Source organism: Furipterus horrens, unplaced genomic scaffold (genome assembly GCF_987537825.1).
Source record: "Furipterus horrens unplaced genomic scaffold, mFurHor1.1.pri manual_scaffold_17, whole genome shotgun sequence".
NCBI lineage: Eukaryota > Metazoa > Chordata > Mammalia > Chiroptera > Furipteridae > Furipterus > Furipterus horrens.
The window spans coordinates 42,130,829-42,275,007 of NW_028327187.1; the positions used below are offsets into that span (position 1 = coordinate 42,130,829).

General features: G+C 38.9%; 3 pseudogenes; 2 read left to right on the forward strand and 1 right to left on the reverse strand.

Annotated features, from left to right (window-relative positions):
* Positions 1 to 43,667: 43,667 nt before the first annotated feature.
* Positions 43,668 to 102,492, forward strand: LOC149990900 (E3 ubiquitin-protein ligase RNF168 pseudogene; annotated as a pseudogene).
* An 18-nt stretch (positions 102,493 to 102,510) lies between these two features.
* LOC149990901 (ubiquitin carboxyl-terminal hydrolase 10-like) lies at positions 102,511 to 114,515 on the reverse strand (annotated as a pseudogene).
* Positions 114,516 to 122,689: 8,174 nt separating this feature from the next.
* On the forward strand, positions 122,690 to 123,424 carry LOC149990902 (small ribosomal subunit protein eS8 pseudogene; annotated as a pseudogene).
* Positions 123,425 to 144,179: the final 20,755 nt, after the last annotated feature.

Sequence of the window (144,179 nt, forward strand, 5' to 3'; positions counted from 1 at the left end):
CTATTTCTTTAAATGTAAATGCACATACATGTACTCATCACATAGTAGGCACAGTTAACAGTAGTTGGCCAATTCTTTCTCATCTCTACCCTCAAAATTTGGGAGAGATGGTTGGATTATGTTAAAGCCAATCCCTGATATCATGTCATTTTATGCATCTCTAACTTAAGTCATTTTAAAAACGTAGCACCAATGCCATTGTACATAGATGAACAATGGCATTGTTGCTCTGTTGACAAAGTCTATAACATCACTCAGTATTGAATCCATATTCAGTCCTCCTTATTGAATCCTTTGTATTAAAATGTCCATACTGTCTCAAATTTTTTTCTTACTTTGAATTGATTCAGACTAGAATTCAAATAATGTCAAGGTCTACTTATGAATTTGCCTTTTATTTGTCAGTTACTCGTTTCCACTTTATTTTTATGTCATGGACCTGTTGGAAAATCCGGGTAGTTTACCTATGACATAACTTACATTTAGCATTTAACTGACTCCTTTCTAGTCTTAGTGTTTAACTTCATCCTTCTGTTTCCCATGAAGTGCTAGTTAGATCTAAAAGGTAGAGTAGATTCAATGTAAATTTCTTTTGGCACAACACTTTGAAGGTCTTGTGTACTTCTCATTATATTAAATTGAGAGCTACATAATGCCTGTATGTCTCACTTCTATTTCTGTTTTCCATAATGCTGAATTTATTCAATTTAAATGCCTATTCCTTATTCTGAGATTATGTTCTTCCTACATTTTGTATGCTAAAATATCTTTTATATAATTATAGTAATTTGGTTTTTCTCTTTTTGTTTTATGCCTTTGGCTGACAAAATTAAAAGCTAGAAACACTTAAACACCCCAGTTAAAAAAGAAATTTATTTATTTTTTTGCTAATTTTCTAGTGCTTAAAACTCAGAACCTAGGAGCCACAGCCAAGGTGACTACCTGCCTGCTAGGTTGCGTATTTCATAAATTGAATTTGTGCTTGGCAATTTCTCCAAACAAGTTATGTAGCAGGATAAAAATACATTATATTAAGCCAGTGTAAAAGTGGCCTTAATTTCAAGTACCAAAGAAATATATTTCCAGTCAACATCATGTTTATATCATTATTCATTAAAACTAGTTATACTGATATCTATAGGGTACCAATTTAAAAGTGTAATGGCACTCCTCTGATGTCATTCCTGTTCTAGGAACAGGATATGTCTTCACATATCTAAGCAGCATTAGTGCAGTGCAGAATCTGAGGCAGGTGGGGACCAAGCAGGTCACTTTCCTGGGTCAGAGTTTTAGTGGCACTATGGGTGGCTGCCGATCTCCATGTACATTTACCTTCATAAATCATAGCATATAGCACTAAGTATTTACATGAATTCAAACTGAGAGGAATTATGTATTAGCGGAAAGCATATTTTCATGGGCTTCATGTGTCAGGAAAACTCCATATTTCATGAGTTATTTTTATGTCATCAGCCACCTTTGAGAAAGAACGGTTCCATATAAATGTACAAACTGGGACATGCCTTTAGAAAAGCTTACAGGGAGCTATGCAAATTGCAGCATGTCCTCCCATAAATGAATCCACCAATTTCCACTCTCTCTAAGAATTAAACACAAGGAAGAGTAGGTAGCCATGACCTTTTGAAGTATGTTTCAGAGAAAATACAAGAATCATCATCGTTGGCATTTGGGGCCAGATGAAATTGTTGAGCATTATGTCTGACTCCATCATTTTGTGGTTGGCTATCATTGTGCTCCTTCCTATTAAGCTGTTCACGCTAATAACAGTTCTATATCCCAACGATATGAGCAGTTATATTAAACCACAAAATACCTGCTGGTAGCATCCAGAATATATGTCAGGAACTCCTGAGAAAATCTGCTTTCTTCCTGAGTGTGACCGCATTTAGCTGTATCAGTAGGTTTTGACCTGGGCAGGTGATTTGCAGTGCGAGTGCACAGGCTGGAGCATCTGGCCAAGTTCCTCAACGCACTAATCGATGCTCACTGCTTCTCGGCTTTCTTCAGACGGCGAGCCTGCATGGACTTGTCAGAAGTTGTGATCATTTTAAAATAAAGCCGGTTAGGCAGGACTGAAACGATTGAGCCCTTAAGAGAATGACCGCGTATCTGTTGGCTCGGGATGCCAAGCCGCTGTTGTCATCGTGGACTTCACAAGGAAAAGGGGTGTGCAAAGCTGCCTTCCCAATTCTAGCCTTTCACTGACTGGCTTATTTCACTTAGCATAATACTCTCCAGTTCCATCCATGCTGTCACAAATGGTAGGAATTGCTATATAAGAAAGAATGTCCTGTCTTAGACTATTTGATTACTCTAAAATACAGCTTATACAGACTTTTCTTACCATTTAGGAGATAGATTGTAAAGATTTTATCAGTGTCCACATGCTGTAGCAACATCCAATGCTGTTCATCAATATTCAGTAGCAATATCCAATGACTTGCTTTTGAAATGTCAATATAAGCATACCTTTAAACATTTGATGTTTTAATTAATTTGAAACACTTTGTTTAAAGTTTATTTATTTTTAACTTTTAATTATAGTTTATGTTCCACAACATTTTGCATTGGTTGCAGGTGTACAGCCCGGCAATCAAACACCATAGCAAGTGTTCCCCCAGTACTACCAGGACACACCCGGCACCACACATAGTCATCGGAACATTGTTGGTCCCATTCCCAATACTGGTCTTTATATCCCCGAGCTCGTCTTGAAACTACCAGTTTGTACTTTTTAATCCCTGCACCTCGTTCACCCAGGCACCCAAAAACCCTCCCCTCTGGCAACCAGCAGTCTCTTGACCGTATCTAGGACCATAGATACTTTTTAAAATTTCATTTTGTATTAGTTAATAATATTATACTAACTATGTATGGAGCCGGTGGGTAGTAGATTCATCAGGGTGATGACGTTGTCAGGTATATAAATATCTAATGACCGGGCCGCACTCCTGAAACAAAGCAATAGTATATGTCAACCATAATTTAAAAGTAAAAAGTTATTTTAAGAAGAATAAAAAACTATAGTAATTGGGTCGCTGTAGTTTGGGGTGTATGTGTCACTGATCTTTGTATCTTCTTACCGCGTAACGCAATGCCTGTCTCCAGAAAGAAGGTTGATAAAAGCTATTTCTACGATTACATATTGCAAGGTTCATATTTTCTTCTCCATGAATGAAATTTCAATTGGTAAAATAGGAATCTGTACAGTGTGAGCAAGTGTCTGTCTGTATTCAACAGCAGCTCAGCTCGAGCAGTCTGAGACGGACAGACCGCGCTTTCGTTTCGTTTTGTAGTCTTTGTGTTCATCTCCTTCCTTATGGTTACATCTAGGGACTTCCTCGGGCTTTCCCATTGCATCTTCAGGATCGCCCCCTGGCTGTGCGCGAACAGGGCTCTGGCGTGGCGGACTCCATTGACTGTAGCTAACCGCACCACAAGGGGGCGGTTAACTTTCCAGGAGGAGCAGGTGACATTTGAATTGGAGGGAGAGGTCCCCGGTGAAAGTTCACATCCTGTTGCTGCGTGCAGTCGCAGGAAAGCCGAGTTGGAGGCTGCTGTGCTCTAAAATGGCTGTCAGTTTTAATGACCCAGCCTGTGGCTTCCGTTACAGGGAGGTTGTAGACTTTATCAACACTAGGATACGTGAAAATGGAGGCAGTCCCAACTTCTACAAGAGGCACATGCGCGACTCCTGGTGTGAGACAGAAAAGAACTTGCGGGATATCCTGACGGACTCAGCAGTACCAGGAGCCAGGAAGAACGCTTATGCCTGGAGCTCCTTAGCCCTGGCCATGCGCTCCGCGAAGCGGGAGAAACGGGAAAACCAAGCAAAGGTAAAAATGCTCCAGGAGCAGCTCGAAGAGCAGAAGCTGCTCAGTGATGCCTTGGTAGGAATGGTGAATAGGCTCAGGGTTAGCCAAGAAAGTGATAGAGAGAAAGCCCAGTTCCAACTTCAACAAACTCTCACAGTCTTACGTGGGGTAGAGGCAGAACGAGATATAATGAGGGATGTGCTTTCGAAGGTGGTAAGCAGTCAGTCTCAGAAGCAGGAAGGAACTAAGGAAGAAGACCAGAAAAATAAGGCACAGACAGATAGGGTTGCTTTCGGTCAGGCTGCAACAAGTTCCGGGGGGGCAGTAAGGGAACTAGGCCAGGCGACCGCTGCTATTCCCACGACTACTGGGACTCCTATGGCAGCTTTTGCCCCAGGGACTGCTGCTTCTGGGAGAGAGGCAAAGGAAGGGAAAGTCGTTTCTGCATGTGAGAACAACAAGCATGCAGCTAATTTCCCTCCGTCTGGGCCCGTGGGGGCCTGGTCCGGGGCTAGTCGGTGGCTACCCCTGAGCCTCTCTGAATCTTCTCACTCTTGCCCACCTACTGTGTCTCTCCCAGGAGCAGCACCACAAGCTCTGAAAAATTTCGGAACTAGCTGGACAGGTAGGCATTATGATCACAGTAAGTTCTTGCCAGAAAGATTTGAGGGACAGCCTGGCCTCTATCACCCTGCAAGCCACCACGTTAGGCTCAGGGTCGGACACTGGGCCTGCTACCGGTGCCATTCAATGAATCACTCATGCCGGAAGAAGTGTTTTCAGTGTAACAAATTCCGGCTCACAAGGAACTTGAAGAATCTGTTCCCAATGCGGGACCTCGCCGGATGTTAACAAATTCATTTCCTGGCACCCTTTTGTAATTTAGAAAGAGAAAAAGAGCATGTCCTTCATTAGACGTACTGTAAACAGCCAAGCAAAAAAGAATAAGTTACAAAAGTCGTCTTAGACCTTGCCACTCAGAAACAGTTAACATTTTACCTACTTGTTTTCAGGTTTCAGTGTAACTGCATAGGTGAGTTATAATAAATAATGATATTAAATAATTTTCTCATGAAAATTGAATCATTTTGAAAATTATGACTTTACAATGTTCTCTTATTGACTTGATAAATTTTGGAAAACAGAGACAGAAAGTACAAATAAGAATAAAATCACACAAAAGGCCATCACCTAGAAACAATCTTTAGAGCTCAGTTTTCCAGCCTCACTATTGTTTGCAGACAGATCCATACACATACAGTCACATATGTATATGCGTGCAAAAACATGCTAATTTTATTTCTAAAATGAGATCAAACTGAACATATATTTTGTGAATCTACATTAAAAAATTACATTCATTTAAATTTGGAAAATTCAGGGACACGCATGTATAACCATAAAATACTACTTCAACCATCTGGAATCAGTTCCTCCAATATTAAGTTCCATATATTTTTAAAATTAACTTTTTCTCATTTCTATAAAGTGAGAAGCAAAAGATGGAAATACATTTTATGTAAATATCATTTTCAGAAAACCCTTATTTTTCTTTCTGTATACCAATTATTTTTTTAAGTTTATACATTTAATGACAATAATTTAAGCTAAGTATATATGCATACTATTTTTAAACTCTATATATTTAGCTTAACATTATTCCCCATCTTTTGTTGAGAGGTACTGTTTGTGTTAGACATGACTATAAATTCTTTAAGTGGATCTGCTGGAGATTAGTTTTGTTGTTTAATTTTTTTCTTTCTTTGGGCCATTCAAAGACCCAGCTCTTAATTTTCTGTATCAGTTCTATTACCTATCTACTGTCAAATTCATTCATTCTTCTCTCACCCCTTCTACTTTTTTGAGGATTTGTTGTTGCTATTTTTATTTGCAATCTAAAGTCTTGATTTTTATGTTCAGTTGATTTTTTACGGGTTTTTGTGTGTGTGTGTGTGTGTGTGTGGTGATGATTAAAGATGAGAAATTTCTACAAAATGCAACCTGGTTTTTAGGCCATACAGTGTATGTATGTATACATGTGTATGTATATATATGTGTTTGTAAACATATGTCTGTATATAATTTTATAGTGTGTGTGTATGTATGTATGTGTGTGTGAGATATAGTTTTTATAGTCTGTGTGTGTGTATGACATATCACACACACAGACGCTTTTTCTCCCCCTGCTCTGGGATTCTAATTCAATACACCTAATTAAAATGGTAAAAATTGGAGAGGGAGAATTTACTTGGTAAATGTTTTTACCATGTTTTCTGACTACATTTCTTCTCTGTGGTGGGTGTGCAATCACCACAGACTGCAAAATTGGGAGAACAAGCATGGTGTATTTTCATCCATGCAAAGATTGGGACTTTTGCACTGTTCTTGCAATAACTTTCTGATTCTTCAGTGTTTATTTTAATACAGAACAACACCTTTTGAAACACATAAAAATGTCTGCAACTGTTGTGCGGTTTTTAGGGAGTACTCAATGTAAGGTGAATGTCATAATAATCAGAATCATACTGTAATCCAGTTTGTGCATTTTAAGACATCAATGTTGTGAAAACTTATAAGAAACTATAGAAATTAATCCACAGAAACTCACTGCTGGGGAGTTTAAAAGTTGTGATAGTAAAAATATTTTTCCTATTGATTCTTGTTATGAATGTCTTTGGGTTTTCTGATGTTATTGGTTGCTTTGTGGGATTTTAAGATGATGAAACACTCTGGTAATGGATCAAATTTGTATATAGCTAAGAACCACTGAAACATTCATGTTCACTACTCAAAATTATCCGTGGGGGCAGCAATTCGAATAGCGTTAATAAAGTAGTTGTGATGGGAAAAAAAACCTGTGTTCAGAATTAAGGGCTTAAAGAAACACAGATCTGCATTCAGGCTGATAAAAATAAAAATTAGGAAGTTTTCTTTTTTCTTTAATCCGGAAAAGTCTTTAAATTTTATTTTCAAATTACAGTTTACATTCAGTATTATTTTGTATTAGTTTCAGGTATACAGCACACCGGTTAGACAATCATATACTTTAGAAAGTGTTCCCGCCCCGCTCCCCCGCCCCCCACACCCCGCAATATTTCCAGTACCCGCCTGACACCATGCAATGTTATTACACTATTACCGACACTATTCCCTAGGCTGTACTTTACATCCTGTGACTATTCTGTAATGACCAGTTTGTACTTCTCAATCCCTACTTTTTTTTTAACCCAGCCCCCCACCTTGCCTCCACTCTTGCAACCATCATCTATTCTCTGTAAAAATTAGTAAGATTTTTTAAACTGCCTTGAAAGCCAGGAGTTTCATGTATTCCTTTCAATTCATGTATACCACAGGGTGTTAATGGATTTTATCGGTGATACTAGATGGCCTGTGCTTTTAGATTTCTTACTCTTGCCTTGGAGATAAGACTTACAGGTAAATTCAGGATGTCCACTTAAATCTGATGTTCAGGAAAAATGACAGATTTTGTTTTAAAATAAGTATGTATGTACCAACCATTACATGTGTTTTTTATTTGCTAACCCTGACAACGCTACCTGGAGGGAGACTGGCACTTATTTTCCATTTCAAATGAAAATGGTACAGACGATTCTGGAAGACTGGAGAAGCATTTGGACCCGTAAAGTTTGGAGGGAACCCCAGGATCCACGGTTGAAGAGCCAAGAAGAAGAAAAAGAAAATGGAGGCTTCCGGACATTCATCAGCAGTCAAATCTAAATGCATGAGTTGGGTATGACAATACATAGCATGATATGGCAGTCATGATTGGTGAAGAGAGATTTGGAAGAGCTAGAGATAGATTGGAAGTAGGTGCTCTTGCCCTGGAAGTCTACTGCTCTGTCACTGCAGTCGCCTAACTAGTCTCTGAAGTCGCCTTACCCATTATCAGTAGCATTGCAGAAATCTGTGCTGCGCCCTGGCGCCCAGATTTTGGCTCCTCAAACTGTTCTCCTTTAGAAGGAACCAGGGCTCCTTAGAGGACAGCTGGCACCAAATCTTGGGGCAGGAGAAAGCAAGATGAGCCTGGAGCATCTTGCCATTTACAGAAAGTGAGAATGCTGACTGGGGTACAAAGGGCAAAGAGACGCGAAGAAGGCTGTCATCAAACCACGTGACATATTGAGCATTAAGAAAGATGCCTGCTTGAAGAAGTCTCTCCCTGGGCAAAGAGTGAAAACTGAACATCAAAAGAAATAAAAATTGGCCACAATTGCAATCAATTGAAACAGTTGAGTCTGTTAAAAAATAAATCCGTGAAGATACTAAAGGTGTGCAGGTAGTGTAAAGCATGCTAAAAGATGCATGGAATGCCCACAAGGGTTTCCAGTTTTGTCTATAAAAATGCTATGTACTGATCTACCCACTTTATGCAACCCTGCACTCAATGTTTTCGTCAATGAAGAAGTTCACACCAGTGGTGGAGACATATTGACTATGATTACTTAACATAAAAAGATAGTAGTTTTAACATGAACAGGGAAAGCATGTGGGGGAATGCAAGGATGAGCTTCTTTTTGTAAAGGGATCATACAGAGAGACATACAACAAGTGGGAGTAATACTCTTCAGGATAAAAATCTAATATGTAGGAATTTGAGAATCTGTTAGGTAAGAGAGTTTGTAAAGGCTTTAAAATATTTTGTGTGTTCTATTACTAGAAACAAAATATTATATAAATTTGTGGATTTAACAGGATGTCCTGGTCAGTGAAATACATGAAGACACATCAGAAGTAAGGTACTACATTGTTTTCATTTTTGTGACCACATATTGAGCTTGCATGCTCAAGAGTGCCTTTGGGTATGGTACTTGTCTGATATTCATCAAGATGGTGTTATCACAGCTAGCATAAATAAACCAGTTATTGTGAATACACATTGCCTCATGTGTTCTGTGTCGCTAATGCCACATGGAAAGAAATCTTAGAGGGAGAAGGGGTAGAGTCAACATATTTGCCTTACATCGGTTCTCTTAAAGGCTGACCAGTACCATCCCCCACCAGAAAACAGGTGGTCACCCATGAAGTAATTTTCTCTGCTCCCTTCCCCCAAATATCATTAATTTATGATTTGGTTTGTGTCTTAACAGCAGGAAAAAGGTGCAGACTGTAATAGGCCTTGGGTTCTGAGGTAACAAATAAGTCATGGGAAGTTATGGGACTTGGTTTTTAGATTGTAAATTTATTGAAAGCACTTTTATTCTGTGAAATCACCTGATTTGCCTATAATTTTGCAAGTATGGTGCCAGTGTTGGGATATTATTGTGTCCTAGTAATTAAAGCATTTAGGCAAACTAAATGCCTTAAAACTAGATGATTCACTTGGGGTCAGATCATTCAGTGTCTAGATGTGCTACAAACAAGGAGGAGGTGTGTAGATCTGAGCTCCTGTAGATACTAGAGTGTCCTGCTAGTACTCCTCCCTGCCATTGTACTCCCTCTTTTTAGTTCAGTGAGCTATATAGCCAGGATAATAAACAGTATATGTTTTCCCATCTGTATTTCACGTCTTGATGGAAAATCAGTTGCAAGTCTGCTTCTCCGCAGCACTCCCAAATTCCCTCAAACCGATTTACACAATTAAATCACGCTAAATCAAGGTGCATAACAAATAGGGCTGCAATCTTATTTGAGACTGGAAATTCTCTTCCAAACTCATTCAGGTTGCCAGCCGAATTTAGTTTCTTGCAGTTGTACATGGGCTGCATGGGCATGGGATACATGTATGGACAACTGTTCATAGCTGCTGCCTAATTCTGAATCACTATATTAACCTTATTTTTAATATTGTTAGTTTCACAATATCTTGCATTGAAAACGTGTTCATTGGTTATCTTTGTCATTATCTTATTAAAGCAGAAGTTCAAGAAAAGGATTCCTAAATACCGCAAAATCAGTTTTCATTTCTTCGTGTTCCCTTTTTCTGGAGCGCATGAACAACAGAATAGAGCTCACTCTGGCCACGGCCCTCAGGAGCACGCGCAAGGCACTGGCTGCAGTGGTGGGTGGTGTGGGTTTAACACTTGGGGCACTGGGTGTGCTCCCAGGAGCCAGGCAGTTGAATTCTGGGGTAAGGATTTCCCAGTGGCTTGTGGGCAGGCTTCCTGCTGTAGCCCCAAGTGCAGTCAGCAGGGTTCACATCCCTTTAATAGCCACTGATAATATCTGCCTCTTTCCTGATCTCCTCCTTCGCTCCCGGTCTTGAAGGTACTGCTTCAGTACTCTGGGTGCTGCTGGAGAGAAATGGGTTTCTCCAGCAGCGTCCTGGCCAGGGTCCAAACTCATCATTTTTTTTCTACAGCAAAATGCTGGAATCTCTCCTTGGGAAGACTGAACTTCTACAGAGTCTCTCTCATGTGTGCTTATCTGCCCAAATGAGTACTCTCCAGGTTTTTTCCTATGGCCGCTGAGAGGTTTGGGCCCCTTGACCAATTCCTGCTGGTTCTGCAGCCCATACTGGAGTCTGTTTGCCTATTACCTGATACACAGATGGATGGGACTCCTCCCTGGTCCCTTGACATATGCTGCTGGCCCCCACAGCTCCCACAGAGACAATTTGTTCATGGAAGGATGCCAAATTTTAGTTGTTAAAAGGGAGGGGAGGGGAGGTGTGGTGGAGAAGGGACATCTCACGTAGTCACGATGCTGATTCCACTCTTATATCACAATTTACTGAAGCATCTCCTGGTAATGGGAGTTGAAAGGTTTGGCTACAAGAAGCAATGGGCTAATACGAATTCTTTTACAGGTATTCCTATGCCCTACTGCTCCTATTTCTTCATGACAGAACTGCAGAATTGGAAAAGCAATGTGTGCTTGTCATTTCTTAAAAATAAGAAAGCCCTAGAATTTACATTGTTATCATCAGGGCCTCTTTCATGAAGAGCCTTTTCTCTGCATTGTGTCCATCCACCAGCTTTTTTACTTATTTGTGTGGCTGTTTTGCCAGTTTGATGAGTATAAATATTCCTTTTTTCCCAGAGTAATGTACACTTAATAGAATACTTTGAGAAGTTAAGTATCATTTTATAATTTTGCTTGCTCATTTAAATTTGGTCTCCAATGGAATGTGTGTTTTTATCCTTAGCACATTTTATAGTGAATTCTTTGCCTTTTCACTTTTCAATTTACAGCAGCTCTTTCTGTATTATAGGCGTGAATGTTCTGTCTCAATTTCTGTTAAAAAATACTTTTCCTCAGGTTCTGTTTGTCTTTTAAGCTGATTTACGTTATATTTTATCAGAAAAAAATCTTTACTATTTGCACACCAATAATGACTACCCCTCGTTTTAAATATTTTAATTTTATTATTAGTGTAAGAAGCTATTCTCTACCTGCAAATTTCCCCTCTCTTTTTATAGATCTATGATACAACTGGAGTTGATTTTTGATTATGGTACGACATTGGGATCTAATACTGTTTTCTATCAAGTGGACAACTAATGATGCCGGGATCTATAATTACATATTTCCTTCTCCTGACTTTAAATAAGTTTTTCTTCCTTTTTTTTCTTTTTTTTTTAAAGATGTTATTGTTGATTTTTTTTTGTTTGTTTATTTTGATTTGTTTTTAGGGAGAGGGTAGGGGAAGGAGAAAGGGTGGGAGAGAAACATCAGTGTGTGAGACATACGTTAATAAGTTGCCTCTCATCCACCCCCAACCTCAGACCTGGCCCTTAACCCAGACATGTGCCCTGACAGGGAACCGAAATGACAACCTTTCAGTTTGCAGGATGACACCCAACTCACTGTGCTATACCAGTCAGGACTAAATTTGCTTTTCTTCATTACTAAATAATTATACATATTTGCTGGACACTCTGCTGCATTCAACTCCTCTACATCTTTTTTAATTTGATTTTTTAAAAATTGAACTCTTATTTTATATAATGTCAAACCTTTAGAAAGTTGACAAGAATTGTATAATTCACTCCCATATACTGTTCACGCATATTCACAGATTATTCCTTGTTGAGTTTTGATAGACTCGTTATCATATTGCTTCATGACATTTCCATTTTACTTATAGTTTTGTTTTTAATAAAGAATGCCTGCTAATTATTAACAAATGACTTTGCTGCATTAATCACTTTTCTTTACTTTGTTGATAAATTTTGCTAAGGTTGGCTACATTTGCCATCCAGAACAAATTCTACTGGTTGTGATACAGTTTTTGATGCATTAAGAGCACTGATTACTAACATTTTGTTTATAATTTTTGCATCTGTTTTAAAAACTTTAATATTTATGCATTTTTTTTAGACTGTCTTTATGAAGTGCTGGCGTTAGGGCTGTATTGGCTGCATAAAATAAATTTGGAAGCTTACCATTACATTCTATACCATATCATTATAATTTTTCCTTTAAGTTATGTTCTGTTGAATTGGTGAAACAGAAATATGATTCAAAGAGCAAAATCATACAAAAAGGCAAGATTAAAAAGTCTTACTTTCAGCCTCTTCCTATGTACCCTTTCCCCACTACACCTTGCAGCCCCTACAGATGCACAAATTTCAGTTCTCTGAATCCATTCAATGATTCTTTATGCAAGTACACTAAAATGCAAATATATATATATATATACATATATATATATATATTTCATTAATAAGGTTTTCTTCAGAACCCAGTATGTACCAGGCACGGTGCTATGGGCAGGATTTCCTCAACATCCTTGAATTACATTGTAAACAAGGTACTTTACATGGAGGTGTGGGTCAAAAAAGTGTATTAGACATCAGCATGTGACATCATTCAGACATAAGCATTGTTAGTGACTACCATTTCGTGACAACTCCCTGCTGCACTATATCATTTCCTCTTGACAACAACTATGCGAAAAAAGAGCAACTGTTGCTTTAGATTGCAAATAAACAAAAAAACAAACAAACAAAAAAACCTAAAAAACAAACAAACAAACAAAAAACAAAAGGGCACTGAGTGGCTAAATAATTTAGGTAAGGTCCCGGAGGAAGCTTTCCCACTGGGCTGTCATTCATTTCCGTGAATCTCTTTTCCGAAAAATAGTGGAGAAGGACTGCATTCTAGATATTGAGTTGTCCTATCCAACTTGAAGAATGTCCCTGAAAATACTCAGATGTTTAAGATCACCGCTTTAAAAATGATAATGCCACAACTTGGCACTAGGCTTTTCTGAATTTTTTTTGAAACAAGGCGTGAAACAAACAAACAAAAAAAAATGTAATTAACTTGAGAAGGGAAGGACCCTTGGAATACATGCTTCCCCCAATGAATGAATGATCTAGGAACCCATGTGTATCAGTGTGCCAGCTGGCGTCATTGTGAGAGGCTGCGTTCGGCCTCAGTGAAATATTTTAAATTAATATATTTTTATAACAATAAAAAATTACAACTCTCCCCTCTCAGACTTAAGACACTTTATGAACTTATAAAGGACAAAGGGTGAAGGTCTCTTGCTCCTCTAGCTGATTCAAGCAGGACATGGTCATCGTCTTACCTACCCTTGGGTCCAGAAATATATAATAAGAGTGGGGGTGTCGCGGGGAGGGTAGCCTTCCCACATGGGGAAGGGTCTTGCAGACTCTAGGTCAGTGGGCTCTCCCCGGACAACGGCGTGCTTTGTTTAACAGGCTGGCATCCTTGTTATCTTCTGGGGACAACAGATTTGGCAGCAGGGTTAAAAGGCATCATTCAATGCATAACCAGTAGATGACAAAAGGCAGGGAGTAATTTTTCAATGTTCCACGTTAGGGAAAAAGAAAGGCTTCTTTTGAGGAGGATGTGCAAGGCTTGTCACACATGTCCAAAACACTTTTGCCCACTATACTTATTTTGGGCCAAGGGGAATATTTCAGGTTTCCCTTCTCTCATACCTCTGGGCCATTTCTTTCTTTCTTCTTCTTCTTCTTTTTTTAAAATCTTTTATTTTTTGGTTTTTCAATTACAGTTGTCCCAATTTCCCCCCATTGCTCCCCCCTACCCAGCCCATCCCCTCTCCCACAATCATATCCCTCCGCGTTGTCCATGTCCATGAGTCATTTATACACGTTCCTTGACATTTCTGTCCAAGCCATGAGAATAGAAAATAGAAACCAGTTTTAAATTGAAGCCCACAGACCACCTTACGCTGGACCAACTCAGCCACTTTGGCAGCTGACTATCACGTACTGTGCCATAACATTATAATTTTTCATTTAAATTATGTTCTGTTGAATTGGTGATGCAGGAATATGATTCAAAGAGCAAAATCATAGGAAAAGGCAAAATTAAGAAGTCTCACGTTCAGCCTCTTCCTATCTACCCTTTCCCCACTTCACATTGCAGCCCCTACAGATACACTTATTTCAGTTCTCTGAATCCATTCGATGATTCTTTATTCAATTACACTCAAATACAAATATGTATTTTTATTTCCACTATTTCTTACAGAAGTTATAACACCTGTATATTCTAAACTGTATTTTGACGGTTTTTGTCATGTCATAAGTAATGGGGATCATTTAGTCTCAGTACAAAGACATTTTCTTCACTCTTTAACCTGCACAATATTCTTTCTTGTGACTCTACCACACTTACTGATGAACATAATTGTTTCCATTCCCTTCTTTGTACAGATAACGTGTTCAGATAGAGCATTATACACAGAGCATTTGTTATCTGTGCAGGCATATCCTCAGGGTACATTCCCTGAAATGGGACTCCTGGATCAGTAGGCAAGACATTTCTGATTTTGGTAGCCATCCCTAAATTTGCCCCTATAGGTACTGAACCCTTTTTGCATTCCCCCAAACAATGCATTCTGAGAGTGGCTGTTTCCTCACAGCTGGGAGGTGCTGAAGGAGCTCCACCAGTTTGTAGGACAGGTACTGTAGGTTGCTGCGTCGCAGCTGTTGCAGCGGTTGCTAAAGAGATAAATGAAACAGGTTTAGCCAGGCATTCCTCCTCCTGGGCCTGAGTAGAATAAGAAAATAAAAAATAAGATGAGGGAGATGCTTTGTACACTCCTCTCACACACTGTGGGAGCAAGGGAGTAGAGATGTGCTTAGTGAGAAGTTTAATTTGTCTCTTGAATGAAAAGTTTGTAAATAATTTAGACTCAATAGTGGTCAGTTTCATGGAGAGATGAACAGTGTTGGACGTTTTCTGTTATTTGCATGTGTCTGCTTTTCTCCGATAAAGATTTCATAAGTTTCTTTGGTAAGCCTTGTTAGATAATTGAGCATAGGTGAAGGTGGGCAAAAGACAAGGTTACTTCTCGGCCTAACTAGTATTAAGACTGTACATCCGGCTGATGTTCCCATTTTGGTGTGGGTATGTCCTTAGTGAATGTACTGTGGTAGGATTCCAGGGTGTGGGGCCTGACTCAACATCTATTTCATTAAAAGGTGTGACCAAGAGGGGTTACTCCTCTTTCTCCTCGGGGACTCCCTCCACCTGGCTGTGGATTTCTTTCTCCTTCCAGGTCCTCCTGAACTCGGCCAGCTCAGTTTCTGTCTTTCCCTCTGATTACTCTTCCGCTGATCCTGCTTGAAGAATGCTCCTCTGTTAGGGTTTTTCAGCCTTCTTCCCTTTCAGTCTGTTCTTCCTCTGGGAATGGTTGTATCGCCCATCTCCAGACCTGTATTTTGATCTAGATGTACCACAGCCTGTCGCAAAACTGAGTTCATTAACCCTTTCAACTTGCCTTTAAAATTGTTTCCTTGATTACCTTTGAAATCTGGGACTCCCTTTTGATTAATTTCTCTCTCAGACCCCCATATCCAGTCAGTTACAAAGTCCTGATAATGACTGTCCCGTGGCTCACTTTCTCCATCCTCACTGCCCCAGCCAGGTGTGCTCAAATAAAGAGCTGCTTGAGCAGTCCGTGCTTCTAGTCTCTGCTACCCACCCAATGCCAGGGCCCTCCCTCATAAGGTATACTCTGCACTTTGCAGCCAAAATAATCATTCTAAAACAGATGTGATCATGCCCACCTTCTGAGAAAAAGCCTTTATGATGCTTTATTGTTCTCAGGACAATGTCCAAGGCCATTAGTTGGTCATCGAGAGCCTTCATATTTGGTCTCAGTGTACTTTTTTGACTCTATTTCCTGTTGTTGGTGCTCGTTAGAACGGAAGTGTCATAAAACTAACAAAAAGTTTGTCTGTCTTGTTCATTTATACCTATGGAGCCTAGAAGAGAGCCTAGCACCTATAGGCACCCAGTAAATATTCAAAGAATGAAAGCTCTACTTTTACCAGACAGATGCTTAGATAGCATATACTTTGACATCACCGGCCCAAGGCTCCCAGAGACACACCTCTGCCTGCTAGCCTAGTGTTAGGCTCAGTCTCTGAAAGAGCCTCTGGGTGTACAAGAGTTGCTGGAGGTAGGTTCTCAGTGAGATACCAGGTAGTGGTGTATGGTGTCACCAGATTGATACACGTTCCAAGTCAACGTCAGTGCTGAGTCTGCAGCCGCTCAGCAAGAGTCCTCGGGTACAGCAAGGGTAGCTGCCACCCTCTGGGTGCCTGCTGAGCTCTGTAGTGGGTCGGGGTCTCAGGATTTCCTCACGGTGTGGCCAGAGAATACATCAGTGCCAAACAGACCAAGATTTGGCTTTGTGGAAGGGGGCTCTGCACAGGATCAGTGGAGCTGGTTGGGCATGTGAGGAAAAATGGCTTTTACCCAAGTGCCACACAACTCAGTGTTACCCAGAGTCAGCCGGGACACCTGGAAAGTCTTCTGCAGGGCAGGACCAGGGGGGCCAGTCTGCTGAAAATATGGCAGGTCCGGGGCCATGGGAGTCCCCCTTGGGAGGGTGCAGCTAGTGGCTCTCTGTGGCTCTTCCGTGGGAGGCAGAGTGCCCCTGCGGTGGCTCCTGAGGCGCCTCTCCTGTAGGGCTCAGGGCCTCTGCTTGCAGGGAGGGGAACGTGCCACTGCAATGGCCCTGGAAAGGCGGGGTGGGGGTTCGCCAGTGATATAATCTGCAGGGCTGCAGCTTTGGCCCTTAGGAGGGCGGGGTCCCTAAGGGAGGCACACTATAACCCACCTTGAGTCGGCTCTGGCCCTGGAGGTGGGGGCCAGGGGGTGGGGCAGCTTCCATTGCTCTAGTGAGTAGGACGCTGCTCTGGCCCACGGCGTAGGGCACGGGGGCGGGGTTTGTGAGGCCCGCGCCATTTCTCTATTCGGAGGACCAGATAGTCGGTCCCGGATGGGGGGCGCTGTTCTAGCTTGTAGGACAGCTCTTCTGGCCCGCAGGGGGCGGGACCCCGTGAGGAGTCACTGCTCTAACACAGCACGAGGTAGTTTTGGCCCTGGAGGTGGTGGTTGGGGGATGGGGCAGGGTGCCACTTCTCTAGTGCATGGGACGGTGCTCTGTCCCGCAGGGTGGGGGCAGGGTGTGAGCGAGGTGCCATTACTTTATTGCCAGGACTGGTTATTCGGGGCCTGATAGGGGATGCTGTTCTAGCTTGTAAGACAGCTGCTCTGGCCCGCAGGGGGCGGGATGCGCTGCTTTACTGTGCAGGTCATGGGCTCTGGCACCCAGGGGCAGAGGAGGGCGCAGGCAAGGGCAGCTAGCCACTGCTCTAGTGCTGTGTCCTATGTGGAAGAGGGAGAGGGGCACCGATGCTGTTCGTAAACTTTTATTACAAAGTCAAGTTCTTAAACTTTGTAATCGGTTCCACGACACTGTAGGGCTGAGATTTCTGTTTCCTTGCTAGCATTCACGTGGGGCCCCCAGTTAGAACCCACGGACCTCTCCCGTCTTTGTACATATGTCCCTGTTTCTGAGAACCAGCAATGTGGCATCAGATCCTTCTCATGCTGCCATCTCCCTGACTCTTGTTCTCTCATTACATCCCTGTAGCCTCAGCAGGGATAGGGCCTGAGCGTTTAAGGACTTATGCAACTAGATTGGAGCCACCCAGATAACCCAGGATAAACTGCACTTTGAGGCCCATATGTGAATTTCATCTGCAAAGTCCCTTTTGCCATGTAACCGATCTCAGGAATTAGGACGTGAGCATCTTTGACAAGCCATCATTCTGCCCATCGCACAATAAGAGCTGAGAGGTGATTCTGAGGGAAAGGAGAAAGAGTTGGAATCGTGGATACCTAACTTACTAGTGTTTGCAGTAGATAAGGTTCAGAATTAGCTTTATAAAACAGGACATGGAGCGTGGTGGCATCGTTCCAGGAGTGTAGGTGGGTCTACATGCATAACATCATGTTTCGGGGTCGCTAAGGTGTTCAGACAGTTTTGTTTGAGGTTACAGCTGGTGGCAATGTCCTGCTGGCTATAATAAGGTGGTTTTGTTCTTGTATCCTGTGATGTTGATTGCTTTACATTGAATGCTGGACTTTCTGTAGTGTTAGTCTAAGTGTCAAAGCTACATGTGGCCAAGAAGTAGAGGAGGTGATTTTGGGGGGACTGACTGAAAATTAGATGAACAGTTTTCTGTGTGCAATACCTGGCCTTCAGTCTTGTAGCCTCAAAAATCAGGTACTCCTTTGTCTTGTGGTCTGACTTCATTCTTTTTGGCGTGGTGCTCTGATTGCCTCCCACGGTTTTCTTTTAGCTCTATAACTTAAGTAACATCTAATCACATTATTGACGTGTTAAGAGAAATAATTTGCACGGACTGCCTGTGTTGCTGGAACTGGGATCCAAGCCTGTGAGGAGATATATGGTGCCTGAGCTCAGGAACAAGGAAATGCTGAACGAGTAAGTTCCCAAATGTTCCAGCGGTTTCTGCAAGAGTTCCTGACCTTCACTAAGTGAGCAACTTTCTTTTTGTCTTTTCGCCAGCTGAATTTAGCCTCTGATAATGGTCTGACTTCTCTGTGTTAGCACAGGTTGTATTTCTCAACACAGTCTTCAGAAGGATGGTAGCCTTTGTCCCTGAGCATCAAATTTCAAAGCTCTGCTGGCCCAGTACTGATTCCCTTGGTTCAGAAGGGTATATCTTCGCCCCAAGGAAGCTGAATTGAATGGCATCGGCCCTGCCTAGGGGAGCAGAAAGCCCCTAGAGCGAGTACTGATGCTCATCTTTTCTCACTTTCCCCTACGTCCCAATGCCTTAGGATCTGCTTTCTCCAGTATTTCCTGTTTCATGTAGTGACATCAACATTCATAGAGGTTTTCCTTTCCCCTCCATTTACCTCACTCCCCGTAATCAGTCATCGAGTCCACCTGATTTTACCTTCCAAATATATGGTAACTACTATGTGAGGTGATGGATATGTTGATTAGTTTGATTGTGGTGCTTATTTCACAATGTATATTTATATCAAAAGGTCAACTTGTACATCTTAAATACATACCATTTTTACTTGTCAATTATACCTCAGGAGAGCTTGAGAAATATAAAATAAATAAGTAAATAAATAATGCTTCTTACCATTTCATTCTCTTGCTTGAACTCATACAGTGACACTCCTTCACCTCCAGGGAGGGTAACATTCAAAATTTCTCAGCATAAGTTACAGTGTCATTTATGTCTGACTGCCTCGGCAGCACACGTAACAGCACAATTATATAGAACTGTTCGTAGGTCTCTGCATTCCTCATACAGTTATTGGCCTCAAGCCATTTTGTGGTCTCTGTCTGTGGTATCTTTACCATTTCAACTGAACAACTGTGGATAGTATTTTCAGTCTGAGTGAAGGTACTACCAAGAAGCTTTCCAACTAGCTCTCCCAGCTAAACTTAGTATTCATTTCCCTCTTCTGAATTACTATAGTTTCTAGTGCTTACCTTTATTCTAGCAGTGAGTGTGTTATAGAGTATGTGTTTCCATGACTGTTTTATCCTGGAAAAAAGAATAAATACCCTCTTCATCTCTACCTCTTCAATGCATAAAAGACTCTCTGGCACATGAACAACTTGAACAAAATATTTGACAAATGAATCAGTAATGTAATGTGTGTGCATGTCCTGGAACTTCATTCAAACTGAAGCTTGAGTGCGTGATAAAGGGTAGCTGTTGAAATAGGGAAAGCAGGAACACCCAGGGCCTAGATGAGAACGATGAGTGGTGCAACCAGACTTACCTAATCCGTTACCTTATTGTGCTGCTGTGGTTACAGAGCTGTAACAATTTCAGGCAGATTCGGGCCCATACTGGCTCATTCGGGTGCCTCAAAGGATGCCCTGGCAGCGCATTGCTCCTTTTATTTGAATATACTTCACATTGGCTCAAGTGACTTCACCTAAGGAGCCCTGCAGTGTGGCACAATGTCAGGCCAGGAGTCTGCCTCCGTCGGGGCTGGGTCCTGCTGAGCACTAATCAAAGGTGATCCCAATTGATGACGGTGACTCTTGACATCAGGAACGCAGTGTAACACTGAGTACCTGAACTATTGAATACCTGTCCTGATATGATACCTCAGTCAGTTGGGCTGCAGCTGGCTATTCAAGTATGTCTTCTGATAATCTCACTTGCCTTGACAGGAGGCCTTCTATCCTGGGCATAAAAATAGTAATGCTTGAAAGGCTGACACCTAATAAGCAATATACTAGCAGGCCAAGGAAACCTGCCTTGGAATTCAACGATGCTTAGTGTGAATAAAATAAATCCATATCTCTTAATAGGATTCAATGTCAATTCATTAATGTTGTACAACAGAAGAAGTACGGAGATTGTTTCAGGTCCATTTCAAGGGCTGATGCAGCACAACAGAAAGTTACGGTTCTACTCAAGGAAAGCTTCTGAGTGATGAACCCGTATTCCGCCCTTGTGGTTACACGACTGCGTCAAACGCATTGGAAAATGGTAGCTGCATATTTCCCTCAACACCCAGGCCACCCGCTTCTCAGACATGGGCAGCTACTCAGGCTGTATCTCTGTCTGGTTTTGTTCCCCAGCGGGCAAGTGTTTATCTCTTTTCGCTTTTGGTTCGAAAGGTAAGCCATCACCCTACAGTGGTAAACACAGTGCTCTTCACTGTCCGTACGCCTCAAATACTGACTCAAATAGCTAAATATATAGTGGAGGAATGATGAATATTTATGCAAGTCCTGGGCTATTTTACTGAGCTCATATATCTCTTTTCTGATTATTAAAAGCAAGATAATCATGGAAATGCCAGTGCTTGAAGCTGCAAGCAAGTGCTTAACTATCTCAATAGGCACTTTAGATGTTAAGAGAGCAATTGTTAGAGACTCCTTTTAAACACAGACAAGGCCACATAGTTATACTTTTCAAATGTCTTTTGTTATCAAATTCATTGATGTGATTTGTCCAATTCATGGTTAAAGAACTAGAATTCAGAAACAAAATGAAACTAAATCTAAAGATGTACATTGGCTAATTGTGCCAGTAGTTGGCTCTTCATATGTAACATACGAAAATAGCTGATTACATTTTCCCATTCTGCCTCTTGAGAGAATTTTAAGAAGACAACACTGAAACTTATGAATGCTTTAACTGTAAAGCTACAAAAAGGGGCTTTTAGGTCTACTTTTATGCAGATGTGGATATTTATTTTCCCTCAATATCCTGGGGGAAAAATATCACCTTAGTGAAAAACGGTGGTGGACCTGAAATAGAGCCAACTGATTCTTGTCCCTGACTTGTTCTTCTCCCACCTCTGAGAAAGTAGGAAATGTCAGTATACTCTGTGACCTTCTTTCATTAACCTTTCAAATAGATGTTTGTTGACATGAGTGACTTTATGAATGAATCTAATATATGCTATGTGAAGTTTATTCTTTCCAGGATAACCTATGGTTCCCTCAGTAGTCCTGCCGTTGAGCTTAACCAAGCAGAAGCTGCAGCTGCAATGGATGCGAGCAAGGGGATTCTTGCATTGGGCACAGATTGAGCTGGTGCCTCCTTAGGGCTCTTCCACCTCTGCTTATCTGTGATGTTATCTACATCCAAGGCACTGTTCTTGGAGCTATTGCTAAGCCATCTTAGTCAAAATTATGATAGCAAAGAGCCATTGAAATGATGTGTAAAATTTTAAAATTGTCCTCACAAATAATTCCAGAAAAACAAGCTTGAAAAAGTAACATGGTGCCACTTTTGACCAGCGAACTGGCTGACAGTTAACAATAAAATGATAGTGATCCATATTGGCAAGGGTGTTGGGTACTCTCATAAACTCCTGTGGATAAGAATTTGACCCAGATTTTCAGAAGGCTCTTCCCCTGGCTTCCTGTTTCTTATGCTTCATGTCTCAGCCTAGAAGGCAATTCATCAGACTTTCCTTGTCCATGTGCGTAGAGTCTCCACTTCCCACTCCATGCCATCCCTGCCAATTCTTCCTTTCATAGTATGTATTGTAATTTATAACATAATTTTTTGTGTGTTTTTAAAGATGTTTCAGGACTCTACAGATAAAAAGAACCAGTGGGAGCCTGTGTGTGTGTATCTCCCTTGTGTGCACACATACACACATATATACATATTTAGAGAAATTTATTTAAGGAATTGGCTCATGTGTGTGTGGGAGGTTGGCAAGTCTGAAATTTTTAAGGCAAGCCGGCAGGCTGGAAACTAGGCAGGAGTTGATGTTGTAGTCCTGAGATAGAGTTTCTTCTTCTGTGGGAACCTCATTTTTGCCCCTAAGACCTTTACCTGAATATATGGGCCTCTCTCAAGTTGTCAAGGCTTATTTACTTTATTTAAAGTCAACTGGTTATAGATGTTAACCAAATCTACAAACTACTTTCAAAGCAACACCTGGACAATTGTTTGATTAAATAACTTACTATGATATAGCCTATCCAACTTGACATGAAGTTAACCATCACAACAGGTTTGTTGATTTTCCCACTAGATATAAAAAGTTCCATAAAAGGACAGAGGCTTTGGCTTTCTTGGTATACCTCTAGCACTATACCAGTAACACAGTATGTGTCTGGTAACTAGTTTCTAGTTATTTGTTGAATGAACAAATGAATGCATGGTATCTGATGACCACTAAAGCTCTCACAAACTATGGTTTGATAGCAAAATGGTACTTTATTCAAAATGATTTTATTTATTTATTTATAGGAATGGGGGAGAGGTGGGGATAGACATGGGCAGAAACATTGACGTCGGAGAAAAACTTTGATTGCTTCTCATATGTATCCCGAACAGGGACAGAACCTGCAGCCCAACCTTGTGCCCTGATCAGTAATCAAACTAGGAACTGTTTGCTTTGAGGAATGACTCCCAATCAACTGAGCCACCAGTCAGGGTGGTACATTTTTCATCATAACCATTTTCAGTACCTGGTCAGTTGGATAGAACCATGAAGAAGTACTACAGTGTTTGGTGGGTTTTCTCTAAATTATTATTAAAATTAACACACAAGCAACAAACTTATAAATGAACAGTCAAATCGTAAAATACAAAAACATTCAGAATGGATGCTCATTTTACTTTTCTTCTTATATGTTTATTACTTTTTTAAGTTATATTTTATTGATTATGTTATTACAGTTGTCTTGATTTTTCCCCCTTTGCCCCCCTATACCCAGCACCCCCAGTCCCTCAGGCAATCCTCACACCATTGTTCATGTCCATGGGTCATGCATATAAGTTCTTTGGCTTCTCCATTTCCTATACTGTACTTTACATCCCCATAGCTAGTCTGTAACTACATATTTGTAATTCTTAAAACCTTTACCTCTTCACCCATTCCTCCACAGCCCTCTCCCATCTGGCAACCATCAAATTGTTCTCCGTGTACATATTTCTGTCTCTGTTCTTATTTGCTTTGTTTGTTATTCGGTCAGTTTTTGATAGATAAGTATTTTTACCATTTTATTTTTCATAGTTTTGATTTTTTTCTTAAGTAAGTGCCTTTTATATTTCACATAAAAATGGTTTGCTGATGATGAACTCCTTTAGTTTTTTGTCTGAGAAGCTCTATCTGCCCTTCAGTTCTAAATGATCCCTTTGCTGGGCAGAACAATCTTGGCTGTCAGTCCCTGCTTTTCATGACTTTGAATATTTCTTGCCACTCCCTTCTAGCCTGAAAAGTTTCTTTTGAGAAATCAGCTGACAGTCTTGTGGGAACTCTCCTGTAGGTACGTAACTAACTTCTTCTCTCTTGCTGCCTTTAAGACTCTCTCTTTATCTTTAATCTTTGGCATTTTAATTATGATGTGTCTTGGAGTGGGCCTCTTTGCATCCATCTTGTTTGGGACTCTCTGTGCTTCCTGGTCTTGCATGCCTATTTTCTTCATCAAATTAAGGAAGGTTTCTTTCATTATTTTTTTCAAATAGATTTCCAATTTCTTGGTCTTTCTCTTCCTTTTGGCACCCCTATGATGTGAATGTTTGACCTCTTGAAGTTGTATCAGAAGCTCCTTACACTATCCTCATTTTTTTTTGATGCCTTTTTCTTCTTATTCTGATTGTTCTTTTTTTTTTTTTTCTTCCTTACGTTCCAAATCATTGATTTGATTATCAGCTTCATCCACTCCACTGTTGATTCCCTGTAAATTCTTATTTATTTCAATTAGTGTATCCTTCATTTATGACCGGATCACTTTTTATGCTGCTGAGGTCCTTGAGCATCCTTACAACCAGTGCTTTGAACTCTGCATCTGACAGATTGCTTATGTCCATTTGTTTAGTTCTTTTTCTAGAGTTTTGATCTGTTCTTTCATTTGAGCCATGTTTCTTTGTCTCCTTGGTTTGGCAGCCTCCCTGTGTTTGTATGCATTATGTAGAGCTGCTATGACTCTGTGTCTTGGTAGTGTGGTCTAATGGAGTAGGTGTCCTGCAGGGCCCAGTGGCACAGCCTCCCCTATCACGCAATCTGGGTACTTCAGGTGTGCCCTTCGAGTGGGCTGAGTATATCATCCTCTTGTGATTGAGCCTTGATTGCTGTTGGCAGATTAGTGGGAGGGACTACTCAGGCTACTCATCTGCAAGGACTGGCTATGACCACTGCCCATCAACCTCTGCCTTCTATGGACAATTCAGCTCTGTGTGGGCAGGGGTGGTTTGTTTCTCTCCACTGGGTCCACAGGCTCTGGGGTTTCCCAGGTGGTAAAAATCATAGTCAGCCCCTACCTGTTTTTTGCCTGGGTTCACCCTGCCTGAGCTATAAAGCAATCTGAGATTGCTGCTACTTGTGCTGGGCTTGGAGATTCCCAGGTGAAGCCAAGCTGTGAATCTTGTTTGGTTGCTGCTAAGTGGCTTGGGCCACTTAGCAAGACGTATGGGGTTGGGGGGCTCACTTAGACTGGCTGTTGCTTGTTTGATAGGATTTAAGAAGTTGTGAAGTATGAGTCAAGACCAGCCATTCATACGGAAAAGTAGCTTGGGTGGGCCCATAGCTGTATAGGAAGGAGTATCTGGGGATCTCCTGGGTGGGGCAAACAGTGTTAGCCAGTTTTATGGAGTCTCACATATGGCACCAGCCTGCCAGTTCTGTGGCTCTGTTATGGGAGTATTCAGAAAAAGGACAGTGGCCTCTCCCTCCCTTTCTGTCTGTTCTCCAGCTCTTGCCTTGATACCAGACACTTCAGTTCCTCCTTGTATGCCCCTGGTGCCTTTCAGGCTGCTACCCAGGTGGTGCTGGAGCTCAGAGGCAGTGAGTCTAATTAAATCTGTGTGCGGGTTCTTTAAGAGGAATTGCTTGGGGCTCCAACAGTTTCTTCCACCCACTCAATCACTGCTGGTTTTTGCAGCCAGAAGTTGTGGGGACTTATCATCCTGGCATTGGAACCCTGGGCTTGGAGGCTTGGTGGCTTGGTGTGGGGCTGGAACTACTTGCCCCTGAGATATCCCTCCTGAGTTTTTATCCATCACATGTGGGTGAGGGACCAGCCTGTTCCATGTCTCTGCCTTTCCTACCAGTCTCGAATGATGTGGTTTCTTTAATTACGTACTTGTCAGATTTTCATTCAACTCAATTTGTGATGGTCCTGAGTGATGGTTGTAATTTTGATGTGGTTGTATAAGAAGGCGAGCCATGTTAACCTATGGTGCCATCTTCACAAGATGTATTTTAAAGCTGTAGTAATTGAAACATTGATGGATTGGCATACAAATAGACAAATGTTAAAAGAACAAACTAGTGCCTGATACATGTTCATGCATATAAGAAATCTTGGAGTGCCCTGGCTGTCGTGGCTCAGTGGATTGAGCACCAGCCTGTGAACCAAAAGGTGGCTGGTTTGATTCGAAGTCAAGATGCATGCCTGGGTTGTGGGCCAGGTCCCCGGTTGGGGGCCCACGAACAGCAACCACACATTGATGTTTCTCACCATCTCCTTCTCCATCCCTTCCCCTCTCTCTAAAAATAAGCAAATAAAATATTTTAACAAAACATTTAAGAAAACTTGGTACAAAATCAGTTGCAAGTCCACCTCCCTCTACCCGAAAAAAATTCCCTCAAACTCATTTGCACCATTTTAAATAATAGCCTTGCTGGGTAAAGTAGTCTTGCTTTTCTTTTTTTTTTCTTCTTTTTTTTTGTCTGGGCTAGTCTTGCTTTACGTTGAATATTTAGTCTTCTTCTTTATATCCTTAGTAATGGGATTTCTGTTCAACTAGATTTCAGGTGATTCTGAATGATGGTGGTTCCATAGTTTAGTTGTAATTTTGATGCAGTTGTTGAGTTTCCAAGTACTGCATTTACCTATGCTGCTGTCTTGACCTGAACTCTCTCTATATGGTTACTATGGCTTTTATAGAAAATATTTCCTATAAGAAACTTTGGAAGTCTCACAGTTAGGTGCTTTTAAAAATCTCTTTTTTAGCCCTGGTTGGTGTTGCTTGTTTGGTTGGAGCTTTGTCCTGTAGACCAAAAGGTTGCTGGTTATATTCCTGATAAAGGCCCAGTCAGGGTGCACATGAGAAGTCAGCTGATTGATGTTTCTGTCTCACATCAATGTCCCCCTCCCTTTCTCTGTCTCTAAAAATCACTGTTTTATTAGGTTTGAAGGCCTGTAATTTTAAATGAATGGTTTTAAAATAGAGATATTTGAGTGGTTTGACATAATAATGAAAAGCTAATGCATTTATCTCACATCTAAACTTGAAAAACCAGTACATTTTAAAAGGAAAATATAATTTTGGAAAACCTCTCATTTTTTTGTCCACATTGTAACTACCATTTATTAGTAGGTTAAAGTTTGATACAATGGTTAAGAAGCACATTTCTACCAAAATACTTGAGGCTGAAGAAATAGAGAAAGAATTAACTGGATAAATGAATTTATGGGACTAAATAAAACCATAAGTTCTTTTTCTCCCAGCTCTGTTGAGATAAAATTGTCATATAATATTCTGTAAGTTTAGGGTATAAAATGTGATGATTTGACATGCATATATGTGGCATAATAATTACCAAAATGTTAGTTAACACATCCATCACCACACATAGTTACTTGTGTGTGTGTGTGGTGAGAAGTTTTAAAATTTTTTCTCTTAGCAAATTTCAACTATAGAATACAGTTTGTTCACTAATTCATCTTACAACTGAAAGTTTGTACCCCTTGACCAAAATTTCCCACTTTCCCCTATTCTTAAGCTCCTAGCAACCACCATTCTACCCTATTTCTATGAATTTGGTTTTTTAGATTCCATATATAAGTGAGACCATTGCTGAATAATAGTCCACTGTACATGTGTGTATACTGTAGGTTAGTTATAATTTTTACTTCAGTTTAGTTGTAATATATATCTATATAATTATAATTATATATCTATATAATTACATATATTTACATCTTTTTATCCATACATCCATTGATAGACAGTTTGTTTCTATACTTGTCTATTGTGAGTAATACTGCAATGAACATGGGAGTACAGATATCTCTTAGAGATTCTGATTTCATTTCCTTTGGGTGTATAGTCAGAAGGTGGAATTGCTGGATCATATGGTTGTTCTATTTTTTTTTGAGGAACCTCCATACTGTTTACCATAATTGTTGAAACAATTTAAATTCCCACCAACAGTATACAAGGGTCCCCTTTTCTCCACATTCTGATTAGCACTTGTTATCCCTTTCTTGTTGATTACAGGTGTGAGGTGATATCTTATTTAGGTTTTAATTTCCATTTTCCTGATGATTAATGATGTTGAACACTTTTCATGTACCTGTTGTACATTTGTTTATCTTATTTAGAAACATAACTATTTGGATCCTTTGTTCATTTTTAAATTAAATTATTTATTTTTGGCTATTGAGTTGTGTGAGTTTCTTATATACAGTTTTATACTAACCCCTTATCAGATAGTGTTTTGTAAATATTTTGTCCAATTCTATAGGTTGCTTTTTCATTTTGTTTATCATTTCTTTTGCTATGCAGAGGATTTTAGTTTATATTGTCCCATTTGTTTATTTTTTATTTTGTTCTTTGTGTTTTTGATGTCATATCCAAAAAAGTCATTGGCAAGACTAATGGCAAAGATATTTCTCCCTAGAAGTTTTCTGAATTCAGTTTTTACATTTATGTCTTTAATTCATTTTGAGTTAATTTTTGTGAGTGATATAAAATTGAGAATCAGTTACATTCTTTTGCATGGGAATACCTAGTTTTCCAAACACTATTTATTGAATAGACTGTCTTTTTCCCATTGTGTATTTTTGGCTCTCGTCAAATATTGGTTGACTATCCAATCCATGGACTTATTTCTGGCCTTTCAATTCTGTTTCATTTTTCTGTATCTATTTTTATGCCAGTGCCATACTTTTTTGATTATTATAGCTTTGTAATATATTCTGAGAGCAGAAAGTGTGATATCTGCAGTGTTTTTCTTCTTTCTCAACATTGCTTGGTTACAGTGAAGAGAGGAACATGAATGAGAGTTTTTTCCCCAACTTGCTAACTATCCTCATCTCAGTCGATTTTACTTTCTTTTTTACTTGAATGTAAGTTCCCTAATAGAACTCACATATTGGTGCATTCAGTCAGGAGGTGGGACTATACCTTGTCCCTGCAAAATGTGCTATCTCATATCCAGGGGATTTCACAGACTCTTCCCCTTCACATTACTTATACATATGCTTTCTGAGATTGGCAACTACTATAGCAGTTCATTGTCAGACAAGCAGCTAAAGGATAGAAGCTAAAAGGATACTGAGAAGTGGCTTGGTCAGCCTTTGTTTTACTTACCAATTGAGGCAGTGGAACTAATTAATCTCAAGGAAAAACAAAACTTATGTTTAACTCTCCAGCCTGTGTCTATCATGATCGTAGTAGGAGAGGATCATTACAATGTCAAGGGGCTCTTTACTCTCCCCAACCCACCTGTGCATCTGAAGGAAACTTTAAGGAGAAATGAGGTACTCTGAAAACATGGGTACAAGGTTCATTACTACCTGGAAAATCACTTCTATTGTAATGTTAATAGAAAAGTTGTCAAACAATTTTTGAGTAAATTATTTTCTTTCATGAATGCATCAAGTCAGCAATGTAGTTTGATTTCCTGCAAGCAATGGATAGAAGTAAAGTGAAGTAAGTTCAGACAGACATGGCACACATGAGAATGGCAAAAAAAAAGGAACAACAGCAAAAACCAAAAACTACATAAAAATAATAATACCAATTGTTGGTAAGGATGCAGAACAACAAGGACAGTACAAAGAATGAACCTTAGTACATGTAAAATTAAAAATCCTGTTAGGGATGTAAACAAGATGACGGAGGAGTAAGTGGAAGCTACACTAACCTTCTCCCAGAACTAGTCTGGATTTACAACTTAATTTTGAAGAAATCATCTGGAATAACCAACCGAACACTAGCTGGAGAGAAGTCTTATAACCACGGAGAGACAGAAAAGGCCACTACATCACAACGTGACTGGAAGGGAGTGCAGAGACGCAGAAGGGCTGGTTGGGCTCCCATGGGTGGCAGCTGAAGGGACTGAGAAAAAGCTCAGCAGCCGGCGATTCCCCCTGAGAAGGGCAGGGTCTAAACCCCCAGCTGAGCTTCCCAGCCTACAGCAAGAGTGGAAAGTAAAGTAGTATCCAGCTTTGAAAAGTGAAAAGCCACAGGGTTTCTTGCTAGCCAGAGAGAAAGAGTGGGAGGAACAGAGCTCTTAAGTGGATCACATACGAAAATATTTTGGCCCCCACTTACCCTGGGCTCGAACGGAGGGAAGGCATAGAGGACTAGAGACGCTTTGGGGGAGTTTGGTGTGGTGGCTTTGAGGGGAGTACTGGGGAGGCAGCCGACCGGGTCCCAGTGCTGACTCATCCCCAGTGCTGCAGAAAGACCACCCACCCCACCTCCAAGTGGCGTGAGCCTGAGGGGAAGCAAAAGCCTTGCTTACAGGAATTAAGTTGTCACACCCACAGTCCTTAAACCTGACGGCTAATCACAGATTGAATAGATTAACAACTAGAGAAGTCAACAAAGGCAGCAGATCCCTGGAAGTCTCCAACAGGCTGCCTAGGCCCAGACTGGTACAGTATCTGATGCCACCAGGGGCAGATCCAGGAAGTGCAGATCATTCTAAGAAGCACCAACAAACAACAGGAGTCACAAAAATGGGGAGATGGGGAAACAGCCCCCATTGAAAAGAAAGGTAGAATCCCCAGAAAGAGTGCTAAATGAAATAGAGGGGAGCAAACTATCAGATATGGAATTCAAAACATGGATTATGGAGAAGCTCAGTGAGCTCAGCAGAAACTACAAAGAAGTCCAGGGAAACTACAAGGAACTCCAGAAAAACTACAAGGAGCTCACAGAGAATTACACCAGCTTGAGAAAGGACATGGAAGCTATCAATAAGAGCCAGGAGGAAATGAAGAATACGATCTCTGAATTGAAGAACACAGTAGAAGGAATTAAAAACAGGCTAGAGGAAGCAGAAGATCGGATCAGCGAGCTGGAAGACAATGTAGACAAAAGCTCCCAGACAGTGCAACAAAATGAAAAAAGACTGAACAAGACTGAAGAGGCTCTAAGACAGCTGCAGGACAACATGAAACGTAATAATATCCGTATCATAGGAATTCCAGAAGGAGAAGAAGAGCAAGAGATAGAAAACCTCTTTGAAAAACTAATGACAGAAAACTTCCCTTACATGAGGAAAGAAAGTGTCAAGCAAGTCCAGGAAGCACAGAGGGTCCCAATGAAGATGAACCCCAACAGGCCCATTTCAAGACACATCATAATTAAAATGACAACATTCAAAGACCAAGAGAGAATCCAAAAGCAGCAAAAGAGAAACAACTAATTACATACAAGGGAGCTCCAAGAAGGCTATCATCAGATTTCTCAGCAGAAACACTACAAGCCAGAAGGGAATGGCAAAAAATATTCCAAGGAATGAAAAACAAAGGCCTACAACCGAGAATACTCTACCCAGCAAGGCTCTCATTCAAAATGGAAGGTAAAATAAGGAGTTTCCAAGACAAGAGAAGGCTAAAAGAATACATCTCCACCAAACCAGCATTGCAAGAGATACTAAAGGGTCTGCTTTAAGAAGATGAAGAAACAGAGAGAGACAGAGGAGAACACGAGTACGAAGGGGGAAAATGACAACGAATAAGTACTGAAAGAAAGAAGGAACTTCTACCATTTGCAACAACATTGACGGAACTAGAGAGAATTATGCTTAGCGAAATAAGCCAGGCAACGAAAGAAAAATACCTTATGCTATCACCTATTACAGGAAACTAATGAACAACACAAACAAATGAGCAAAATTGAACCAGAGGTATGTAAACAAGGAATAAACTAACAGTAACAAAGGGGGAGATGGGAGGGAGAGAAGGGGTAAGAAGGAGAAGGTTCTAGTCAAAGAACATGTATAAATGACCCACAGACATGGACAACTGAGTGGGGACTGAATGTGGGAGAAGGGGGGGCAGGGTGCAGGGAAGCAAGAGGGGGAAAAAAGTGGGACAACTGTAATGGAAAAACAAACACAAAAAAATTTTTAGTGGGGGAAAAATGAAAATATAAAGAATGGAAATGCAAGTTCAGTGAATATTAGAAGGACAAGGCTTTTCCTTCACACTGTATATTTTTCTCCCTATCTGATCTCTTGCCAATCCCTTCTTGCCTGCAAAGTTTCTTTTGAGAAATCAGCTGACAGTGTTATAGGCACCCCTTTGTAGGTAACTCTCTGCTTTTCTCTTGCTGCTTTTAAGATTCTCTCTTTATCTTGAACCTTTGGCATTTTAATTATGATGTGTCTTGGTGTGGTTCTCCTTGGATCTAGCTTGTCTGGGACTCTCTATGCTTCCTGGACTTGTATGTCTATTTCCTTCACCAACTTTGGGGAGTTTTCCTTCATTATTTTCTCACATAAGTTTTCAATTTCTTGCTCTTCCTCTTCTCCTTCTGGAACCCATATGGTTTGGATGTTGGCATGTTTACAGTTGTCCTAGAGGTTCCTAAGCCTCTCCTCATTTTTTTCAATTCTTATTTCCTCATTCTGTAGTGGGTGACTGTTGTTTTCCTCCTATGATCCAAATCATTGATTTGAACCCCAGTTTCCTTCCCCTCACCATTGGTTTTGTGTGGATTTTCCTTTGTTTTATTTAGTATAGCCTTCACTTCTTCCTTTATGTGTTTGCCATACTTAAGCATATCTGTCAAGCCTCTGAGCATCTTTATCACCAGTGTTTTGAACTCTGTGTATGTTAGGTTGGCTATCTCCTCGTTTGTTAGGTTGGCTATCTCCTTGTCGCTTAGTTCTCCCACTGGAATCTTGATCTGTTCCCCCTTTTGGGCCATACTTCTCTGACTTCTTATCTTGACAGGCTCTTGTGTTTGTTTGCCTCTGTGTGTAAGGTAGAGCTGTCGCACCTATTACGTTTAAGGAACGGAGCCTTAGGTTTCTCGTCGGTAGCGGGAGACCTGTTTTACCGCGTTGTGGCGCTGTATGGGGGGGGGAGGGGTCTGAAAGGGAACAATGTCGCTTGCTCAACACTTGCCCATTTTCCAGGCACTTCTCCCACTTTGTATGGTCCTGGCACCTCTCTAGTTGTTGCCCTGGCTGTCGTTCCCAGAGTGGGTGGGTCTCCTGACATTCTAGGGCTGTGGGGGCCCTTTAAACAAGCTGACTCTGCTGAGAGACTGGCTTTTTCTTCATCTACCCCAACCCCCACTGGTTTGCACAGTCAGCAGCAATGAGGCTTTATTTCCCCTGGCATTGGGACTGTGAGCTGCGTGGTCTGGTGAAGAGCTGGGAGTGCTCCCCAGGTGTCCTTCCTCCTGACTTTTAAAAATCTGTGACCGCGGTTTCTGGCAGCCTGCCACTGCTGTCGCTGCCACCACCACACCACACCCTCACCCCAGCTCCGCCCTTCCTACCTGTCTGGATGAGTATTTCTTCTTTATATCGTTGTTTGCTGGACTTCCATGCAGCTCAATTTTCTGGAACTTTGGGTTGTCTCTAGTTTTGAGGTAGTTTTATTCCTTCTTAGTTGTGGAGGGAGACGCAGCATATCTGTCTAAGCCTCCACCTTGGCTGGAAGTCCATGTAGTACCTCTTTAATTGTTACTTTCTATATATGATCCCTTTATGTGAGTATACCACAATTTATTTATTCATTCTTCTGTTCATGTGTTAGTTTTTGTTTTTCTTGTACTACTTTTCACTTTTGTAAGCAACATTGTGATGAAGATACCACGGCACTTCCAGGTGCATGCTTTAATGGCATATGCAGAAGTGAAATGGGATTGTCACAAGATTGCAGAGTGTGAACAAAGTTGTCACATTGTTCTCAAACCTGACTGTATTAATGTACATTTTCTCCAGAAGTGTATAAACATTCTTATTTCCCTCTTCTCATCAACACTTCCTTTCTTCAGAGTATAGATTATGAGCAAGGGAAGGACAGTGGTCTGTGAAGAGGCTACAGAATAGGCAGTGGCTAGATCACAAAGTGACTTACAGAACAGACTAGAGAAGCTGGGTCCTATCCTGGGAATGTCATGATCAATTTTCCCTTAGAAAAAACACAGGAGGCAGTATGGAGGATGGATTGGATTGAGAAAGCAGGCTACAGGGAGGGCCTTTGGACAAGGTAGAAACTGAGTGTTACCTATGTTTCACTCACTTCATTGCATCTTTTTGTTTTGTTTTTCAATGAAAAGAATAAATTGTCATTCCCAAATTAATTGATTTTCTTTCAGTGGCACTTCAAGGTTATGAAACTCTAGCCTAAAGGAAAAGAGAACGAGTTTTTCATCCATTGTCTTATAAAGGAGTTTATACTGTGCAGAAGAGACATACAGCCTCTGTCAATTGCACAAAGCAATAAACACACCTTTATTGCTAATTGCCATTTTCTTTTTGTGCTACTTTTTGCCAAATGGCAGGAAAGTTGAAGCACAGATGCTCATTAACGTCCTTCTTGATTTACTGATAATTCAGCACTGACAGTTTAATAAGTTTAGTACTCAACCCAAAATTATTTGTCACCACATTTTTAGGGAAGTATCTTTTCTCAACTCTTGAACTAAACAATTTTTCCAGTTTTGTAATAATTGCACCAAAAATATTAGTGTTCTGAATTTATATTGGATATTTTTAACAAAGAATTCAAAATCTATCTCTCTCATTCTTCAATTTACCTTCACAATAAACTCTGTGAACAAGAATAAGGTTTTACTCATAAACACAGACAATGGTTGGTGGTCACCAGAGGGAAGGAAGAGGGAGGATACTAAAGGGTAAAGAGAACCAAATATATGGTGACTGAAGATGATTTGAGTTTGGGTGGTGGACACACAATGCAATATACAAATCATGTATCATAGAAATGTACACTTGAAACTTATATGACCCTACTAACCAATATCACTCCAATAATTTAATAAAAATAAAAAAGAGGTTTTATAAACCTCACTTCCTATAGGGAGTAACTTGCAGATATTCCCAAATGCTGTTTAAACTTACTCAACCTGTCTATAGATTAATATAGAGATTTTTTTAAAAAAATGATTTCTTTGTCTTAGAGACAAGAGACTTTGTTTTTCACAGGTTATTGAGATATAACTGATACATAATGTATTAGTTTGGGGTGTACAACATAATGATGTAATATATGTATATATTGCAAATTGATTAGGACAAGTTAATAACCATCCCCTCACATAGTTACAATTGTCTTTTCTTATGGTAAGAACTTTAAAGATTTATTCTCTTGGCACCTTTCAAATATACAATACCATATTGTTAGCTATAGTCACCAGGCTGTACATTATACCCTAGAACGTATTTATCTTATAACTGGAAGTTTGTACCTTTTGACCACCTTCCCCCACTTCCTGCACCCTCTACTCACCAACTCTGGCAACCACTGATCTGTAAGAGATATTTTGAAAATGAGTCTTTAATCTATTCATGGCTACTTGAGTTGAGAAACATTGAATGTGATATAATAAACTCTTTTTGAACCCATCTTAAATGGCTACTCTGTTGTGAGATTTCAAATTTATTCATATGGGAATAAGAATCTCAGAGTAGGCCTCAGCAGATGTTCATGAGATAATTAGAAAGTCCCCAGCCAAAAACATCACTCCCTTTATTTTGCACTGTTTTGTTATTTCATTCTTTATGTTGGAGATAAGAGATATTTCATATTGGCCAGTTTGTAAATCCACTGAAATTGAATAACCCCATATTTTAAAATGTTTATCATTATTTTTGTTTTGTCCACTAACTCCTTCTCTCACACATATTCATTTAACACATGACCATAGAATCATTGGGCAGATTTCTCTGGTGTAAAATGTACCAAGACATATACAGTGGTTGGTTAATAGTTGCTAACACTTCCTAGTTGATGTTTTCATCTAAGATATTTCTAAAAAATACTAAATATAAGTCCCAAATGATACATGCATGTGTACATATCAGGATAGGATGGTGGTGTTGGACATAATCATTTTACAGATTATATTCCACAACTAAAGTCTTTAATTGAGGCTTTGATTTGGGATTTTCCTTTTAACAAAGTTACTAGTGAATGCTAAGATACTTTTACCATTTTATTTGTATAAAACTGTCATGGAATGGCAAAGGAGAAAGATGTACCCTGTTTCTGAGCTTCCTCAAACACACACACACACACACACACACACACACACACGCTCAAATTATATGCAAATGTTCATAGAAGTTTTACTGGTAATATCCCCAAACTGAAAACATGCAAAATTCCCTATAATGGGTGAATAGTTACACAAATTGTTACTTTCATACCTGAAATTCTACTCAGTGATAAAAAGGAACAAGCTATTTATAACAGATAATAACCTGGGTGAATCTCAAATACATTATGCTGATTGTAAAAGAGGTAATCTCAAATATCCTATCCTTTATTATTTTCTTTATATAAGATTCTTGAAATAACAAAATTATAGAGAGGGAGAACAGAGTAGTTGCTAGGTTTCACTATAGCAGTGGGTGGGGTGGAGAGGTATGTGAAACTGTAAAGGCATAACACAAGGGATCTTTGTGGTGATGGGGTAGTTCATTCTATGTCATGATTCCCATGGTAATTACATGTGATAAAATTACATTGTACCAATGTCACTTCTGGTTTTGATATTATAGTATGATTACCTAAGATGTAATTATTGTGGAATGGGATGAAGTGCACCTGGGACCTCTATTATCTTTGCAACTTCCCATTAATATATAATTATTTCAAAATAAAAAGTTAAGAAAACACAAAATTTTAAAGATAAATGAATTTAAAAAAATATAGAACAGTTTTTCTAAAGCATTATGTTCAGTTAAACTTTCGTTTTAATGAGATACACCGAGTATTTAAATGCCATAATAATTTCAAGTGGAAAAATCTTATGGGCCAAAAATTATTGTCATGACTTAATCAACTTAATTTGCTTAAAAAATATATATTTTTTACTATGGTTCAGCAGTATGAGTATCCTCTGACTTTTTTCCACTTAATTTACATAAAACCTGGTCTCCTTACTCTAATTTGAGATTGTGTAGAGCATGGATATTGATCAAGAGCTCATCCAAACTGACAAAGGATCCTATATACAGTGGAATGGAAGGAATTGGATCATAAATTTATACTGAGTGGACAATGTGATGTCACCAGGTGGCAGTAGAGTATTATGACCACCCATCTAAGAGCTGTATACTAGACCTGCAATAGTCGCTAAAAAAAACGACTACATCTCTATGGGTATCCCCCATGTTTTCTAATATTACTGTAATATATATTTAAATCTCATAAGAATATATATGCAAATTTGAGCAGAGAATAACAAAGCCATGTTAAGATATATAGGCTTGGGGGTTAGCTTGGCTCACTCATGACTTACCACATGGTAACCTTAGAGGGTGCCCAGTTCATGCCTCAGAAGAACTCCTGCATCAACAAAATTACAGATTGTTACATGCAATTGATATCTGAGTCTTCTGTGGATACTTAAAACTTTGAATTTTAAATCATCAAACACTAAGGATTTACTAAGTTTAGGGGGAGGTATTTGATCAAGAGATTAGCTTTTCTCATTTCAAGTATAAAAAACAGAATTCTGTATTAACTAGCTAAACTAACTATTTTAATCAGTAAAGTGTATGTGTTTTAGAGAAACTACTTGAAGAAAAATCAATACTCATGTACAATTAATTGCATAACTACCTCAGTAAATGCAGTTATTAAAATGCTTACAGAATCATAAATTGCATTAATAATGATATCCACGAACCAATGAAGCCTATGGGTCAGATATGTTTGAATATTTTAAAAGACTAACAGAAATTCATAAAGTAGGGTTCAAAGAATTGAGTCTTTTTGTTCTGATTATAAGTAAAGAGCATTAGCTGGTGTGGCTCAGTGGATTGAGTGCCGGCCTATGAGCCAAAAGGCCGCTGGTTCGATTCCCAGTCAGTGTGTGTGAGAGGCAACCAATAGATGTTTCTCACATGTATGTTTCTCTCCTTCTCTTCCCCTCTCTCTAAAAATAAATAAATAAATAAAATGTAGCCATTTCTTTTAAAAATGCTTTTTTAAAAAGTACAGAAATAGAATTAGCGGACTTGAACTCTCCGGAAAGCATTTACTTAGTGTTTTTCAATAAGTTTGGAAGATATGGAAGAAGTTACAAAGGCAGATTTCAGTTCAGCCTAAGAGAAAACCTTGGAATAAATGAACCCTTGGTCTGCCCTAGGAAGTAGTGAAGTCCTTCCTTTTATGGGAGGTTTCAAGTAGATTCAAACCCAAGTTTTCTATCAGTGATACTGTAATATTCAAATATTCAAGTTTTTATTTTATCTTTTTATGATCTCCTCTACCTTATTTATACTTCATAATAACAATAGCTAACTTTTTTTTTGAGCTTGTATTATCCATAAGTGCTTTTCTTGTCTTCATTTACCAGATATTTACTGAACAACCACAACATGCCAGGGATAATTTTAGATACTGGGAGATACAGAAATGAAAAGAAAAAATAAAGGTTATCTCATGCAACTTACATCCTACTGGGGGAAGAGAGATGATAAATAATGTAGCAAGTGGTTATAAGTGCTAGGAGGGAAAGTGAAGTAAATCAAGGGATATAGAACGGTGGGGAGGGATGGTATTTTCGATTGAGAGGGTAAGGAAGGTCTCTCTGATTAGGTGACAGTTGAGCACAGGCTACAATAAAATGAGAAAGAGAGCCATGTGGATTTTGGGAGTAGACATGTGTTAAATAGGGGAAATAAAGGATGCAAAGGCACTGAGGCTGGAGCTTATTTGGCCTGTTCAGGACACAGAAAGGTGGCTTTGATTCCTGCCCAATCTGCTTCCTCATCTTGCACACTCTCTCCCATTCTTGAAATATTTCAACCATGCTTGCTTTTGTTCAGTGAGCTAGCAAATCCTCTCTCTGGGTTTTTTCATGTCTGTGTTCTTTGTCCCAATGTCATTTCTCTCCTTTTTTGTCCAGCTATCATCACCTGCCACCTACTCATCCTTTAGGTTATGGCTTTTAACCATGGTTTCCTCTGGGAGTTTGCACTTCAATCTCCAGGACTGTGTTAGATGTATGTCCTCTTAGACTCTATAGTAAGAGAGGCCATATATCTTAACATCTAAACAAGAACACTTTTCAAGATACAAAAAGGTAGATATCAGTAGTGTAGTTGGGCCAACAGATGTAAATCCTACTTGTAACTGTATTTTCCCTATTGTCACTTTTCACACAGTATTTTGATTTTGTCCCCTACTAGTAGGGGGCTCCATAAGGGCAAGAATCTTGTATATTTTGCTCATTTTTTTATCCTGTAGAGCCTTCTAAGTGTCCAGTAAAATGTGGCTGCTCAGTGAACTAAAAAGTTCAGTAAAAACTGAATAAGTGAATGGATATAGTGGGATCCCCCAGAAAAGACTTGGTTCTGGGAACAAATGTTTTCTCTACTCCAAAAGAAGTCTTCATATGTGTAACATATATTTTCTGTTTTTCTTTGGCTACATACTGGCAAAGTGCAGGAGGGTATATGGTGAAGATTATGATGTTAAGCTGGAAGAACTTAAAAAGAGAGAAAAATGGCTTGAGACATTTTTTTCTCTTTGCAAATTTAGACTAACAACCAATGCTACATACTTGCAGCCTCAGCCTGAGAAAACTTTCTTGGAAAAGAAAGACACCATCAAAAAGTATCAAAGTTACTTTCCCTTAAAGGAGCAATTTCACATCTGATGCTAGAATTTACAACCTATGATTTTGAGTCATTCCTTGAAATAATATGTGAACTTGGCCATAATTAATTTGATATCATTTTCTCAAATATGTCTGACATTTTAAGAGGCTTTACTATAATATTTGAGTTCTCTTCATTTCTCTTGGAGTCTTTATATGCTTCCTCTCCATGTATCAGATGTCTCCAAACCACTTTACTCAGATTGTTCTCCCCTCTACTTCAGTTCAGTTGGATATTTTCCACCATCTGGTTTCAAGTTGCTAAATGGGAATCTGGAGGCTAATATTTCCACATTCTACTAAGGAATGGTAATTATAAAATATGTTGTTTTTATTACCCTGCGGTGAATGAAGGAAACCATAGGCAAACAGCACTACATTTTCTCTCATTTTAATGCAGCTGCATATCAATCAGATTCTCAGCTACTTGCAGATTTCTTTTTCTCTGCTAGATTAATGCAGAGATTACATTTCTCAACAAAATGTATAGCCTCCTACAAGTCACCAAAACCAAAGCAAATTTGTCAGCTCCAGTGCTAAGTCTTTCATTGGGTCTACAGCTCTCAAGGGAAGTTATTCTTCCTTGGCATAGCAGGGAGAATGGCATGGTATGATCATCTGTCCTCTCCAATAACATAGATATGAAAATCAGTTATCTTTATCTCTATCTTTCTGAATATCTACACAGCAATTGACATAATGTATACACTGTCTTGACGATAACCACTCCAACAATAATTACTACTCAAAGCAGTTAGGAAAGAAAATGTATTATATTCTGTGAAAATAAAGAATACTTAAGTCATGCTCAGCTCTGAGATATCACAAAATTAGGTATTTGGCTAAGGCTCACTAAAAAAAAGATGGCATCAACACTTTTCAGAAGAATCTACAATACATTTATACCGTGAACATGAAATGAATTTCATAATAATTGAGTAAGGAAAAGACTGTTTCTTCAATAGAACTTCCGGTATTAGTTCAGAGCCCTCTTGCATTTAGCTGACTTACAGAGAAAAATCTTAAAATAGAATTTCTTTGCTTTCATTCTAAAGTTTAATCCATTTTTAAAATGTAAATTCAGTTGGAAAGAGAAAACTATTGAGCCTTACCAGCCCTTCACTCATAAGTTTCAATGAGCTTATGACCTCTCTTCTTGAAAAGTAAAATTTTAGAACAAAAAAAATTTCAAGAGGAAGGTTTTGAGAATGCTGAGTGTCCAGATAAAGTAAGGGCATTGTACCATTGTAGAGAAAAAAGATATGAAAAGGGTGGCTTAAAGAACTTTAAACTCCTATTTGGTAAATTTTACTGTTGTGCTAAGTGCCCATTAATTCATTAATTCAACAATTATTCACTAGGACCTGAGACTATAAGTTAGACAAAAACAGATATGCCCTTACAGAGTTTAAAGTGTGGACTCTAGAAGGAAAATGAAGGCTATAATAACAATACAAATAAATAATTACAAACTAGTGTTAAAAAAAAGATTAATGCTAGGAAGAAGGAGAGTATCAGAAAGGGATTTGACCTGAGTTCTGTGGTTGATTGGAGAGACATGGAATGAAATGTTTCAGAAAACAAATTGTAGCTTGTGTAAAGGCCTTGTGCTATGAGAAAATGTAGCAAGAAAGCCTTGAAAGGTAGACAAAAGTCATTACACAGAAGGTTGTTGAACATGGTAAAAAGAGTTTTAACCTTATCCTAAGAATAATGAGAAAACATTGAAATATTTTAAATCAAGAGAGGAACAATGGATAAAATTTTGCATTAACATTTTTTGGCAGCAGTTAGAAGCAGAAAGGAAAGGAGTGAATGGATATGATGGGACAAAATTAGGAAGCTGTCATAGTTCAATCAAGAAATACTGTTTTGCATTAGGATGATAGCAGTGGAGATTGAGAGAACTAGGTGGATGTAACAGATTTGGGAGATAAAATCCACAAAACTTAGTGCTATATTAGCAATGAGGTAGGCATGAGGTGATGTCAAGGGTGCATTTTGATAATAGGAGATCTTGAAAGAGAACAGTATTTGGTGGTGTAGATATGTGTGCATAAGTGTGTGTAATGTGTTCACTGTTGGCCTGAAGTAACTTTAAAACAGCTAAGGAAACATAAAACAAGTAGTTGAAGGTACTGCTTTGGATCACAGATGTCAAATGTCTGATATATAAACTATATATATATATATATATATATATATATATATATATATATATATATATATGAAACTTAAATGTTATTACTTTTCTGCCTCTATACATACTTTTTAAAACTTATTTGAGCTTATGTGCTAATGGAAGCCAGGGGAAAGATTATAGAATGAGCCTGCAAAGGATTAAAGAAGAAATGGGAAGAAATTCAGAAATGTAAATAACAATTAAGTATTGTGTTGTAAATGGTAAGGGAAAAGAGTTTTTCAAGAAGGGATGTGTAGATTAACCGTGAACATTGCTGATGAGAAGTCAAATAAAATGTGGACTGTAAAGACTGTTTTATTTAGTGACACTGATGAAATTAACCAGATCTGTTTTTATGGAGGGCTGGGGTAGAAAGCTATATTGAAGTGGGTAAGTGGGAAATAAATAAATGAAGACAGTGAGTATAAGTAATATGGAGAAATTAGATTAAATATGGGGGTGGGAAAACGTAGGCTTACAGTTGTAAAAATAAGTAATACAATAATTAATAAATAATAATGCAAGAATAAACTCTGTTTCATGTACTCATGACTGCAAACCTACTTTTGTCCACTCCTATAGAGTAAAAGAGTTCCTTTGTTCCAACTGGGGACAAGGGCGATAGCCTCTTTGAAGATTTAAGTAAATGTGTGGATATTTGTGTTGAAAAATGACAACATTTCTTCCTGAAAGTTTATTTCTATCTTCTATTCTCAAATCTTTGACCCTCCCTCTCCCTCTTTATACATAAGCACAGAATGGAAGAGGGAGTCAGTCAGAGGTTTAAGGATAGTAGAGAAGTTCTGGAATAGTGACTTAACCAGACAAACATGGTAAGGATATTGAGTAGTGTTGCAATCCTACATGTTTAAGTTTGTAAGTGTAAACTTACACCAAGGTTAGTTGGCTGGATACTATTGAAATGATCGGCTATGAAATCTATGCTGGATAAGGAGGCAAGTGATGAAAGGCAGAATCTGAGTGAATGGAAAAATGTAAAGGGATCAATAAACTGGAAGTCTCCACCACCCTGAGGTATGACAGCAGAAGAAGCAGTTGAAAAAGCAAGCTGGAACGATAGCAGGTTGAAGTCAGAGGAGGGAAAACTTTGATGATTTTATACCACAGGGTTTAGGCTTCTTCCTTGATGGTGCTGCCCTCAAATCAGACCATAATCCCAATAACTGGGCCTGATGAATTGTTCCCTTGACTTTCTTCCCAGTACGTTTCTTCTTTGATCCACTTTCAAAAATTTTAGAGACTGGAGTCTTGTCTCTGAAACAGAGTTGCTATGGCTGATTTCAACCCTCACCCTCAGAACCTTCCTTTTGCTTGAATCCATCTTAGTTTATCTGCCTGATTAATGGTTTATTCTGCTTTCCATAGTCTATCTGTAGTCTGATTGGGCTTGCTGCTATATAAACACATTTATTAAAAAGGATTAAATCAACAGGAAAGGAGATAGGTCGGGATGATGTTCCCTAACTTTTGTAAACGATAAAATTTGTAGAAGCCTTTTTGGCAAACCGAAGAGTGGGGAGAGGTGGGCCCAGAGTGCCAGTAATCCTCATGAGACGCTGGAAAGCAGCCCCAGGGATTGTGTGCTGCAGCCACAGCAACAGTAAAAAAGTCCCTCTTCAGCGGGGCCAGGGAGGAAGCAGTCTTCTTCCTAGAGCATGCCCCTAAGGTGGTGCTCCTCAGAAGGATGTGCCCCCACGCCAGAGAGCCAAAACAAGCCACCATCGCCATTCGTCCTGCCAAAACTGTTATGTTAATGCCTCAGAGAAGCAGCCAAGGTCTGCCAACAGAAAAGTTCATTTATTTTCTTACCCAACATTTGTCCTAAATGTGGACACATACACTGCCTTCCAGGGTAGTACTATTTACCTGGCTTTCAGAACCTATTTTGCTTCAAGACATGCTTGATGATCCCAGTCTCTGAATTCTGATATACTACTGGACATAACATTTAAATATAAAACTGTTCATTGTCTTTCTCCATAGTTGGGCTGGAAATACTATTTTTTCCCTTCCGGGTGTCAATGTTGACTGTACCTTATTATCATTAAGATGGCTGTACCTGGAGAGACCATTCCTCCCTTGTCCAAATATCAGTGCAGAATCTGTTTGGAAATCCTGATCAAGCCTGTAACACTGCCATGTGATCGCACGCTCTGTAAGAAATGCTTCCAATCCATTATAGAAAAGTCAAATTTATGCTGTCCCTTCTCTCGCTTCTGGATATCTTCGTGGACCCAGTACCATACTCAAAGAAATTCTCTTGTCAGTATGGAATTGTAGGAGAAAATTCAAAAACACTATCCAAAAGAATGTAAGCTTAGTGGCTCTTGCCAAGAATCAGAAGACAGTAATGATGATTTTCAGCCGGTTCATCTGTTAAGTGAATCTGGAGGATTGAGAAAAGAATATGAAGAGGAGATGAGGAAGATGGAGGCAGTGCAACAGGTCAATGAGGAAGAAGAAAGCAAAGTCAGTGCAGAATACATACAGAAATTCTTGGCAGAGGAGGAAAAAGAGAGGGAAAGACAGGCAAAAATAAAGAGAAAGGGGATAGAAGAACAACTGGAAACTGATGAAGAACTAGCCTAGAAAGCTAAGTTTTCATATTAATAATTTCTGTGAGGAAAGTGACTTGGCTTCTCCCATTACAACCAGGTTCCAGAAAAGTAAGAACAAACAAACATATATTGGAGTTATTCAAGAGCATTTGTCATCCAAATCTCAGTTTGGGCCAGTATCACTATCACAAGTTGTGCAAGAAGGCAAGAAAAACTCTGTGTCTAAAGAAACTGACAGTAATGATATAAAAAGCCCTGAAAGGCAATGCACAAAATTTGAGAGAGATATGCCAACACTTGCTTCTCAAATATGCCTTGAAATTCAAAACAAGGTGCAAAGTCTTCAATCTATTGCCTATGCCTCAGTTATGTGCCAGTGGTATAGGATTATGCCTTAAAAGAAAAGTCAAAATGAGACCAAACAAATTTGATAGAGAAGTATGTGTCACAATTCATAAACAACCCAAAGCAAGAGTTTCATACTCTAGAGAAGCTGAAGTCAAGCCTTGTGGCAAAACAGAGAATGAATACACTGTATTGGATATGGCACAAATAACTGGAGATAACACAGTTGAGACAGAAAATGAAGAGTCAGAGTGTTATGTACTGATCAGTAAAAAAAGATATTTCCAAAAGAAAAAAACAGGCATTTTTAAAAAAGAGTCAGGGATCCATGCTTTTCTGCAAAAAAGTAGATAATGTTCCCCAAAACTTCCTCAGACCAACAGGAAACAGAAGTCACCACCCCTCAAAAGCCATTAGATTTAAAACATCTACTTTTTGAGAGACAAAACCAAGAAGAACAAGATAGGTTATTAACATTGAAGCTTCAGAAAGAGGTAGATAAAGAAGAAATGAAGCCAACCCAGCAATAAGGATCCCCAGATGAATATCTGTCACCTGCTACATCCTCAGCTTCCCACCTCACACCAGTCAGAATGGCCATCATCAACAAATCAACAAACAACTTGTGTTGGAGAGGATGCGGAGAAACGGGAACCCTGGTGCATTGCTGGTGGGAATGAAGACTGGTGCAGCCACTGTGGAAAACAGTTTGGAATTTCCTCAAAAAACTAAAAATGGAACTGCCTTTTGAACCAGTGATTCCACTGCTAGGACTATACCTGAAAAATCCTAAAACCCTAATTCAAAAGAACCTATGCACCCCTATGTTCATAGCAGCACTATTTACAATAGCCAAGTACTGGAAACAACCTAAGTACCCATCTGTAGATGAGTGGATCCAAAAACTGTAGTACATTTACACAATGGAGTACTATGTAGCAGAAAGAAAGAAGGAACTTCTACCATTTGCAACAACATGGATGGAACTAGAGAGAATTATGCTTAGCGAAATAAGCCAGGCAATGGAAGAAAAATAACTTATGCTGTCACCTATTACAGGAAACTAATGAACAACACAAACAAATGAGCAAAATTGAACCAGAGGGCATAAGCTTATGATCTCATTACCTGAGTGATTATCTGTACTTATAGGCCTCACTTAATCCTGTCTGCAGCGCTGCCTCCTGAGACTCAACGGTTTGGCTGAACTATGTGGCTGGATTGGTGAAGAATGGGGTGATCTGTGGGCTTTACTTTAAAACTGGTTTCTCTTTTCTATCCTAATGGCTTGGACAGAAAGGGCCCAGAGGCCTAAGAGGGGAGAAACCTAAAATATTTCCCTCAGCCCAAACTAACTATAATGGGCAAAAGGGTTTTGGACAGGTGAGATGTGCCTGGCACACCTTCCTCCAAAGAAGCCCTTTTTTTTTTCCCTAATGTGGAACATTGAAAAATTAATCCCTGCCTTCTTTATCTAGTGGTTATGGATTGAATGTCTTTTAACCCTTTTGCCAAATCTGTTGCCCCCAGAATACAACAAGGATGCCAGCCTGTTAAACCAAGCACGCCGTTGTCCGGGGACAGCCAACTGACCTGGAGTCTGCACTATCCTTCCCCATGTGGGAAGGCAACCCTCCCCTCCATACCCCTACTCTTATTAGGGATGTCTGGACCCAAGGGTAGGTAGGACGACGGCCATGTCCAGCTTGAAGCAGCTAGAGGAACTTGAGACCTTCGCCCATTGTCCTTTATAAGATTATAAAAGGTCTTAATATCTGAGAGGGAGGGATTATTTTTTATTGTTAAAATATATAATTAATCGTTTATTTATTTAAAAAATGAAGAAGAATATATGAAAGGGTGAAGCGGGAGAGCTTGTATGTACGAACCATGGGCACTGATTTGGGGGGGTTCCTGGGGGAGGGGGGTGCTGGGTGGAGGGGAGTAATGGGGAAAAAATTAGAACTATTGTAACAATATAATCAATAAAATATACTTTAAAAAAAAGAATTCCAACGATAGCAACTGAAAAGACAAACTGATAGAAAGCATTCAAAAACTAAGAGAGAAAAAAAAAAAAACTAAGAGAGACTCAAACAATTAAAATTGGTAGCCTCCTTTTAAGATCCAGTTGTAATATCCAGTTAATGTTAATGGAAGAAAGATGCCAAATTCTACTAGAGATTAATTACTGCAATGTATTTAAAAGTATTCATTTCTTATAGCTCATTCGTTACAGGTATCTCAGAGATAAACAAAGCAATGCATGGGTAAAAAGAGTGTTTTATAATCTAGTAAAGCTGGATTGTGAAGCTCTCTCTTTTTTCCCAAAATATGCATGTTTTATGGCTTTTCCTCGATTTTTTTTCTGTAGCAATCAAAGCAAGATTATACTATGCCAAGTAGCAAAGAAATCCAGGTTTAAAATTAAAGTTTTCTTGCTATTTCCCCATGTATTTGTAGAGCACTTGAAATGCATCTTGCATAACACTAAAAGAATGTAGTTACCACCTTTTAATTATTTTAATTATTATAGCATTTTTAAAATTTAAAGCGGTTAAGATCAACATGAAATCCGAAAAATCAGTTTTCTGGAAAATTAGTACCAATTGACAGAAAGGAAACGAAATTCTTGAGGCAAAAGCAGTTAAGAGTTGGGGTGAGGATGAATGGGGCAGATTGATAATTTGGAAACGTTGGAACTGAGCTGGTGATCAGAAACTGGGTCCAGGATGGGGTAGCAGGTACAGTTTGGAAGAGCATTCTCCCTCATTCTTTCTTTGCTAAATGGCACAGAAAACATTTGGGTTTTACAACTTTTGACACTGTAGTATCTGGTGCCAAAATCAAAATTAGTTACTAAATTACCCAAAACTTTGGAAATTCACACTTCTATTAATCTGCTATTTCAGGAAAAAATAGGAATTTATTGTAAGAGAGTTATGTAACAATATCCTATGTGGTGGAATCTAAGGCATAAGTAACCATTTGTTTATTTTCTTATATTATCATTTGTATTAATATCAGCTTTATTTGTGTTTATGGACAGAAATAGAAAGTATGATACTTGGGTTTTGCCCTATATTATGCCTCAAAGTTAAATTAGAAGGCAGTGATTTCATTTTGTAAAATTTAACTTAGAGACTATTAATCTTTGTCTTATTAAGATGAACAACTTTAAGCAAACAAACAACAATTTTAACAATATTTCTGCTGATATTTAGTTATCTATCCTTTTAAGGTAAAACATGTAATAAAATGTCCTAAGGCTAATTTTAGCTTAAATTCGTCAAAATTTTTATACATTACTGATATTTTTTCTCCAAACTTTGCAACTGAAATTCTGTTAATCTTTGTGTGCTTGATGTCATCTGTTTCAATATTGATTAGATAATTATGGATAGAATTTTGATGCTAATTTAAAATTTTATTTGCCCTTTCTCAAAAAAGTGATTGTTCTGAGTAATGACTGCACTGAAATGAAGTATAGTCAGAAACTAACCAAATTTATCTAAAATAGACTAAAATCTATCTTTTCATCAAAACGATATTTTTCAAAGAGCAATTTCACTTTACACTTTAGGGTAGACATTGTCAGAATGTCTCTAATTACAAGTTATGTAATTAAATCTTCCTGGAATAGACCATAACCAAAAAGGGGAAAATAGTCTTCCTTACTAAAATTGGTTTTAAGATACATTTTATTTACTTATTTCACAGTTGGTCTTTTTAAAATTCCCTCTTGTTGTGTCTTGTGATTTTCACTTTTTTAGGCACAAATATTATATTATCAGATTGTCCTGGTTTATGTGTACATTTTTTAAAAGTTGATGGTTTTTTTTTAGTGTTGGTAAGTGTATTGTAAAATGTGGAATAACTAACTGGTCAGTTGTATGGCATTTTCTGTGGCTCATTGTTCAGTAATGAGCATGGGCAATAATATGTAAAAATACAAATTTAATTGTTTAGAACTAAAATCATAATGACTACTTTTTTAAAAGTTCTCTTAATTTGAAGAATTTATCTAAATTTTATGTTCATTTTTGAAATGTTTTTCTTAGGTTGCTTTATTTAAACTGGTTGGTTTTTTTAAGTTAAAATGTTAGAAACTAAACTGTTATGCATTTTAGCACTGATCATTTTGGAATGCGTGTGACATATTTTAATAGAATAACAAAAAAATCTTAGTCCTTTTTATTTTTTTTTTAATAATATAGGTTATTTATTTATTTGTTTGTTTATTTTTAGGGGGAGGGGAAAGGAGAAAGAGAGGGAGAGAAATATCACTGTGTGGTTGCCTCTCACTCGTGCCCCCAACTGGGGACCTGACGTGCAACCTAGTCATGTGCCCTGACTGGGAATCGAACCAGCGACACTTGGCTCGCAGGCCGACGCTTAATCCACTGAGCCACAGCAGCCAGGGCCCTTAGTCCTTTTTAAAACCCTCTCTAGTTTTTATTGAATGTATTGGGGTGACATTGGTTCACAAAACCATACAGGTTTCAAGTGTACAACTCAGTGAAAGAGGTTTAAAGATAAATTTTAATTTCTCCAATAGTCTTTCTAATAGTCCTATATGACTTTTTGTTAAAAACTATTATTTTGTGTCAGTGATCAGAATTCATTCCTAATTTTTCCTTTCATTTTTGTGGAAAGGATAGGAAAGTATTTAATTTCTCAGGGAGTAGTAAAACTGTGCCGAGCTTGAAAATATGAAAATTAAAATATTAAAAATAAAAACGGACTATTATGTATATTTTTTAAATAAAAATTACATAAAAAATTCTACATGACAAAAAGTACCAGAAAGGAAAATTGAAAGACATGGAAAACTGATGAAGAAATAGACCCAACTCATCACAATGAGCAAATTTCCTTTATATAAAGTGTCTGCTAGCAGGGCTACCTCTATCAAGACACTGAGCCTTGGTATGCTTTCTATCCCTTGGAAAGTCAAGGAACTTTGGGCCTGTTTTGCTTTTGCCCCTAATGGGTGGTCAGAAGATACTAGGTCACTCTTTTTCTTTAAGTCCTTGGGCCTCCTAGGCAGCCTGCTTTCCCCTTTTTACCCTTCAAGGTTTTCTTCTCTTACGACTATTTTCTTATTTTCAGTCTTTTTACTTGTACTTAGTAGAGAGGAGCTGAGAGAGATGAGTCTAGGCCATCTTGTTCCAAATCAGAAAGCTGTTTTGTTTTATTTTTAAACCTGATTTCTGGGTTGCTTTCAGAGAGAGAAAGAAAGAGTTGGTAAGGCTTCCTACTTCACTTTACTTCTGGAAATTAAAGTTTATACATCCTTAAGTCCTTAGCCTAGTGTGTAAAATTCTCCATAGATTTATCCTTCTATTCATACGTTCTCCATGAATTTATTTCTCATTCCTCAAAACATAACCTATCTCTTCAGTCAAATCACTCTTACTAATACAACTTGCTCCCTCCTGCCACTGTGCCTTTATTAATGCCATTGCCACTATTTGGAATGTTCTTTATTTCTAAACTAATTTAAACAAATTTGGTTAAGGACAAAATTATAATCACCAAACATGAAATTCGACTTCACTATCTTGTGCCAATTTTTAGTATCCCCAGGAGACCCTTTAATCAACATTCCTTCAGCACTAAACATGTAGTATTTCTCCTTATGTATTTTTTCCCTTCTTCATGAGCTATTTTTTATATACCCAAACCATCTGGAAAAGTACTACACATTGAGGAAAAAGCTTCTAGTAGGAATTACAAGGCAGCTATTTCAGCTATTTTGGTGAAAGACTCTCAAATACTGCTTTGTGTTTATGAATATTTCACACATTTTTTCTAGATTTATTTAGGTCTAGGAGGGCAGAGAGACTGAAGGTAAAATGACTTAGATAATAGGCTAAATTCTGAATTTTGAATTCCATTTTTATACCTAAATTATGTGACCAGATGTCAAGAGAAAAATCTGGAAACTCTCCCACCTTGTCAATGGATGACACTGTTTGAAAAAACAGATGGTAAAGAGCAGCAAACATTTTCTGGAATGTTTCTTGCTTTGAAAACCCCTGAAGTTTAAAACTTGGTCTTTATTGAAGTTGCATTAGGCATGTCTGTAAATTATATGAGGTCTATTTACAAAACAGTAAAGGGGGTATTCAGTGATACATAGGCTATTGCCTCTGGAATCGAATTCTGTCTCTTCAGTCAAACTATTGAATGAGTTTTTACATTCTGAGATGCCAAAGATTTTCCCATTGCTGATATCTTTTAAACTATGCACAGGACATTTGCTTTCCAAGAAAACAGAGTAAACGGACCAGATTTTTCCTGCCATCACAAAAAAGAGTAAAAGAACAAGATAAATGAAATAATGGTTTTCAAGACACTAGATATCTGTCAATAAAATAAAGTGATCCCCAAGAAAGTGTAAACAAACAATGTGAATCTTATTGTTCTCTCAGCGTATTGTGCTGAGTTTCTGTAGAGCAGTGGTTCTCAAACTTCCTCATGCCGCGACCCTTTAATATAGTTCCTCATCTTGTGGTGACCCCCAAACATAACTAAGCATAGTGATTAAGCACAAAAACAATATGTAATTATATGTGTTTTCCGATGGTCTTAAGCGACCCCTGTGAAAGGGTTGTTCGACCCCCAAATGGGTCGCGACCCACAGGTTGAGAACCGTTGCCCAAAGGGGTCATGATCCACAGGTTGAGAACCACTGCTCTAGACCATAGGGAAAGAGATCCCAGGCAGAGCCTAGTGGGTTACCTGAGATGAGGATAAAGAGCTGAGGATCTAAATAGCTCAAAGCACTTAAAATTTAAAGAACAGTGTACTGGAGAAGAGAGTGCTGCACTCAGGTGTTCAGCTGATAATTGGTGCATGCCTGTGAGGAAACTACCATGGCCTTGGAAACAACGACCAAAGTATTAGAGGTAAGAATTCCCAGCATTCACATAGGCCCAGGAATAGTGACTATTTTCACCTTCTAAATATTGTAAAAAATCTAAATATTTAAAAAGCTTTGGGTAGAAGAAACAGGAGAGTATCACCTCATTAATGGAAAATAATTATCCATAGACTTTAAACTGCTTGGGTCCCACCTAACAAATCTTAAAAGCAAGATAAAAAAATGATCAAACAGTTTCTAATTAACATGATTACAACCTAGAACAAAGGACTAGGAATACAAAAATATCAAGCACCCAACAATGTATGTGTACTTTGTGGAGGTCTTTTCTAAGAGACAAACAAGGGGAAGGCCATGAAAGTGTGGAAGACTGTCTATCACAAGGACCACTGGGGGAGTCGTATCAATGATTTACATTTACTTGTGACTCTTCAGGCTGTTGTCCAGGGTATGTGCTCTCATGAGGGACCCCCTGCAGGCCACACAAAATGGATGCTGAGGCAGCAATACTGTGGAGTAGTTCAACTAAATATCTCAACAGCATAAAAAATAATAAAAAACTTAGGAATAGCTTTAACCAAGGCAGTAAAAAAAAAATATATGCACACTGAAAATTACAAAACTTTAAGAAATTGAAGAAGACAGAAACAAATAGAAAGCTATCATGTAGTCATGGCTTGGAAGAATTGACAATGTTGAAATGTCTATACTATCCCAACCCATCTATAAATTCAATGCAATCCCTATCAAAATTCTAATGGCATTTTTCATAGAAATAGAAAAAATCCTAAAATTTGTGTGGAACCATGAAAGACCCTGAATAGCCAAAGTAATCCTGAAGAGGAAGAACAAAACTGAAGGCATCACACTTCCTGATTTCAAATTATACTAAAAAGCTACAGTGATCAAAACAACATGATTCTGATATAAAAATAGACTTATAAAGCAATGAAAATGAATAGAAAACCTAGAAATTAACCCCCACATATATAGTCAGCTAATAATTGACAAGGGAGCCAAGAATACTCAATGGGGAAAGGATAGTCTCTTCAACAAACAGTGCTTGAGAAACTGGATGACTACATGCAGAAGAATGAAATCAGACCCCATTTTATACCACTCACAAAAATTAACTCAAAATAGATTGCAGACTTGGACATAGACCTGACCCCATATAATTCCTAGAAGAAAACTTAGGGTATAAAATCTTTGACATTGGTCTTGGTAATGCTTTTTTGAAAATGACACCAAAAGTATAGAAAACATAAGCGAAAATCAATGTCAGACTATACAAAATTAAAAAGATTCTGCACAACAAAAGAAACAATCTGCAAAATGACAAGTCAGTCTGCAGAATGAGAGAAATTATTTGCAAATCATATATTTTATAAGATGTTGATATCTAAAATATATTTTTTAAAACTCATATAACTCAATAGCAAATAAATCAATGAAAATAAACAGAAGGGGAAAAAAGAAAATAAACAGAAGACATGAATAAACATTTTTCCAAAGAAGACATACAAACAGCCAACAAGTACATGGAAATGTGCTCAACATCATATGGAAATGCAAATCAAAACCACAGTGAGATATATCTCACACCTGTTAGAATGGCTATCATCAGAAGATAAGATATAATTCATAAAGCAAAAGAAACCACAACTAATATAAATTCAGGATTTATATTTAAAAGACACAATATTATGCCAAGTGAAATAAGCCAGTCAGTGAAAGACAAATACTATATGATCTCACCTATAAGAGGTATCTAGCGAACAAAATAAACTAATGAACAAAATAGAACCACAGTCATGGAAACATAGAACAGATTGACAATGGCTACAGGGGAGGGGGGAAGGGGATAATGGTGAAAGAGGGGGAAGGGACTAGTCAAAGAATATGTGTGAATGACACATGGACATGGACAACAGGGTGGGAACTGACTGTGGGAGTGGGAGGTGGGATGGGCAGAGGAGGGCAAAGAGAAAAATTGGGACAACTGTAATAGAATAACAGTAAAAATGATAAAGACGCAATAGATAAAGATAAGGGATAGTGACAGAAAGAAGTAAATATTTTCAGTGTTTAAAACTACACAAATGATTAGTCTCTATAAATTAATAAGACAAATATACAAAAATCTCAATAGGAAAATGGTCAATGGATAAAAACAAGCAGTTAACAGAAATGGAAACCTCAAAAGCTAGCAAGTGTTTGAAGAGATGTTCATATTCATTAGTAATGAGAGAAGTACAAATTAAAATAATGATGAGAAATCACTTCCAATATAACAGACTAGAAAAAATTAGGTAACTGGATAATTTATTTATTGGTAAGGAAATGGGGCCATGGGAACTATACCAGATGCTGTGGTACCTTTACTCACGCTTTTCTGCCTCACTTCTGATTTTAGTCTTGCTGTACAGCTCTGCGAGGACTTGCACCTCACCTCATGCACAATCATCTATACTTCCTACGCTGGAGTTCTTCCAATGTTTAAACAGCTACAGAAGCTCACTAATCCCAAGGGCAGGTACAGATCATAAGTGCAGGGAGCAAGGACGCTTGCATAGCACAGAAGTAATGGGGCAGAGAAAAGTAGGCTAACACTGCTAGTGGACATCATAAACTGAAAAATGCTTTTGCCTTTGGTCTTATTGTCAACTATTCCCTGGGATTATTCTGTGTGCTTTCAGTTGTTCCTAGCAAGATTGATTTAACTTCTCCCCCATCAGAAATGACTTCATTAATGGACACATTATTAGCTTTCCTTCCTTCTCTGTCTTGGTCTCCCCAGTAGCTTGTTCCTGCTTTCTGAGATCACCTTCCACATAAAACTACCTGCACATAAATCCTTATCTCATTCTTTTGGGGAACATTAGCTAAGACATGCCTCATCATGTACTGCTGGTAGGAATGTAATTATGTAGCCCTTCTAGAGAGAAAGCTGATAATTCCTTTCCTAGGTATATATCCCAAAATAGTTATAAAATGCTTATTGAAGCAAATTGTGGAGAGGAATAGGAGGCAACCTAAATCCATCATTGGATAAATGTGGTGAATGTACCTCACGGAATATTATGCAGCAGTTATAAGAATGTGTTAGATGTATATATAACAACATGGATGAATCTTAAAAGAACAGTACTTGGTTAAAATAAAAAATAAAAGATATAATGAGATAAGAGTACCATTTATATAAATTAAAAAACACAAAAAATAATACATGTTTTGTAAAACAGTCAAATATGCATATATATATTTAACATATTAAGCTAGTTGCTAATGAGATGGAGGGGAAAAGAAATGAAGTATGAAGTTTAAAAAGGAAAAATAAATGAGAGGGCCTTCTCTGACCAATAATGATAATGTGTTACAAGTTAAGAAATAAGATTAAGAAACCCAAGATTGTGGAAAAATAAGTAGAAGCTACACTAACCTCCTTCCAGGACCAAATTCAAATTACAACTAAATTAAAGAAAAATCATCTTGAATAACTAACTGAACACTAGCTGGAGAAAAGCCTTATAACCAAGGACTTACAGAAGAACCCACATCACCACATCGAGACAAGTAGGGAGTGTACAGGCATGAGAGGGCTGTCTGGGCACCCAAGAGCAGCAACTGAAGTTCCAGAAGGATAGTTCAGCAGCTGGGGGTGGAAGTTCCCTTGAGAAGTATGGGGTCTAATCCCCAAGCTGGGCTCCTCATCCTAAAACAAAAAAACTGGGAAAGGAACCCAAGTAGCATCTGGCTGTGAAAGGAAGCAGGGTTTCTGTCCACCAGAGAGAGATGGTTAGAGACGCAGAGAGCCTCTTAAAGGGCAAGTGCACAAAAGTTTGTTTGCAGCCACTTACCCTGGGCTTTGGCAGAGGGAGGGCAGAGTGGACCTGAGCCACTTAAGGATAGTCTGGGGTTAGTGGCTCTGGGAAGAAATTTGAAGGATCAGCTGCCAGGATCTCTGTGTTGAGTCATACCCCATACTGCAGAAGCCATCTTTCTTGGGCAAAATACTTCCTTCTAAGTGACATCAGCCTGAGGAGAAACAATAGCTGCACCTGCAGGAATCCCTCTTACCCCACCCAGTGGAGGAAAACCTGGCTGCAGAGAGTACAACTAGAGTCAAATTACGTGTTTGTATGGGAGTTCTGAGATTTTAGCTGACCCTCCCCTGTGCCTAATGCTGGGGAAAGCTGTCCTTGGTGCATAGCTTGATTCTTTCTGCACATACACAGGCCCAGCAGGAAAAACTACAAGCTGTGGGTCATTTTGTAACTCCAAACAGGTTGCCCAAGGCCAGCCATAGACAGTATCTGACATACTTCTGCACTAGAGTCTTTGGGGATCTACCGAATAACTGATACATAGAAACAAATGCAAAGAGGCAGCCAAAGTGGGTAGAGAGAAATAAGCCTCAAATGAAAAAACAAGAGAATTTTCCAGAAGGAGAACTGAATGAAATAGAGGAAAGCAATTTATCACATATAGAGTTTAGATTAATGATTATAAGGATACTCAACAGCATGAAAAAATACATAGAAACCATAAAAACACAGTCTGAAATACACTAGAAGGAATAAACAGTAGGTTGAATGAAGCAGAGGACTTAATCAGCAATTTGGAAGACAACATAGAGAAAAACACACTAACAGAGCAGCAAAAAAGAAAAACTAATTTTTAAAAAGTGAGGGGAGCTTAAGAAAACTTTGGGATAACAAGAAATGTAACAACATCCACATCATGGAAATACCAGAAGGAGAAGAGAATGATCAAGGGATCAAGAACCTATTTGAAGAAATAATTACTGAAAACTTTCCTAATTTGATGAAGAAAAAAACACACACACACAGAAGTCCAGGAAGCCAGGGAGTCCCAAACAAATGGATCCAAAGAGGCCTACACCAAGACACATCACAATTAAAATACCAAAGCTTAAAGACTAGGAGAGTCTTAAGAGCCATAGGAGAAAAGCAGTTAGTTATTTACAAGGGAGCTCACATTAGACTGTCATCTGATTTCTCAACAGAAACTTTTCAGGCCAGAAGGGATTGGTATGAAATATTTAAGGAGATGAAAAGCAAGGACCTGCAACCAAGGACCTGAAACCAAGGCTACTTAACATAGCAATGCTATCATTTAAAAATGAAGAAGAAATAAGGAGCCTCCCAGACAAGAAAGAGCTAAAGGAGTTTGTTAACACCAAACCACTACTGCAACAAATGTTAAAGGGCTTGCCTTAAGAAAAAGAAAAAGAAATAAAGGAAAATAGTTGTAAAATAAAATGGCAATAAATATGTATCTATCTGAGACCCACCTCAGACAAAAAAATACACACAAACTAAAAGTAAAGGGATGGAAAAATATGTTTCATGCAAAGGAAAAGGAAATAAGCTGGTATAGTAATACTTATATCTGAATAACTAGACTTTAAAACCAAGACTACAGTAAGAGACAATGAAGAACACTACATAATAATAAAGTGAACAATCCAACAAGAGAATATAACCTAGTAAACATTTATGCACTCAACATAGAAGCACCTAAATGTGTAAAGTGAAATGTGGTGGGAAAAGGGAGAGGTAGACAGAAATACAGCCATAATAGAGGATTTTAACATCCCATTGACTTAAATGAATAGATCTTTCAGACAGAAAATCAATAAAGAGACAGCAGCCTTAAACAACACACTAGATCAGATGTATTTAATGATATCTACAGAACATTTCACTCCAAAGCAGCAGAACATACATACTTTTCAAGTGGACACAGAATGTTTTCTGGGGTAGGCCACATGTTTGGACACAAAACAAGTCTCAATCAATTTAAGAAGATTGAAATGATATCAAGCATCTTCTCTGACCACAATGCTATGAAACTAGAAATCAGTCACAAGAACAGCGAAAACCATGCAAAGACATGGAAGCTATGTAACATGGTATTAAACAATGAATGGGTCAATGAGAACAAGGAAGAAATCAAAAGATACCTTGAAACAAATGAAAATGAGGACACCACAACCCGAAATCTGTGGGACATTGGGAAAGCAATCTTAAGAGGGAAATTCATAGCATTACAGGCCTATCTCAAGAAACAAGGGAAAACTCAAGTAAACAATCTAACTTTACACTTAAAGGAACTTGAATAAGAACAACAAACAAAGCCCTAAATGAGTAGAAAGAAAGAAAGAATAGAGATCAGAGTGGAAATAAATGAAATAGAGCCTCAAAAAATTATACAAAAGATCAATGAATCCAAGAGCTGGCTCTTTGAAAAGATAAAAAAAGATTGACAAACCTTTATCCAGACTCATCAAGAAAAAAAGAGAACCCAGACTCATCAAGAAAAAAAGAGAACCCAGATAAATAAAATCAGAAAATAAAGACAAGAAATAAAAACTGACAACAAAGAAATACAAAGGATTATAAGAAAATATTTTGAACTACTATGTGCCAACAAATTGGACAACCTGGATGAAATGGATACATTCCTAGAAACATAAAGTCTTGTAAAAGTAAATCAGGAAGAATCAGAGAATCTGAATAGACAGATTACATCTGGTGAAATTGAAGCAATAACTTAAAAAAATCCCCAACAGACAAAAGCCTTGGACCAGATGGATTCACAGGGGAATTTTACTAAACATTCTGAGAAGAACAAACACATCTCTTCCTCAAACTATTTCAAAAAATTCAAGGGGAGGGAAGACTCCCGAACTCACTTTATGAGGCCAGCATTAGTCTAATTCCAAAACCACAAAAAGACACTACAAAAAATGAAAATTATAGGCCAATACCCCTGATAAACATAAATGCTAAAATCCTCAACAAAATATTATCAAACTGAATACAGCAGTAGATTAAAAAGAGCATACACCATGATCAAGTGAGATTTATTCTGGTAATGAAGGGATGGTACAACATTCACAAGTCAATAAATGTGATACAACACAGAAACAAAATGAAGGATAAAACCACATGATCATAACACAGATGCAGAAAAAGCATTTGATAAAATCCAGCACCCATTGATGATAAAAATTCTTAGCAAAGTGGGAATAGAAGGAACATACCTGAAGATAATGAAGACCATATATTGCAAACCCACTGCCAGCATAACACTCAACAGGAAAAACTATGAGTGTTTTCCTTAAGATTGAGAAAAAGACAGTGATGCCCTCTTTCACCTTTCTTATTCCACATAGTACTGAAAATCATAGCCATAGCAATCAGACATAAATAAATAAATAAATAAATAAATAAATAAATAAATAAATGGCATCCAAATTAGAAAAGAAGCAGTAAAATTGTCTTTATTTGCAGATGTCATGGTAGTGTACGTAAAGAACCCTGAAGATTCCACCAAGAAATTACTAGAACTGGTAAAGAAATTCAACAAATTAGCAGGATACAAAATTAATATCCAGAAATCAGTTGAATATTTATATGCCAATAATGAACTCTCAGAAAGGAAAATTAAGAAAACAGTCACATTCACAATTGCTTCAAAAAATAAAATACCTAGAAATAAATCTAACCAAGGATTTAAAAGGCCTGTGCTTGGAAAATATTAAGACACTGAAGAAAGAAATCAAAGGAGATACAAATAAATGGAAGCACATACAATGTTCATGGGTAGGAAGAATTAACATAATTAAAATGTCCATACTACCCAAAGCAATCTATAACTTTAACTCAATGCCTATAAAGCTACCAATAATGTATTTCACAGACCTAGAAAAAATATTTCAAAAATATATATGGAACCACAAAGGGCCTCACATAGCAGCGGTGATCTTGAGAAAGAAGAACAAAGTTGGAGGAATCATGCCACCTAATATCAAAATGTAGTATAAGAACATAGTAATCAAAAGAGCATAGTGCTGGCATAAAAACAGACACATAGGTCAGAGGAACAGAATAGAGACCCCAGAAATAGACCTACACCTTTATAATCAATTAGTATTTGACACAGGAAGTAAGCATATACATTGTGCTAAAGATAGTTTATTCAATAAATGCTGTTGGGCAAATTGGACAGATACATTCAGAAAAATGAAATTAGAACACCTTCTTACACCACACACAAGAATAAATTCAAAATGGATTAAGGACTTAAATGTTAGACCTGAAACCTTAAAAATCCTAGAAGAAAACACAGGCAGTCAAATGTTGGACATTGCTTGTAGCAATATATTTTTCTGATATATCTCCTCAGGCAAGGGGAAAAAAAGAAAAAAAATAAACAAATGAGGTTCCATCAAACTAAAAAGTTTGTGCACATCAAAGGAAACCATCAACAAAATGAAAAGATAACCCACTGAATGGGAGAATATATTTGCCAGTGATACATCTGATAAGGGGTTAATATCATTAATTTATGAAGAACATATACAACTTAACACCAAACAAACAAACAAATAATCTAATTTAAAAATGGGCAAAGGACTTGAATAGACACTTCTCCAAAGAAGACATACAGATGGCCAGTAGACATATGAAAACATACTCAAGGTCACTAATCATCAAAGAAATACAAATTAAAACCACACTGAAATACCGTCTCACTCCTGTCAGAATGGTTATCATCAATAAATCAACAAACAAGCGCTGGCAAGGATGGGGAGAAAGGGGACCCCTGTGCACTCTTTGTGGGAATGCAGACTGGTGTGGCCACTGTGGAAAGCAGTATGGAGATACCTCAAAAAAAAAAAAAATGGAACTACCATTTGACACAGCAATCCCACTTCTGGGAATATATCTGAAGAAACCCACAGCACTAATTTGAAAGAACATGAGCACTTCTATGTTCATTGCAGATTTATTTATAATTGCCAAGATATGGACACAGCCCAAGAGTTTATCTGTAGATGAGTGGATAAAGCAACTATGGGATATTTACACAATGGAATGTTGCTCGGCCAAAAAAGAAGAAGAAATTTTTACCCTTTGTGACAGCATGGATGGACCTGGAGAACATTATGCTAAGTGAAATAAACCAGTCAGAGAGAGAGACAAATACCATATAGTTCCACACATATGTTGAATCTAATGAACAAACTGGACTAACAAGCAAGATAGAGACAAACTCATGGAGAGCAGGATGACAGCTATAGGACAGATTAGGGGTGGAGGTTTTGAGCAAAAAAGAAAAAGAATTCATGGACATGGACAATAGTGTGGGACTGAGGAGGAGAGGTGGTATAAGGAGGACAAATAAGTAATGTTAAAAAATACAATAAAAAATAAAACGTAAAAAAAGAAATAAGATTAAGTCAAACCTCTTTACTTAAAAGGCCCAAAGAAAGAAAGAAAAAGTTTTATACTCATATGCATATATATTGCTTCATTTTCATCCTCAAGAAATTATGTGCTTTACAACTTAAGGTTAGATTAATTAATTCCTCGGTTTTTTATTCCTTCATGTGTAAATAAAATATTCATTGAGTCTATTTCTATGTACCAGCCCTATTCAAGATATTTGTGATAAATTAGTAAACAAAAAACAATTTTTGTCCTCATTAAGCTTTTATTCTAGTTGAGAGAACATGCAACAATAAACATAAATAATTTTATGTTACATTAGACTATTTTTTGTGGCATATTAGAAGACTAGTACTGCTCTGAGGAGAAAAAGAGTAGAACAATGTCAATGTGGCTGTCAAGTGGAGAATAGTTTACAATTTTAAACATGGAAAATGTAGGCCTCATGAAAAATTTAGTGTACCTTGCTTCCTGTCCCATAATCTCTTCTATTCTAGTGAATATTACTTGGGCTGTATTTTTTTACATTATGTATCTTTTGGTTTAAGAATATTTTATATAGTATTATAGATTAAAAATTTCATAAGGTTGATTCTATAATTCAGTGTTCTAGTAAGACTGTACTCTGTGTCATGTTATTACTTATTTAATTATGTTCATTCTGGAACATTTCTCCTTCTCTTTCCATATGAATCTGTTGTCTTATTTCTTCAACATTTAAAACTTATTTTATGCATTCCCTGTTTATTTAAATTTTATTGAAATCAGGAAGCAGATGCTTCCTAAAAATTAGTTCTTCTTACTCTAGTAAATTGTTTTAAAAGTGTTTTTTCTCTTTTCCAGATTAAAAATAGGATAACAACTTATTAATGATGTCAAATCATTTTTAAGTGTAGAAATCCCTTAAAAGTTGCCCTTTTACATGTTTTCACATATCATTGGTGGTAAATATAAGTACCTGTGTTGGGAATTTAACCATGCAGAATGTGTATTTTAGTAGCAGGTTTTAAAAAAGGCAATTATAGACTTCTGGCCAAGATGGAGGCATAGACAAACACGCTGTGTCTCCCTCCAAAACTAAGAAGGAATACAACTACCTCAAAACTAGAAACAACCAGAAGTTCCAGAAAATCGAACTGCATGGAAGTCCAGCAAACAAAGATATAATGAAGAACTACTCATCCAGATAGGTAGGAGGGGTGGAGTCAGGGCAAGGAGGATGTGGTATGGTGGCCACAGCAGCAGCAGCAGCAGAGACGGCAGTGACAGGCCAGCAGAAACCACAGTAACACGTTTTAGAAACTTAGGAGGGACACCTGGGGAGCATTCCCAGATCCTCACTGGACCTCACAGCCCATGATTCCAGCACCAGGAAAGGTCAAGCCTCATTGCTTCTGACTATACAGACTGGTGGGGATTGGGATAGAGGCAGAAACTGCTAATCTCAGCAGAGTCTGCTTGTTTAAAGGGCCCTCACAGCCCTGGAGCATCCACAGACCCACCCACTCTGGGAATGACAGCCAGGGCAGCAGCTAGAGGGGTGCCAGTCTGGTGCGGAAGTGGGAGAGTTTCCTGGAGAGGGGGCGAATGCTGGGCAGGCAGCATTGTTCCCTCTTGGGCTCCTCCCCCACATACAGCGCCAGAACTTGGTGAATCAGGTTGCCCTGCACTGATGAATCCCCAAGGCTCCGCCCCTTACAGCATAACAGGAGTGACAGCTCTACCTGAAATGTGGAGGCAAACAAACACAAGAGGTTGTTAGAATGAGCAGTCAGAGAGGTATGGCCCAAAAGGGGAAATGGATCAAGGTTCCAGTGGAAGAACTAAGTGACGAGGAGATAGCCAACCTAACAGACACAGAGTTCAAAACACTGGTGATAAAGATGCTCACAGGCTTGAAGATATGCTTGAGTATTGCAAACGCATAAGGGAAGAAGTGAAGTCTATGCTAAGTGAAATGAAGGAAAATCCACACAAACCCAATAGTGAAGGGATGGACACCAGGGTTCAAATCAATGATTTGGAACATAAGGAAGGAAAGAAAACAGTCAACCAACACAGAAGGAGTAAGAAAGAACAGGGGAAAAAATGAGGAGACGCTTAGGAACCTCTGGGACAACTATAAACGAGCCAACATCTGAATCATACGGGTACCAGAAGAAGAGGAAGAGCAAGAAATTGAAAGCTTATGTGAAAAAATAATGAAGAAAATCTTCCCAAATTTGGTGAAGGAAATAGACATCCAAGTCCAGGAAGCACAGAGAGTTCCAAACAAGCTAGACACAAAGAGGAACACACCAAGACACATCATCATTAAAATGCCAAAGGTTCAAGATAAAGAGAGAATCTTAAAAGCAGCAAGGGAAAAACAGAGAGTTACCTACAAAGGGGTGCCTATAAGCCTATCAGCTGATTTCTCAAAAGAAACTTTGCTTTTTAACATGAATATTTTAAATTTTTAAATATTTTTTTAAATTTTCAGTCTGTCATCTTCTTATTCTTTTTAAAAATTATCCATTCTTGCCTTGGCTTATATTGATAATGTTCAATATCAACGTCTCTACTTTTGTTAGCTGACATGGAAGCAATATGTTTATTATCTCTTCACTTGTCAATTATAATGTACATTTTTTGCTAGTTCTCTAACCCATCCTCTTCTCATCAAAGTTAGCTACTATCCTGGATGTTATGATTTTTTTGTTTCATTGTATGTATATGTATCCTTCAATTTTTATTGTTTTATACACTTGCTTTTGTACATTTTAAAAGATATAATACCACTTGGTTGCTGTGGCTCAGTGGATTGAGCGTCGGCCTGCGAGCTCAGTGTCGCTGGTTCGATTCCCAGTCAGGGCACATGACTAGGTTGCATGTCAGGTCCCCAGTTGGGGGCGTGAGTGAGAGGCAACCACACAGTGATGTTTCTCTTCCTCTCTTTCTCCTTTCCCCTCTCTCTAAAGATAAATAAACAAACAATTATTAAAATAAATAAATAAATAAAAGATATAATACCAGATGGTATTTTGCTATGTCACTGCAACGTTATGTTACTAAGTTATCCATTTTGTTGCATATAGTTCTAGAATATTATTATATGAATATTCCTTAACTTATCCATTCTTCAGTCATTAATATTTGGGTACTTTACTATTTATTTTACTTTTCTCTACTATATGTAATTGTGCTGTTATGAACACTCTGGTGTGTCTGGCACACATGTGCAAGGATCCTTTGTTATTGCTGCTTTATAAAGCATATGAACAGTCATCTTTATAAAATGCCTCATTGTTTTCCTAAAAAGTTGTACCATTTTATACTTTCAACAGCAATATATAAGAAATCCCATTAATTCAACACTTGATCGTGTTCAGCACTTCTCAGTCTTTGCAAATAAAAATGGGCATATGACTACTATCACATGGTAGTCTCGATTTGTGTCCATCTGTCTTGTGAAGTTGAACATATAAGGTCTATCTGGAAAAAGTCAAGCCATTGTTAATATAACAGAGGAGGGTTTGTGTGACATTAATGTAACCTGATAGCCAAGGAGAGTGGACTGGAGAGCACATACATGAACAATGATGATGTCACTATACTAGTCAGTGGTGGCGGTAGACACCATTGAGTAAGCATGTATACTGTGTATCTGTCACATTCAAAATGACTGAGCAAGTAGAGCAACTAATCTGCATCAAATTTTGTGTTAAGCTTGAACATTCTGCCATGGAAACTATTCGAATGATTCAGAACACAACAGCTATGGGCAACTGGTGATTGGCAGCTTCATCATGACAATATGCCTTCTCATGCGTCACGTCCCATGCAGTTTTTGGGGGGAAACATCAAATGACCCAGGTGACTTAGCCCAGATTTGGCTTTTCCCAAAACTAAAATCACCTTTGAAATGGAAGAGATGTCATCCTGTAGATGAGATTCAAGAAAATATGATGGGGCAGCTGATGACATTTGGGAAAACTGTGTGAGGTACCAAGGTGCCTACTTTGGAGGGGACTGAGGTATCATTGTCCTATATACAATGTTTCTTGTATCTTGTATCTTTTTCAATAAATGTCTCTATTTTTTATAGTACATGGCTAGATAGCTAACTGGACAGACCTCATATGTTTATTCCTCAGAAGTGTTTCTCTTCTACAAAATATTTGTTTATGATTTGGTATATTATCTTTTTAATTTATAAAAATGTTAAATGTATTCTTAAATAATTGTTTGTCAGTTATTTATGTTTTAATACCTTCTGTAATTTTCTAGGTTATCTTTTAATAGACAGAAATTCATCCTTTTAATATACTTAGATTCACCACACTACTCAATTCTGGATTTAATTGTGACTTGATTTTAAAATCATTCCTTATCCTTAAGTTCAGAAAGATATTCATGTATATTTTCTTTCAAAGTTTTAAAGTTGTGCCTTAGACTTTTAAATCTTTAATCCAGTTGAACTTTATTTTTCTATTTGGTGTTACATAGCCATATGACTTAATTTTAGCATAAATGTTTTCAGTTTCACTTATTAAATATTATTTCTTTCCTCTACTGATTGGTCGTTCTAATTCTTTCATTTAACAAAGTATTTGCATGTATTTAAACATGTTTGAGTGAGAATACTTGAAGATGTCTCCTACTTTCAGTGAATAGTGTGCCACATCCCCAACCACTGGCTTAATAATTAGAGACTGGCATTGATCCTCTTTCATGTGCAACATGCTCAGTCTTTAATATTCAGAAATAAAACTCCTGATGACCACTACATGCTCTCAAGACCAGTAGATTTCAGCTTCACTTACTGTGTTTCATTCTTGTTATATGTTCTTGGCAATTTATTTTTTTCTTTCTATTTTGATTTACACCTATCATTGCTAAATATTTCAAGCACAATTGGTAAGCTAGATAATAAAGTTACTGACTCATCTTTACTAGACTTTAAAATTTTTATTCTTATAGAAACTAGACCATAAGATCTTTAAAGGTAGGCCTTCCGTATTTAACTTTATATAATCCTCAACAAATAATATGTCTTGGTATGTAATAAATCCTCAATAAATGTTGGTTGAATAAATAAAACTATTAGTAACTGTATGATCATTCAGTACCATAGAAAGCCTGGAAAACAAGGGTAAAGTGTGTGTGTGTGTGTGTGTGTGTGTGTGTGAGAGAGAGAGAGAGAGAGAGAGAGAGAGAGAGAGAGAGAGAGAGAGAAAGAGATGGCACATGTCTCCTTCGTATGTGTTGCTTTACTAAGATGTTCAAAAAAAATTTTTAGTGATTGAATGCTTAAGCAATGAATATGTTATTATCTATTTGCTACTGTCATCACAACATCATTATGTTGTTGCTAGAAATTTTTGTTTTCATCTTGGGTTTGAGCAAAATATCGTGCAAATAATCCCAGCATATGTGTAAAACAATATTAAATTAAGCTGGTTCTGAATGGCTTAAAACTGGTTATCACTCTATTTCAAAACACCTATTTAAGCAAACATTTTATAGGGATGTAATAATCATAAGGCAAAACAAAAACTGAGGCTGACGTCTTACAGGTTGGGTATGATGAAGTACAGGGCCTCCTGGAGGTCAGATTCAGTGCCATCTTGGTTCACACTAGCTCTGGGAAGATGAAAGTAGGTAAAAAAAACACTGAATGAGAGATCCATGATGGCCGATGAGTAAGTGGAAGCTACACTAACCTCCCACCAGGACCAGTCTGGATTTACAACTTAATTTTGAAGAAATCATCTGAAATAACAAACCGAACACTAGCTGGAAAGAAGTCTTATAACCATGGAGAGACAAAAAAGGCCGCTACATCACAACCTGACTGATAGGGAGTGCGGAGACGCGGAATGGCTGCCTGGGCTCCCACGGGTGGCAGCTGAAGGGACTGAGAAACAGCTCAGCAGCCTGGGGTTCCGCCTGAGAAAGGCACGGTCTAAACCTCCAGCTGGGCTTCCCAGCCTACAGCAACAGAGTGGAAAGTAAAATAGTATCCAGATCTGAAAAGTGAAAAGCCACAGGGTTTCTTGCTAGCCAGAGAGAAACAGCAGGAGAAAAAGAGCTCTTAAGGGGATCACATACAAAAATATTTTGGCTCCCACTTACCCTGGACTCAAGCAGAGGGAAGGCAGAGAGGACAGAAGACACTTGGGGAGAGTTTGGCGTGGTGGCTTTGAGGGGAGAACTAGGGGAGAAGCCGACCAGGTCCCAGTGCTGACTTATCTCCAGTACTGCAGGCAGACCATTCCCCTCCAAGTGGCATCAGCCTGAGGGGAAGCAAAAGCCCTGTCTACAGGAATTAAGCTACAAAAACCCACGGTCCTTAAGTCTGATGGCCAATCACAGATTGAACAGATTAACAACTAAAGAAGACAGACAAAGGCAGTAGATCCCTGGAAATCTCCAACAGGCTGCCTAGGGCCAGACTGGTACATGATCTGAGGCCACCAGAGGCAGATCCAGGAAGTGCAGATCATTCTAAGAAGCACCAACCAACAATAGGAGTCACAAAAATGGGGAGACAGAGAAACAACCCCCCATCGAAAGGAAAGGTAGAATCGCCAGAAATAGTGCTAAATGAAATAGAGGGGAGCAAATATCACATATGGAATTGAAAGCATGGAATATGGAGAAGCTCAATGAGCTCAGCGGAAACAAAAAAGAACTCCAGGTAAACTACAAGGAACTTACTGAGAATTACACCAGCATGAAAAAGGACATAGAAGCTATCAATAAGAGCCAGGAGGAAATGAAGAATACATTCTCTGAATCAAAGAACACAGTAGAAGGAATTAAAAGCAGGTTACAAGAAGCAGAAGATCAGATCAGCGAGCTGGAGTACAATGTAGACAAAAACTCACAGACAGTTCAACAAAATGAAAAAAGACTGAACAAGACTGAAGAGGTTCTAAGACAGCTGCAGGACAACATGAAACGTAATAATATCCGTATCATAGGAATTCCAGAAGGAGAAGAAGAAGAGCAAGGGATAGAAAACCTCTTTGAAAAACTAATGACAGAAAACCTCCTTAACATGAGGAGAGAAAGAGTCATGCAAGTCCAGGAAGCACAAAGGGCCCCAATGAAGATGAACCCCAAAAGGCCCACTTCAAGACACATCATAATTAAAATGGTAACATTGAAAGACTAAGAGAGAATCCTAAAAGCAGCAAGAGAGAAACAACTAATTACATACAAGGGAGCTCCAATAAGGCTATCATCAGATTTCTCAGCAGAAACACTACAAGCCAGAAGGGAGTGGCAAACAATATTCCAAGCAAAGAAAAACAAAGGCCTACGACCAAGAATACTCTACCCAGCAAGGCTCTCATTCAAAATGGAAGGTGAAATAAGGAGTTTTCAAGACAAAAGAAGGCTAAAAGCATACAGCCCCACCAAAACAGCATTGCAAGAGATGCTAAAGGGTATGCTTAAAGAAGATAAAGAAACTGAGAGAGACAGAGAGTAACAGGAGTACAAAGGGGGGAAATGACAATGAATAAGTACTTATCGGTAATAACATTAAATGTCAATGGATTAAATACTCCATTTAAAAAACATAGGGTAGCTGAATGGATTAGAAAGAATGACCTACATATATGCTGTCTACAAGAGACCCACTTTAGAACAAAAGATCTACACAGACTGAAAGTGAAGGGATGGAAAAAAGTCTTTCAAACAAATGGACATTAGAAAAAGCTGGGGTAGCAATACTTACATCAGACAAAACAGATTTCACAGTAAAGGCCATAAAAAAAGACAAAGAATGACATTTAATAATACTTAAGGGAAAAATCCATCAAGAAGATATAACCCTTATAAATATATATGCACTCAACTTAGGAGACCCCAAATATGTAAGGAAAATTTTGAAAGACTGCAAGGAAGATATAGACAGCAACACATTCATAGCAGGGGACTTTAACACCCCATTGTCAACAATGGATATATCTTCGAAGCAAAGAAACACCAAAGATATTGAGGCACTGAACAACACTAGACCAAATGGACTTAGTCGATATATATAGAAGTTTTCACCCCAAAGAAGCAAAATATACATTCTTCTCAAGTGCACATGGAACATTTTCAAAGATAGACGACATCGTAGGACACAAAACAATCCTCAACAAATTCAAGAAAATTGAAATTATATCAAGCATCTTCTCAGAACATAATGGCTTAAAATTGTAAATCAACCTCAAAAAAAAAAAAAAAAAAAACTCAAAAACATTCGAACTCATGGAGAATGAATAACATGTTATTAAATAATGAATGGGTTAACAATGATATCAAGGAAGAAATCAAAAAGTTTCTGGAACCTAATGATAATGAACACACAACAACCCAAAACCTATCGGATACAGCAAAAGCAGTCCTGAGAGGAAAGTTCATAGCAATACAGGCCTACATAAAAAAGATTGAAGAATCTCTAATAAAAATTTTAACCCTACAGCTACAAGAACCAGAGGAAGAACAACAAGCATAGCCCAGATCAAGTAGAAGGAAGGAAACAAATCAGAGCACAATTAAATGACATAGAGACTAAACAAATAATTCAAGAGATCAACATAAGTATGAGCTGGTTCTTTGAAAAGATAAACAAAATTGACAAGCCTTTAACCAGGCTCATCAAGAAAAACAGAGAGAGAGGACCCAAATAAATAAAATCAGAAACGAAAGAGAAGAAATTACAACCTATATCACAGAAATACAAAGAACTGTAAGAAATTATTATGCACAACTGTATGGCAAGAATTTGACAACCTAGAGGAAATGAACAAATTCCTGGAAACTTATAGTCTTCCAAAACTGAATCAAGAAGAAGCAGAAAGCCTGAATAGATCAATAACAACTAGAGAAATTGAAGCAGTAATCAAAAAACTCCCGACACACAAAAGCCCTGGACCGGATGGCTTCACAAGTGAATTCTACAAAACATTTAGGAAAGAACTAACTCCTATCCTCCTCAGACTATTCCAAAAGATACAAGAAGAGGGAAGACTCCCAAACTCGTTCTATGAAGCCAATGTAACCCTAATTCCAAAACCAGGTCAAGACACAACAAAGAAAGAAAACTGCAGGCCAATATCACTGATGAACATAGATGCTAAAATCCTCAACAAAATATTGGCAAACCGGATCCAGCAACACATTAGAAAGATCATAAACCACGATAAAGTGGGATTCATCCCAGGGATGCAAGGATGGTTTAATATTCGCAAATCAATAAATGTAATACACCACATAAACAAAATGAAAGACAAAAATCACATGATCATATCAATAGATGCAGAAAAGGCATTTGATAAAGTACAACACCCATTTATGATGAAAACTCTCAGCAAAATGGAAGTAGAGGGAGCATACCTCAACATAATAAAAGCCATATATGAGAAACTTGAAGCCAACATCACACTCAATGGGCAAAAACTGACAGCATTCGCCCTGAGGTCAGGAACAAGACAGGGATGTCCACTCTCTCCACTCCTATTCAACATAGTCTTGGAAGTTCTAGCCACAGCAATCAGACAAGAAAGAGAAATAAAAGGCATCCAAATTAGAAAAGAGGAAGTAAAACTGTCATTATTTGCAGATGACATGATAGTGTACATAGAAAACCCTATAGACTCCATCAAAAAACTACTCGAACTAATAAGTAAATTCGGCAAAATAGCAGGATACAAAGTCAATATTCAGAAATCGAAGGTATCTCTGTACACCAACAATAAAATCTCAGAGATAGAAACTGAAAGAAAAATCCCATTTACCATAGCAACAAGAAAAATAAAGTACCTAGGAATAAACTTAACCAAGGAGGTAAAAGACCTGTACTCAGAAAACTACATAACACTGAAGAAAGAAATTAAGGAAGATACAAATAAATAGAAGCATATACCATGCTCGTGGATGGGAAGAATCAACATCATTAAAATGTCCATACTACCCAAAGCAATTTATAGATTCAATGCAATCCCTATTAAAATACCAGCAACATATCTCAAAGACCTAGAACAAATACTTCAAAAATTTATATGGAACCAAAAAAGAGCCCGAATAGTCACAGCAATTTTGAGAAAGAGCAGAGTAGGAGGAATCGCAATACCTGATATCAAACTATACTACAAGGCCATGGTAATCAAAACAGTCTGGTACTGGCATAAAAACAGACATATAGATCAATGGAACAGAATAGAGAGCCCAGAAACAAACCCTGGTTCATATGGTCAACTAATATTTGACAAAGGGGGAAGGAACATCAAATGGAGTGAAAAGAGCCTCTTCAATAAATGGTGTTGGGAGAACTGGACAGGGACGTGCAAAAAAAATGAAACCAGAGCACCAACTTATACCATACACCAGAATAAACTCAAGATAAATCAAAGATTAAATGTAAGTCGTGGCACCATAAAAGTCCTAACGGAAAATGTGGGCGGGAAAATTTCAGATATCTTACGTAGCAACATTTTCACTGATATAGCTCCTAAGGCAAGGGAAATAAAGGAAAGAATAAACAAATGGGACTACATCAAACTAAAAAGTTTCTGCTCAGCTAAAGAAAACATCAGCAAGATGGAAAGGAAACCAACCATATGGGAAAATATATTTCCCAATGATATCTCAGAAATGGGATTGATCTCCAAAATATACAAAGAACTCATACAACTCAACACCAAGAAGACAGACAACCCAATTTAAAAACGGTCAAAGGAGCTGAACAAACACTTGTCTAAAGAGAACCTACAGAGCATCCATAGACATAGGAAAGAATGCTCAACATCACTAGCCATCAGAGAGATGCAAATAAAAACCACAATGAGATACCACCTCACACCAGTCAGAATGGCCATCATCAACAAATCAACAAACAACCTGTGCTGGAGAGGATGTGGAGAAAAGGGAACCCTGGTGCATTGTTGGTGGGAATGCAGACTGGTGCAGCCACTATGGAAAACACTTTGGAATATCCATAAAAAACTAAAATTGTAATTGCCTTTTGAACCAGCAATTTCATTGCTAGGATTATCCAAAAAATCCTGAAACACCAATTCAAAGGAAATGCACCCCTATGTTCATAGCAGCACTATTTACAATAGCCAAGTGCTGGAAACAACCTCATTGCCTGTCTGTAGATGAGTGGATCCAAAAACAGTGGTACATTTACACAATGGAGTACTATTTAGCAGAAAGAAAGATGCAACTAGAGAGAATTATGCTTAGCAAAATAAGCCAGGCAATGAAAGAAAAATACCTTCTTCTGTCACCTATTACAGGAAACTAATGAACAACACAAACAAATGAGCAAAATTGAACCAGAGGTATGTAAACAAGGAGCAGACTAACAGTAACAAGGGGGGAGGAGGGAGGGAGAGAAGGGGGAAAGAAGGGGAAGGATCTAGTCAAAGAACATGCATAAATGACCCAAAGACATGGACAACTTAGTGGGGACTGAATGTGGGAGAAGGAAGCGACAAGGTGCAGGGAAGCAAGAGGGGGAAAAAGTGGGACAACTGTAATGGAAAAACAAACAAAATTTTTTTGTGGGGGAAAAATTAAAATATGAAGAATGGAAATGCCAGTTCAGTGAATATTAGAAGGACAAGGATTTCCCTTCAGATTGTATATTTTTTTCCCTATATGATCCCTTAAGAGTTTGGCATTCTAAAGAAGTAAGTAATGACATAAGTTTCTTTGCATAAAACTAAGAAGACCAGTTGTTAATAGAGGTTTTTTTTTTTTTTTACCAAGTCTTTGACTGGAATGTCATGCCTAAAGGAGACATGCTTGGGCTCTGGTTGTTACCCAAAAGCCCTGAGCAACTGGGATTGACTTTCGAAGGTCATAAAAGCCCATGAGATAAAAGGCCTGATACCGTGGTTGTTTGTGTGGTCCACAGCAATATTTCCAGGGAACAAATGAAGGTTGTTTTCCTGAAAGATGGCTAGAAGGGACCTTAAGGCACAATGGAAAACCATAAGGACTTGGAAAAGAAAGGTATATACAGGCAAGGCTGAATGTATGTATGAGTTATGTGGTTCTGCTTCTGTGTCCTGAAGGGCAGACTGAAGGTCACCCTAAATGTTCCTTAGGTAAATTCCAGCAAAGCAGAACTAAAGATCATAAGTGATCATTTTCTGCTCTTGTTGTGTTTATGCAAATTAACAGGGTAAATTAAAAATGGACTTAATGTAGTCCCTTTAATGACGAGGAGGGTAATCTTAGGGAGAAAAGTTATTATTCAAGGAAAATCACAATGCTCCGTGGTAGACTATAAAGTAGTGTAGCTAACCGTCTTTAAATTTTCTTTTCATTTAAAATATGTGTTCATTTGAAAGTTAAACTATGTCTGTGGTATCATCAAAGATATTTAATTTACAGGCAAGAAGAATGTCAAATGCCTTGCAACTGGATGTCTTTCCAATAAGATAGTCTTACAGATTTAGAGACTTGTATTTGGGTTATGTTACATAAATTAACATGTGTTTTCTGTTTTCAAAGGACATAAACCTACGATCTCATTACCTGAGTGATTGTACATATAGGGCGCACTTAATCCTGTCTGCATCGCTGCCTCCTGAGACTCAACGGTTTGGCTGAACTAAGTGGCTGGGTTGGTGAAGAATGGGGTGGTCTGTGGGCTTCACTTTAAAACTGGTTTCTCTTTTCTATCCTAATGGCTTGGACAGAAAGGGCCCAGAGGTCTGAGAGGGGGGAAACCTAAACTATTTCCCTCAGCCCAAACTAAGTATATTGGGCAAAAGGGTTTTGGACAGGTGAGATGTGCCTGGCACACCTTCCTCCAAAGAAGCCCTTTTTTTTCCCCCTAATGTGGGAAATTGAAAAATTAATCCCTGCCTTTTGTCATCTAGTAGTTATGGATTGAATGATGTCTTTAACCCTTTTGCCAAATCTGTTGCCCCCAGAATACAACAAGGATGCCAGCCTGTTAAACCAAGCACGCCGTTGTCCGGGGACAGCCAACTGACCTGGAGTCTGCATGATCCTTCCCCATGTGGAAAGGCAACCCACCCCTCCACACCCCCACTCTTATTAGGGATTTCTGGACCCAAGGGTAGGTAGGATGACAACCAAGTCCAGCTTGAAGCAGCTAGAGGAGCTTGAGACCTTCGCCCATTGTCCTTTACAAGATTACAAAGGGTCTTAATATCTGAGAGGGAGGGATCGTTACTTTTTATTATTAAAATAATTAATTAATCATTTATTTATTAAAAAGAAAGAAGAATATATGAAAGGGTGAAGTGGGAGAGCTTGTATGTACGAACCATGGGCATGAATTTGGCAGGGATTACTGGGGGAGGAGGGGTGCTGGGTTGAGGGTAGCAAAGGGGAAAAATTGGAACTGTTGTAACAATATAATCAATAAAATATACTAAAAAAAACAATTGTCACTGAAATTTTTAAAAGGTGATGATAATCTGTTTGCCTTATTCTCTTACATAATTCAATAGTATACAGCACCAGATTATTCTTTGTACAATATTTTACATATTTTACACTTATAAGACTAGATATTCTTTTTTATGGAATTCTCAAAATTAAATCAGAGATAACTGACTTTTTAAAAAATTTATCAAGTTCAGTATCTACAGCCTTTGTAATAAAGTTACTAATTAATGTATCTCTCTGACTGCTCACTCTCCCCACTCATATTTTGTTTCAAATAACCGACAGTGTTTTTTAGGTTTCCGTAATGAACAAAATGTCACCATTAATATCACACCTCTATTCAAGTCTTTATGGAGAAATTTAACATCAGCAAGAATGGGTGTATTAAATGCAATATGTGAAAAATTATGGGCAGTAATTTATTTCAGACCCATATGCTTAAGCCGCACTAAATTAATTTTGTTTAAAGTAGCATAAGAATTATGGTACTTATTTCATTATATTGTGGTGTACTTGTTAAGCATGGGAAATGTACTCTGTAGAGAACTAAGCTTCAGGAAATATATTTATTTTGACAATGTCAATATCTTCCTTGAAACCGGGACAGTTTTGCATTATCTTAAAATATGTCTAATTAATATCTTGATTCAAACATTTCATGAAGAGTAGCATTGCATATATTTTTTCAAATTTGTATTTTGGGATTCTTCAGATATATTCCCAGAAGTGGAATCTCTGGGTCATAAGGCAGTTCCATTTTTAATTTTTAAGGTAACTCCATGCTGCTTTCCACAGTAGCTGTACCAATATGCATTCCCACCAACAGTATACTAGGTTTCCCCTTTCACCACATACTTGCTGACACTTGTTTGTTGATTTATTAATGACAGCCATTCTGACAGGTGTGAGGTGGTATCTCATTGTAGTTTTATTTGCATCTCTCTGATGATTAGTGATGCTTAGTATCTTTTTATATGTCTGTTGGTCATCTGTATACCTTCTTTGAAGAAATTACTATTAAGATCCTTTGCACATTTTGTAATTGAATTGTTGTTGTTTTTTTTCTTCTGGTGTTGAGTTGTATAAGTTCTTTATAAAATTTGGACATTAAGCCCTTATCAGTTGTATCATTGGCAAATATATTTTCCCATTCTGTGTGTTGTCTTTTCATTTTGTCGATGGTTGCCTTTGCTGTGCAAAACCTTTTTAGTTTGATGTAATCCCATTAGTTAGTTTGTTTGTCTCCCTTGCCCAATGAGATATATCAGGGAAAGAAATTGCTAAGAGAAATATCAGAGATTTTACTGCTTATGTTTACTTCTAAGAGTTTTATTATTTCAATGCTCACACTTAAGTCTTTAATCCACTTTGAGTTTATTCTTGTATATGGTGAAGAAGATGGCCCATTTTATTTTTTGCATGTATCTATTCAATTTTCCCAGAACCATTGTTTGAATAGACTGTGTTTACTCCATTGTATGTTCTTTCCTCCTTTGTCAAATATTAATTGACTATATAAGCATGGGTTTATTTCTGGGCTTTGTCTTCTGTTTGATTGATCTGTACTCAGACATCTGTTTTTATGCCAGTACCATGCTGTTTTGATTACTATGTCCTTGTAGTATAGTTTGATAACAGGTAGCATGATACCACCAACTATGTTCTTCTTTCTCAAGATTGCTATGGCTATTCAAGGTTTTTAGTGATTCAATATAACTTTCTGGACTAGTTGTTCTAGTTCTGTGAAATGTATCATTGGTGTTTTGATAAGAATTGCATTGAATCTATAGATTGCCTTGGGTAGTATGGACATTTTAATTATGGCAATTTCTGAAGAAGTTATTTTTATTTTTATTTACTTTTAGAGAGAGGGGAAGGGAGGGAGAAAGAGGAGTGAAGAAACATTGATGCTTGCCTCTTGAATGCTCCTAAGTGAGGACCTGGCCCACAACCCAAGCATGTGCCCTGACTGGGAATTGAACCAGCAACCCTTCTCTTTGCAGGATGATGTCCAACGAACTGGCCCACACTGGCAATAACTGAAGAGGTTCTTTAAACTTTTTTTTTTTTTGTAGGTCAATTATTCTGGCAATGAATTCTGTATTCGGGGGGAAGGAGGAGAGAGTCTGAAAAAGGTTTTATTACTCCTTCATAAATGAAGGCTAATTTCACTAGGTACAGGATTCTGGATTATGTTTTTTTTCTCTTTTAATTGTTTAAATAAATCATCCCAATCCCTTCTTGCTTATGATTTTTTTATGAAAAGTTCACTGTAATTGTTATTTTTTTCCTTCCATAGTTAAGGTGTCCTCACTCCTGGCTTTTCCTTTGTCTTTGTTTTTCTGCAGTTTCAATAGCTATTTCCAGGTATAATTTTTACCTTGTTTTTTGTTCTCTCAGCTTCCTGGGTCTGTGGTTTGGTGTTTATGATTAATTTTGAAAATTTGTCAGGAATTATTACTTCATCCCTGTTTTTCTTTCTTCTTCAAGTATTTCTATTATTCTCTCAAAATTGTCCCAAAGTTCTTAGATGTTCTGGTGGGGGGGTTTTCCCCATTTTTTTCTCTGCATTTAAAATGGGCTCACTAAGTATTTTCTTGGCCATGCCTAGTCTACCAGTGAACGCAACGAAGGCATTCTTCATTTCTGTTACATTGTTTTTTAATTCTAGCATTTCCATTTGACTCTTCCTAAGAAATTTTAATATCTGTTTATATGACCCATTATTTCTTGAGTACAGCCATACCTTGGTACTCATAGGCTTCAGAGCTTATCAAACCCTGTACTCATTGCACGTTGATGAGAAAAAAGTGTTTCAGCTATAAAAAAAATTAAATACTGTCATTTATGACAACACAGATAGATCTTGAAGTGCAAGACATAGAGGGACAAACACTGTATGATTTCACTCATATGTGGAATAAAAAGGAAAAATAACAAAAAATTAGCAGAACAAACACAAATAAACAGTTGCAGACAACAGAATGGTGGTTACTAGAGGGGGAAGAGGGTTGAGGGAGGGGAAAGTGGATAAAAGGGGTCAAATATATGTTAAGGGAAGGAAGCTAGACTTTGAGTATGAAGCATGGAATAGAGTACACAGATATCAAATTATGGGGTTGGCCAAAATGTTCATTTTCCCCCCATAAGATGACTCTAGTAGTGCTTAGTTGTCTTTAAGTTCATTCACAACATTTTCAGCATATGATGCTTTATTATTTCAATAAAGGTAAAAATGCAACTGATATGCAAAAAAAAAGATTTGTGTGGTGTATGGAGAAGGTGCTGTGAATGATCGAACATGTCAAAAGTGGTTTGTGAAGTTTCATGCTAGAAATTTCTCACTGGACGATGTTCCATGGTCAGGTAGGCCAGTTGAATTTGATAGCGATCCAATCGAGACATTAATTGAGAACAATTAATGTCATACCATGTGGAAGATAGCTAATATACTAAAAATATTCAAACCGTAAAGTTATTGGTGAAAATGAAAAAATGTGTCTTTTATTTTATGGAAAAAAAATACAGACTTTTTGGCCAACCCAATAAAATGACAGGGACCAGATTTACCTTTCCTCCTGAAACATAAACAAACATGGAAACAAAAACTGAAACAGATGAAATATATGAAAGAATTGTTTCCAAAACAGTGGCTATCAAGCAATGAAGGAAAGTGACTCCAGAGAGAAGGAAAAAAAATTAATCAATAAAGTTATGGGTGAGAATGAAAAATATGTCTTTTATTTTATAGAAAAAAACCATACGGACTTTTTGGCCAACCCAATAAAATCCTGTACACCTGAAAATTATATAATGTTAGACAATAAATTTAAGAAAGCAAAAATGAGAGAAAGAAAGGAAGGAAGGAAGGAAGAAAAAGTAATTAAACCATATTCATATCAAATAGAATCCTAAAAAATGTGGAAGTGAGATTTTTTTTGTGAAAGATTTACTCTCAGATAATGGGACATGACTATAATGTCATAGCCCTCATTGTGATCTTTTTTCTGGATGAAATTCTGTGTTATATAATTGAGTTCCCCCAAATCAAACTATGAGAAAAGAAATTAGTGTATTGAGACAGATGCTTGTTCTGTGATTTACTAGAAATACCATTTCTTAATAAGACATTGATTAGCAGTCACATGGCAGAAAACATCATATGTACTGAAGCATGTAATCAACTGTCAGGAAACAAATTAAATGAACAACTAAACTTTTGAAAATTCGTCCTAAATTTACTTGATCTTTTCCATAAAGAAATGGGGGTCTAACCAAGGAACAAGTATAAAGGGCCCATGGACATGAACAACAGGGTGGGGTTTGACTGTGGGAGCTGGGGAGTGGGTGTAGTAGGGGAGAGCAATGGGAGGAAATTTGGGACAACTGTAATTGAACAACAATTTTAAAAAGTCATAGAAAAAATGGAGGTGAAAAGACTTATTTCCTAATATTTTATTCTTGGTTTGGATGTGGTCAAATATAAGTAGGAATTAAAAATAAGGATGTAATATCTAGCATGGATATATGTTTTTCACTTATGACTTAGTAACTAGAATTGCCTTGCTAGTCTCTTTTCGGTTTCTTTTATTAGAAGGATAAAACCTTTAATTTTAAAGGTCTTATAAATAAGAAATAATACACCAATAATAAGAACAATTCTTACACTCCTAAAATAACATTAACAGGGTATTCATAGTTAGATCAAACTAAGCTACTGTGCCAGGGATTTCAATATATTCTGTCTTCAGTTTTTGTTTCCATTTAACTTAACAAATCAATATTAGGTTCTCCATGTAGAGTACAGTGCCAATAAAAACTTTAAGCAGCGCAAATGGAATAAATTTCTAAACTATGCTAAACCTCATAATGTATAAGATGCAGCTTCTCCCTCACAGATTTTCCAGTCTAGTTAAAAACACAAAACTATCAAGTGCCCTTTAGACCATAGTTCTCTAGAAATCTGAGAAAGGAATGATAAGTACAGGTTTGGGTGAAGTAAAAGGCTTGTGGAGGAAATGTCACTAAGGAATAAGTAGGAATTAGATTTTAAAAGGATAGGAGGAAGAATATTTCTAGATGTGAGAAAAACATAAAAATGATACTGGTGTGAGAGTGTTACAGCTACATAGGCGAGATTGAACACTCTGAAGCAGTGTATAAAGTAAACAAAGGATTTTTAATGATGGCCAGGAGTTGGGCAGACCCTGAGCTGGTCTCTAACATGCTCCAACCTACAATGGAGTCTAAATGCTGGGTTTTTATACTGGTGCAGTCTCTTTGTTTCTTCTTTGGCGGGGAACAGCCTTAGGAAGAGGGGGCTGGGCAGGACTGCAGGAATGTCTTGGCAGTAACAGGAACAGAAATTCGCAAGGCTAAAGATTATCTTCGACGGCAGCATAGCTCTTCAGCCAGGGACGAACTCCCTGTGAAGCAATTTATTTTCAAAGGGCTAGACATTCTGCAAAGCACAACCTTCACAAATGTTATAAACCAGACACAAGCAAGCAAATGGGAGGTGATAGAGGCTGAAGTCCTTTTAGCTTGTAAATCACTAATTGCTATAACACTCCTCCTTACATTCCTTTTTCCAAGGCCTTTTAGCAAGTCCTTGCTACTTCTTACAAAGAACATTTAAAGCCCTTACATACTTACATATTGAAATTTTTACAGAGACTATTTGGTGCCCCTACATAATCCCAACTCTAGTCCCTGGACTAAACCTATTAGGGACATCTAGGGACCATAAGTAGGGTTTTTTAAACCCTGGTTTTTCAGGAGGGGCTTAGTAGCAAGGATAAGGAGTTGGGTATTTGTAATGCTAGCTTTCAGGAGCTGCAAGGAAGAAATTAAGAAGTTTTCAGAAACAAATGATAATGAGTATACAACACCCCAAAACCAAAAGGGACACAGCAAAAGCAGTTTTGAGAGGAAAGTCCATAGCAATACAGGCCTACCCAAAGAGGATAGAAGAACTCCAAACAAAAGTTTAACCCCACAGCTACAAAAACTAGAACAACAATAATAAACAAAGCCCAGAGCAAGTAGAAGGAAGGAAATTATTAAGATTAGAGCAGAATTAAATGACACTGAGACTAAACAAACAACTTAAAAGATTAACAAAAGCAGGGACTGGTTCTAGGCTTATTAAGAAAAAAAGAACCCAAATAAACAAAATTAGAAACAAAAGAGGAGATATTATGACCGATAACACAGAAATACAAAGAATTGTAAGAAATTACTATAAACAACTATATGGCAAGAAACTTGACAACCTAGATGAAATGGACAAATTTCTAGAAACATAATTTTCCAAAACAGAATTAAGAAGTAGAAAGTCTTAACAGACCAATAACAAAGAAGGAAATTGAAACAGTAATCAAAAATTTCCTGGCACACAAAAGCCCTGGACCGGATGGCTTTACAGGTGAATTTTACAAAATATTTAGGGAAGAATTAACTTCTACCCTTCTCAAACTATTCCAAAAAAATCAAGAAGAGGGAAAAATTCCAAACTTTTCCTATGAAGCCAGTATTACCTTAATTTCAAAACCAGGTCAAGACATAACAAAGAAAGAAAACTACAGGCCAATATCACTGATGAACATAGATGCTAAAATTCTCAACAAAATATTGGCAAACAGGGTCCAGCAATACATCAAAAAGATTATACACTACAATCAAGTGGGATTCATCCCAGGGACACAAGGATGGTTTAATATTCGCAAATCAATAAATATAATACATCACCTAAACAAAATGAATGACAAAAATTACATGATCATATTAATAGATGCAGAAAAAGCATTTGATAAAGTACAACACCCATTTATGATGAAAACACTTAGCAAAATGGGAATAGAGGGAGCATACCTTAACATAATTAAGGCCATATACGAGAAACTTGAGGCCAACATTATACTTAATGGACAAAAACTGAGAGCATTCCTTCTGAGATTAGGAACAAGACAAGGATGTCCACTTTTTTCCTTTTTTTAAAAACAGTGTTGGAAATTCTAACCACAGCAATTAGACAAGAAGAAATAAAAGACATTCAAATTGGTAAGGAAGACAAAACAGTTACCACTTGAGAAGACACAATAGTATACACAGAAAACCTTACAGACTTTATGAAAAAACTACTTGACCTAATAAGTGAATTTGACAAAACAACAGGGCACAAAGTTAATATTCAGAAATTATAAGCGTTTCTATATACCAACAATAAAACATTAGAGATAGAAACCAGAAAAAAAAAATCCCATTTACTATAGCAACAAGAAAAACAACAGTATTCAGGGATAAACTTAACGAAAGAAGCAAAAGACCTGCACTTGGAAAGCTACACAACCCTGAAGAAAGAAATTAAGAAAGATACAAATAAATGGAAGCACACACCACATTCATGGATGGGAAGAATCAACATTTCCAAAATGTCCACATTATTTAAAGCAATCCATAGATTCAATGCAATTTCTATTAAAATACCAGCAACATATCTCACAAACCTAAAGCAAACACTTACAATTTAATTTAGCAGACATTTGTTAAGCACTTGCTATGTGCCATGCATTGTAGATTCAATGATTAATGAGTAAATGGAATGTTAGCAAGATGGTGGAAAACAAATTTCCAGACCCTTATGGAAACATTAAATTAACAACTAGGAACTGACTAAAATAAGTTTTACAGCTTTGAAAACTAGTCAAAGATTAATAGCAATTAAGGAAATGCCCAACTAAGAAAGCGCTACATTCAAAATGATAGAAAATTTTATGGCACTGTACTTATTTTTGCCTTACCCTTTTTTCAGTGTAGTGCAGTATACTTGGGAGGAATTAGCCTAATTCCCAGTTTGTTTGTTTTTTTTCTTTTCTTATAAGGAATGGCTGAAGCCCCTATATAATTCCCCTCCTTAGACTTAAGACCTTTTATTTTATAAGAGGACAATGGGCGAAGGACTCGTGCTCTTCTAGCTGCTTCAAGCAGAACATGGTCGTCGTCCTACCTACCCTTGGGTCTAGGAATTTCTAATAAGAGTTGGGGTGGAGGGTAGTGCGGCCCTCCCTTATGGGGAAGGATTTTGCATAGTCCAGGTCAGTTGGCTGTCCCCGGGCAGCGGCATGCTTGGTTTCCAAGGGCTGGCACTGTTGGACAAGTTGGCATTCTTGTCATATTCTGGAGGCAACAGATTTGGCAACAGGGTTAAAAGGCATAATTTAACCCACAACCACTAGATGACAAATGGCAGAGATTAATTTTTCAATGTCCCACATTAGGAAAAGAAATGGCTTCTTTGGAGGAAGGTGTGCAGGGCATGTCACACCTATCCAAAATTCTTTTGCTCACTATACTTAGCTAGGGCTGAGGGAAATATTTTAGGTTTCCCCCATCTCAGACCTTTAGGCCTTTTTTGTCTAAGTCATTAGGATAGGAAAGAGAAATCAGTTTTAAAGTGAAGCTCACAGACTACCCCATACTTTACCAACCCAACCATTTAGTTCAGCCAAACCGTCGAGTCTTAGGAGGCAGCACTGCAGATGGGCTTCTTAAGTGAGGCCTATAAGTACAGACAATTACTTAGGTAATGAGATCATAGGCTTATGCCCTATGAAAACAGAAAGAACACACATGTTAATTCACACAACACAGTTCACAAACCAGTCTCCAAATTGGAGAGACTGTCTTATTGGGAAGACATCCAGTTGCAAGGCAGTTGACATTCTTCTTGCCTGTAAATTAAGCATCCTTGGTAATGTCACAGACCTGGTTTAACTTTTAAGTGAAAACAAACTTTATAGACAGCTGCACTGAGCATTGCGATTTTCCTTGAGTCATGATTTTTCTCCTTAAGATTACCCTTCTTGTTATTAAAAGAACTGCATTAAATCCAGTTTTAATTTAGCCTGTTCATTTGCATAAACACAACAAGAGCAGTGATTGACCACATATGATCTTTAAGTCTACTTTGCTGGAACTTATACAAGGAAACTTCATGCTAACTATTAGTCTGCCCATTAGGGCACAGAAGCTGAGCCACACACCTGCCATTCAGCCTTACTTATAAACACCTGCTTTTTCCAAGTCCTTTGGATTTTCCTTTGTGCCTTGAGGTTCCTTCTAGCCATTTTTCAGGAAAGCAACCTTCGTTCCTTCCCTGGAAAGACTGCCATGAACTGCACAACCAACCAAGGTTCCAGGCTTTTTTCCTTCTGGGCTTTCCAGTAACAGCCAGAGCCTAAGCATGCCTCCTTCAGGCATGTCATTCCAGTCAAAGTCTTGGTTAACAATACCTTCATTAACAACTGGTCTTTTTAGTTTTATGCAAAGAAACCTAATGTCATTATTTACTCCTTTAAATTGCCAAATTCTGGAGGGATCAGGTAGGGAGAAAAATATACAGTGTGAAGGAAAATCCTTGTCCTTCTAATATTCCCTAAAACTGCATTTTCATGCCTTATACTTTCTTTTGTTCACTTTCCTACATGTGAAGTTTTTAAACTTTCTTTGGGAAACTTCAATTTTCCTTTCAGATTATATGGCTAGTACCAATACAGAGAATTCCAGACCCTGCCTAGGTCTCAGAGAATTCTAGACCTCACATAGGTCTCCAATGGCTAATGCCAAACCAAAGAATTCCAAATGACCTTTATAGGTCCCAAGGCAAAATGCCAAAACAGAGGTACAGTAACCATACAATTAGACCACAAGTAGTTGAGGTTTCTTTTCCCCAGGTTTAAAAACTTTCACAGCCTTTCTATACATTTTTATGACTTTCCACAGACCTTCTGCAACATTCACAAACTTTCCATATATTTACCCATTCAGATTTAATTATAATCCATTTCCAATTCTTGTTCTTTTCCACACTGTAAAGGACTCTACCCAAACTCAGTATTTGGCAGCTAAAATTTCCCTAGATTTGCAGAGATATCCTGCAGTTTTTTGAAGTTCCTGCTTCTTCTTCTTCTTCTTCTTTTTTTTTTTTTTTAACATACACTTTTGAGCTTTCCTGAGTTTTTCAATTGTTTTATTTGGCTTATTACTATTCTATTTAGGATTTTATTGGGAACCTTTTGTTTGGCCAGGACAATTCCCTGACCAGGAGGATGCTTGCATTTTTTATATTCTTATGGCAGCCCACCTGATTATTCCTCTTTCTTTCCTATTGAAGAGGATGTCTAGAATGGACATTAGTTTTATTCATGTGTAACAACACTTTTCCTTAAGATACAGGCATATTCCCCCTGCTGAAGCAGTGAGGAGATTGAAGGCCCTTTAGTTACAGCTTTAGAGGTGTTGCTGATTGGCACACAAGCAGCTTGCACAGGTTTGAAGAAGAGCGGCCTGAGTTTTAAAAGTGTCACTTTTTTTTTTTCCTCCATGTTGGAGAGACAGACATTCTGCTGTTTCTGTAACCTGTAGTAAGGGGATTAGATGGCCGCTTCGCTAGCAAATTTGACATTGCCCCTCCTTGCAGCTCTAGCAGGGAGTATTCAGATGCAAACTGAATTGTTAGAAGTTACCTGGGGTGGAAAGAAATGCTGCAAGCAATTTCTCTGGGGAAATTTTTAAGGAGCCTCATCCCTCTGGCCAGGGCTACAAGGCAGCGGGAGACAGCACAGAGGGTCCTAGGCTTTTTTTCTGTGACACTGCCCATATTGATAGCCTTGGTTTTCATGTTCCCCACCCCCCTCTCCCAGGCCTGCAGCTGTTTGAGAGATAGCTATTTGAGCTGGGAACCAGGGGCCTTCCAAGATTACAGAATATGTTAAACTAACCCACGTTTGTTTGGCCTTGACTAGCCATCTGCAAGATAATACCCTTTTTTTTTTTTCCTTCTTCTTAAAAAAACACTTTTCCCTTAGAAGTGCAGAGCAGGAGCCACTCTTTCAAGGCACGGCTCCCTCCTGCCTTGCTACTTCCCCCAATAACCCTCTCCCTTCTGCTTGTTGCATTTTTGCTTCCCGAGAGACACCATTTTACACTCATAATATTTAGATTTAAAGTACTCCCAAGGGGGGGTGGGGCTATCCGACCCCAAAAGCAGGCCGCTCTGACCTATAGAATGTTTCCAGGGTGCCAGAGTTTATGAAGGGATTTTGTCCCCGGAACTTGGGGAAATTCTGGAGCACACAGTCAAGAACTGTGGGTGCAGGCTTAGACTGGCGTCCCCTTATGTTGGCTAAGGTGACTGCTACAAACATGCACTTAATTTGGATTACAATTAGGAACTGGAACACAAGGCACAGGAGCAATTCCCCCCTCACGGCACAGACAAACACGGGCTGGGAGCTCCCAAAGGAAGCCAAACAAATGCCCGCTTGGCCTCTCCTCCTGCGAGGCTAGAGCCCACTCAGAGTCCATAGATCAAAGTTTGTGGAGGCACACAAAAAGGAGGAAATAACTTTTTTTAATTTTAACCTTAACATTCACTCACACATTCACTCAGAGGTTAAACAATCCCACCCAAACCCCGCCTAGGCTTCTGAGATTAGACGAACAGCGTTGGCTACAGGCAGCACAACCCCCAAATCAAAAGAGCTCTATACAATCCAAATGAAGCTAGCCGAGCCAGCTTCAACAAATTCCCTGTTCAGGAATATGTACCTCTGCGTCCAGAGGACAAAAGAGACCAACTCTCAGTGGCAATGGCCCAAGTCCGCTGCCCAAATGGGTTGCCACTCACCTGTTGCCGAGGCTGTCCTCTGTCCTTTGCTTACTCTAGACTGGGCCATCAGGGCTTCTAGCAGCTCCCGAGTGTCTCCTGAAGGCGCAGGGAATTGCTCCCAACCGGAGCTTGCGACCGCTGTCCTGCCACACATCAGCTAGACACACAGGACCGCACGAAGCCCCGGGGGCTCACCGAAGGTGTCACCGCTTTACAGAGGCATCTCGCTGGGGCCTCCAAAATGTTATGGCTACATAGGCGAGATTGAACACTCTGAAGCGGTGTATAAAGTAAGCAAAGGATTTTTAATGATGGCCAGGAGTTGGGCAGACCCTGAGCTGGTCTCTAACATGCTCCAACCTACAATGGAGTCTAAACACTGGGTTTTTATACTGGTGCAGTCTCTTTGTTTCTTCTTTGGTGGGAAACAGCCTTAGGAAGAGGGGGCTGGGCAGGACTGCAGGAATGTCTTGGCAGTAACAGGAACAGAAATTCGCAAGGCTAAAGATTATCTTCGACGGCAGCATAGCTCTTCAGCCAGGGACGAACTCCCTGTGAAGCAATTTATTTTCAAAGGGCTAGACATTCTGCAAAGCACAACCTTCACAAATGTTATAAACCAGACACAAGCAAGCAAATGGGAGGTGATAGAGGCTGAAGTCCTTTTAGCTTGTAAATCACTAATTGCTATAACACTCCTCCTTACATTCCTTTTTCCAAGGCCTTTTAGCAAGTCCTTGCTACTTCTTACAAAGAACATTTAAAGCCCTTACATACTTACATATTGAAACTTTTTACAGGGACTATTTGGTGCCCCTACAAGAGAAGAACAATTCATGCAGAAATTTTATGACGAGGAAATTTTATGATGAGAAATTGGTGGAAGTAGGAGTGGAGATGTGGGACAGATTCTAAATATGGAAATCATGCAAAAGTATTCAAGATGGATGCATTGAAAAATGCATCATTAATGAGTTCTGTACAGAATAACAATGTGCTCAGATTTGCATTTTAGGAAATTAGAGGTTATATAAGGAAAGACAAATACAAGAAAAATGTAAAAGGCTGCTGTAGTCATTTAGGCTTAAAAAATAGAGAAAAATGGAGAGAATTACAATGGAAAATAAACAAATCTGTAATTATACCAGGAAATTTTAGCAAGAATTCCCCCCAGCAATTGATAGATTTCACAGACAAAACACAAATAAGGATATGAAAGATATGAGAAAAATTAACAAGCTTTATCTGGAGAAGATATATCTGCACCCATCATTTAGATAATACACATTCATGTAACAGATATTTACCATGTGTAGATCACAAAGCAAGTCTAAAAATAAGGTAGATAGCCCACTTTTGCTGGTGGTTATGTAATATAATTAGAAATCAGTAAAAAGAGAATAACCTTCATTCATCTAGAAAATGAAAAAAATATATAATTTATAGTTCAAAGAAGAAATTATAGTAAAAATAAGGAAACATTTGTAACTGAACAATAATGACAATGCTGTATTTTAACTTGGGGATTAAGCTAAAATGGCACACGAAAGAAAGTGTATATTCCTAAATTTTTCTCTTCCAATCTAGGATGTTAAGGATAAAAAATGAATTAGCAGGCAAAATAATAAAGTGGAAAATGTATAACAGAGTCAGCTCAAAGAACTAGAAAAATAAAATGATAAATGTATAATAGGCATAAGAAAATAATTTAACCCAAAAATGGTAACAAAAAGAGAGAGTAAAAAACAAACAAGCAAACAAAAAAGCTGGTTCCTTGAAAAATCTAACAAAAGAGGCAAACCTCTGTCAAAATTCAAACTCTTTAGCATAAGTTTTATAATGGAAGAGATTTGCATTCATTGTTTTTGAAGTTCTTCTTTATGTTTTTACCACTCTATCCCTAGAACCCAGTACAGATCATGGAACATCTTGTTTCTTGATTAATCTTTGCTATGAGAAGTTGTGTTTGAGATGATTAGTTGCCATCTAAACAGATAGATGACAGGATGGATGTACCATATAAGCAAAATAGCACTAGTGTTAAAATAGGAATAACAATAGAAAGAAGGGTTTTCAATTCAGCCATATCAATTCTAGTTATCAGAGTGTAAAAATCTCTGAATCTGTAATTTACTTTCCTTGATTTGAAATTACAGACGCACCAATGTATTTATCTCCTTGTTGTACATCTTTCACCCCCCCCTGGCTGGTTTGGCTCAGTGGATTGAGCGTCGGCCTGCGAGCTAAGTGTCGCTGGTTCGATCTTCCAGTCAGGGCACATCAGAGAAGGAAACTCTGACTCCAAAAAACCTCCGCTGCCTTGCGGCATACCTCTTCAGGGGAAAGGCTAAGGGAGTAAACCCCGACAGAAAATCCGGAGTCGGAGTCCCTAAGGCGGTTTGACGTTGTAGTCAACACCGGCAACTCCTGCGGCGCACCTGAAGCCAAGCTGTATTGACTCCGTCTTTCCCTTGGACCCTTCAGCTGCGAAGAGAGGGGGGGTCTGCTGCATGGGCAACAGCAGACCCTCCATATCACCCTGCCCAGGCTCTGTAGCTTCAGCTTCACTGGAGAGGACACTCCAGCGTCATCGCAAGATGTCGATTCAACACGGGAGGAGACAGATGCCGTGTCACTCCCGAGTCGGAGTGCACAGCCATTCTCGGCGGTGCAGATAGACTCTTAAGAAGCTACACCATCGTCTCTCGAGACGGACGGCTGCCGACGACGACATATTTCACCACAAAGCTTGATTAAGTAACCTTATCTATTTCACTTCCAATGTATACCCAACACCTAAAGCTGTCTCTGGCACTTAACAGTGCTTAGTATATGTTTGTTGGCTGATTGAATAAACACTACAATTAAATAGATTTAAGACACCAAGTTTAAAGAGAGATCTATAGGTCACTAGCAGTAAGATATATATGTATATGGTTTTAGTGAAGGGAGATGTGTATTTTTAGGAAGTATTAGAATAGAGGTGCTAGCTCAACTTGTAAGGAAAAGGAATCATTAAAGAAAAGATAATGTGGGTCCCTTGATTCTTTATTTTATTTTATTTTATTTTTTAATTTTATTTTTTGTTATTCAATTACAGTTGTCCCATTTTTCCCCCATTGCTCCCCCCTCCCAGCCCATCCCTTCTCCCACAATTATATCCCTCCCCGTTGTCCATGTCCATGAGTCAATCATATACGTTCCTTGACCTGACCCTTCCCTTACTTATCCCCCTTCTCTCCCTCCCCCCTCCACCCTACTGACTACTATTCTAGTATTTGCCTATTTAGTTCATTTGTTTGTGTTGCTCTTTAGTTTCCTGTATTGGGAGATATCATATGGTATTTTGCTTTCTTTGCCTGGCTTATTTCACTAAGCATAATTCTCCCTAGTTCCATCCATGTTGTTGCAAATGGCAGCAGTTCCTTCTTTCTTTCTGCTACATAGTATTCCATGGTGTAGATGTACCACTGTTTTTTGATCCACTCATCTACAGATGGGCACTTAGGCTGTTTCCAGCACTTAGCTATTGTAAACAGTGCTGCTATGAACATAGGGGTGCACAGGTTTTTTTGAATTAGGGTTTTAGGATTTTTCAAGTGTAATCCTAGCAGTAGAATCACTGGTTCAAATGGCAGTTCCATTTTTAGTTTTTTGAGGTAATTCCATACTGTTTTCCATAGTGGCTGCACCAGTCTGCATTCCCACCAACAGTGCAGTAGGGTTCCCGTTTCTCCACATCCTCGCCAGTACTTGTTGCTTGTTGATTTGTTGATGATGGCCATTCTGACAGGTGTGAGGTGGTATCTCATTGTGGTTTTTACTTGCATCTCTCTGATGGCCAATGATGTTGAGCATTTTCTCATGTGCCTATGGACCTTCTGTATTTCCTCTTCGGAGAAGAGTTTGTTCAAGTCCTTTGCCCATTTTTTAATTGGGTTGTTTGTTTTCTTGATGGTGAGTCGTATAAGCTCTTTATATATTTTGGAGATCAATCCCCTGTCTGTGATATCATAGGCAAATATGTTTTCCCATATGGTTGGTTTCCTTTTCATCTTGCTGATGTTTTCTTTTGATGAGCAGAAACTTTTTAGTTTGATGTAGTCCCATTTGTTTATTTTTTCCTTTATTTCTCTTGCCTTAGGAGATGTATCCATGAAGATATTGTTACGTGTGATATCTGAAAGTTTCCTGCCTATGTTTTCCTCTAGGACTTTTATGGTATCACAGCTTACATTTAAGTCTTTAATCCATCTTGAGTTTATTCTCGTGTGTGGTGTAAGTTGGTGGTCTAGTTTCATTTTTTTTGCACATCCCTGTCCAGTTTTCCCAGCACCATTTGTTAAAGAGGCTTTTCTCACTCCATTTTATGTTCCTTCCTCCTTTATCAAAGATTAATTGACCATAGAGGCCTGGGTTTATTTCTGGGCTTTCAGTTCTGTTCCACTGTTCTATATGTCTGTTCTTATGCCAGTATCAGACTATTTTGATCACAGTGGCTTTGTAGTATTGTTAGATGTCTGGTATCATGATTCCTCCTGCTGTGTTCTTCTGTTTCAAGATTGCTTTTACTATTCGGGGTATTTCTTGGTTCCATATGAATTTTTGGAGTATTTGTTCTAGGTCAGTGAAATGTGTCATTGGTATTTTAATAGGGACTGCATTGAATTTGTAAATTGTTTTGGGTAGTATGGCCATTTTGATGATGTTGATTCTTCCCATCCAAGAACATGGTATTTGCCTCCATTTATTTGTATCTTCCTTAATTTCTTTCTTCAATGTTGCATAATTTTCGGTGTACAGGTCTTTTATCTCTTTGGTTAAGTTTATTTCTAGGTACTTTATTTTTTTTTTTTGCTATAGTAAATGGTATTTTCTTTTTTGCCTCTGTCTCTGATATTTTATTGTTGGTGTACAGAAATGCCTTAGATTTCTGTATATTTATTTTGTACCCTGCTATTTTTGCCAAATTCACTTATTATATCAAGTAGTCTTTTAGTGGATTTTATAGGGTTTTCTAGGTATACTATCATGTCGTCTGCAAACAGTGATAGTTTTACTTCTTCTTTCCCAATTTGGATGCCTTTTATTTCTTTGTCTTGTCTGATTGCTGTGGTTAGGACTTCCAACACTATGTTGAATAGAAGTGGGGAGAGTGGACAGCCTTGTCTAGTTCCTGATTTCAGGGGGAATGCTTTCAGTTTTTGTCCATTGAGTATGATGTTGGCCTCAGGCTTCTCATATATAGCCTTAATGATGTTAAGGTATGCTCCTTCTATTCCCATTTTGCTGAGTATTTTCAACATAAATAGGTGTTGTACTTTATCAAATGCTTTTTCTGCATCTATAGATATGATCATGTGATTTTTGTCTTTCATTTTGTTTAGGTGATGTATTATATTTATTGATTTGCAAATATTAAACCATCCTTGCATCCCTAGGATGAATCCCACTTGATCATGGTGTATGATCTTTTTGATGTATTGTTGGATCCTGTTTGCCAAAATTTTATTGAGGATTTTAGCATCTATGTTCATCAGTGATATTGGCCTGTAGTTTTCTTTCTTTGTTGTGTCTTGACCTGGTTTTGGGATTAGGGGAATACTGGCTTCATAGAAAGAGTTTGGGATTATTCCCTCTTCTTGGATTTTTTGGAATAGTTTGAGGAGGGTAGGAGTTAGTTCTTCTCTAAATGTTTTGTAAAATTCTCCTGTGAAGCCATCCGGTCCAGGGCTTTTGTGTGCAGGGAGATTTTTGATTACTGTTTCAATTTCCTTCTTTGTTATTTGTCTGTTGAGACTTTCTACTTCTTCTTGATTCAGTTTTGGAAGGTTATATGTTTCTAGAAATCTGTCCATTTCTACTAGGTTGTCAAATTTCTTGCCATATAGTTGTTTGTAGTAATTTCTTATAAGTGTTTGTATTTCTGAGGTATCAGTGGTGATTTCTCCTCTTTCATTTCTAATTTTGTTTATTTGGGTCTTCTCTCTTTTTTTCTTGATGAGCCTGACTACAGGCTTGTTGATTTTGTTTATTTTTTCAAAGAATCAGCTCCTAGTTTCGTTGATCTTTTTAATTGTTTGTTTAGTCTCTATGTCATTTAATTCTGCTCTGATCTTGATGATTTCCTTCCTTCCTCTTGCCCTAGGTTTTGTTTGTTGTTGTTGTTCTAGTTCCTGTAGCTTTAAGGTTAGATTTTTTATTTGAGATTCTTCTAGTCTTTTCAGATATGCCTGTATTGCTATGAACTTCCCTCTTAGGACTGCTTTTGTTGTGTCCCGTAGGTTTTGGGCTGTTGTGTGTTCATTGTCATTAGTTTCTAGAAATTGCTTGATTTCCTCTTTGATGTCATTGTTAACCCATTCGTTATTTAAGAGCGTGTTATTCATTCTCCGTGAGTTTGGGTGTCTTTGATTTCTTTTCCCTGAGGTTGATTTTTAGTTTCAAGGCATTGTGGTCTGAAAAGATGCTTGATATAATTTCAATTTTCTTGAATTTGTTGAGGCTTGTTTTGTGTCCTATCATGTGGTCTATCTTTGAAAATGTCCCATGTGCCTTTGAAAAGAATGTATATTTTGCTTCTTTGGGGTGAAAAGTTCTATATATATCAGTTAAGTCCATGTGGTTTAGTGTGTTGTTCAATGCCTGTATATCCTTGGTGTTTCTTTGCTTGGATGATCTGTCTATTGTTGATAATGGAGTGTTGAAGTCCCCTACTATGAGTGTGTTGTTGTTAATATCCTTCTTGTGGTCTTCTAGTATTTGCTTTATGTATTTGGGTGCTCCTATGTTGGGTGCATATATGTTTATCAGTGTTATATCTTCTTGATGGATCGTTCCTTTAAGTATTATGAAATGTCCTTCTTTGTCTCTTTTTATTGCCCTTGCTTTGAAATCCGTTTTGTCTGATATGAGGACTGCTATGCCAGCTTTTTTTTCAGGTCCATTTCCTTGGAATATTTTTTTATATTCCTTTACTTTCAGTCTATGTAAATCTTTTGTTTTGAGGTGTGTTTCTTGTAGACAGCAAATATGTGGGTCTTGTTTTCTTATCCATTCCGTTACCCTATGTCTTTTAATGGGAGCATTTAATCCATTTACATTTAACGTTATTATTGACATGTATTTATTCATTTCCCTTTTGTATCTCTGTTCCTCTACTCTTTTTTTTTTTGTTTGTTTGTTTTTTCTCTGCCTTTTTCTTAGAATATTCCCTTTAGCATCTGTTGCAATGCTAGTTTTGTGGAGATATATTCTGTTAGTCTTCCTTTGTCTGAGAAACTCCTTATTTCACCTTCTATTTTGAATGAGAGCCTTGCTGAGTAGAGTATTCTTGGTTGTAGGCCTTTGTTTTTCATTGCTTGAAATATTTTGGTCCATTCCCTTCTGGCTTGTAATGTTTCTGTTGAGAAATCGGTCGATAGCCTTATTGGAGCTCCCTTGTAAGTTATTTGCTGTTTTTCTCTTGCTGCTTTTAGGATTCTCTCTTTGTCTTGGAATGTTGCCATTTTAACTATGATGTGCCTTGGAGTGGGTTTTGGGGGGTTCCTCTTCATTGGAACTCTCAGTGCTTCTTGGACTTGCATAACTTTTTCTCTCATCAGGTTCGGAATATTTTCTGTCACTATTTCTCCTATCTCCCCCTGGCTGGTTTGGCTCAGTGGATTGAGCGTTGGCCTGCGAGCTAACTGTCGCTGGTTCGATCTTCCAGTCAGGGCATATCAGAGAAGGAAAACTCTGACTCCAAAAAACCTCCGCTGCCTTGCGGCATACCTCTTCAAGGGAAAGGCTAGGGGTGTAAACCCCGACAGAAAATCCGGAGCCGGAGTCCCTAAGGCGGTTTGACATTGTAGTCATCACCGGCAACTCCTGCGGCGCACCTGAAGCCAAGCTGTATTGACTCCGTCTTTCCCTTGGATCCTTCAGCTGCGAAGATAGGGGGGGTCTGCTGCATGGGCAACAGCAGACCCTCCATATCACCCCACCCAGGCTCTGTAGCTTCAGCTTCACTGGAGAGGACACTCCAGCGTCATCGCAAGATGTCGATTCAACAGGGAAGGAAACAGATACCGTGTCACTCCCGAGTCGGACTGCACAGCCATTCTCGGCGATGCAGATAGACTCTTAAGAAGCTACACCATTGTCTTTCGAGACGGACGGCTGCCCACGACGATTTCTCCTATCAGTTTTTCAATTCCAGGCTCCTTTTCGTCTCCCTCTCTTATTCCTATGATCCTGATATATTTTTCAATGCTATCCTGTAATTCCCTTACATCTTGTTCATATTTTTTCAATCTTTTTTCATTTTGCTGTATCATTTGAGAATTATTACCTACATTATCCTCTAACTCATTAATCCGATCCTCTGCTCCATTTAGTCTGCTTTTGACTGATTCTACTGTGTTTTTCAGTTCAGAGATTGCATTCTTCATTTCTTCCTGGTTCTTGTTGATATTTTCCATGTCTTTTTTTATGCTGGTTTAGTTCTCTTCAAGTTCCCTGTAATTTTCTTGGAGCTGTTGGTAACTTCCTTGGAGGTTGTCATAGTTGTTTTTGAGGTCTTCGAGCATATTGAGCTTCTTCACCGCCATAGTTTTGAATTCCATGTCTGACATTTGGGCTATGTCTATTCCATCTACCTCTCTTTCTGGGGATTCCTCTTTTCTTTTTATTGAGAGGTTGTTTCTGTGTCTTACCATGTTGGATTCTTCTTGTTTGTTTTTGTTATTTGGATTTGACTGCTTTGCCTTCCCACCTTTGTGGTATGAGATTCTTTATGGTAGATCTGGGGGTTTCAGTGGTGCAGTCTCTTTGATCTCATGAGCCTGATGTTCTTGGGGTACCTTTTATATCGTTTGTTTATGCTGTCTGGTTATATTTCAGATTTTTTTGCTAGGATATTCCTTCTGGCTTGTTGATTGAGAGTCACTCTATCCACTTTATCTCGAATTCTTTTGTGGAGATGTCCGTTTTAGCCTTGGTGTGTCACCTTCTTTTTCTGCGTCCACAGCTGGTCTAGTGTGGCGGTTCAGAGGTTCTTGTTTCTTGCAGCAATTGTATGCGCCCGCGGTTGCCGCAATGGTGCGAGCCCACGGTTGCCAGCACCGCACGCTCCCTTGCTGCCTGCCGGAGCCAGTTGAGGTGTCCCTGCGCGCGTCCCTGCACGCGTGCGAGCGGCCGGAGAACTTGCCCCGCGATTGGCGCCTATTGTCCCCAGGCTGAGGTGTTTTTGCGCTCGCGCGCTGCCCCGTGCCCTCAGTCCCGCTGAGCCGAGCTCCGGGAGTTGGCCTCTCGCCTCCTAGGGCGGGGCCGCGGACACTTGTGCACAGTGTAAGTAAGCGTCTGTGAGTCGCTGCCGCCCGCTGTTCTGGCGCCACAGCTGACTGCCTTCCCTCACCCATCTGGGCCAGCACGAACAGAGCCTGAGCTAGTGGTCTGCTTTCTGGCCTGGGGCCCGGCGCCCACGGGAGCTGTCTAGGAGTATCTGCGCACGGTCCTCTGCGTGTTCAGTGGGCCCTCCCTGTGCCCGTTGCGGCACTGATCTTATGTCTGTTGGGGAGTGTCCGAGGGACGTCTGGACTCACGGCTCGCGCACCTTGGCCTGTGAGTGAGAGCACTTCCCTATGTGGGCCCCTACAACCCAAGGGTAGGGTTGGGAAGTGGATGAGTGCACCACTGCGCCTGCGCTCCTCAGGAATGACCTACCACCCCTAAACTTTCCTCCCCTCTCCACCGTCCACTAGAGAAAAATATAAAGGAGAATTATGTTCTCACTTTCCCGGCAGCACGCTGTCTCCTGTCCTTCGGCGCCAATGCCACTTGGTCGAGTCCCGTCTCTGCCAGCGGGCAGAGATCCGCTGTCCTCCCGACTCCTCTCCCGGGTAGCCTATGGTCGCCAAAAAGCCTTTGCGTACTTCCAGCCGCAGCGTGGGCAGCCGCCCCAGTCAGAAATCCCATTTCGTCCCCTTTTCCTCCGCTATGCTCACTAAACAGGTTGTCCCCAGATGGATTTTCTCTAATCCAGCAGTGCCTTGGCTCAACTCCTGCCAGTGTCCAGCTGCTCACTGAGATGTTCTGTCTGCAATTAGCCCAAACTGCAGACGGGTCTCCGGAGCCTGAAACCGCAGCCTATCCTCACTCCTCCGCCATCTTCCTGATTCTTTAATAGTATATAATTTTCTACTTAAAAAGTAATGCAGAGTCAGTGTATAGAAGTTGAAAAAGAAAAAAATGTACAAAGAGGAAAGCAACACATTTTAAAAACATATTTGAAAACACCTGTGATTCACTTAAAACTCTAGTTATAACAACAAGATGTATCAATTGTCTGTTCTATGTAAGATTGTGTGTGGGAAGTTGGCAAAGAATTGGGAGGTGTTATTAAGCAGGCAGGGAACATGGACCCCATCCTTAAAGAACTCGGTATTAAATTGAAGGGACAAAACAGACCCTATGAAATAATTAAGAATAATTCCAATGTCCCACATAGTTAAGGGCATAAACACACATAAAAATTAAAACTTGAATGTTGTGCTGAGAGCCAAAGTTGCAAGTCTGTGATCAGTGTGGGCTGAAGAATGTAGTTAGTCAGGTTTCACAAAAGAGGTTAATTTTGGCTTAGGACATGACAGGATCTGAGGAGGTGGTGAGGGTGATATACTAGGATGGGGAAACTGTTAATAGGAGGGCCACAATGTATGCTGTCTGAATGAGAGCAATTGATGGTCTCCTTTCCTTTGCAGTTTAACAAAGACAGCTTTTGTATAATGCAATGGCCTGGGAGCTATAGGACCTGAAATCTAGTCATATGTCTATCACTAATTCGGTGTTGATCCTTAGAGAAGTTGCCTCAAGTTCTGTACCTTAGTAGAATTAAGGTTTCTTCCACCTCTGATATTAGAAGAAGTATACAGAAAATCTATCATTTAACTCACCACTCATCCATTTTGCCTCCTTTGACGTTCATATAGATCATATCATTAATGGAGAATGCAGATTGATGTGAAAGGAAGAGCATTTATTTAGGCAAAACATTACTTCTCCAACTATGATAATTTTTACAGACTTGAAAATATTTTAAACTGGAGGCAAAGCCAAAGGCAGATTTGCATAATGATTGATATAAAAGCCTGTCACCTCCCACTGGGCCATTCAGCCTGCACCCATAATTCAAAAGGCTCAGAAACACAAAAATATGTAATACAAAATTTTTCCTAAGAAATACCAAATTGCATACGTAAGTACTTGTAACCAGGGAGATATTCAATGTTTTATAAGTACTGTGTGATTTTCAGAATCCACAAGCAATTTGCCTCCTGTAGAGAAATCTTCCTCATTGACTACTATATGCTCCTTCCAAAGGCAGAGAAAACCCTGCAAATTTACTCAGTGCCTTCTCTTTTATCCTCTGACAGTTCTAACAGTTCTCCTTCCAACCTTCCTCCTTCCCTTCTTTCTTCCTCCCTCCCTCCTTCCTGCTTTTCTCTTTCTTTCTTTCTTTCTTTTTTTCTTTCTTCTTTCTTTCTTTCTTTCTTTCTTTCTTTCTTTCTTTCTTTCTTTCTTTCTTCCTTTCTTTCTTCTTTCTTTTCTCTCTCTTTCTTTCTTTCTTTCTCTCCTTCCTTCCTTCCTTTATATTTCTCCTTTCCCCTCTCTCCCCCTTTACCTCTCTTTTTAAGTGAGTTCCTCTCTTTTTTCTTATATAAGGCAGCTTCATCCTCTTGTCCCTCCAATTATACATTAAGGTTAAATTTACCCTCATAACCTCTATTGACAAAGGTTTTTCTGAGAATGTACATTCAGACAGTTGAAGTCCTTGACAGCTTGAACTCAAGGAAAAAAACTAAAGGTGTGTTGAGGTTGCATAATAAAAGGAATAATAAAAATTTATGTCAACACGTCAGTGAAAAGACCATGAAAGTGAGACAAGAAATTACGTTCTTTATTAGTATACCAGTTGAGTAAAAATGTAAAATCTGTCAGCTAGATGAATGGAAAATGCGAAGTCTCAGTATTCAGAAGAGTGAACTCTTAATCAAGTCAATTAATTCTTGTACTTCATTCTGGAAATACAGGAGTTAGACTTTACACTTGGCTTTTTATTCTATTCTGTGGGCATAAAACACTTTACCCTTATCCTATTGTTTCAGAAATAACTTCGGTATTACTTAAATGTCATTAGTGAATACCTCTTGAACTCTCATTATCCTCTTTTCTTCCTGTAAGGATTTTTCTTTCACATAGCCCCAAACATGAACCTTTAGCATATATAGCAATCAAAATGTGTTTTTTTGTTTTTGTTTTTACCTTAGAGCTGCCTACAGATGGTATTACAAATAATTATACATTTTATGCTTTTAAGAACAATAAGAGCTCTGGCTGGTGTGGCTCAGTGGATTGAGCACTGGCCTGCAAACCAAAGGGCTGCCAGGTCAATTCCCAGTCAGAGCACATGCCTGGGTTGCAGGCCACGTCCCCAGTTGGGGATGTATGAGAGTCAACCACACATTGGTGTTTCTCTCTCTCTTTTTTTCCCTCTACCAAAGTAGAGCCATTCATCTTCTTATCTTCAGTTGACTTCAGGCAAAAGAATTGTTGAATGTAAGGCTCAAGGAAAACAAAAATTTAGTGCTTATGATGTACTATTACTTTGTCCAGTATCAATCATTTTTAGGGTTTTCAAGTCATAAAAAAAATAACTAAAACAATCTATAAGGGGGAAACAATGGAGGGAAAAGTGGGACAACTGTAATAGAAAAACAACGAATAAATCAAAAAAATTTAAAAATCAACAAAACAACAATGAGTGCCAAACAAATCTCTAGGTAGTTGTGTGTTTTTCTTTGAGATTTATTGATTCTAAATTCAGTTTATTATCAGTGACTTTTATTGGGCTAAGTGGCTGATTCTGGTGATTTAGAACATTTGTTTGTTCACTTAGTGTAGAGCAAATACTTGTAGCACATTAATTCATTTATATATTTTGTTCATTTTCAGATGGCCCTGTGGGTCCTCTGTCCACAATGGCGGGAGGGGATTTATTTTTGCTCTGATGGGTTTGGATTATGGGCTTTAGGTCAAAAGCAGAAAATGCCAAACACTTCTCCCTCCTTTCTGCCTCTTATTTCTATACATGGAATCTTTGTGCTCAGAAGTGTAATTGACAGAGAATAAAAATCAGATGAAATGCCCAGATATGCAGGGGTCTTGAGCAAAATTGCAAAAGTTCTTTTGAACTTCAGCTGACTCACTTGGAACTGCTTCAAAAGATCTGTAGCATACAGGTCTTATAATTATAAACTAACTACAGCCATTAGAAAGGTTTGTGATTTTTAGTCATTTATTAAGAAAAATTAGTCCTATTTGTTTATTTTTTCCTTTATTTCCCTTGCCCTAGGGGATATATCAATGAAAATATTGCTGCATAGAATATCTGAAGTTTTACTACCTAAGTTTTCCTCTAGGACTCTTATGGTGTCATATTTTATATTTAAGTCTTTTGTCTATCTTGAGTTTATTCTGATGTGTGGTGTAAGTTGGTGGTCTAGTTTCATTTTTTTTTTTTTTTGCATATCCCTGTTCAGATCTCCCAACACCATTTATTGAAGAGGCTATTTTTACTCCATTTTATGCTCCTGTCCCCTTTGTCAAATATTAATTGGCCTTAGAGACATGGGTTTATTTCTGGGCTCTCTATTCTGTTTCATTGATCTATATAGAGGGCTCATAGGCATATGAAAGGATGCTCAGCATCACTAGCCATCAGAGAGAGGCAGACTAAAACCACAATGAAATACCACCTCACACCAGTCAGAATGGCCATCATAAACAAATCAACAAACAAGTGCTGGCAAGGATGTGGAGAACTAGTGCACTGTTGGTGGGAATGCAGACTGGTGCAGCCACTATGGAAAACAGTATAGAATTCCCTCAAAAAAGTCCAAAATGAAACTGCTTTTTGACCCAGCAATTCCACTGCTGGGATTACTACACCTGAAGAATACTGAAACACCAATTTAAAAGAATCTATGCATCCCTACATTCATAACAACACTATTTACTATAGCCAAGTGCTAGAAACAGCCTAAGTGCCCATTAGTAAATGGGTGGATAAAAAAACTGTGGTACATTTACACAATGGAATACTACACAGCAGAAAGAAAGAAGAACCGGAGGTATGGAAACAAAGAACAGACTGATAGGGACCAGAGGGAAGTGGGGAGGGGGATAAGGGTGGAAAGAAGGGCAAGGGACTATTCAAGGAACTAATATGAATGACCCATGGACATGGACAACAGAATGGGGATTGACTATGAGAACAGAGGTTGGGTTAGGCAGAGGAGGACAAAGAGGGAAAATTGGGATAACTGTAATAGAACAACAATAAAATATTTTTTAGAAAAAGAAAAGAAAAATAATTACTATACCTCCCACTATTGGAGAAGCTTTGTATTAAATCCTTGGTATAAAATGTAATTGGCTCTACCAGCAAGGTATTCATAGGGTTATAATCTTTAATCTGATGAAAAGTTTAAGATCTACCCTCTTAGCAATTTTCAAATATACAGTACAGTATTATTAACTACAGTCACCAAGAGATACGTTACATCCCCATGACTTATTTTCTTTTTATAACTGAGAAGACAGGTATAAGACTTCCTCCACATGCTTGTAATATATAAGACCAAACTCATTTGGGCATAATTACTCTGTAGATGACATAAAGACACTGTTTTGTCCCCAGAGAAAGTAATTTGTTAAACATCATTTTATGAAGTATAACTAGAAAAAATAAAGAGAATGATATTTTTATTATTACTGTTGCTGTCTTATGTCAGGTACTCAAAATTTCCCACTGATACTATTTGAATATTTCTTAAAAGGCCTATCCCCTTAAATCCATCCTCTACACTCCCTACAGAGATTTCCTTAAAAACGCAAATCATTTTACTTCATTCCCCTAACCTAAAAAAAGTACGGCTTGCTAATATTATCATTCAGATTAGATTCTGAAGATAGCATATAAAATCCCTTAATCCACTCATCCCAATCTACTTTTTAAAAATATTTTATCTTCTGCTAAAGCCTCTGTATACTCTACATGATGCTGGTGGCTCCTATGGTCATAGAAAATCCTATTGAGGTATGAATAAACACTTTCCATTTGGACTGATGGAAACAGAGAGACACCAAGTGAATAAAGAACTATGGTGATCCCCAGTGTAATCACTGCACATTGGGGTTTTGTTTCATTATGGGAAATAAGTGGAGGAGTCAGCAAGGAAAAATATGTAAGATGCTGTGCCTGTGAGTTTAGGTCCACAATAGAACCCAAAAGTGCCATTCTTCCAGGCATAATTTATCCATGAGAATGTGATGTGTTTAGCCAAGGAGAAAGAGTGGTTGTGATGTTCATGGTCAGAGACGAAAAATGAGGAACTGTGGTGGAAAGCTGGAGGAGTATCAAAAAAGACATCAGGAAGTGTATAGTCCTCTCCCCAGAGGGTCAAAGGATTGATTGATATGAAGTAGGTGCCTTCTGGGGAAAGCAATAATCTTCATTAATTTTAGTAATTTTTACTATATTTTCTTTTAGGCATGGAAGTTCAGGGGTGTATGCCATAGTAGAGAGAAAAGAGTATGCCAGGATCATAGCCTAAGCAAACAATGAGTTAATACAGAAAAACAAAACAAACAAACAAAAAAAAGGATGTCTAATTTGTATCTTAAGAGGTGGTTAATTCATGGGCATTGTTAGGGCAGATAATTAAGTGTCCAGGGTGAGGTTGTCTGTGGCCTAGGGAGGAAAATCATCTACAATGGCAACATCTTGGCCTTAAGGCATGTCTTCTGAGACAATGTTGCCTCCAGAGATAAGCCTCTGGACTTGGACAATGTTATCAGGGATGTGGGACTCAGGTATACTTCTCAAGTGGATACCCACTTGAGTTGATGTGGGCCTCCAGATCGTAAACCAATGAAAGCACACAAACCAGTAGTAATAAAACCTACAATCAATGGAATGGTGTGTGGCTGCACTTGACAGTTTCTTTCTTTGTTTTTGGTGGAAGTTTAGGTTCAAATTGGTCCTGTATCAGATGAGCAACTTTCTGAACTGTCAGAAAATCTGTGGTTAATGAATCCCAGGAAAGTATGTGCCCTCCATCTGTCTTCTAGCCATTATGAGTTGGGGGTAAGACTGAAATTTTATAATAGGTTAAAGCCTGGGCCAAGATAGAGAACATTAAAGATCTTTTTACTAGACTGGAATTGGAAAACGAGTTGTTTGAAGACACCATTATGAATCTCAGTTAAGCAGGTTATTTGAAACAACTAGGAACATGAAAGTTCTGTATTTTAAGAAGTAAAACGTGTATCTAGGGTACTACCAGCAATGTCTGCATCTGTGAAGAGACTAAGTAGTGTCCTGGCAAAGCCTTACATTATGGCTTTAGTATATGCAGAAACAGGTATGACTTTGGTTTGTATTTGGGGTATCCATGAGGTAAGAGATCCTCAGTGTTTTTTACCTAAAAGGAACACATTTTAGGTTATGGTACAATACTTAATAATACATGTGAAAATGATGCCAGTTGTTCACCAGGGCATTCTGTCCTAAGACAACTGCCTGGATTTTGGCCTTGTGTATTAATTTTTGGGTTCTGTCCTTTATTAGGGTTTTCTGGCTAGGGGACAGAAAGCAGCAACACTAAAGTCCATCATGTATGATGGTTAGCAGTGCCACTTGCACAGACTATGAATACCCATTGCTGTTCACTGAGTTAATCCCAACGGGTTGCAAGATAGTTAAGGGGTCAGATGGAAGGGTGACCTCCTCCAGTACCTTGGCATCTGGAAGTGGACTGAAGACAAGGGAGTTAATCCCAACGGGTTGCAAGATAGTTAAGGGGTCAGATGGAAGGGTGACCTCCTCCAGTACCTTGGCATCTGGAAGTGGACTGAAGACAAGGGAAGCCACCCCCATCTGCAGGTGGAATATACCAGAGGGCTCAGATTTGGTTCCAACATGTCTTATGAAGACCTAATTAGCTGTGCCGAGCATGTGGGCTGCTGTTTTCACGACCCAAAACATAATGGATAGCTTGGTATGGGAGGTCACAGGTTCATTCTGTGAGAGCCTGTTTTTCCAGGACAGCGCAGTACTTAGTCATTTATTTATTGTTTTAATATTTTATAGTATGAGGCCAAAGAAAAGGGGACAATTCTTTTTGCATCAGAAGCATTGGGGCAATTAATGGCCATCATTGGTTGTGCAGCGACTCCCAAAGTCATGAGAAGAGGTTGCTAAAGCTTCTTTAGTAAAGGAGTTTCTGATGGCACTTAGCAAGAGTACCTCTTGATTTTAATTTGTGAGTAAAAATTTTAAACCAATTTTATGATTTTTACTGATAGGTGACAACTTTATACTCCTAAGTATTACTAAACTGTGTACAATTAGACATGCAGCATTCTAGAAGAGCAAGCAGCAGAATTAACAAGGCAGACTTAAGGAAAGATCAATCATTATTTTGTCCATATTTCATTATGTGTAGACAGAAGCATGAATGCAATTTAAAATATTTTAATGGCAATAAAGTTACAATCACTCAGCTATGTGACTAACACCTAAACTACAAATATTTAATCTATAATGTATACCTAAGAAGCTTCTCATCACACAATTATTAAAATGTATTTTTTCCTGTTAAGAATCAGTAACTTACTTTTTGTGTTTATTTTTCTTTTGAAGAACTATTTCTTCTCTGATAACTAGCTCATTTTTATCATTTATCAAAAATTAAATTGTGGGGGATGAAAGTGTGACATTAAAAATGAAATAAAATTCATTTTCACAAATTTACAAGTATTGTTGCTGGTGCAGAATATATCCTACTAGGTAATTATATTGGAAATCAAAGGCAAGTTCCCCTTTCTTACTCAAGAATCAGCATTATTTCAGAATTATGGATTTTTGTGTATTTTCTCAAATCAAGTGACAGTCAGTTTCAACCAAATGATTTTGATTTGGAAGTTAGACGTCAACATAAATTATGTTATGCACAACCTCCAAGGCATCTCCTTTTCACTCTAGCTCATTTTTTCAAAATAGAGAGAGTTTCTATCTAAAATGCCACTAAAGAGAGGAAGGAGGTCAGTAAGAGTTGGTGTTCTACGAGTGTGTGTGGGGGCACACACAGTGCACAGGTGGTAACAGCAGGTCCACTTAGTGGTGACAGAGGAGGTAGGCTGTGCAATCAGCAGCGGGCTTCACCACCTGGTACTGGTCATCGACATGCAACCAGCTGTTGAGACTAATCTGGAAGGTGTCTGTGGTGTGCTGACCACCTGTCACACTGCTGCCGTGATGGTAGACTGCTGGTGTTACGGCTAAATAGGCGAGATTGAACACTCTGAAGCAGTGTATAAAGTTAAGCAAAGGATTTTTAATATTGGCCAGGAGTTGGGCAGACCCTGAGCAGGTCTCTAACATGCTCCAACCTCCAATGGAGTCTAAACACTGGGCTTTTATACTGGTGCAGTCTCTTTGTTTCTTCTTTGGTGGGAAACAGCCTTAGGAAGAGGGGGCTGTGCAGGACTGCAGGAATGTCTTGGCAGTAACAGGAACAGAAATTCGCAAGGCTAAAGGTTATCTTCGACGGCAGCATAGCTCTTCAGCCAGGGACGAACTCCCTGTGAGGCAATTTATTTTCAAAGGACTAGACATTCTGCAAAGCACAACCTTCACAAATGCTATAAACCAGACACAAGCAAGCAAATGGGAGGTGATAGAGGCTGAAGTCCTTTTAGCTTGTAAATCACTAATTGCTATAACACTCCTTCTTACATTCCTTTTTCCAAGGCCTTTTAGCAAGTCCTTGCTACTTCTTACAAAGAACATTTAAAGCCCTTACATACTTACATATTGAAACTTTTTACAGGGAATATTTGGTGCCCCTACATAATCCCCCCTCTAGTCCCTGGACTAAACCTATTAGGGACGTCTAGGGACTATAAGTAGGGTTTTTAAAACCCTGGTTTTCAGGAGGGGCTTAGTAGCAAGGATAAGGAGTTGGGTATTTATAATGCTAGCTTTCAGGAGCTGCAAGGAAGAAATTAAGTTTTCAGAAACAAATGATAATGAGTATACAACATCCCAAAACTAAAAGGGACACAGCAAAAACAGTTTTGAGAGGAAAGTCCATAGCAATACAGGCCTACCCAAAGAGGATAGAAGAACTCCACACAAAAATTTAACCCCACAGCTACAAAAACTAGAAAAACAATAATAAACAAAGCCCAGAGCAAGCAGAAGGAAGGAAATTATTAAGGTTAGAGCAGAATTAAATGACACTGAGACTAAACAAACAACTTAAAAGATTAACAAAAGCAGGGGCTGGTTCTAGGCTTATAAAGAAAAAAAAGAATCCAAATAAACAAAATTAGAAACAAAAGAGGAGATATTATGACCGATAACACAGAAATACAAAAAATTGTAAGAAATTACTATAAACAACTATATGGCAAGAAACTTGACAACCTAGATGAAATGGACAAATTTCTAGAAACATATAATTTTCCAAAACAGAATTAAGAAGTAGAAAGTCTTAACAGACCAATAACAAAGAAGGAAATTGAAACAGTAATCAAAAATTTCCTGGCACACAAAAGCCCTGGACCGGATGGCTTTACAGGCGAATTTTACAAAATATTTAGGGAAGAACTAACTTCTACCCTTCCCAAACCACTCCAAAAATTCAAGAAAAGGGAAAAATTCCAAACTCCCTCCATGAAGCCAGCACTACCCCAATCCCAAAACCAGGTCAAGACACAACAAAGAAAGAATACCACAGGCCAATATCGCTAATGAACACAGATGCTAAAATTCTGAACAAAATATTGGCAAACAGGATCCAGCAACACATCAAAAAGATTATACACTACGATCAAGTGGGACTCACCCCAGGGACACAAGGATGGTTCAATATTCGCAAATCAACAAATATAATACATCACCCATCTATGATGAAAACCCCCAGCAAAATGGGAATAGAGGGAGCATACCTCAACACAACCAAGGCTATATATGAGAAACCTGAAGCCAACATTCCACTCAATGAACAAAAACTGAAAACATTCCCCCCGAGACCAGGAACAAGACAAGGATGTCCACTTTTTTCCTTTTTTTTTTTTTTTTAAACCGTGTTGGAAGTTCTAACTACTGCAATCAGACAGGAAGAAATTAAAGACATTCAAATTGGTAAGGAAGACAAAACTGTTACCACCTGCAGAAGACACGATAGTATACATAGAAAACCTTACAGACTTTACGAAAAAACTACTTGACCTAATAAACGAATTTGACAAAACAGCAGGGCACAAAGTTAATATTCAGAAATTAAAAGCGTTTCTATATACCAACAAAACATTAGAGATAGAAACCAGAAAAAAATTCCATTTACTATAGCAACAAGAAAAACAACAGTATTCAGGGATAAACTTAACCAAAGAGGCAAAAGACCTGCACTCGGAAAGCTACACAACCCTGAAGAAAGAAATCAAGAAAGACACAAATAAATGGAAGCATACACCACATCCACGGATGGGAAGAATTAACATTTCCAAAATGTCCACATTATTCAAAGCAATTCACAGATTCAATGCAATCCCCATTAAAATACCAGCAACATATCTCACAAACCCAAAGCAAACACTTACAATTTAATTTAGCAGACATTTGTTAAGCACTTGCTATGTGCCATGCATTGTAGATTCAATGATTAATAAGAAAAGCAAATGGAATGTTAGCAAGATGATGGAAAACAAATTTCCAGACCCTTATGGAAACATTAAATTAACAACTAAGAACTGACTAAAATAAGTTTTAACAGCTTTGAAAACTAGTCAAAGATTAATAGCAATTAAGGAAATGACCAACAAAGAAAGCACTACATTCAAAATGATAGAAAATTTTATGGCACTGTACTTATTTTTGCCTTACCCTTTTTTTTTTCAATGTAGTGCAGTATACTTGGGAGGAATTAGCCTAATTCCCATTTTTTTTTTTCTTTTCTTATAAGGAATGTCTGAAGCCCCTGTATAATTCCCCTCCTTAGACTTAAGACCTTTTATTTTATAAGAGGACAATGGGCGAAGGTCTCGTGCTCTTCTAGCTGCTTCAAGCTGAACATGGTCGTCGTCCTACCTACCCTTGGGTCTAGGAATTTCTAATAAGAGTGGGGGTGGAGGGGAGTGCGGCCCTCCCTTATGGGGAAGGATTTTGCATAGTCCAGGTCAGTTGGCTGTCCCCGGGCAGCGGCATTCTTGGTTTCCAAGGGCTGGCATTGTTGGACAAATTGACATCCTTGTCATATTCTGGAGGCAACAGATTTGGCAACAGGGTTAAAAGGCATCATTTAACCCACAACCACTAGATGACAAAAGACGGAGATTAATTTTGCAATGTCCTACATTAGGAAAAGAAATGGCTTCTTTGGAGGAAGGTGTGCAGGGCATGTCACACCTGTCCAAAATTCTTTTGCTCACTATACTTAGCTAGGGCTGAGGGAAATATTTTAGGTTTTTCCCCCCCTCTCAGACCTTTAGGCCCTTTTTGTCCAAGTCATTAGGATAGATAAGAGAAATAAGTTTTTAAAGTGAAGCTCACAGACTACCCCATACTTTACCAACCCAACCACTTAGTTCAGCCAAACCGTCGAGTCTTAGGAGGCGACACTGCAGATGGGCTTCTTAAGTGAGGCCTATAAGTACAATTACTCAGGTAATGAGATCATAAGCTTATGCCCTATGAAAACAGAAAGAACACACATGTTAATTCACACAACACAATTCACAAACCAGTCTCCAAATCGGAGAGACTGTCTTATTGGGAAGACATCCAGTTGCAAGGCAGTTGACATTCTTCTTGCCTGTAAATTAAGCATCCTTGATGTCACAGACCTGGTTTAACATTTAAGTGAAGATAAACTTTATAGACAGTTAGCTGCACTGAGCATTGCGATTTTCCTTGAGTCACGATTTTTCTCCTTAAGATTACCCTCCTTGTTATTAAAGGAACTGCATTAAATACAGTTTTAATTTAGCCTGTTCATTTGCATAAACACAACAAGAGCAGTGATTGACCATATATGATTTTTAAGTCTACTTTGCTGGAACTTATACAAGGAACCTTCATGCTGACTACTAGTCTGCCCACTAGGGCACAGAAGCTGAGCCACACACCTGCCATTCAACCTTGCCTGTAAACACCTGCTTTTCCCAAGTCCTTTGGATTTTTCATTGTGCCTTGAGGTTCCTTCTAGCCATTTTTCAGGAAAGCAACCTTCGTTCCTTCCCTGGAAAGACTGCCATGAACCGCACAACCAACCAAGGTGTCAGGCCTTTTTTCTCATGGGCTTTTCTTAGCTTCAAAAGTTAAATCCAGTTCCTTAGGGCTTCCTGGTAACAACCAGAGCCTAAGCATGCCTCTTTCAGGCATATTATTCCGGTCAAAGTCTTGGTTAACAATACCTTTATTAACAACTGGTCTTTTTAGTTTTATGCAAAGAAACGTAATGTCATTACTTACTTCTTTAAATTGCCAAATTCTGGAGGGATCAGGTAGGGAGAAAAATATACAGTGGGAAGGAAAATCCTTGTTCTTCTAATATTTACTAAAACTGCATTTCCATGCCTTATACTTTCTTTTGTTCACTTTCCTACATGTGAAGTTTTCTTTTTTTTTTTTTTTCTTCTTAACTCTCTCTGGGAAACCTCAATTTTCCTTTCAGATTATATGGCTAATACCAATACAGACCCCTGGCTGGTTTGGCTCAGTGGATTGAGCGTCAGCCTGCGAGCTAAGTGTCGCTGGTTCGATCTTCCAGTCAGGGCACATCAGAGAAGGAAAACTCTGACTCCAAAAAACCTCCGCTGCCTTGCGGCATACCTCTTCAGGGGAAAGGCTAAGGGAGTAAACCCCGACAGAAAATCCAGAGCCGGAGTCCCTAAGGCGGTTTGACGCTGTAGTCAACACCGGCAACTCCTGCGGCGCACCTGAAGCCAAGCTGTATTGACTCCGTCTTTCCCTTGGAACCTTCAGCTGCGAAGAGAGGGGGGGTCTGCTTCATGGGCAACAGCAGACCCTCCATATCACCCTGCCCAGGCTCTGTAGCTTCAGCTTCACTGGAGAGGACACTCCAGCGTCATCGCAAGATGTCGATTCAACACAGGAGGAGACAGATACCGTGTCACTCCCGAGTCGGACTGCATAGCCATTCTCGGCGGTGCAGATAGACTCTTAAGAAGCTACACCATCGTCTCTCGAGACGGACGGCTGCCGACGACGACCAATACAGAGAATTCTAGACCTTTTCTATGTCTCCAATGGCTAATGTCAATTCCAACACTGGGAATTCCAAATGACCTTTCATGGGTCCCAAGGCTAAATGCCAATACAGAGGTACAGTAACCATACAATTAGACCACAAGTAGTTGAGGTTTCCTTTCCCCAGGTTTAAAAACTTTCACAACCTTTTTATACATTTTTATGACTTTCCACAGACCTTCTGCAACATTCACAAACTTTCCATATATTTACCCATTCAGATTTAACCATAATCCATTTCCAATTCTTGTTCTTTTCCACACTGTAAAGGACTCTACTCAAACTCAGTATTTAGCAGCTAAAATTTCCCTAGATTTGTAGATATTCTGCAGTTTTCTGAAGCTTCCTGCTTCTGCTTCTTCTTCTTTTCTAACATACACTTTTGAGCTTTCCCTGAGAAGTTTTTCAATTGTTTTATTTGACCTATTACTATTCTATTTAGGATTTTATTGGGAACCTTTTGTTTGGCCAGGACAATTCCCTGACCAGAAGGATGCTTGCATTTTTTATATTCTTATAGCAGCCCACCTGATTATTCCTCTTTCTTTCCTATTGAAGAGGATGTCTAGAATGGACATTAGTTTTATTCATGTGTAACAACACTTTTCCTTAAGATACAGGCACATTCCCCCTGCTGAAGCAGTGAGGAGACTGAAGGCCCTTTAGTTACAGCTTTAGAGGTGTTGCTGATTGGCACCCAAGCAGCTTGCACCAGTTTGAAGAGCGGCCTGAGTTTTAAAAGTGTCACTTTTTTTTTTCCTCCATGCTGGAGAGACAGACATTCTGCTGTTTCTGTAACCTGTAGCAAGGGGATTATAGACTGCCGCTTTGCTAGCAAATTTAACATTGCCCCTCCTTGCAGTTCTAGCAGGGAGTATTCAGATGCAAACTGAATTGCTAGAAGTTACCTGGGGTGGAAAGAAATGCTGCAAGCAATTTCTCTGGGGAAATTTTTTAGGAGCCTGATTCCTTTGGCCAGGGCTCCAAGGCAGCAGGAAACAGCACAGAGGGTCCTAGGCTTTTTTCTGTGACACTGTCCATATTGATAGCCTTGGTTTTCCTGTTCCCCACCCCCCTCTCCCACGCCTGCAGCTGTTTGAGAGATAGCAATTTGATCTGGGAACCAGGGGCCTTCCCAGATTACAGAATATGTTAAACTAACCCACGTTTGTTTGGCCTTCACTAGCCATCTGCAAGATAATACCTTTTTTTTTTTTTCTTAAAAAAAAAACAACTTTTCCCTTAGAAGTGCAGAGCAGGAGCCACTCTTTCAGGGCACAGCTCCCTCCTGCCTTGCTACTTCCCCCAATAACCCTCTCCTTTCTGCTTGTTGCATTTTTGCTTCCCGAGAGACACCATTTTACACTCATAATATTTAGATTTAAAGTACTCCCAAGGGGGGGTGGGGCTATCCGACCCCAAAAGCAGGCCACTCTGACCTACAGAATGTTTCCAGGGTGCCAGAGTTTATGAAGGGATTTTGTCCCCGGAACTTGGGGAAATTCTGGAGCACACAGTCAAGAACTGAGGGTGCAGGCTTAGACTGGCGTCCCCTTATGTTGGCTAAGGTGACTGCTACAAACATGCACTTAATTTGGATTACAATTAGGAGCTGGAACACAAGGCACAGGAGCAATTCCCCCCTCACGGCGCAGACAAACACGGGCTGGGAGCTCCCAAAGGAAGCCAAACAAATGCCCGCTTGGCCTCTCCTCCTGCGAGGCTAGAGCCCACTCAGACTCCATAGACCGAAGTTTGTGGAGGCACACAAAAAGGAGGAAATAACTTTTTTTTACTTTAACCTTAACATTCACTCACACATTCACTCAGAGGTTAAACAATCCCACCCAAACCCCGCCTAGGCTTCTGAGATTAGACGAACAGCGTCGGCTACAGGCAGCAGAACCCCAAAATCAAAAGAGCTCTATACAATCCAAATTAAGCTAGCCGAGCCTGCTTCAACAAATTCCCTGATCGGGAATATGTACCTCTGAGTCCAGAGGACAAAAGAGACCAAGTCTCAGTGGCAGTGGCCCAAGTCCGCTGCCCAAATGGGTTGCCACTCACCTGTCGCCGAGGCTGTCCTCTGTCCTTTGCTTACTCTAAACTGGGCCGTCAGGGCTTCTAGCAGCTCCCGAGTGTCTCCTGAAGGTGCAGGGAATTGCTCCCAACCGGAGCTTGCGACCGCTGTCCTGCCACACGTCAGCTAGACACACGGGACCGCACGAAGCCCCGGGGGCTCACCGAAGGCGGCACCGCTTTACAGAGGCATCTCGCTGGGGCCTCCAAAATGTTACGGCTACATAGGCGAGATTGAACACTCTGAAGCGGTGTATAAAGTTAAGCAAAGGATTTTTAATATTGGCCAGGAGTTGGGCAGACCCTGAGCAGGTCTCTAACATGCTCCAACCTCCAATGGAGTCTAAACGCTGGGCTTTTATACTGGTGCAGTCTCTTTGTTTCTTCTTTGGCGGGGAACAGCCTTAGGAAGAGGGGGCTGGGCAGGACTGCAGGAATGTCTTGGCAGTAACAGGAACAGAAATTCGCAAGGCTAAAGGTTATCTTCGACGGCAGCATAGCTCTTCAGCCAGGGACGAACTCCCTGTGAGGCAATTTATTTTCAAAGGACTAGACATTCTGCAAAGCACAACCTTCACAAATGCTATAAACCAGACACAAGCAAGCAAATGGGAGGTGATAGAGGCTGAAGTCCTTTTAGCTTGTAAATCACTAATTGCTATAACACTCCTTCTTACATTCCTTTTTCCAAGGCCTTTTAGCAAGTCCTTGCTACTTCTTACAAAGAACATTTAAAGCCCTTACATACTTACATATTGAAACTTTTTACAGGGAATATTTGGTGCCCCTACACTGGCAATAGTCTATAGGTTCTATAGCATTTAAAATTCTTATTTTTAAGTCCTGGAGAAAGAAGTTCTTGACTAATTTTAAAGTTTGCAGGATCTTTAATATTTTTAATAAGTTTCTGACATCCATCAGTCTTCTAATAAACAAATTGGTTCAGGTGCAGCACGAGGACAGGAGTAAGTTTATCTAGTGTCACTCTTCAACTGATATCAACTTCTTGTTTGGTTCCTGTGATATAACTTAGCAAGATTCTCTTGCCCACCAAGCTTTCCAATGCACCCTGGAATATATGTATCTTGTCAGACTGGATATCCAACTGGAATGTGAAAAATGGCTGCAAAGTGGCAGATTCTTTTGAACTCTGCTGGTAAACCACCAACCTGATATGTCCACCAAAACTGTCAGTGATTGAGATCTGAACAAAGTCCACCTGAAGAGTGACTGAAGTCTTATTTCTAGCTCCCACTTGCTCCTATTCATACTCACTTCCTTTTCCTGGTTCTTCCTGCTCTTCCTCATTCACTGAGTGGCCTTTGGGTCCATTGAAAATAGTAACTTGTTCATTATTTGATGAGAGAAGTTTCTTTAGGTTAACAATTCCCAATAAAATCCATTTAGAAGCCTAAATATTGCTCAGCATCATCCTGTTGACCCTTTTTAGATAGCATCTTCTTCATGATTATCAGGAGTCTATTAATATATCTGGGTTTAGCTCTGGCCAGGTAGCCCAGTTGGAGCATTGTGCTGCACACCAAAAGGTTGGGGGTTCAATTTCTGGTTAGGGCACATACCTAGGTTGTGGGTTTGATCCCAAGTTGGGGTGCGTACAGGAGGCAACTGATCAGTGTCTCTCTCTTACATCAATGTTTTCTCTCTCCTCCCCTCTTCTCTCTCTCCACCTCCTCTCAAATCAATAAATATATCCTCAGATAAGTGTGTGAGTATATGTGTGTGCGTGTGTATACATACACACGCACACACACACACACACATATATATACACACACACACACACACATATATATATATATATACTCAAAGGCAACTCCAGGCTGGATGTTCCTCCTGATTTTATGCCCAAGAGCTTGTCTGGGTTCTGGAGGTACTGGTATATTAGTAAACTCATTCATTAGCTTAACAAAGCTGTCTATCATGGGTGTTGACCTACAAGATCTTTGCACTTTAGAATACAGAGAAATGAACTTCACCTGGTGATACATGGGAGTGCAAGCAAGCAGTGCCTGCAGTGTAGCAAAAAGTAGCACCAGGTTCCTTTATTGATCAGTTATGAGGTTGCAATGATACTGGTTCATGCATTAGGGTTATATTCTCCAGGAACTGCAATCTTGGTGCCTACAGAATCACCTGAAACTGGAACAAGCCCTTCCTTGCCCTCAGACTGTTTTTCAGAGGCTAGGGGAGATATGACAGGTGGGGAATATTTGGCTTTTGACAGGGGCCACGGGTGAAGAGGAGAGCTTAGAATCATAGAAAAGACTGGCCCATGACTTAGGTTGACTGACAAGAGTGGAGCCCACCACAGAGGCCCAGTTATCAGCAGGAGGGAAAGTGCTCTCGACTTTAGCTGGATCTGAGTTGTGCTTTCCACAGTGTGCAATTCCATCCCCTTGGCAGCTGAGCACTCACCCAAGGATTCAAGTATTTGCCCTTAGAAACTCCAAGGTTTTCAGTAGTATCAGTCCCAATGTAAGAGTAAGCCACAGCTGTCCTCAATAGGGTGTCCCTGCCAGCCTCTGCAGGGAGGCAGGACTGTTCAAAGTCAGGCCCCTGGCAGCCCTCCAGCTGCCCTGCAGTCCTAGCATTTCTGTCCAGGGCTCAGGGGAAAGAACCACCAGGCACAGGATCACTGACAAAGTCTGAGGAGTCCTGAGGGCTGCTACAGGTCCTGGGTGTCCCACATCATATCGCCCATCAAATGCATCCTCTGTTCCCACACTGTTCAGGACTGCTGGACTGGCATGACCATTGACTAGGGCTTCTGTGGAAATACTACCCTCACTGCCATCTTTCTAATAATTATAATATCTAGATGGACTTTTTTCTTCTTTTTATGCTCTCTTTGTCTAAGACCACCTAAGATGCCATCATTTTCCAAAACTTCTGCCTCCGTGTTAAAACTGCCATCCAGAGCAAGGGCAGAGCCTGGGTACTGGAAGTGAATGAAGCTGTAGTTCACTTCTTTATATATGTCATCGGGGGTCTCTTTGGAAGTTGTGCAACTAAGAATAAATTTAGAAGCCTAAGGATTCAATGTGCTTGAAATAATGTAGTTGAAAGTTCTCTGTAAAGTGTCTTTGGCTTCGATTACTTCATTAACACAAAACTCAATTATCTGATATTCTTGTCCATCAGGTAGCTTGTGTGCCACACAGAAGTGTTGCATTGTATGAAGGAAGCTCAACTGAAGAGTAAGGAGTCACAAAGAACTGATTGAATTCATCAGGGCTAAAATCTCCAAAAATAACCTGTGGGCTCTAAAGGGCCATGACAGCCGTTTCAATGAGCCTACCTGCTCCCTGGGCTCCTCATGCAGCTTCCCTCACTGCTGCTTTCTTCTCCCCTACACATACACTGTTCAGTAAAATTTTTAAATGAGAAAAAAGTTGACACTGGAACCCCAAAAGAACTAAAAGATGTTGGACTTATGTGTCACTAATAAGTAAATCAAATGAATCTCTTTGGAGAAGGATATTATCAATGCAATATCATACTTGTGTTTCTGGAGAAAGATGAATGTATTCAAGATCAGATCTGCAAAGATTTTGTGTAATAACAAGGCTGTTGGGGTACCCCATAGGAAGCCTGAAAAAAGATAGATTTTGTCCCTTTGGAGATAGAAGCAAATTGTAGCTGAAAAGTTGTTGAAATAGACACTGATTACAATGTTACCCAATCTATAAAAGCAACATATTTACCTGTTGATTGAATAGAATTAATAATCCATCATGTGGCACCTTTTATCTTTTCCAGATTTAAGAACAAGCAAATTTGGATTGTCAAATAAAGAAGCAGTGGGAATAATCACTCCCTTTATTAATTAGGTTTTATATAATACATTTTAATTATTCAAGGCCCTATTTTTGGCTTACTTTGGACCATATTACCTATTTTTAACTAGAAGTCTGTGAGTTCTCATTATTACTATGCCAATTTGTGTTAAAGACTTGCTTTAATTTTAATATATAATTTATTATGTTAGAGCATCTATGCCCAATATGAAAGATTTTAGGGCAATAGGCACAATGACTATGAGAAATATAGGCAAGGCTACAGTTAAAGTAGACATTGTACTCTTTTATTTTGTTACTTTTAAAGATTGTTTTGGGAACAGTGTGTAAATTTAGTGGGATCCTCAGGTATAAGTATAATTTGAGCCCCAGTATTAAATCCATGAAATGTTGTCAATTATTGTATTTTAGCAAATGTTAAGTTAGAACCTAGATTGTAGAATTCACAAAAGCCAATCAGTGTGTCCTTTTCATCTTTTTTGTTATAGAAAGCTTATAGTATATAAAATTTTCTATATAAATTTTTGGATTTCTGATAAATCAGGTTATGGAACTTTTAAAAAGTTTAGTTACATATTGTGTATCTCTATAATTTATTATACATTTATATTAAAATATGCTACATATGTATAAATAATTTATTTACTTACCTTTTTCTCCCTGATGTTAGGAGATTATTTTTAAATCAGTAAGTACTCTACACCTTCCAATATGTTTGCTAGATCTAAAATATGTTCAGTACAGAAGGTTTCAAATTCCTTTTCCCCTCCCTTTGGTCTTACAGCTGCCTAAAGCCACAATTTCTTCCCCTCTGCCCTTTCCTTTCATTTCTTTTCCTTTCCTTCCTTTTCTTTTTTTTTTTTTTTTTTAAGACCACTTAAAGCTATGGTCTTCAGTTTCTGTCTCTGAATGATTAGAGGAAAAGAAAGGAAGGGGAAGAGCCTGATACCTCTAGGCAACTTCTTCCTGAGATGGCCCCGGTCCCAAGTATACTCAATCTCTTTCCCCACTTCTTTTTCTTAAGCAAAATCTTTAGAGTGGCTTACATCTCCAGGGGGCTGATGTTTTTCTCTTTCTGTATGAGTGCCTAACAAGCTCCTGGTGCCCTGAGTAGCCCTTGCTGTTCATTGTGAGCAATGACTTCTCTCTCTAGGGTGTTCCAGTGAACCGCAGAGAAGTTGACAGGACAGCACTAATGGCCTCAAAAAATAATAATGACCTCAAATTGTCTGATATCTGTTCTTAAATTTTGTTTTCATTTAATTTTAAGAGGGCAACTCTTAGCACATCAACAGTGAGGAGCACTAAAAAATGCCCAAGTACATTCCAGAAGATTTGTAATCTCAAATGAGCAGAGAAACCACCTCAGGTGGCTTACAGGGAGAAAGATTCAAGGTGATCCTCCCCCTCTTTTCTTTTTTTTATTAATTATATAATGTCAGGTATTGAAACTGCCAGCTATTATTGTACAGGTATAATGCTCCATTTAGTCCTGTTAATTCTTGCTTCATATATTTTGGGGCTCTCTTTTTAGGTATGTTTATGCTTATAATTATTATGTCTTCTTAATGGATCAAAACTTTTCTCAATATATCATGCCATTCTTTGTTGCTGGTAACAAATTTTGGCATAGAATCTATTTTGTCTTATATTAGTACAATGACTCCAACTCTCTTTTGGTTAATTTTTTTCCTAGTGGACCATTGAATTAACTGGTTATTTGTTCTATATTTAAATTTTTTCTTAGTAATTAATCAGGAAATTACAATGACCATTCCTACTTTGTAACAATCAAATTTGAATTAATACAAACTTACATTCAAATGTATATAAAGCCCTGCTGCACTGCACTTCCATTTTTCCTTCTTTATGTTGTTATTGTCCAAAATTAGTTCTTTATACAGCATATACCTATTAAAATAGATTGATTATTTTCATGCATTGCATTTAAATCATATAAAAATAAAAAAGGCAAAATCAAAAATTAAAAAATACTAGTTTGTATTTGCTTATATAGCTATTATTAACTTTTTAATTTATTTCTTCATCTGGTTTCGAGTTACAGTCTAGTGTATTTTCGTTTTAGCCCAAATCACTACTTTCAGTATTTTGTAAAGAGAAGATCTACTAATGATGAAATTTCTCACTTTTAGTTTATCTAGAAGTTTCTTAATTTCTTCTTTATTTATACATATTGTTTTGCCAGGTATAAAACCCTTGGGTGAAAAAAATTTTCTTTCAGTGTTTTAATTATGTGGCCTCACTGCCTTCTGGCCTCCATGGTTTATGATGAGAAATTGGCTGTTCTTTTTACTAATTATTCCTTGTCTGTAATAAGTCACTTCTCTCTTTTTGCTTTCAAGTTTCTCTGTTTTTGGTTTTTGACAATTGAATTATAACGTGTTTTGGAGTTTAGCTCTTTAAATTTATCCTACCTGGAATTGAGCTTATTGAATATGTAGATTCATGTTTTCATCTTGTTTTTGATGTTTTTAGACATTATTTCTTTAAATATTCTGCTTTTTCTCTCTTTTCTCTCTGGGAATCCTATTATGTAAATGTTCATGTGCTCAATGGTATTCCACAATTCTCTTAGTATTTCTTCGTTTTTTCTTTATACTTTTCTCTTTCTGCTCCTTAGCTAATCTCAGTGGATTTATCTTCAAGTTTGCTGATTCTTTATTCTGCCTGCTCATATCTGCTGTTGAACTCTTATAGTAAATTTTTAATTTCAGTTATTATTACTTTCAGCTCCAGAATTTCTATTTTGTTTCTTTTTATAATTTCTATTTCTATGTTCTATTCTTTATTTGTTAAGATATGCCTTTCTTGGTAATTTTTAGTTCTTTGTCCATGGTTTTTCTTTAGTTCTTTGGGTATATTGAAATCAGTTAATTTAATTCCCTTTTCTAATATATTCAGTACCAGAGCTTCCTCATGGACATTTTTATTGCATTTTTTTCATGCAAGTGGGCCATAGTTTCTTATTTCTTTGCATGTCCCAATATACTATGTTGAAAATTGAACAATCTGAATATTATAGTGTGGCAATTGTATAAATCATATTCTCACCAATATCTAGGATTTGTTTTGCTGTTTCCTGTGGTTTATTGTCTGCTTGTCTAGTGATTTATGGTCTATGTTCTTTTTCATATGTGGCCTCTGATGTCTCTCTTCTGATAATTAAATGGTCAGCTCTTATTTTGAGAGTTTTTTTAAGTACCTGGAGCAGAGAAAGAAAAAAAAGAAAGAAATAAAAAAATGGTCTCCCAGTTTTTTCATACTATATCTCTTTTAGGACTCTTCAGTACTTAGCCAGCCCATTTACAACTCTGTCTTAGCCTTTATTTGCTACTTACACTGAATATTTCAGTTATCTGGAGGTCAGGCCTTGGTTTTCTCTGGACTTTTCTGAGTTTATGAGCACTACTGCTCATGCACATGGTCTTCTTGAATCTGTGATATATTTGGAACCTTTTAAAATCCTTTAATTCCTCTTATATGTTCCCCCCAACCTCTTTATTCCCAGGTTTTCTGGCCTTTCTATTGCTTGTCCCAACTCTTATCCTTTGTCATAGCCTGCTATGGCTAAAACATCTTTAAATACTTCTGGAAAATACCACCTGGAAGTCACCCCTGCCCTGGGAATACACCTCATCAGGCAAAATAAAGGCTAGTTCATGTGCTTGTCCTTGTGAGCTACCAGGCAGTTTAACTCAGACAATCACAGTTCTTTAGGAATAAAAATGAAATCTTTTTTAAGTATATTTTATTGATTATGTTGTTAAGAGTAGTTCCAATTTTTCACCATTTGTTCCCCTCTGCCAAGTAACCCCCTTCCCTCCATCAATCCCACCCCCTTAGTTCATGTCCATGGGTCATGTGTGTAAGTTCTTTGGCTTCACCCTTTCTATAATATTCTTAACTTTCCCCTACCTATTTCATACCAACTGATTATGCTTCTTAATCCCTGCACCATTTCTCCATTACTCCCAGCTGATAACCCTCCAAATGATCCCCATACCTATGATTCTGTTCCTGTTCCGGTTTGCTTAGTTGGATTTTGTTTTTATTTTTTACATTAAGTTGTTGATAGTTGTGAGTTTGTTGTCATTTTAGAGTTCATAGTTTGATCTTCTTTTTTTTAAGTAAGTCCCTTTGACATTTCATATAATAATAGCTTGGTGATGATGAACTCCTTTCGATTCACCTTGTTTGGGAAGCACTTTATCTGCCCTTCCATTCCAAATGATAGCTTTGCTGGATACAGTAATCCTGGTTGCAGGTTGCCTTTCATCACATTGATTACTGCTTGCCAGTCCCTTCCTGCCTGCAAAGTGTCCTCTGAGAAATCAGCTGATAGTCCTATAGGCAACCCCTGTAGGCAACTCTCCACCTCTCTCTTGCTGCCCCCAGGACTCTGTCTTTATCTTTCACCTTTGGCATCTCAATCATGATGCGTCCTGGTATAGTTCCAGCTCACCTGGGACCCTCCGTGCTTCCCAAACCTGTATGTCCATCTCCTTCACAAAATTTGGGAAGTTTTCCTCATTTTTTTTTCGATTCTTGCTTTCTCATTCTGCACTGGTTGACTGTTTTTTTCTTCCTTATGTTCCAAGTCATTGATTTGAACCCCGGTTTCCTTCCCTTCACCATTGGTTTTGCGTGGATTTTCCTTCGTTTCACTTAGCATAGCCTTCACTTCTCTTCTGCATTTGCTTTACTCAAGCATATCTGTCAAGCCTGTGAGCATATTTATCACCAGTGTTTTAAATTCTGCGTCTGTTAGGTTGTCCATCTCCTCATCTGTTAGGTTGGCTATCTCCTCATCGCTTAGTTCTCCCACTGGAACCTTGATCCGTTTCCCATTTTAGGCCGTACTTCTGTGCCTCCTCATCTTGACAGGCTCCTGTGTTTTTTCCCTCTGTGTCCCAGGAAGAGATATCGTTCCTGTTATATTATAAGGGGTGGAGCCTTAGGGATTGGTCAGTAGAGGGTGACCTGTTTCACCAAGTTGTGGCACTGTATGTGGGGGAGGGGTCCAAGAGGGAACAATGCCGTCAGCCTAGCACTCACCCCTTTTCCAGGCACCTCTCCCACTTCTGCACCAGAACGGTGCCCCTCCAGCTGCTGCCCTGGCCGTCGTTCCCAGAGTGGGTGGGTCTGCGGACATTCTAGTACCTGGGGGCCCTTCAAACAAGCAGACTCTGCTGAGACCAGCAGACTCTGCCTCCAGCCCAACACCCACCAGTCTGCACAGTCAGAAGCAATGCGGCTTGATTTTTTCAGGTGCTGGGACTGTGAGCTGCTAGGTCTGGTGAGGAGTTGGGAATACTCCCCAGGTGTCCCTCCCGAGTTTTTAAAACGTGGGACTGTGCTTCCCACCAGCCCACCACTGCCACTGCCGCTGCTGCCGCCACACCACGTCCTCTCCGCCCGGGCTCCACTCCTCCTATTGGTCTGGATGAGTATTTCTTCTTTATATCTTTGTTTGCTGGACTTCCATGTAGCTTGATTTTCTGGAACTCCGGCTGTTTCCAGTTTCGAGGTAGCTGCATTCCTTCCTAGTTGTGGAGGGAGATGCAGCATTTCTGTCTATGCCTCCATCTTGGCTGGAAGTCTAAAAATGAAATCTTATAATTTAAGACAGCATGGATGGCCCTAGAGGATATTATGCTTAGTGAAATAACTCAGTCAGAAAAAGACAAATACCATATGATTTGACTAGTATATAGAATCTGAAAAACAGTAAATGAAGAAACAAAATTGACACCGACTCATAGACACAGAGAGAGCACTAGTGATTGCCAGAGGGAAGGTTTTTAGGACCTGGGTGAAAGATGGGAGGCACAGTTCAGAAGATGTGTGAAGAAAGTGAAGTACAAATTGGTAGTTACAAAACAGTCACAAGGTTATAAATTATAGCATAGGGAATACAGTCAATAATATTGTAGTAACTATGTATGGTGTCAGATGGGTACTAGATTTATTGGGCTGATAACTCAGTAAGTTATATAATGTCCAATCATTGTGTTATACACCTGGAACTACTATAACATTGCATGTCAATAGTAATTTAAAAATTTAAAAATCACTTTAAAAAAAAGAAGGTCCATAATGGTTACCCTGATACTTGCAACCTGCACCATTACCTCATGCTAACTTCCAGTCTAGTGTACAGAATTAACTCCTAGGCAAATAAAAAATGGAAAACTGGGCCAAATATATGAAATGTTTGTTTTTAGTGATTGATGGACAACAAAGTATCATGATCTCTGAGAAAGGAAAAAGGACTTACCTAACTTTCCATCTGGAGGAAATTTCTGGACCACACTGCAGATCTTCATGTTTTTGCTGACTTAACTAAAATGACATATGAGTTTTAAGAGGCTGGAGTAGTTAAAATTTGAGGAGCACAATACTGAAAAAGAGGGAGCTGCACTAAAAAATAGACCCAGTATTTTCATGAGTGAGTGAATGTCCATTTGTATCCACATAAGGTGAAATCCTCTAATGCTTGGCAACATAAAACTTTCAGAGCAAAACATAATTACTGGAGCTTTAAGCTAAGCCATTCCAGAACTCGATAAGGGCAAGGGATCATTTGAGTTCCTATTAGCCAAAATAAAGAGACCTCATTGACTATGCAGAGCTTTCAGTATAGACCTTAGAAGAATTATGACTCAGCATTGGCGCTAAGTCAGTCTTAGTAAAGAGGTTATTCTAGACCCAGAACAGCAAATTACACAGCAAGCAGAGACAGGAACAAGATGACTTCAAGTAACTAAAATGCTTGCTATGTGCTTAATATGTCCAAATATTTAAAGAAAAACGTGAACAAAATGAATCAACAGCAAATTATAAAAGGAAAAATATCTAGAGGTAAAAATAAAATACTGGAAATAAATATTCTACCTAATGAGGTTAACAACAAATTAGACACTTTAGAAAAACAGATCCATGAACTTAGAGAGCAAGCAATATAAATTATCCAGCATAAAGCACATTAAGAAAATACTTATAAAGCAAGACAGCATCAATGAAACATGACCGAATGTCAAGTATTCTAACAGACACATAACTGGATTTCCAGAAATGCAGTAGCAATATATTTCAAGAAACAATGGCAGAAATTTTTCCAAAGTTTTGAGAATTAGAAACCTGAAATGTGACAAGATCAATGAAAGATTTCAAATAAGGATACGAAGAAAACTCTCAAAAGTACATCATATTCAAATTGTTGAAAATCAATGCTAAATTAAAAATTTTTGTAATTATCCAGGGAGAGGAAGCATGTTTCATACAGAGGGCAGTGATCAGACTTTGAATATACTTCTTTTCAGAAACTACATAAGAAAGAAAACAATAGAAACCCATCTTTAAAAGTTTATGAGGAAAAAAGTCTAAAATTCTATATATAGAGAAAATATATTTCAAAAATAAGAAAATTTAGCCTCAGTGGGCTGACAGTATAAGACATGCTAAATAAAGTTTTTCATACAGAAGGAAAATGTGATCAGATAAAAGCACACATACTTCTGTCTCCTCATCACGCCAGCTTTCTTTGTTTGACTCTGTGATCTGGGTGGGGCTGTTGCATCAACCAGTACAGAAGGAGGAAATGAAAATTTTAAAAAATGAGGAGATCTCTTTCCAGCCGGCGCCAAGCCATGGGCATCTCTCGGGACAACTGGCACAAGCGCCGCAAGACCGGGGGCAAGAGGAAGCCCTACCACAAAAAGCGAAAATATGAGCTGGGACGCCCTGCTGCCAACACTAAGATTGGCCCCCGCCGCATACACACAGTTCGTGTGCGGGGAGGCAACAAGAAGTACCGAGCCTTGAGGCTGGACGTGGGCAACTTCTCCTGGGGCTCAGAGTGTTCTACACGGAAAACAAGGATTATTGATGTTGTCTACAATGCATCCAACAACGAACTGGTCCGCACCAAGACCCTAGTAAAGAACTGTATTGTGCTCATTGACAGCACACCGTACCGGCAGTGGTACGAGTCTCACTATGCACTGCCCCTGGGCCGCAAGAAAGGGGCCAAGCTGACTCCTGAAGAGGAAGAGATTTTAAACAAAAAACGATCAAAGAAAATTCAGAAGAAATATGATGAAAGGAAAAAGAATGCCAAAATCAGCACTCTTCTAGAGGAGCAGTTCCAGCAGGGCAAGCTTCTTGCATGCATCGCTTCAAGACCAGGCCAGTGTGGCCGAGCAGACGGCTATGTGCTAGAGGGCAAGGAGCTGGAGTTCTATCTAAGGAAAATTAAGGCCAGGAAAGGCAAATAAATCCTCTTCCCTCCTTTCTTGAAAGCTCGTGCTTCAAAACAAACAAGCTCGTTTAATAAATGTGTTCTCTGGTTATCCGTGTTGCCTGAATACTTGATCAGCATGCTATGGAGTATCCTAATTCCTTCTCTCTGACAGCCAGGCCTATTGGTAGGCTGTGCCTTAATACACTAGGGGCAACATTTCTAACCCCAAAGTGGGGACAGGGATGTGGAATGTAAGCCAAGCAGAGAGCATTGGGGCTCCCAACAATGTTGGGGTGTTGAATGGACTGAAGCAACATTGCATCTACAGTTAGCTCTTTCAGCCATGACTGGTGTTGCTCATTGGGTTGGGTATTGTCCTGCAAATCCAAAAGGTCACCAGTTTGATTCCAGGTCTGGGCACCTGCCTGAGTTGCATAGTGGGGCGTATAAAAGGCAACCAATCCATGTAGCTCTCCTTTTTCTCCCTCTCTAAAAATAAATAAAATTAAAAAAATAAAGCCTTCTTTTATATCTCCTGTAAAAAAAAAAAAAATGAGGAGACTTAGAAACCCCTGGGACAGGTATAAAGGTGCCAACATCTGAATCACAGCGTTGCCAGAAGGTGTAGAGGGAGAGCAAGAAATTGAAAACTTATATGAGAAAATAATGAAGGAAAACTTCCCTAATTTGGGGAAGGAAATGGACATACAGGTCCAGGAAACACAGAGAGTCCCAAACAAACTAGACCCAAGGAGGACCACATCAAGCCACATCATAATCAAAATGCCAAAGGTTAAGGATAAAGAGAGAATCTTAAAAACAGCAAGACAGAAGAGGAGAATTACCTACAAAGGGGTACCTATAAGACTGTCAGCTGATTTCTCAAAAAACTTTGCCAGCAAGAAGGCACTGGCAGGATATATTCAAAGTGATGAAAAGCAAAGCCCTGCAACCAAGATTACTCTATCCAGCAAAGCTATTATTCAGAATGGAAGGGCAGAGAAATTGCTTCCCAGACAAGCTAAAGCTGAGGGAATTCATCATCACCAAGCCATTATTATATGAAATGTTAAAGGGACTCATTTAGCAAAAAGATCAAAACTATGAAGATTAAAATGAAAACAGTATCACAACGATCAACAATAGAAGCTAGGGAATGGAAACAAAGGCAAACTAAGCAGACAACCAGAATGTGAACAGAATCACAGGTATGGGGAGCATGTTGGGGGAGGTCAGCGGGGTGGGAGAAAAGGGGAGAAGGAGGGAAATGGTACAGGAATTAAAAAGCATAGTAGGAGTGTGAAGAATAGACAGGGAGATGCAGTGAAGAGCTTATATGCATGACCCATGGACAAGGACTGAGGTGGGTGGGACTGCTAGTGGGGGTTTCTGGGTAGAGGGGAGCAAAGGGAAAAGAAATTAGGACAACTGTAACAGCATAATCAATAAAAGATAACAAAAAAGCATATATACTTGTATACAAAAGGAAATAAAAAGCATTAAAAAATAAGTATGTAATTAATATGAAAGCCATTTCTTTCTTTTTTATTTTTTCCTTTAAATCATGAAATGTATTTTATTAAATATTAGAATGACAACTATTTCCCCATGAATGGAAATTCTTTTTTTAATGTATTTTATTGACTATATTGTTACAATAGTTACAATTTTCTCCCCTTTACTCCCCTCCACCCAGCATCTCCCTCCCCCAGCAATCCCCCCCCAAGTCCATACCCATGGTTTGTACATACAAGCCTTCCCGCTTCACCCTTTCATATATTCTTCTTCTTCTTCTCTCTTTTTTCTTCAGTAAATATGTGATTAATTAATAATTTTAACAATAAAAAATAACTATCCTTCCCTCTCAGATATTAAGACCCTTTGTAATCTTCTAAAGGACAATGGGTGAAGGTCTCAAGCTCCACTAGCTGCTTCAAGCTGGACATGGTCATCGTCCTACCTACCCTTGGGTCCATAAATCCCTAATAAGAGTGGGGGTGTGGAGGAGAGGGTGGCCTTCCCACACGGGGAAGGATCGTGCAGACTCCAGATCACTTGACTGTCTCAGTACAACGGCGTGATTGGTTTAACAGGCTGGCATCCTTGTTGTATTCTGGGGGCAACAGATTTGGCAAAAAGGGTTAAAAGACATCATTCAATCCATAACTACTAGATGACAAAAGGCAGGGATTAATTTTTCAATGTTCCACATTAGGGGGAAAAAAAGGAAAAGAAGGGCTTCTTTGGAGGAAGGTGTGCTAGGCACATCTCACCTGTCCAAACCCTTTTGCCCATTATACTTAGTTTGCGCTGAGGGAAATAGTATAGGTTTCCCCCCTCTCAGGCCTCTGGGCTCTTTCTGTCCAAGCCATTAGGATAGAAAAGAGAAACCAGTTTTAAAGTGAAGCCCACAGACCACCGCATTCTTCACCAACCCAGCCATTTAGTACAGCCAAACCGTTGAGACTCAGGAGGCAGCGATGCAGACAGGATTAAGTGAGGACTATACATACAGAAAATCACTCAGGTAATGAGGTCATAGTCTTATGTCCTTTGAAAACAGAAAGCAGACTTCTGGCCAAGATGAAGGCTTAGACGGACGCGCTCGGTCTCCCTCTACAACTAGAGAGGAATACAACTACTTCAAAACAAAGGATAACTAGAAATTCCAGAAAATAAAACTACACGGAAGCCCAACGTATTAAGTTATAAACCAGCCGCGCCCTTTGGGCAGGTAGGGGGAGCAAAAGGGGGCAGTGCTGTTTGCGGTCGCACCAGGGACAGCGGCAGGGAGAACAATCCCAGTGGCAGGGAGGACAATCCCGGCTGCAGTCGAACCCCTGGCAGCTTGCGACCCCAACGCTGGGGAAAGCAGCCACCACATCGCCTTGAACAGTGAGGCCCAGGGGGGCGGGAGGACGGATCCCAGTCTCCTAGCGGAATAACTGTGTGAATCCATCTTGGACCCCCGCCCCCAAAGAAAGCGCCACAGGGCTGCGAAATAGGTCGCGGACAGGCGCCGGTCGCTGGGTTGTGACGACAAAGCACCACGGCGCAGCGAGAAAGGTTGCGGATTGGCGCCAGTCGCTGGGTCGTGACGAGTACACAGGCACTGCCCCCTACAGCCGGCCCAAGAAAACAAAACGCAAATCTGTCAAAATGAGGCAGACAACTATAGAAATCCCGGTGGCACAGCTCACCAGGCAACAGATGAGGAATCTGACAGATGAACAAATAAGAAACATGTCAGAGGCTCAGTTCAGGGCCATTGTTATCAGGTGGCTTACAGAATTAACAAAAGATCTGGGAAAAGATGAGAAAGAATTGAAAAACACTCATACTGAAAGGAACAAAACCACATACAAGACAGATGGTGAGGAAAAAAAATCCAGAGTTCATTTCAACAAACTGGAATATGGAGAAGGAACAAGCAGTCAACCAATGCAGAGAGAGTAAATGGGAAGCAACGATGAGAGGATCAGAAACCTCTGGGACAGCTGTAAAAGGCCCAACATAAGAATCATTCGTTTGCCAGACAGCGAGGAAGATGAACTAGAAATTGAAAAATTGGGTGAAAATATAATAAAGGAGAACTTCCCAGACTTGGGGAAGGAAATAGACTTACAGGTCCAGGAAGCACAGAGAATTCCAAAAAAAACTGGACCCAGGGAGAACTACTCCAAGACACATTATAATCAAAATGTCAAAAATTAAAGATAAAGAGAGAATCTTAAAAGCAGCAAGAAAGAAGAAAAGAATCATGTACAAAGGGGTCCCAATTAGACTATCAGCTGACTTCTCAAGGAAGACCCTGCAGGCAAGAAGGGACTGGCAAGAAATATTCAAAGTAATGAAAAGCAAAAACCTACAACCACGAATACTCTATCCAGCGAAATTGTCATTCAGAATAGAAGGACAGAGAAAGTGTTTCCAGGACAAAATAAAACTGAAAGAGTTCATTAGATCCAAACCACTGTTATATGAGATGTTAAAGGGACTGGTTTAGAAAAAGGAGGATCAAGACAATGAAATCTAAAATGAAAACTGCATCACAAGAAACAACAGAAGCTAGGGAATTGAAACAAAGGCAAACTAAACAGGCAACGAGAGTGGAAAAAGAACTATAGGTATGGGGAGCATATTGGGGGGAGGTCAGCAGGGAGGGGGAAGGGGGAGAGGGAGGGAGATGATATAGGAATTAAGGATCATGGTAGGAGGGAATGGAATAGACAGAGAGAGGTTGAGAAGATCTGTATGCACAACTAAGGGACATGATCTAAAAGGGGGGGACAACTGGAGGGAGGGGGGCCACTGGGTGGAGGGGAGTAAAGGGAAGGGAAATTGGGACAAATGTATTATTATAATCAATAAAACACATTTAAAAAAAAGACAACAGAAAGCATATGTTAATTTATGTAACATAACCCAAATACAATTCTCTAAATCTGTAAGACTGTCTTATTGGAAAGACATCCAGTTGTAAGGCACTTGACATTCTACTTGCCTGCAACTTGAATATCTTTCATGATATCAGAGACATGGTATAATTTTCAAGTGAAACCATATTTTAAATGAAAAGAAACTTTTAAGACGGTTAGCTGCACTACTTTATAGTCTATCACTGATCATTGTGATTTTCCTTGAATAATGATTTTTCTCACTAAGATTACCCTCCTTGTCATTAAAGAGACTACATTAAGTCCATTTTTAATTTATCCTGTTCACTTGCATAAACACAACAAGAGCAGCAAATGATCACTTATGATCTTTAGTTCTGTTTTGCTGGAACTTACCCAAGGAACATTTACGGTGACCCTCAGTCTGCTCTTCAGGGCACAGAAGCTGGGGCACATAACTGGCATTCATCCTTGCCTGTACACACCTGTCTTTTCCAAGTCTTTCTGGTTTTTCATTGTACCTTAAAGTCCCTTCTAGCCATCTTTCAGGAAAACAACCTTCGTTCCTTCCCTGGAAAGATTGCTGTGGACCGCACAACCAACCATGGTACCAGGCCTTCTATCTCACGGGCTTTTATTACCTTTGAAAGTCATTCCCAGTTCCTCAGGGCTTTTTGGTAACAACCTGAGCACAAGCATGTCTCCTTTAGGCATGACATTCCAGTCAAAGACTTGGTAAAAAAAAAGAAAAAAAAAAGGAATCTCTATTAACGACTGGTCTTATTAGTTTTATGCAAAGAAACTTATGTCATTACTTACTTGTTTAGAATGCCAAACTCTGGAAGGATCAGATAGGGAGAAAAATATACAACGTGAAGGAAAATCTTTGTCCTAATATTCACTGAACTGGCATTTCCATTCTTCATATTTTCATTTTTCCCTAACTAAAAAAATTTTTTTGTTTGTTTTTTCATTACAGTTGTGTCAGTTTTATCCCCCTCTTGCTTCCCTGTACCCTGCCCCTTCCATCTCCCACGTTCAGTACCCACTCAGTTGCCCATGTCCTTGGGTCATTTATATATGTTCTTTGACTAAACCCTTCTCCTTCTGATCCCCATCTCTCCCCCCTGCCTCCTCCCTTGTTACTGTTAGTCTATTTCTTGTTTACATAGCTCTGGTTCAGTTTTGCTCATTTGTTTGTGTTGTTCATTGGATTCCTGTAATAGGTGACAGAAGAAGGTATTTTTCTTTCATTGCCTGGCTTATTTCGCTAAGCATAATTCTAGTTCCATCCATGTTGTTGCAAATGGTAGAAGTTCCTTCTTTCTTCCTGCTACATAGTACTCCACTGTGTAAATGTACCATGGTTTTGTATCCACTCATCTACAGACGTGCACTGAGGTTGTTTCCAGCATTTGGGTATTGTAGATAGTGCTGCTATGAACATAGGGGTGCATAGGTTCTTTTGAATTGGTGTTTCAGGATTTTTTGGATATAATCCTAGCAATGGAATTGCTGGTTCAAAAGGCAGTTCCAGTGTTAGTTTTCTGAGGAAATTCCAAACTGTTTTCCATAGTGGCTGCACCACTCTGCATTGCCACCAGCAATGAACCAGGGTTCCCATTTCTCCGCATCCTCTCCAGCACAAGTTGTTTGTTGATTTGTTGATGATGGCCATTCTGACTGCTGTGAGATGGTATCTCATTGTGGTTTTTATTTGCATCTCTCTTTTGGCTAGTGATGTTGAGCATTTTTTAATATGTCTATGGACCCTCTGTATGTCCTCTCTGGAGAGGTGTTTGTTCAGGTCCTTTGACCATTTTTTAATTAGGTTGTCTGTCTTCTTGGTGTTGAGTCGTATGAGTTCTTTATATATATCGGAGATCAATCCCTTGTCTAAGATGTCATTGGCGAATATGTTTCCCCATATGGTTGGTTTCCTTTTCATCTTGCTGATGTTTTTTTTAGCTGAGCAGAAACTTTTTAGTTTGATGTAGTTCCATTTGTTTATTCTTTCCTTTATTTCCCTTGCCTTAGGAGATATATCAGTGAAAATGTTGCTACGTGGAATATCTGAAATTTTCCTGCCTATTTTTTCCTCTAGGACTTTTATGGTATCACGGCTTACATTTAAGTCTTTGATCCATTTTGAGTTTATTCTGGTGTGTGGCATAAGTTGGTGGTCTATTTTCATATTTTTGAATGTCTCTGTCCAGTTCTCCCAGCACCATTTGTTGAAGAGGCTCTTTTCCCTCCATTTGATGTTCCTTCCCCCTTTGTCAAATATTAGTTGACCATATAGACCTGGGTTTATTTCTGGGCTCTCAATTCTCTTCCATTGATCTATATGTCTGTTTTTATGCCAGTACCAGACTGTTTTGATTACCATGGCCTTGTAGTATAGTTTGATATCAGGTATTGTGATTCCTCCTACTGTGTTCTTCTTCCTCAATATTGCTGTGGCTACTCGGGCTCCTTTTAGGTTCCATATAAATATTTGAAGTATTTGTTCTAGGTCTGTGAAAGACGTTGCTGGTATTTTAATAGGGATTGCATTGAATCTATAAATTGCTTTTTGTAGTATGGACATTTTAATGATGTTGATTCTTCCCATCCATGAGCATGATATATGCTTCCATTTATTTGTATCTTCTTTAATTTTTTTCTTCAGTGTTATGTAGTTTTCTGAGTACAGGTCTTTTACCTCCTTGGTGAAGTTTATTCCTAGGAATTTTATTTTTCTGTTGCTATTGTAAATGGGATTTTTCTTTCGGTTTCTATCTGTGAGTTTTTATTGTTGGTGTAAAAAAATGCCTTTGATTTCTTAATATTGACTTTGTATCCTGTTATTTTCCTGAATTCACGTATTAGGTTGAGCAGTTTTTTTGTGGAATCTATAGGATTTTCTATGTACACTATCATGTCATCTGCAAATAATGACAGTTTTACTTCCTCTTTTCCAATTTGGATGCCTTTTATTTCTATTTCCTGTCTGATTGCTGTGGCTAGTACTTCCAAGATTCAGTTTTAGAAGACTATAAGTTTCCAGGAATTTGTCCATTTCCTCTAGGTTGTCAAATTTCTTGCCATACAGTTGTTTGTAATAATTTCTTACAATCCTTTGTATTTCTGTGGTATCGGTTGTGATTTCCCCTCTTTCGTTTCTGATTATATTTATTTGAGTCCTCTCTTTTTTTTTCTTGTTGAGCCTGGTTAAAGGTTTGTCAATTTTGTTTATCTTTTCAAAAAACCAGCTTTACTTTTGTTGATCTTTTGAATTGTTAGTTTAGTCTCTATGTCATTTAATTGTGCTCTGATCTTGATGATTTCCTTCCTTCTACTTGATCTGGGCTTTGCTTGTTGTTCTTCCTCTAGTTCTTGTAGCCGTAGGGTTAAATTTTTTATTAGAGATTCTTCTAGCTTTTTTAGGTAGGCCTGTATTGCTATGAACTTTCCTCTCAGGACTGCTTTCGCTGTATGCCATGGGTTTTGGGTTGTTGTGTGTTCATTACCATTAGTTTCCAGAAACTTTTTGATTTCTTCCTTGATGTCATTGTTAACCCATTCATTATTTAATAGCATGTTATTCATTCTCCAGGAGTTTGAATGTTTTTGAGTTTTTCCCTTGAGGTTGATTTTCAATTTTAAGCCATTGTGACCTGAGAAGATGCTTGATATAATTTCAATTTTCTTGAATTTGTTGAGGCTTATTTTGTGTCCTACCATGTGGTCTATCTTTGAAAATGTTCCATGCGCACTTGAGAAGAATGTATATTTTGCTTCTTTGGGGTGAAAAGTTCTATATATATCGACTAAGTCCATTTGATCTAGAGTGTTGTTCAGTTCCTCAATATCTTTGGTGTTTCTTTGCTTTGAAGATCTGTCCCTTGTTGACAATGGGGTGTTAAATTTCCCTACTATGAGTGTGTTGCTGTCTATATCTTTCTTGCAGCCTTTCAAATTTTTCCTTATATATTTGGGTGCTCCTAAGTTGGGTGCATATATATTTATAAGGGTTATATCTTCTTGATGGATTTTTCCTTTAAGTATTATGAAATGCCCTTCTTTGTCTCTTTTTATGGCCCTTTCTGTGAAATCTCTTTTGTCTGATATAAGTATTGCTATCCCAGCTTTTTTTTATGTCCATTTGCTTGAAATACTTTTTTCCATCCCTTTACTTTCAGTCTGTGTAGATCTTTTGTTCTTAGGTGTGTCTCTTGTAGACAGCATATATGTGGGTCATTCTTTATAATCCATTCAGCTACCCTATGTTTTTTGAATGGAGTATCTAATCCATTTACATTTAAGGTTATTACCGATAAGTACTTATTGATTGTCAGTTTTCCTCTTTGTACTCGTGTTCTTCTCTGTCTCTCTCTGTTTCTTTTTGTTCTTAAAGCAGACCCTTTAGCATCTCCTGCATTGCTGGTTTGGTGGAGATGTATTCTTTTACCCTACTTTTGTCTTGGAAGCTCCTTATTTCACCCTTGATTTTGAATGAGAGCTTTGCTGGGTAGAGTATTCTTGGTTGTAGGCCTTTGTTTTTCATTGCTTGGAATATTTTTTTTCATTCCCTTCTGGCTTGTAGTGTTTCTGCTGAGAAATCTGATGATAGCCTTATTGGAGCTCCCTTGCGTGTTATCAGTTGTTTCTCTCTTTCTGCTTTTAGGATTCCCTCTTTGTCTTTGAATGTTGTCATTTTAATTATGATGTGTCTTGAAGTGGGCCTGTTGGGGTTCATCTTCATTGGGACTTGCTTCCTGGACTTGTGTGACTCTTTCTCTCCTCATGTTAGGGAAGTTTTCTGTCATTAGTTTTTCAAAGAGGTCTTCTATCCCTTGCTCTTCTTCTTCTCCTTGTGGAATTCCTATGATACGGATATTATAACGTTTCATGTTGTCCTGCAGCTGTCTCAGAACCTCTTAAGTCTTGTTCAGTCTTTTTTCATTTTGTTGCACTGTCTGGGAGATTTGTGTACGTTGTCCTCCAGCTCACTGATCCAATCTTCTGCTTCCTCTAGCCTGCTTTCAATACCTTCTATTGTGTTCTTCAATTCAGAGATCGTATTCTTCATTTTCTCCTGGCTCTTATTGATAGCTTCTATGTCCTTTTGCATGCTGGTGTAATTCTCTGGAAGTTCCTTGTAGTTTTTCTGGGGTTCCTTGTAGTTTCCCTTGAGTTCTTTGTAGTTTCCGCTGAGCTCATTGAGCTTCTCCATAATCCATGTTTTGAATTTCATATCTGATAGTTTGCTCCCCTCTATTTCATTTAGCACTCTCTCTGGGGATTCTACCTTTCCTTTTGATGGGGGTTTGTTTTGCTGTCTCCCCATTTTTGTGATTCCTATTGTTTGTTGGTGCTTCTTAGAATGATCTGCACTTCCTGGATCTGTCTCTGGTAGCATCAGATCCTGTACCAATCTGGCCCTAGGCAGCCTATTGGAGACTTCCAGGGATCTACTGCCTTTCTCTGTCTTCTTTACTTGTTAATCTACTCTATCCGTGATTAGCCGTCAGGCTTAAGGACTGTGTGTGTGGCAGCTTAATTCCTGTAGGCTTGGCTTTTATTTCCCCTTAGTCTGTCACCACTTGGAGGGGAATGGTCTGTCTGCTGTACTGGGGCTGAGTCAGCACTGGCTGGTCCTGGGAGGAGGTTAGTGTAGCTTCCACTTACTCCTCCGCCCTCTTGGATCTCCATCTGTGTTGTTCTTGATGTTATTTCTTTAATCTCTCTGGTTGTATTTCAGCTACTCTTTGGTGGGTCGTTTCCTCTGGTTAGTTGATTGAGAGTCACTCTGCCCACCTTGTCTTGAGATCTTTTGGGAGGTGCTGCTAAAACATAATCACACAACCCAGGCAAGGAACCCACACCCTCCAATATCTCCCCCAACTACAATCTCGGTATAGGTTGCAAATGAGCCCATATTAATATACTTGTGGAGATATTGGGGCTCTTGTTTCGTAGGAGAAACAGATAGGGGTTGTTTTAATTGAAGGAAGGGTAATTTTTCAGCTGGAAGTTGGTAGAGTAATAATATTAGCAATTGGGATCAAGGTTATGTAAGACAGCAATTAACATTTACAGTGTATGTTTGAAAAGGAGGAGAGGGTTACAGTGTGGAGTCAGAAAGTGGAAGTGTATAGTATTAGGATTATATAATCGGTATATGCTATATGATTAGCGTGGGAGGGAGGATAGGCACAACAGACATCCAGGCAGACAGACAGCCAGAAATTGAAAGAGAGGGCTGAGGAGGTTAGAATGTAGGAAACAGATTGAGAAAGAATTTTTCAAGAATAAAAATACAGAGTAGAAAGTAGCAAGACAGGAAGGGATAGAGTAAAGAAAGAGAGAAAGTAGAGAAGAGAAGGGTAGGAGAGAGAATGAAAGAAGAAGGGGAGGGAGAAGAGGGGGGACTGGATTGAAAATTTTTAAATTATATATTATAAAAAAATATTAGGAGATTAAAACATGATATAAAATTGCAAGATAGAAAGAGAGAATATATAGAGAGAGGAATAGGAGATGGGAAATCAAGAGGATGGGGGAGGGAAAGAACACGGAGGAGGGAAGGAAATCAAGAGGAAGAGGAGATATTAGGGAGGGAAAAATTGAAATTTAAGAGTTGAAAAAAGATAGGATGAAGGAGAGAAATACAAGAGGGAGAGAAAGAAGGGGATGTGGTGGAAAGATAGAAGGGGTAAGAATGGGAGGGTGAAGAGAGAGGGGGATACATTAGAATTATAATTTGAATATTAAAAGATTAGAATATAAAGTGTAATAGGGAGAGAGAAAGAAAGAGAGAAAGAATACTTATAGGGAGAGAAGGAAAATGAGGGCAAGTGATGAAAGAAAAACAAATGTAGACTGAAGGGGGACAAAATAAAGAAATTTAATAAAATTGAAGGTGCTTAGCGCAGAGAAAGGAGAGAAAGGAAATGGAGGGAGGATGAGGATAGGGGGAGGGAAGGGGATTGGAAGAAGGGAATAGGAAGGAAAGCGAGAGAACTTAAAATTAAAAAATTAACAAAGAATAGGATGAAGGGGAGACATGCTAAGGGGAGAGAAGGGAGGGAAGAGGAGGGGAGAAAAGGAGAGAGAATAAGAAAGGACGGGAGGGGCAGTTAGAGAGAGAGTGAGAAATAAAAGAATGAGAGGATTTTAACTCAATTCAACTTTTAGGCACAGTCTCTGGGTATTTTTGGTTTGTTTGTTTTTTTGTTTTTCCTTCCTTCCTTCCTGAGTCCACCCCTATTCAAAATTCCATGAGTTTCAAATCTTTTCTGGTTGGTTGGCTGGCTGTGGGAGGGTTCTGCTTGATTCTGGGATTGCTAGTCTTTTATTCATGGGCCTACCGCCGCTCTGTGAGCTGCGTTTAGTTGTCCCCTCCTGAGGAACCCTCAGCCCTCCTCTGGCTTGTCTAGCTACTCCTTCCCCGTGTTGGTCCAGCCTGTGCCTGCCAGCAATCCCAGCCCTGCCTCCAGTCGTGTCTCTATTCCCAGGCTACAGCTTCTGCTCTCTTCCCTGTCTATATGCCTGCGCACCCTACCTCTTTCCCTGTCTCAAGACCATCCCTTTGTTCTGCAGGACTCTGGCACAGTCGGTCAAAGCACCAGGCCCAGTGGCACTTTCCTGCCCAGGGCCTCTCCCCTAGTCTGGAGCTCTGCAGCGGCTTATCCGCATGGGCTCTTCTCCTTGCCCCAAAACTGTCTCTATTCTGAGCTACAGCTTCCGCTGGCTTCCCTGTCTATAGGCCTGTGCGCTCTATCTCTCTTCCTGCCCCAGCACCGTCCCTTTGTTCTGCAGGATTCTAGTGTGGTCGGTCAGCGCAGCGCTCTCCTACCCAGGAGCTCTCCCCCAGTCTGGAGCTCTACAGCAGCCTTTCCCTGCCGGCCCTTCTCCCCGCCGTAAAACCTTCTCCACTCCAGAACCACCGCCTCCGCTCTCTTCCCTACTTACACACCCTGCATGTCCTATTTCTCTCCTAGCCCCAAACCCGCCTTTTGTTCTGTGAAATTCCAGCACGATTGCTCAAAGCGCTGGGGGCATGCACTTTTCTCTTGCTCAGGAGCTCTCCCCCAGTCCGGAGTTCCGCAGCAGCTTTTCTGTGCGGAACTGAAAACTGTCCCTTTGTTCTGTATGGCCCTAACTCAAGTGCTGTGTGCGTGCGCCCAGAGTGCTGAGCTTTCGGTTGGAGGTTGCAGCTGAGGAGATTTCCCTCTAGACTCAGATCACACAGTTTCTCCCAGTCCTGGTTGTTCACTGTTCTCTCACTCCTCTGGTTTTTTCAGCCAAATCCTCTCCCTAACTCCCTACAAGAATTCACTTATCGGTGCGCCCCTAGCAGGAGGAGCCTCCAAGCAGCTCTCGGCTAGTGAGCTCTCCAGCTTGGTACTGCAGATGCACCGAATGACTCAGCCTGCAGTGTGTGGTAAACCCCTCCACCCCCCTCCATGCTGCTCCCACACTCTCCTCCCTGTTCACACTATCGGAGATCCACACTCACTCAGTCACTCCTCTCCGCATTCATTCTTGGAGTCTCTCCTTAACAGGAGCGAGCTGAGAACACTGTCCCTACTCCTCTGCCATCTTCCTCTCCCCTTCCATAAACAATTCTTTAAAAGCAATACTAATAAGATAAACTCATGATAAAAGCTAAAAAAAAAAAAGTGGCAATGCCAACAGTTGACATATGTGGAGCAAATGGAACTCTCATGCATTGATGGTGGGAGCATAAAATGATACAACCACTTTTGGAAACAGTTTTATGGCTACCTAAAAGTTAAAGGAAATTATTTGAACATGAATTTTCAGGGAATCTTCATTCATCCTAGCCAAAAACTGTGAACCAGTGAAGTATCCATTAACTAGTGAATAGACAAATTGTGATTTAGACAACAATGAAACAGTACTGAGGTAAAAAAATGACTGATATACAAAAGAACATGAATACAAGTCAAAAACATCATACTAGGTTATTGGAAGCAAACAAAAATTAACATACATTCTATGAATCCATTTTATATAAAATACTAGAGAAGTTCAAACTTAATCAACAGTCATAGAAAGAACAGTGATTGTTTGGGCAGGAGCTAGAGAAGGGTATTCACTGGGATAGGGGCACAAGGGAATCTTCTATGATTATGGAACTACTGTATATCATGCTTATGGATGTTGCCTCAGATTGTAATCTTAAAATGAGTCCAAAATATTTTAAGTAAATAATTCCTCAATAATGTTGATTTTTTTTTATCCTCACCCTAGGACATGCTTATTGATTTTAGAGAGAGGGGAAGGGAGGAAGAGAGAGATAGCGAGAAACATTGATGTGAGAGAGAAATTTTGATTGGTTGCCTCTTATATGCACCTAATCAGGGCCCAAGCCCACAACCTACACTCATGCTGTGACTGAGAATCCAACACATTACCTTTTGCTTTGTGGGACAATGCCCAACTAAGTGAGCCATTCTAGCCAGGGTGATAATTTTGGTTTTTAAAAGGATAGTTTCTTAAGAATAAGAAATAAAACAGCATTTCATTGTTCTTTGTGATATTGTGGCCTTTCCCATCAATAATAACTTCAGAAATTTTAAGTCTTAAGTCTCTGATATAATTCTGGCTTTCCCATTGTCTTAGTCTGTTCATGTTGCCATAACAAAATACCACAGCAAAATACCACACACTAGGTAGTTTCAGAAGTCTCCATGAGGAATGAGGGGTCCCAGTCTCACACTAGGTCCCCCAGCCCAGGGTTCCAGTGCCAGGAAGAAAAGTCCCATAACTTCTGGCTTTAAAAACCAGCAGGGATTGTGACTCAGTGACACAGGTATCCTGGAGTCCCATGTGTTCCTCTAAAGGGCCCCTGCACAGACTTTCTTGGACTCACTCCGAGATCCAGTGCTGGGGCAGCAGAGATATATAGAATAGAACTAAATTGTCCAAGGAGGGCTAGAGGGGCAGCTTTCTCCAAGATGGAACTGCTGGATGAAGGTGTTATTTCCTTTCTGAACCCTCCCCGCACATACCCAGCAGGCAGGCACCATGAGTGAGACTCCATCAACCTAGCTAACACCATTTGCCCCATGCTGGTGATTCTCTGAAAGTCCACCATACCCAACTTTAGGGCCCACCCAAGGCAATTTTTTCATACAAATGGCCTTTTATAGCTAATGCTTTGGACTTTCCTAAAATCTCTCAAAGGTGTACAAACACCAGACAAGCAGCATCTGCTCTCAGCATGCCCTGTACAACTTGCTATGCGGCCCCAGGCTCAGCATCAGCAGCATATGGCCCCAGTTAGCAACTTAGCTTCTTTCTCCCAGTCACCTTCAAGCCCATAAAAGTAGCAGCTATCTGCATATTGCTTTGTAGCCCAGGCTGGTTGGCCTGGGGCAAGGAAAGGCAACAGCTGACCTTGGCCTGCGCCTTCCAGGAGGTCCCAGAGCCAACACACAAAGTGGACATCTTCAGACCACACTGGAGCACCACCCAATGACCTACAGTGGCTACACACTCTAGGGGCATAATAATCAGGCACCAGAGCATGACTGAAGTTAGTACTGCTCCATGGGGTCAGCCCCTACACAGCAGATCCTCCACAGTGGTCCGAGTCAGTCCTTGCAACCTGAGGATAAGTCCTTCCCATTGATGTGCCAACAGCAATCAAGGCTCAACAACAACAGGAGGGTACACACAGCCTAAGTAGGGGGCACACCTGCAGTGTCAAGTTAGGTAACTGGGGAGGCTATGTCACTGGGCCCTAAAGAATACCTACTATATAAGGCCACTCTACAAAGACCAGAAGATATAGCAGCTCCACTTAATACATAGAAACAAACACAAGGAGGCTGCCAAAATGAAGAGACAAAGAAACATGTTTGAAATAAAAGAACAGAATAAAACTGCAGAAAAAGAACTAAACAAAATGGATATGAGCAATATACCAGATGCAGAGTTTGAAATGCTGCTTATAAGGATGGGTAATAAACTTAGGGAAAGAACAGATAAACTTATTGTGAAGCTCAACAAAGAAATAGGAAACATAAAGATGGAGAGAGAAAACATAAAAAACAACCAGTCAAAAGTGTATAATACATTAGAGGGAATCAACAGTAGAGTGGATGAAGCAGAGGATCAAATCAGCAATTTGGAAGATGAAGAAACAGAACACACCGAATCACAACAGCAAAAAGGAAAAATAATTTTGCTTAAATGAGGATAATTTAGGAAGCCCCTGGGACAACTTCAAGTACACCAACATTCACATTGTGGGGACGCCAGAAGGAGAAGAGACAGACCAAGGAATTAAAAACCTGAAAAAAATCATGATGAAAATCTTCCCTAACTTAGTAAAGGAAATAGACATACAATGCAGGAAATGCAGAGAGTCCCAAACAAGTTAGACTCAAAGAGGCCCACACCAAGACACATCATAATTAAAATGCTAAAGGTTAAAGACAAAGACTATCTTAAGAGCAGCAAGAAAAAAAGCAGTTAAGTTACCTACAAGGAAGTTCCATAATACTGTCATCTTATTTCTCAAAAGAAACTTTGCAGGCTAGAAGGGACTGGCAAGAAATATTCAAAAATAATGAAAAGCAAGGAACTACAGCCAAGTTTACTCTATACAGCAAAGATATCATTTAGAATTGAAGGACAGATAAAGAGCTTCCGAGACAAGAAAAATCTAAAGTACTTCATCACCACCAGGCCAATATTACAGGAAATGTTATAGGGTCTACTTTAAGAAGAAGAAGAAAATTAAAAATATGAATAATGAAATGGCTATACATATATATCTATCAATAATTACTTTAATAACCTTAAATGTAAATGGATTAAATGCTCCAATTAAAAGACATAGGGTAACGGAATGGATAACAAAACAGGACCCACATATTTGCTGTCTACAAGAAACACACCTGAAAACAAAAGATTTACACAGACTGAAAGTAAAGGGATATAAAAAAATATTCCAAGCAAAAGGACCGGTAAAAAAAGCTGGGGTAGCAGTCCTCATATCAGACAAAATGGATTTCAAAGCAAGGACAATAAAAAGAGACAAAGAAGGACATTTCATAATACTTAAAGGAACAATCCATCAAGAAGATATGACTTTGATAAACATATATGCACCCAACATAGGAGCATCCAAATACATAAAGCAAATACTAGAAGACCACAAGAAGGATATCAACAACAACACACTCATAGTAGGGGACTTCAACACTCCATTATCAACAATAGACAGATCATCAAAGCAAAGAAACACCAAAGATATACAGGCATTGAACAACACACTAAACCACATGGATCTAACTGATACATATAGAACTTTTCACCTGAAAGAAGCAAAATATACATCCTTTTCAAGTGCACATGGGACATTTTCAAAGATAGACCACATGATAGGTCACAAAACAAGCCTCAACAAATTCAAGAAAATTGAAATCATATCAAGCATCTTTTCAGATCACAATGCCTTGAAACTAGAAATCAACCTCAGAGAAAAAAATCAAAGACACCCAAACTCATGGAGATTGAATAACATGCTATTAAATAACGAATGGGTTAACAACGACATCAAAGAAGAATCAAGAAATTTCTAGAAACTAATGATAATGAGCACACAACAGCCCAAAATCTGTGGGACACAGCAAAAGCAGTCCTAAGAGGGAAGTTCATAGCAATACAGGCATATCTGAAAAGACTAGAAGAATCTCAAATAAAAAACCTAACCGTAATGCTACAAGAACTAGAACAACAACAACAAACAAAGCCCAGGACAAGAAGAAGGAACAAAATCATCAAGATCAGAGCAGAACTAAATGACATAGAGACTAAACAAACAATCCAAAAGATCAACAAAACTAGGAGCTGGTTCTTCGAAAAAATAAACAAAATCGACAAGCCTCTAGCCAGTCTAATCAATAAAAAAAAAGAGAAGACCCAAATAAACAAAATCAGAAATGAAAGAGGAGAAATCATGACTGATACCTCAGAAATACAAATGATAGTTAGAAATTACTTCAGACAACTGTATGACAAGAAATTTGACAATCTAGAACAAATGGACAAATTTCTAGAAACAGACAACCTTCCAAAACTGAATCAAGAAGAAGTGGAAAGTCTCAACACACCAATAACAAAAAAGGAAATTGAAACAGTAATCCAAAATCTCCCTGCACACAGAAGCCCTGGACCGGATGGCTTCACAGGCGAATTCTACAAAACATTCAGGGAAGAACTAACTCCTATCCTCCTCAAACTGTTCCAAAAAATCCAAGAAGAGAGGAAAATCCCAAACTCTTCCTATGAAGCCAGTATTATCCTAATCCCCAAACCAGGTCAAGACACAACAAAGAAAGAAAACTACAGGCCAATATCACTGATGAACATCGATGCTAAAATCCTCAATAAAATTTTGGCAAACAGGATCCAGCAATACATCAAAAAGATCATACATCATGATCAAGTGGGCTTCATTCCAGGGATGCAAGGATGGTTTAATATTCGCAAATCAATAAATATAATACATCACCTAAACAGAATGAAAGACAAAAATCACATGATCATATCAATAGATGCAGAAAAAGCATTTGATAAAGTACAACACCCATTTATGATGAAAACACTCAGCAAAATGGGAATAAAGGGAGCATATCTTAACATAATTAAGGCTATATATGAGAAGCCTGAGGCCAACATCATACTCAATGGACAAAAACTGAAAGCATTCCCCCTGAACTCAGGAACTAGACAAGGTTGTCCACTCTCTCCACTCCTTTTCAACATAGTGTTGGAAGTCCTAGCCACAGCAATCAGACAAGAAAAAGAAATAAAAGGCATCCAAATTGGGAAAGAGGAAGTAAAACTTTCATTATATGCAAATGACATGATAGTATACCTAGAAAATCCTATAAACTCTACTAAAAGACTACTCGATATAATAAGTGAATTTGGCAAAATCGCAGGGTACAAAATAAATATACAGAAATCTAAGGCATTTCTGTACACCAACAATAAAATATCAGAGACAGAGGCAAAAAAGAAAATACCATTTACTATAGCAACAAGAAAAATAAAGTACCTAGGAGTAAACTTAACCAAAGAGATAAAAGACCGGTACTCTGAAAATTACATAACATTGAAGAATGAAATTAAGGAAGAAAAAAATAAATGGAAGCAAATACCATGTTCTTGGATGGGAAGAATCAACATCATCAAAATAGCCATACTACCCAAAGCAATTTACAGATTCAATGCAATCCCTATTAAAATACCAATGACATATTTCACAGACCTAGAACAAATACTCCATAAATTCATATGGAACCAAAAGATACCCCGAATAGCAAAAGCAATCTTGAAACAGAAGAACACAGCAGGAGGAATCACAACACCAGATATTAAACAATACTACAAAGCCACTGTAATCAAAACAGCCTGGTACTGGCAGTGGAACAGAATAGAGAGTCCAGAAATAAACTCAGGCCTCTATGGTCAACTAATCTTTGATAAAGGAGGAAGGAACATAAAATGGAGTGAGAAGAGCCTCTTTAACAAATGGTGCTGGGAGAACTGAATAGGGATATGCAAAAAAATGAAACTAGACCACCAACTTACACCATACAGGAGAATAAACTGAAGATGGATCAAAGACTTAAATGTAAGCCGTGACACCATAAAAGTCGTAGAGGAAAACATAGGCAAGAAAATATCAGATATCTCATGTAACAATTTCTTCACGGATACATCTCCTAAAGCAAGAGAAATAAAGGAAAAGATAAATAAATGGGATTACATCAAACTAAAGAGTTTCTGCTCAGCAAAAGAAAACATCAGCAAGATGAAAAGGAAACCAACCATATGGGAAAACATATTTGCCAATGACATCACAGACAGGGGACTGATTTCCAAAATATATAAAGAGCTGATACGACTCAACATCAAGAAAACAAACAACCCAATTAAAAAATGGGCAAAGGACCTGAACAAACACTTCTCTGAAGAGAACATACAGAAGGTCCATAGACACATGAAAAAATGCTCAACATCATTAGCCATCAGGGAGATGCAAATAAAAACCACAATGAGATACCATTTTACACCAGTCAGAATGGCCATCATCAACAAATCAACAAGCAACAAGTACTGGCGAGGATGTGGAGAAACGGGAACCCTACTGCACTGTTGGTGGGAATGCAGACTGGTGCAGCCACTATGAAGAACAGTATGGAATTACCTCAAAAGATTAAAAATGGAACTGCCTTTTGAACCAGCGACTCCAGTACTAGGATTATACCCGAAGAATCTTGAAACACCAATTCAAAAGAACTTATGCACCTCTATGTTCATTGCAGCACTGTTTACAATAGCCAAGTGCTGGGAACAACCTAAGTGCCCATCTGTAGATGAGTGGATCAAAAACTGTGGTACATTTACACAATGGAATACTATGTAGCAGAAAGAAAGAAGGAACTCCTGCCATTTGTGACAACCTGGATGGAACTAGAGAGAATTATGCTTAGTGAAATAAGCAGGCAAAGAAAGAAAAATGCCATATGATATCACCTAATACAGGAAACTAAAGAACAACACAAACAAAGGAACTAAATAGAACAAAGAGCAGAATAGCAGTCAATAGGGGGGAGGGGAGAGGGAGAGAAGGGGGATAAGTAAGGGAAGGGTTTAGTCAAAGAATCTGTATAAAAGACTCATGGACATGGACAACGGGGAGGGATATGATTGCGGGAGAGGGGGTGGGTTGGGTGGGGGAGAGAAATTAGGGGAAAAGGGGACAACTGTACTTGAAAAAAAAAAAAAAAAAAAAGAAAGAAAAATAAGACATTTACCATTCTGATTGTTAGAAATTTTCTTTGGAAGTGATGGTCTGCACATTTGTGGAAAGGCATTTAATCAATTGCATTTCACATAAACATTACAAACCTGAAATAAAGACATGCTAAATAAAGGGACAACAAAGAGAAAATTGCCTATGGCATACTAAAAGTGTTTATTCAATTCCTTGCTTCTGAACATGATTCTATGATAAGAAAGAGCATTGAGAGAAAGTTAGGAGGCCTGACTCTGACACCAACTTACTGCATTATCCTGAGGCAAGACCCTTCCACCCTCTAAGCATATATTTCCTTATCTACAAAATGATGTAGTGAACTAAAGTAATTCTTCTTGTTTTCTACCTATTCTAAAATTTCATGACAGTATCTATCACTGCCTGTGGTACTTGGTCTCTGAATCCTGAGGAATCAAGTTTACTTTAGTTGGAGACTCAAGGTCATGTGCCAGTCTTGACAATAAAACAGTGATTTACTTTACTCTCTGACAGAAATCTCCTTAACATAACTACTATTAGGCTTCCAATTCTCTTATCTGCCAAAGTTGGCCTCCTCCTGTGTCAAGACTTAATTGGTGTCATCTTTTCATATTCACCACTTTCTAAATAGGCTTTGAGCAAGGCTG